Source organism: Gambusia affinis, linkage group LG21 (assembly GCF_019740435.1).
Source record: "Gambusia affinis linkage group LG21, SWU_Gaff_1.0, whole genome shotgun sequence".
NCBI classification, from domain to species: domain Eukaryota; kingdom Metazoa; phylum Chordata; class Actinopteri; order Cyprinodontiformes; family Poeciliidae; genus Gambusia; species Gambusia affinis.
Window position 1 is genome coordinate 15,855,568 of NC_057888.1, and position 114,949 is coordinate 15,970,516.

Sequence of the window (114,949 nt, forward strand, 5' to 3'; positions counted from 1 at the left end):
CCACCACCACCACCAGGCAGCAGACACAAATACCCTCTGCTGGGTGGCTTTCAGGTTATAAATAATGAATCTCATATTGCCATGAGCTGAAAATAAAAAATGGGAAAAAAAAAAAAAAAACAAGTCTGAAAAGATTGTATGAAACAAATGCCTTGTATAATAAAACCAGAACAGAAAGTTCCAGCCGCCAAAAAAATCTGCCGTCACTAAAGTAATTTATTTGTCTTTTTTTTTTTACTCCTCTCAGAAGCCATTTTTCCATTTGTTTGAAAGAAAACACAGTTCTGATTCATAGCATGGATTTTGTGTTTAAGCTGCACAAAAATCAATCCTTTCAGTGGAAATTATTTTAGGTTTTCTTTTTCTCCCTCTCTTTCTTGTATTTTTTTTTTTTATTTCTTTAGAAGAAACCTTTTTTGGCTGCGGGACTGTACAGGAAAACAAAGCGGTGATTATTTTCTGGATAAAACGATGGAAGGAAATGGGTCATTTCTACCACCTCGCACCGTGTGAGTCAGCTCGGGGTAACAAAAAGCAACAGATCCATGTTAAAAGCTCTGCGCGCCATTAATCTTTGTCGTGTCCTTAAACAAACATTACCGGGATCATAAAAACAAATAATAATACATTTTTTTAAAAATTACACTTCGCAGCTGATCTCAAACGCTCTCAAACATCGTCACCGCGATCCAGATAAACGAGCAGACCAGACTGACAGGAACTTAAACAGCTCTTAAGTTCTGCTATATTTATTTGACGCTGATCAGTTGGGCATGTTTGCAAGTGTGTGTTTATGGCCAGAGGTGGAGCAGGTGATCTGTGTGTGCGTGTGTGTGTGTGTGTGGGGTGAACTGGGAGCAGAGGGAGGAGGAAACATTAAACAGGAGCTCGGTGTCCTGTCATCACAGCGTCTAGACAGGACACCTCCTAAACCTAATGAGTTTTTTTGTGTGCGTGTGTGTGTGTGTGTGTGTGTGTGTGCGTGTGGATCACCCACACAACTGTGACATTCACTGCTATACCCTTTGGGATTTAGACCTCCTTGTGTAACCTTTGTTTATTAGAAACAAAAAGAAAAAACAGCCATAAGCATCAGCCGTATTTGCACACATTTCTCTCTGAAGCTAAAGCCTCCGCTTCGTAGCCACAGGAATGTTTACACCTGGCACAGATCCGACGAGAGGACTTTGGATTTATTCACAAAAGCTTGCACAGATATGCAAACAGACTGTTAACAAGTGGTTTTCACATCAGTTCAAGGAATCGGTGACAAGATGGTGCAGGTTTGATGCTTTTGAAGCCACTGAAGTCCTTTGTGTTGGGTTTGTTTTGCGGTAATCTGTTAAAGCCCTGGTTTGCTAAGCACACAAATATTTCTGAGAAATGATTTGATACATTTTAAATAAATGAAGAGAGGGGGGAAAAAAGCTCAAGTACAGGGCTATTTTTTAATTATTATTTTAATACAGAAAATAATGTAATAAATGAAGATTTCATTTCCCATACAAAGCATTCCGCACTGATACAAAACTTCATCATTGTGTTTTATATTCTCGATTTTTGCATGTTGTAAAGCAGCAATTATTCAATTGACTGCAACACAAGATTGTGGCAACAACAGACTGAGATCACCTGAAGTCACAGTTCATCAGTTCCTCCTACATGTGAAATCCTAGGGGAATTTCCCTCCTCTTCCAGCTCCTGAAGAAAACTGGATTGCCCCAGGAATCGCTTCAGCCTGGATGACTTGAACTCCGTGATCAAATTCATACTGCATGGCCTGGACAGAGCGAAAGAGAAAAATCAAACCAATGGAAATTACTCAGAACCACCTTTAAGCTGAACAAACATCCTGGAGAAAGCTACTTATATCAACTCATCTACATAAACTACCCAGGCCAATATCTCAGATCAGAACTGGAGGTTTGCAATTTATCAAATCGCAGTCATCACAGCGTCTTTAATGTGTCCAAAATTGCAATCGAAACGGATGAATTGGATGCAATATTTCTGCAGGATTTTTATATTTTAGGTACCACACACTCAAATTATGCAAGTGGGGAACATATTTCACCTGACTTTCACTCGATCCCCACACGTGATGTATTTTTTCTTAGTGGCAGATTGGAAAGAGTGGTGGAAAAGAATAAAAATAGCCAAAGAAAAATGAAAAATTTTTATACTAATATTCAGCAATAATATCCCAAAGGCTTGTTGTTCTGACATTACCCAGCAATAATTGGACCCGATCCTTTTTACAGGATTAACTTTGATATAAAATTTCCATACAGCTGTTTGTAGTTTTATTGAATATGCTTAAATATTTTATAAAGTCATTATATGTCCTTCCAAACAATTAGGAGACCCAGTCAGGCTAAATATTCTGTTCTTGGCCTTAGTGCCACCACTTTACATACGATACAAAATACCATAACAACTACAAAATTATGTGTGTTTCATTGGGAGTTTGTGCAACATTTTATGTAAAGCATGGTTTGCAAATTTCATTTCAAACAATGTGTGTAATCGGGCCCCTTTGCTCTCACACCCTTTGGTGAATTTCTGATGCTAAGACGCCACCAGGTGTTAAAAACTTTGAACAACTTTCTTCTGTGCATTTCTTTGTACGGTGAACGTAGAGGACCAGAAGCCATTCAAGCAGAATTGGGTGTAAACTGAGAAACCGATCCGTCGCGTAAACACTAGTGCTACTGTGGACCGTGTAAAACGAAGAATACCTGTGTGAAGGATTGGGCGTCGTAGCAGCTGTACACGGCTGAGGAGCGGTCTGTCCGCAGACACTGCTGAGGGAAGGAGCTGATCTGCTCTGCTAGCTGCACGGCTGCCTGCAACGCTGTGATTGCAACGCAGAGCGAGTCAGTTTACCAGCGGCAGTTCTTGCATGAGCGACCGTCCGATCAATCAAAAGGCAGGAAAATGATTAAAATTCTGGAGGACAAAATTCAAAGCGTTCCTGCATAGAGCATGTAGAATCACCTACGATTTAAGCAAGTGGGTAGCCTCAAAACACATTTGAGTGGACAAACATAAAAGCTATAGTAAACTTGCCATAGTTGTAACTGTCAGAGAGGTTTGATTTATTTTTTATTTTTTTAAACATTGCGTTTCTGATGCCGCCCTGGGAAACTACCCATATGGCGCATTTCAAAAACTACCACAGCAGTTTAGACACACAAACACAACGTATGTGTGCGCGGAACAGCAAATGCGGCTGCATGTGAAGGAAAATGCATGCAGAGCACTTATGAAGAGTTACAAAGGAAAAGACTCCTCATAATGCGGCTGAGGTTTCCTAGCTTTACGTCACTACACCTCCTGACCCACATCAAAGCCCTGGACCTAATCCAGATCCCTCCTATGGAAAACACTAACCCTGCTGATGGCACACTTTGATGCTTCCTTTGTATGTTTAGAAGCTGCTACTTCTTCCTTTCCCTCTGATGTTAAATGTGTGCTAAGTGATTATCCTTCACAGGGCCAATTAGGCTGCGGATAAACTGTGGGTAGAAGAACTTCCTGAAAGAATTTAGCTAATCATCCTGCAACATCCAAGCGGGGAGATGAGGGGATGAGAGACGGAGTCGTAACGAGCACACAGAACCATAAACTGCATTGGATCTTTCAGGCACTAATGCAACGCATCAATCCTCGGACTCCAGCTCACTTCCTAATAGATCTTTAAGAATACGTTTCAATTTGCTCAATTAAATACCCAGTTTTCAACAAGAAACTTGTTCAAAATGTTTCCTCTTCAACTTCTGAAAGAAACTACATGCAAGTAAGGCGAGATATTCAAACTACTTTAAGTACCTTGTCCGTCAGGAACAACTCGATTGGCCAGTCCGTAGGCTAGAGCCTCTTGAGCCCCGATCGGCCGCCCGGTCACGATCAGGTCAAGCGCTCTTGATAAACCAATGAGGCGAGGGAGCCGCACTGTCCCTCCATCAATCAGGGGAACTCCTAGAAAAACATTAAGGTTTAAGCATACAAAAAAAATTTAACGAATAGAAGTATAGAGTACCCAAAATGCCTTGAAATCCCATTTGTACTATTTTGAGATCTACAGTTGAGGCAAGAATTATTCAGATATCGCTTTAATTACGTTTTTAAGTTACCAGCATGCTCCATCGGAGTGTAAATAAAAATAAGATTTCAGAGTAGCCCAGCAAGAGTCCCAGCTTTAATTTGACAGAGAATCTGTGGAGGGAGTTAAATATTAGGATGGCAGCAAGGAGGTATTTATTATTCAAAGATAAATCATCAAAACACCAGAGGAAACATGTAAAAGCTCCTCAGGAATTATAAGATGGGCCCGTTCGCTGTCATGCCAATAAGGTCTTTTCAAATGATCACTAAGAAGGATGTCATTTAGTAATCTGCCTTTTTTTAAAAAATAAAATGCAAATTAAAAACAATTTCTCAATATCGATTACTCCTTTAGCACAGTTCATAGTCTGATTTTCTGTCAGAAACGATGGAACATTTTTGTCGAATGAAAATTTTTCGAATCAAAATCTGCCAGGACTGTTAGCAATTTTCAACTTAACCTCCCAACTAATACCTGACCAAGGCATAGGACTGGCCTTTTATTAAAGTTTTGAATGAGTTTGTGTTTGTCCACGGGTTGATCTACAAAATTAATGAAATCCAAGTTGTCAATTTAAGACAGACCGAGAATTAAACAGGGCCTTAAGACTTAAACTTTTCTTCTGCTTCTTGTCCTGATGTTTACGGACAGAATGTCAAAGGCCAGAAGCCTGATGTTTGTCTTCAAACTTTATTTTAAATAAATACTCTCAAATACTGTTCATCTGTGTAGACAGGCTTTCAGACATGAAAAGTCTTCTCCTGCTGCCTACTTGAAATTAGTTAAAAAGGAGCCAAAAGTAGGAAAAAAAAAATGAAATAATTTTAAAAAGCTTTAAAAACTGCTGATCAAATCCACTTTAACAAGTTAAAAGAAGGCCTGGAAACGGTGCATAAGGAAATTATGGACGGCTTAATTTAAATCATTAACACATGAAAATAACATTTGGTCAAATGAAAAGGAGTTTGTACATGCGTGAAAGTATATGTTCCTGTAAAAATACATTCTGAACATACTCAAAATCTAAACAAAAACAGAAGGTAAACTATTCCCTACAAGGTAAGTCGCTGTGTAAGTGTAATAAGGGCATCTAATACTCCTGGCAGTGCAGAAACACAGGCTGCTTATGTCAGGGGGAACAAAGCTCTGAAATGGCTACGTTCCTATACTTTCTTTACATCTGGTCATATGAGCTCAAACTCCTCACTGGTATTCTCACAGGAAACGTTTTTAATTATATATTATTTCCCTGTCCCACAGAGACTCGGGGCTAGGAGGAAAGAGCGAGTGCACTGCAAGGAACAGTCAGCTTCTGGCACTTATCCTAATTTCTAAGGAGCACCAGCTGGAACTGGCACACTTTCTCCCGATCGGTTCCACACCACAATCCCAACTCCCTAATTCCTCCAAGTCACTGATTCCATCTGACCACCCCTTATTGGGAGCACATGTGTCGAACATGTTGTTTTAACCCCACATCATCATGCTTCCTTTCAGATTGCATTTTCCTTTTTCTTCTTCTCTGCATGTGAAACGGTAACAAGTGATCAGATTGTGCTTGTGCTTTTCTTTGTTTCTTGCCATACATGTGGCTGGCTGACAAAAGATTCTGATCAAGCTCAGGCTGCACAGGGTTTCTACACCGTTGGCAACACGAGACTTCATCCAGTTTTACAGCCGATTGTGATCAGAGAAGTGTTTTACACAGACTTTGAAGATAAACACCTAGAGCAGGTGGAACATAGTACTAATATTACCTCAATTCTTTTGTTTTTAGTTAAATATACAAATTGCACAGATCCTTGCTATAAAAAAAAGAGAAAGAAAATCTCATCTCAATCTTGTCAGATTTCCATTTCATTGTCCAACAATACAAAATTTTACAGTTCTCAAACGGAGTTTGTGATACTTGAGCAGCAGACATACTAAGTCTTCCCAGTCATCTCACCCTTGTTGATGAATTTCTTTGCTTTCAACCGTCATGCAAGAATCTCGATCTCTTTTTATCAAAACATACCAGGCTGTTTATCAGGAGCTCCTTGCTAAAACCAGGTTGGAATCCGTTTCATCTTTAGAGCTTCCCAAATTTGTTGTGGCACAGATTCCACATGTGTTCAAAATGTTAGATTTCCACCTGAAGTAGCGTTAGAGCAGGCGCTCCGTGTACAGAGGCTATAGTCTTTGACCTGGTCGTCTTGGGTTCAATTCCTGATCTTGCAAACCTTGCTGCATGTTGTCCCCACCTTTCTTTTGCCTATTTTGTATCTAGAAACTGTCAACAAAGGCCTCTTGTGCCAATTACCTTTTTTCTAAAAATGTGACGTTACTCGTATGTCAACATCCTGCAAATTCCTCAGATTTGTCCACTTTCATGATGGCCATCTACCATACTATCACCTCCCAAAGGAAGTAGATTAAGATCGAGGGACTTTGGAGGTCTTCAGGCAACAGTCAGCTTTTTGTCATGTTTAAGAAACCAGTTGTGAATTTATCCTGCTGGAAGTAGGCATCAAGAAACACTGGTACACCGTGGTCATAAAGGAACAGACATGGTCAGCAACTACACTCAAATGGTACATAGAGGCTTAAACTGTGTCAAGAAAAAAACATTATGTTACCCGTTTTTAAAGCAAAATTCTGTGCCTACATTTCTTATTTCTAACCAGAGGGAAATAAAACTAGCTTTAGCTTTCTATTAAGAGAATAAACCCAGAAGGGTGGAAAATTAAGCAACAAAGAAATACGACTTGAGAAACCAGCGTGACAACACAGGGAGGTGGAGCGAGCCAGAGGAGGACAAAGCCTGACTTAAAGACCAAGAGATAAAGAGGCAGGTTGACCTCAGTCTGTCTGACTTTGGTGCTGCTGTTGGCACCACTGCTATCAGCAACCGGAAGGATCTCCCTTCTTATCCTCTGCGACCGTCTCCTGCACCTCCTCGCCCACGGTCTCTCTGATAGTGCGGTCTCTCGGGTGCTGTTTGACAGACCTCTGCTTTGTCACACATAATAAGACTGGAGACCTTGGTGCATTGCTCCTTGAAGCAGCTTTCGACTAAAACCTTTGTGTTTGATTTGAGGTGGAGACTTTTTGCTTTAGTAGAAGGCATTGTGCATCAGTGATCCGAATGCGAGATAAATAAGACGTTGTTTCACCATTTACTCCCCAGTATTGGATAAACCATTTAAAAAAGGAGTCTGCAGCCATCTTGTCTTAAATGCAGATAAGTCTACTCTCAAAACAGAGGCTTGTTATTGCCAGGTTGGACATGAGTCAGCACAACCTATTGTTATATAACCACATGTAAGAGGCAGCTCATTTCCTGCAGCACGGGGTCATCACTGCTTATCTGACGGGAATGAAGGAGAAGTCTGGAAGAAAGAAGAATCATTGTGTTTTATCTGCTTTCTGCACACTTTGATATGCGTTAGCCCTGAGGAAGCAGCACAATACACGAGTCATTAATATCTAACTGCTAATATCTCCCTGAAAACACTGAAATTCAGAGAAAAGGTTATCTGGAAATTAGCGGGGACCAAACATCCGCCAGTCAACAGACACTTATAAAGCAAGAACGCTGTGAAACATGACACACTCAGGGACTCTAGCTGGCTCCTGGTCCTGCTGGCACCCTGACCACATCAAAGCTAAACCTACCACAATGGCCTCCCATGAGGGTAATGCGATTAAGTTTGATGTGGATTAACAGTTTCCGGATAACTCCAGACTAAATGGACAGAGGCGAAAGAGCGGACTTTCAAGCGGAAGTTTGAAGCTTTGAAATGCTTGCAGGGAATCAATTAAAATATTTTAGTTGGGTTGAGTCGGAGACGGGTGCCACACTTTTAATTAGATTTCATGACTTTTGACCGACGAGGATGAAAATGAGGCCACCAAATGTCCCATACTCCATGTACATGTTACAGCCAAAAACGTCAATGGGAAAAATTGTTTTGTTTTTGTTTTTTGGCGACAGGTCAAATCACAATAGTAAGAAATGGCCACATGTCTTTGGAAAATAGTACATAGTTTTCAAATCACCCAAAGAAGTGTGGCAAGCATTTATATTAAGAGCACCAGAATAATTACTTTTGTTGCAATTACAACTGGAGATCTACCACTGTTACACACTTTGAGACTAAATTATTTCCCAATTCCTCTTAGCAAAGCAGCACAAGCTCAATCAGATTGGATAGAAAGCATCTCCTAGCATACGTTTTCAAGCGTCACCACAGATTCTCACATCTGAACTTTGAGTAGGTGCTTCCATCTTCCATTGTAGCCCTGGCTGTATTTTCAGGGTTGATTTCTTGCTGAAAGGTAAACCTCCAGTGTTTTACATCCTCCAACACATTTTTTTTTGCAGACTGTCATATATTTTGCTTCACTATTAGTCCTATCAACTCTACCCAGTTTATTCCTCCTTAGGTCTGGTTGGTCTCATCCCAGCATGATGAGACTAACACCATATTTCACCGTGGGAAAAATATATATATATATATATTGCTGCTTGCATATTTGAGACAAACAGTAAACATGATCTGTCCCTTTCTTTTACAAAACGACCTTCATCTTTCCACTCGTCCACAGAATCAGGGGAAGAGTTTCTCTCACCTGATGTGTGGATGTCTGTAGTCACTCCTGAGCTACTATTCCCCGTGGATTCTTTTGACCTTATCCATGCTGTCAGCTTTGGTGCACAGACGTGTCTTATTAGGCTTCCAATGATGGCATACACTTTGTTTTGGACGGACTGAACAGTCCTCAATAAGACTTTCAAAGTTTGGGACATTGTTTTTAACTTCACCCAAACTTAGCAACCTGCTGTGTTCATCGGTCTTCATGATGATGTTTGTTGGCGAATGATCTCTCTCAAGCCTCTAAAGATTTAACTTCCACAAAATAATTATGCAGTATTTGGTGTTGGTTTGACGTAAAATCACAGTAAAAATGCATTGAGTTTTGTAGTTTGAACTTGATAAAATGAAAAAAAAAAAAAAAAAGTTACTGTTGTGTGAAAACTCTTAGACTGTAATGTAAAAACGAATTTACGGGAAGGCATTGCATTTATCACATAATATCTGAACTACAGGCCAAGGCTTATTCAAATTTATTTTGAAGAGTCTTGTTTTGCTTTCGGACAAATGTAAATTCAGTTAGTTTAATCTGAATGTTTTTGTGTAAAAAAATTTAAAAAAAGAAAGAAAGAACGATGCTCACATGTGTTTACTCAGTTGTAATTCTCTGTTTTCCCAACACAGCAGCGTGACAGCTCTGTTCATTCATTCCTCATGAAGGGAAAATCCTGCAGATTAAACAGAGCTGGTTTGGAGTCGGATGATGTAATCAGTGCACTATGTCGGTCAGGTTCAGACTCTCTGAGCAGGTGTTTGGATTGGCTGATTTCAAGTTAGCTCTTGGATTGCGGTTTGACTTTGGTTCAAAACCCTGGCTTCTTTCCTTCCTCTCCATCAGTCTTGCACAGCCACGGAGACGGGACTTAGAGCTGACGAGGGGAAACGGAAAAGAAGCGGGGACTTGAAGGATGCAGAAGATTAGGTGGTGTGTACTTTGGAAGGGTTTCATTTTCAGTCACAAATAAAGAATCAAAGGGGTGACACTGGATCAACCTTGAACAACCACCAGGATTTAGATTCTGGAATGAAATTAGTACTTTTTAGTTACATTTTCATATGCCAGCTATTTTTTTTTTTCCTGCTTTACTTGTTCCTCTGGTTTAAGGAGCCAAAATAACATTGGAGATTTAAGTAAGCACTGTGGGTTTTCATTCAGGTCTCAAAGAGCTGTAGACTCTAATACCAGATTCCTGTGATGCAACCTTCTCCTCCTTCTCATTTCCTCTCTGGCATAGCCGAGGGGCCCCAGACAGGAAGCCGCAGGTTTCGGCAGCCAATACCATGCCAGAAAACTGTCAAATCCTTGTGGTAGCCATTGGCCCACATCAGAGGAGCACAGCGCGTCTCCGAGGGGTTTTCAACTCCAAAGCCACCAGGGATTCCCTCAGGCGACCGCCATCTGTGCCCTACCCAAAATCGGTTACAGAATCTGTCCATTAAAAGGAAATAATGGCTAAGAGACACTGGATCTTTAAATAAACTCTAGCATAGCAATGCCTTTGTTGGTAAAGGGATTTTTTTTTTAAGTCGTTTAAATTGGCTTAAAACAAAGTCAAAAAATGTTTGTCTTCTAAACCCTCAGCTTGTCTTGTTCCACTTCATTAAATTCTTCTAATGTCCTTTTATCTATATTTACACCTAAAGAAAACCAACGTCCGAGTTGAAAAGTTAAGACGTTAGCTGTGCAAGGTTAAACTTTCCAGAAAATGCTCGTGAATATGCACGGCTTCCTGAGCGAAAAAAGTAATAACCGTTCTTAACTGCAGCATCAAATAAAAGAAAACAGCAGTTTCAACTTAGCTGGAGGAAGCAACTCAAACGTGTTGACAAATAAGCCTTGAAAGTGTGAGGCAATGACAAGACCAGAAAATGAATCACTGGTGGAGAGATGTGTAACTTAATATGTAAAAACCGCAGCAACATTTCTCCCTGCCTGACATAGTTTTGAGCTGATGGAAGACGCTGGATTTGCTGAGCGTCTGCAGATAGAGAGGAATAAACCTGCACTCTGAAAACATTTCTCTCCAACCATTGTTCAGGTAAGTAGCTGAAATAGTAGAATAGATGTGTAAAATGACTAAAGTGAACAGTAATTTTAAGATGCACACTCGGTTCATCTTCCAAAAAACAAATGCCTGAATAAGGTGATTTTGAATCACCCGACTTTGCATGTGTTTAATTATATGTATCAGCAGAGAAACACTCCAATTAAGCAATAATGACAGTTATTCAGATAAAATTTCAGACTTCTTATGACTGAAATACAAAAAAATAAATAATTTGAATTGTGACCACAGCTAGGTTAAGTTAAGAAACAATCAGCTTCATTTCAGCAAACAAGACTGCCGCTCTGCTGTTTGCAGCCCTTCAGTCGGTCCAAGCATAAGTTGGCAATTATTTCCAATTACTTTCCATTATGAACGTTTCATAAAAGTTAAGAAAATAAACAAATGCTCTCTGTAAATCTGTTTGACTTCGGGAGGTGATCAGATTTTTTCAAGCCAAGAAATGGTGGGAAAAAAATTCACTTTAGTGTATTTTCTGTTCACATTCATTTCTGTATGTTCCACTAACTTAAATGACAAAGAAATATAAGGAAAAAATGTTCCAAGTATTAAAATTGAGAAGCCCAACGATGTCTCTTAAACTGGAAAGTGACAACACACTTAACACAAAAGACCCAGAGCTCTGCCAGGATGCTCCCCTGTTAAATTACAGGCTTCAAATGAGAACTTTTTCATGTTTATACTCCAAGTCTAGTACTGTCTGTAATTTATAGTAAAAAGCTGTATTTATAAACACCCTGGTTATATTTCAAGCTCTCTAGAAGTGCAGCTAAAATCTATAGAAGAGTTGCTGAAGGGAAGTGAAGCCGCTCTTTACACGCTGAATTGCAGGACAGGGTTTTTTTTTTTGGGGGGGGGGACCCGGATCAGCTCTGTGTGTGTTTACAACAGAAAACTTGATGCTTTAGAAGTATAGTTGAGTCAGCCAGCCAGCCTGACTCAAAAATGCCAAAAAGGGAAAATGTTTATAAGGAAATTGTGACATAAATAACCCGTAAGCCCTGCTTGGCTACGCTGTGGAAACCTGGCAGTTTGGTCGTTTCCTCCTCTACTTATCAAGGCTGCCCAGCAGACTGTGGCCATGAAGCCAAAAGGTCACGGTCACCGTCGTTATCGCCTCGAGGCCCTGTCCTTGCGCACAAACACGAGGAGGCTGTGGTGATAACAGAGGACATAGTAACGACGCTGAAAAATAGAAACAAAGTCGACTTCCTGGTACTAGGAGACAGATGACGAATGCTTAGATGCAAAGAAAACAGGCGGTTGTTTTCGGGATCAGGAATCATAAGCCAAGAAAAAAAAAATACAACATTTTAACATTTCTAGAATCAAACTGAAAGGTGCTAACTTCTACTAAAAGTAGAAAAAAAAATTAAAATGTGAACATTAGTGTTGATTTTTTTTTTTAAGGACCACAAAGTTTAATTTAATTCAGGAGACTTTCCCTAGATTGGCAAAGTTTATCAACACACAACTAAGAAATACTTGTTTATATTTTTTTTTCCACAAATAAAACCAATACCTACCATAAAGAAAAGGTTAAAACTAGATTTCTGAGCTGCTAGTTTGACTTTGGGAGGAATACTTAGTGACGCCTAAGAAAATGTTTTTTGTCATTACCTAAGAAGAGTCATATTAATAGGGGTTTTGCCCGTAATGCTGATTAACTGAGAGATTCTGAAAGCTAAAGCTATCTTGGAAGAAAAGGGGCAGAGGAACTCGCTCTTCGCCCATTCTCTGACTATTGTAGAGCCATAACATCAAAGTGCATCCAACTGGTCAGAAAAGGGCCACAGAGCTAGCTTGATCTTGCCAGAACAAAAACGCTTCACAATGTGCAACAATGAGAGTTACTGTGTAGCAGCAGCAGCATTTGAGACTAAAATAAGCAGCATCAAAGAAAAATTAATCTGGAACTTCTTGGCCGTTTGCAGAGATATCCATTTCCAGAGGAAAGCCACACTGTGATGACTTTGGCCTTCTCATTCTGTTTAAGAAAATAAAAACGCATTGTAGCTGGTGAACAATGTTGTTTTCGAAACAGGAAACTCTGGAAGTTTGTTCACTCTTAAATATACAGGGCAGATTCCTATGAACTAAGATGGATGACTGAACTGGCTGCTGTAAAACAGCACAGGACAACTCTGACCAGGTCAAACCTGAAGGACAATTTACTTCATCTCTGGTTTACTCTGAGGTAAACATTCAAAATCTTTGACAAACATTTAAGAAATAAATGATCCAGTTGAAATGAGTGCAGGATCAACCACTGGGGAGTCAGATGACTGCTGAGCTTGTATTTCTGGTTAAAAATACAGATAAAATGTGGTGTTGAGCATGATGGTTTCACCCCTCCAGACCCAATGATGACTCTTCTTCATTTCTCTGTAAAAGGCAGCTAGCATATTTTACTTTAAAAAGGTAACCCAACCCTGTCCGGTCCAAAATACATTCCCAGGGATATGGACCTCTGTGTCATGTCATATTTATACCACAACGAAGATAACTTATGAATCACAAAAAAACTCAATTTAAAAGAGTAAAGTATCTGTTAAAACTCTTGGTTACATCTGCTTCAAATGGAGTTTTAAGATTGAAACTACGGGTGATTTTGAAGTCTTTCCTTACAGCATAAATATGTTTGAATAAATCTCTTACACATCCTAAAGAAGAGTCCTATCAAATTTGTTCATGTCTCTATCTTGAAAGAGTCACAAAAGATTCCTACTGGACTGAACAACCTTGAGCTTGACAGATAAATCATTCTTGGAGTTTTCTCAAATACTGTGGATGTTATCCTTACTACCAGGCCAGAGCAGTTTAAGGGAAAACTACTTCTGCCAAAACCAAGCTGCAATAAAAGCAGCCCGCATAAGTATGTGAGCAGACCTGATGTTATTGCAGATGTTGTAAAAGCTCAAAATTAGTGATCCAATCTCAATTAGGCCTGTAAGGCAGAGAGCAACATACCAAATCTGCGGCAGAAGACCCCCATGACGGCGCTCTCCTCCACCACCCTCAGGTCAGCCAGCAGGGCCAGCTCCAACCCTCCAGCCACAGCGAAGCCGCTCACGGCCGCTATCAGCGGCTTCGACAGCTGCAGACGGGACGGACCCTGGAGGAAACGGCTGGATCAGTCAACCCATACGTACGCAGAACGTTGTTACGCTGTATGGCGATCCAAACGACTGAAGTCATCATGCAAGATGTAAACAGAGTAAACAAGGCGCGTGCATTATCACCACTCCACAGTGATTTATGCTCTTAACGCGCTACTCGGTAAAATGTTCCAGGCTTCATTTTCTAATTCATTTCTCAGACTGTCAAACAAATGAGGAACAAGAGGAATCGAGTTTTGACCACAGCTGAACAAATGAAGTCTTTTGTTTTTCCTGTATGAGGTACAATGGTCTCATGTTCTGCATAGGAGGTCCACTCAATCCCAAACACCTTCAGCAACACGCAGGCCAAGCATTTTTATGGCGACTGTAACTCTGCATAAAAATGTTACTGTATAATATTTAGATACTGTTAATCCATACCAACTGTTTGCAAGAGAGCATGAAGCTACAGTGAATTGCTTAGGTTTATGTTGCCCCCTTTCTATCTTTTGCAAGTTGGAACCACAAACCTTTTATGCGAGACTGAAACAAAAGGAGAAAATAAATATAAAGTGGAAGGAAAACAATTTATGGTTGTCATTTTTTTTAATAAATAAAAATATTAAATTGATGGCTCGGATTTTTTTCCAGACCCTGTATGTGTGTGGCTAAAACACGGTGGTGGCAGAATTGTGCTGTGGAATTGACAGAGAAGATGGAGTTAAATGCTTGGCAATCCAAATAGAAAGCCTGTCCAGGGCAATGCTACTTCTGGTCAGACAGGGGCACCAAACTCGCAACTGATTAAGAAACAGACAAGGACGAGAGAGTAGAAGAAGAAAAAGAACAACGAAACATGTTTCCTAAATAGTGAGTGGCATTCATTTTTCATGAGTGGATAATTTAGCTCTTAGAAACAAATGGAACCGAAACAGTGATATGATGAGAAATCAATTTGTTCTTCCTTTTTTGTTTTATCTTTTGCTCTCTTCTGAGTAGTCAGTGTTAAGACCATCACATTATTGCCCACACCTACGCTCAGAATCACAGAGAGCTATGTCAATGCCCCAACCATGCAGCCAGAGCAACACTGAAATTGTTTAGATCAGGGCTTTTCAGCGTCAGTTCTCAAAGTCTGGTGTCCTCCATGTTTTAGATGTGTCCTTGCTCCAAGACAGCTGATGCAAACGGCTGAAATAGCTCATCAGCATGTCATCAGGTTGAGCAGGAGACTGCCAATCACCCATTTATAAGACGGAGAGATGATGAAGCAGGGAAATATCTAAAACCTGTAGGGCACTGGTCTTTGATGACGGATTTTAGAGCAACTCAAAGTACATTTGTATGGTGGATAGTCTTTAAAATTGCTCTTTGGACCATCCAATCTAAATTAGTTTGAGCTATTTCGCCAGGAAGAATGGGTAAAAGCCCCAAAAGCTTAAATTGCAAAAAGGTTCTTCCATATAATAATTAGTGGACCGAATATGAATGTACATCACACCTTTAAGATTTAACTTTTAAACATTTGAAAATCATGCATTTACATTTTTTTAGCATTCATTTTAATTCAACTTCTTAATTATTCTCTACTTTGTGTTCTCAGTAACATAACCCTCCTCCCCATAAATGCAATGGAAGTTTGTGGCTATAATGTCAAAAAAAAAGGCATAAATGTTGGCAGGTATTGTAACACATACACAGAAGTAGCAGAAGAGTACTAGAGGCATCTCTCTTCTACTTCGTTACTTAAAACAAAAATGTTCCTAACTACCTGTTCTCTCAAACATTTTAAAATAAAAACAATTTCTAGCAGCCTGAACTTCTGGTTTTAGATTTTACGATTTACATGATTACAGATTTACATGACATTGAAATGTAGATGTAAACCTCACAAGTACACACATGCAATCACAAACCGAGCTCTGCTCACCATTGGGCCAGGACCCTTTGTGACATCTTGCTCCAATTTAAGGGGGGCTTTTTGATTGGCCAGCATTTTCAGATCATAACCAGCGCAGAAATTCCCTCCTGGAAGAGACCGCAAAATTACAAAGTATGGCAGAGAGGAAAGGAAAATGATGAGGAAGAAAAAAAAAAAAGGCTGCAATTTGGCTTGCAGTTCGCTTTCTTTTGGCTCGCTGGCACACAAATCCTCCTCCTTCCCTAAAGGATGTAAATTCAAGGCATAGGCGCAGACTGTGCATGTGCTCACATGCATCATACTCTCATTAATGGGCAAGTAATGCAGTGCAGCCACAGATCTCTTGCACTGGATTCATGTGGTAATTACAACATTGCCCAAGAGGCAAACAAACACTATGTCACTGTCTAAGGCAGGGACTCATAAAATCCTCCTCTCTCTGTAATGTGACAGTAATGAGAATGATCGTAATGAACACATGTGCCAGTAACACCCATCAACTGGGAGCTCTGATTACCGCTGTGGGTCAGCGTTGGGTTGTTAGAGAAAAACTGTGTGTCATCTTGTTTATGGGAGTAGAACTGGAAATGAGAGCCCTGCACCAGTCAGACTTTTGAAAGAAACTTGAGGAGCAAGAGCTGCGTGTTTTTATTCACACGACATCAGCCCAGAAAATGCGACACTATTGCGAAGGAGATGATCCATTACGAGGGCAGACTAATGTCTTTTAAGGGTGTAAAAATGATGATTTTACACACATAATAAAAACAAATGAGACGTCTGCCGTAAAAGTCTAATTTGCGGTCTTTGAACATTTTTTATATTCTGTTATGTTACAACAGCAGAGATATTGAACGGGGAGATCACACAATAGACCGACACAAAGCAGCGTACAATCATGAAGTGGAAGGAGTCAGACACATGGTTATTTTATCTGCACATAAAGTCTGCCAAGTGTGGCTCACATTTGTGTTTAACCCTCCCCAGTCAACAGGTTGTAGATGGTTGGAATTTCTCGAAGGAAGGGAAGTCTGTCAACTTTCTTTGACAAAAAGTTCAAGCCCAGCCACATTAGACTGAGAGTGACTGGAGGTAGTTTTTTCAAACCCCATTTAGTTGCATTAAGTTCTAGACTTTGACTGGGTCATTTTGATGAATGAATATAATTTGATTTGAATCAAGACATGTAAGCTCTGACTGAATGCTTAGGGTCTTTGTACAACTGGAAGGTAAAACTCAAAAGGTTTTCTTTCACACCTTATCTGCATTTACCTTCATGCCTCTTCGGAGCAGCTTCCCCGTCTCTGCTAAAGAGAACTTGCTAACATCACTATGCTTCACCATCTTGTGCAAAATTTGCACCAAATACCTGTAGAAGCCTTGATCCACGTGTTCATCATGGCTTTCTTCTTGCCCCTCTTTCATAAAGGTCAGATTTATAGTTGAATTTTTAAAAAATGCCTGCCGTTTTCCTTCCACTTTGGAAAGGAAAAGTACTCCTGCTTTAAAGGAGTAGTGTGTGATTTTCATAAAGTATGTTTTTTACATTTTTGTTAACATTATCACTATGTTGTAACAGTATGATATGAAACAGATAATCATTTAATAATAATAATTTTAGTTTAATTATCTCAGCTTTTAAAATAAAACATTTTATGTGGTATATATCAATAAAATCGACCTTGCTTTGTGGCTCTAGACAAATTTTATTTTATAGCAATGAGTTCAAAAGCGCTTTTTGGAATTTAAAAGATTGCCGACTCCTGGTTGGTGATATAAAATCCCAATAAAATACACTAAATTTTGTTGTTGAATCGTGAGTGAATATGAAAAAGTTCCACCACGATGAAAACTTTGAATGTTATGACATTAATTCTGGCTAGAGAGTGGTAGCTTATGCCACAGCTGGAGCAGGTGGTGAGGGGTTTTCCCTACATTAATCTTGAATCCTACAACATAATGCTGCTCTTGTACAAAGTTATTTATCTCCTGTCCAGCGAGCTGAATCGTTATCTTGATCCCCAGCTTCCCCAGCAAACAGGCTGAAGTCGAACTGGACAAAGACATAGAGCCCCACATAAGTGTACGTTTCTTTAGATAAAAGCATCTGCTACTTATCAAAACAATGGGGGCTCCTATATTGCCAAAATATTTGACACAGCAACTGAAATAAAAGTACCTGATTGAACAAGACAGCAGAGTTCTTTAGCGTTTAATTCAGGACAGGATGCATTTGTGGCTCAGAGCCAATATGTTAACGTAGAAAGTAATTCACTTTATTGATGAGGTTTAATATTAGGTTTAAAACAAGAATATGTGATCTTTGAAGCCATTACCTTCACCCGCATTGAAATTCACTAAAGTTTCTATAAATGATCCAAGTACAACAAAATGATATCTTAAACGATTCGCCACTTTCTGCATTTATTTAATGTGACGGAAGTGCTGCATTACCCAATTAGCATCTGCTGCATCCCTTTAGTCATGTTAAGTAACGCATCTGACTCAGCATCCACAGCTCACCTGGATAAAAAGCTACTCCCAGAAATCTGAACGTGAAATCATCAAAACAAATGTCCCAGCAAATTCAAGCCCTGCTGAAAGCAATTACTCTCAACATCATAAGTGTAAAAAAAAAAAAAGAGGAAAAAAAAAAGAGCGAACTGAGAGAGTGACTGTGTCAGTGTTAATTTGACCTAAATGGATTCCGTATGTTTGCAGAAACATTACATCCACACTGGAATCTCCCTGCCTGTCATTTTGCGGCACCGAGGCGCTGCTAATCACCGCCGAGGGGTCGGCCGGCTTCTCGTGATGGAGCAGCAGCGGACGATAGCCCGCTGACAGAAATGTGGGGTGTGATCGTTGAAACGCAAGGCTGACTTTTGCCCGTTTAAAGTGAGCCGCTACGTAGACTGGAGCCGTCTGCAGCCATCGTGTGGAGAGGCAACAAATTATAGTGTTTGAGGCCACGGCACACCTCACACAGGCTGGTCCCCGGCTGAGGACGATGTTTCCACTGGGGGGGAAGGAGTTTATGCACCATGTGCTATGATTAGAGCGGTGACATGATCCTGGTGCACCAGGGCAGGTCACCTCACAGGTGTTTGTGTTCACGGTCTGGGTTTTCCAGGCATTCCCAACCAAGTATTTTGAGGATGAAGGGATGATGGAAACAGAAGATGCTTTAGTTTTGAGAGCTGTGTGATGTTTAGTGATTTTGTCGTATTGCAGCAGAAGCAATTCAACTTGTGTGAATTCAGTACAAAGTTCATGGAAAGGTGCAAGTGTAAAAAAAAAAAAACAAACACTTGAAATGGGTTTTGCTTGTGTAAACTTCCTGTTTGCTTGCTGTTGAAGTGAAGAGAGAGAAGAAAGGAAAGAGCTCAAATCTAGAGCATTGACTTGTGATTATTTTCAGAAGTAATGCTTAAACGGAGATTTTGTCTTCCAAGACAGATAGTTTCCAACAAGGACAGATATTAAATATCTGTAATCTGAGAAATGTGTCCCAAAGGATGAATAACCAAACAAACATTGCACACATTTATAGGTCCCTTGACATGAAAACGTTTCATCCATTTAGTTTTGTCATTTGCTTTTTTTACCTTCTGTGTGTGTCATGGAACCGACTTATTTTATAAATATAAAAATGAATGGCAAGGACTGAAGTTAATGGCATTTATCAAAATAATGTTTATAAATCTGTCGACAATCCACATGGGTTGTGGTTTTTATTTGTGCTTCAGAACAGAAATTATTTTAAACTCTTTCTTCACAGTTGTGAGAAGCAGATGTCAGTGATTTGAAATCTATTAAACTGAAAAGAATATACTCAACAGGTCATGAATGAATTATGATGCTGAAAAAAAAAATAAAAATCAAACAATTCAAAAAGTTTAGCAGTGTCTCTCCCCAAAACACCACGTTGTTATTTTGTTATTAATACCCTCATAAATGCAGTGGAAAACACTGAGAGGGGCAAAACAAAGAAAAGTACCCATAATTATACAAGAACCAATATATCATCTCTTCATTTTATATTTCTGTCAATAAAATGTTTTAAAGGTTGAAATTATTTTGTTTTTATCCCCTTTTTTTGCTGTTGAATAGCACAGCACACTTGTAAAAGAGATTCTTAATCTTAATGAGTTTCTCTTCCTGGTGAAATAAAGGTTACAAACAAACATTTTTTATCCACATGCTTATCTTCATATAGCACTTTTTATGCTTTCTGTGCAAAAAAAGGGAGGAAGGAGGAGGAGTTTCAGAACAACCAATCTGAGATTTTTTTTATTATTATTATATTTACCTTCTGAACATCTCAGGCTTTACACTTTTTTCTCTGACTGGTATAAATTTGGTAGCAAATAATGACAAATACACAATTTTAAAACCAAAATGAAAAGTCAAAAGTTATGAATCCTTTTCTGATTGACATAAAGCAGAGACTCGAGATTTTGCTAGCATTGTCTACCTTTCCCATGCAGAACAGCCACGTTCAAGTCAGGGTCATTGTCGAAGGCCTGCAGCTCCTCCAGCAGACGCCCCGCTGTCTCCTGGTTCACCGCGTTACGCACCTCTGGGCGGTTTATTGCCACGGTAACCACGGATCCCCTTCGCTCTGAAACCACGGTCTGACCTGCAGCTAATGGCAGACGGCGTGTGAGATGCACAGATTTAAAAAAAAAAACAAAAAAACAAAAAAAAACATCACAACACTTAGGAGGAGAATGTCTGCGCTAATGCGAGTTGCGTTTATGTGCGCTACGTATGTTGGCTCGAGGATGGACCAGGCAGCCGACCTGACATTGTTTAGGTTCATCCCAGGTATTCCAGCTAAGATGAACCTAAACATTGCTTAGGTTCATCCCAGCTGGTTCATCCCACACCCACAGGACGCTGCCTCCGGAGGAGACACGGCCAGGGAAACAAAGCTACTGGATGCGTGAGAGACGCTGACACAGACGGCTAAACCAAACCCAGTGGAGGATGAGAAGCAAAGGCAATTTGTCTCAGGCGAGCTTTCGGCTCTGTTACACCTTAAACAAACACAGTAATTACACAGAGCTGAGCAAGCTCCAAGGAAGTGAACCGCATCTGAACTACCTCTGTGGGACGTTGTTTGCAGTTTTATTTCGGGAACATTTTGTGGCAGAAACACTGGAGGGGACTTTTGCATCATGCCTTTCTGTAAAATTCTGAACAAAACAACAACACAAAAAGTATATCTAAAGAATCACACAAGTAGTATTAAAAGCAATTTATCTCAAAATGATAAAAAAAAAAAAAATTTAAAAAAAACATTGGAAAATGTAAAATTTGTGATGGTTTCAAATAGCTGCAAACAGCTAAATGTTATATTTTACTCTATTCTATTATGAGGATCTATGCTACATCCGTCCTGTTGGGTCAGAATAATTCTGGGAACAATATCTTGATCAACATATTTATTATGAGGCGGCACAGTGGCGCAATTGTTGGTATTGATGCCTTGTAGCAAGAATCGCTGGGGAAACAATGCATGTTCTCCCTGCAGGCACAAAAGAGTTCTCTCCGGGTACTCCTGCCTCCGCTCAGTCCAAACACATGCCTGTTGGATTACTTGGATACTCAAAATTGCCCTTTTTTGTGAGTTTTTGTGTATCTGTCTCTTGCCTAACAACCACTGGAGATGGACCGTCATCTTTTTCCCATTTTACTTGTGTTCAAATAGTGTTCTTTCATATGATGCTACAGCTGTAGAGTAACAAAATGAATATCTGTACCCCGATATAGGAATGAATCAAAATTATGCAAGATTCTAATATATGATCTCAGCTTCATATTCTCATCGTTTCCTTTAACAATACAAACTGCATAAATGTTCTCCTGGAAACTTTGCAAACTGGGAATGAATAAGTTAACATTTAATGTAAACCAGGGAACAAAATACTGCAGTAATAGTTAGCAATCACGTGTTAAAAAGATATACATATATACATATACATATATATCCTAAAATTAGAAGTGGTATTTAAGTTGAGGGAGTTTGTTTGTTTACTTTAAACAAATGATTTATGAATAATATTAAAGGAAAAGTTGATAGTCGCGCCCAGAAAACAGACCTTTTTCCAAAACTCTCACTGGTCAATTTTCAACAACTTTCACGGGAAAAATCTGAAGTTAGTCATTCCGGACTTACGCTGCATGATGACGTAGCTGATATTGTGACTCAACACAATATTGTTCAGTTTGTGTTATTTTTGAAGTTTCCATCCCCGTCTAGTTTTCTGCATTTGATGTCAAATGAGCGACAGGTGTGTCAGAGCCTTCTTCCACAGTGTCATCACGGTGTCCTCTGCTGCCATCTACAGTTCTCATTACGCTATTGCACACTCTTACCTGTTCCTGCGTCCTCGCCTCCCGTTGAAGCGCTGTAATGTTTTGTTTTCAAAGTCATGCTCCCACACTGACTTAATATTCTGCCTTGATGCGTGGCTGCAAAAACTTGTCCAAGAGCCCGAAAATGTTTTAGCATCATTGCAAACACTTTCTTAAAGGAGCACTCAGAAATTCACAAACGATTTCGAAATGACACTCAGACGCTTTTAAAACCAGTCAGTGTAACAGCTGAGCTGTGCTGGGAAGGCGCAACCCTGATACGGGTCCTGACAGAAACCGCAGTCAAAATGCTGAAGGTTCTGAGGACAAACACATACTTGGTGCATTGCAGCAGTCATACCTGTCAAAATGCAACAGAGGGCGCTCTTATCCTCGATAAAAATCTAGTTTCTGGATCTGGTCATATTTTATAAATCTGTTTCTGACTTGACTCATTGTGATGTTGCCCCTTTTATTTGGTTATCAGGACATGCTCCAATAATCATTGACATAATTCACCATGTTTTTGTGGAATGTCTGCTAACTGAGTTATTGGTAGAAAAGTAGTATTTCTACTTTTATTTTTATCCTTTAAATAAAAAGAGTGCAAAACCGACATTGGAGGACATTTTTTAATAAAAGATTTCTTTTAATATTTGTGTGTTTTGTTTTTACACATTTTAAGGCATCATGCACAGAAAAAAAAAAAAGAGCCAAACTAAAGATATCATTATGCTCACCCACTACCAAAAATCATGTTCTAGCGTTAAATATTTGCTGTTAAAAATATGTTCATACAAATATGGCATGTAAGCTGGCATGTCAGTGAACCTCAAAGCAGAGCGTCACCTGCTTTCACAGTTTTTGTAAACATGGCTTTGAGCAAAGAGGGCAGAGGACAAGTCAAAAGAAACGGACAGCATGCTTCAATATGGGGCTTAATTTCCCTGAAAAGCATGCAAATTATATTTACAATGTATTATTTTACTCAACAGAAGCATCTTTCTTCGATCGCTTAAGTTTAAGACATTAAAAATGTGTCGACATTAACAGACAGACTAACACAGATAAGACAGATGTGTCCATAATTGTCCCAAGCCCACGGTCCCCAGCATGGACCTGTACAGATTTTGTCACCAAACAAAACACTACAAGATTCTTTTTTTCTTTTTTACCGTATCTCAAGCACTTTATTTTTTTTTTCTAACTTTAAGATTAAAGCTTCTTATTAGACCCTCCAAATCAGGCTTGGACTAGGTTAAAAAAAAAATTTAAAATGTTGTAGTGTCCACCCTGGCAGACATCCAGAAGGTGCCGGGAGTTTTGGCACAGTTGTGTCCAGTTGTGCTCTTCTGCGGTCTTCATCTGCGTTATACGACATTAAAGACCATGGAAAGATACTGTTCGTAGGAAACTTGGATCCAGCCGTCCTGGTCTGTGTCGTATCGCCTGAAAACGTCAGTCAACCTCTGCGGAGACGACAAAACAGCCGCGTTAAGCGAGCTCAAACGACTGGGCCACCACAGCATCTTCGCACATCTCACACAAAATCGACACAAACCACAAAAAAACTGGAACTGTAAACTTCTAGAGAGGCATATTACTCATTTATGTGCCGCATATTTCAGACCGTTTAATGTCTGTTGTGTTTTTCTTGTAGCTTTCAGCTTTCAGACCACAACATTTGTTAATCTTGCCTCTAATTTACTAGCTTTTATGATTACAATGTGTAAAAAAAAAAAAAAAAGTTATCCAACAGGAAAATATTTGTTCTAAGGCAACATCACAATTATTTGCTTCAATTGTTTATCTGTTACCTGTAATACAATGCAACACTGGATGAAGTCATCAAAGGCCACCTGTCCCTTCCTCTGCCGGTCAAACTTCTCTATCAGAGTGCCGTAGAACTGGTCTGATAGACGATAGCCTGCAACGCAACAGTAGTAATGTTTCATAGGCAGTCTCCATTTGTTTAAAATTTGCATTTTAAAAAATACACGTGGATATCTTTTTTTAGTTTAGACACAAGTTTTAGATGTAAGGTAATCAAACGTTACATCACACAGACAAGAAGAAGCAGGAAAAACTTACAGTGGACTATCTGGAGCATTTTAACAGGACTGCGTTAAAGCAGATACAAACATCTTATACTACCAAACAAACTACATACAGAAAAAAAGTAAAAAGATTTTTTTTTTTAAACTTGCCTCTAATACTTAAGCTGAAGATAAATGTTTAACCTAAATGAATGATCAACAGGAAAGGTGGGAAGTAAAGGACAACCCAGACAAGTGGCGAGTGTAAACTGAGGTTAAACTCTGGACCATTCTCCAGAGCGCCCAGCAGTTGTAGCCCTCCACCAAGGACAACAAATTTGAACGGCTAAAAGCATACTTTGCTGCTCACCGAATCCGGTCAGTGCCTGTTTGAGCTCGTTCCTGTCGATGAAGCCCGAGTTGTCCCTGTCGTAGGTCCTGAAGATGTTCTGCCAGTCTGTGATGTACTTCCACACGCCGGCGAACTCGTTGAAGTTGACGCCGCCTTTGTTTTCCCTGTCAAACATGGCTGAGAGGAGGGAAGCAGAACTGGCTTAGAGACATTTTTTTTTTTTTTTTTTTTCAGACTTCTGGTGTTCCTCATGCTAGAGGTTTTGCATATTTTGCCACGCAACAATCACAAACCTTAAAAGAAGTGTGTGACAGAACAACACGAACCATGTCTGAGAAGTTGCTAAATGTAGTGACAACAGTGGGGTGAGCAGGTGGGTCTTTCAGTCAGCCCTCACTCACTACAGGGCAAAAGGGGACAATGGCTTATTTTCAGAACTTTGTGGAAGTATCGACCAATATCGATCGGCCATCTGATTTATCAGTGCACCTCTAATTTTAGATGTATCCCTGCTGCAATGCGGCTGATCTAAATAATTGTACAAGCTCCTCAACTTCTAGTGTAACCTGTTAATGACCCATTCTGAATAATTCTCTCCATGCCAAAGACTATTTGCTTCTTTGTTTTGGTCTGTGACAAAAAAATAAATAAATAAATAAAAATCAACAATCCCCTCCAAAATTGTGAAAAAGTTCAAATGGTGCGAATACTTTGAATTGAGAGACAGTGTTGCATCTCTACAACTTAACAGGAGGGTTTAATAGTGTGTTTTAGAACTCCTGCTACATAAGTTACAAAGAAATTAAACAGCTCCAAGCACCACTACTCCCATTTCCTCACTCTCATGCGGATCAATCCAATTACCGCCAAACAAAGGGAGCGTTATCACATGATGTGCTTCTCGCTGCAAGACCATAAAACAATGGATTTACTGCACTCGGTACAAACGGGAGGAGAGAGAATTATAGGGATTTACTCTTAAAGCTACAACACATCAATAGATGAAAAAGTCCCAAAAAGTAAAAAAAAAAAAAAAAAAAAAAAAAAAAAAAGTTGCTTTCTTTTGCATTTGTGCCAAAGTACAATCAAGGCTGCGACTACACTGCAGAGCTAAAAAGTTTGCAACCCGAGCCTCCAAACTCTGACGAATCGATATGTGGAGTCAGAGCCAGCGATTCCTGCTCTGCTGCAGATGCTGCTTTCAGCTCCATCTTATTGTCGGCTGCAGTTTTCCCACTGGAGCGCCACAAAAGATAAGTCTGTCTGTGTCCTCGCGACTTAATGGCTTAATCTGGCCGTTGTGGCGCGGCGGGGACAGATAAACAACTCAAACGGTCTCAGCAGGAAAACAAAAACAAAACAGGGGGGCCATTGTGTAGAAAGCCGGGCGTGTCGCCGTCAGCAGTTACTTACAGATGATGGAGCGGACCGTCACCGGGTTGAAGGGAGTCCATGTTCCTGGGAATCGAAAAGCAGCGTGTTAATAATCATAAGGAAGGAACAAAACAAAATAAGGAAGAATGTTAATGTGACGCAGAAAAGCTGAAGCAGATGACGCAATTACTGTGGAGATTGCTGATTAACTTTCAGATTATCCTCAGAAATATTCATTTCTCTTATCGCTGCTCTCAAAACAAATCACAACTTTGTCACCATATTCCAGCCTTTTTGTCTTTTAGGCATGTCATTGTCTTATGAAAAGATACTATCAGGATGGTTGCCTGGCTGGTGCAAAGCGTGTGCTAATTTACGACAGTCCTTATCAGTTTCAAATGTTTTTTTGTTTTTTTTTGCATAAACAAACAATTTGCCCATATTTGCATCAGATAACAGTATATTAATGACAGACAGCAAGAGGGAATTAAAAGGAAAACTGTACCAGAAATACTTTAAAAGTACATTCTTATTCTGGCCAGCAGGGGGAGACAAAAATACATTATAATAAAATCTGAAAGAGTCATGTCTTTGTAATCTGTAACTTATCTTGTAAGTAATCTGTAATTACTTACAAGATAAGTAAATACTCTTTGTTTAAATATATATATGTATAATATATATATATATATATATATATATATATATATATATATATGATAAGATGAGCCTAATTTTTGAATTAAAATTAATATAATATGTGTTAAAAAAATAAGATACAAGCTGTTGTCTAGAAAATCCAAAAAGTTTTGAAATTTTCTGTCATTCTTTTTAAGTTAGAAAAAAAAAAAAAGAAAAAACTTAAACAAAGATTTGTGCATTAAAATTGTTGTTTTTATGCAGAGACGGAAACTGGAAATTCTCCTTTAATTCCACTCAGTGGTTTTTTATATCTAAAAATTTTAAGAAATTTGAATCAGCCTTCTGTCCTCTCTACAAAAAAACAAAAAAAAAACCAGAAGCCAGTCAGGAAAAACTGACTCTGCACATCTCTGGTTGCTGTAGCTTCCTCTGCCACTTCCTCCTCTTGCTTTGGCTGGTATTTTTTCAGTAAAGCAGTGAAGAGTTGTGCATCAAACAATAACCGGACCACTAACACCGAAACCGTCCTGACAAACGCAGAAAAGTGAAGCGTTCATCAAATGACCACAACTAATATTTAGTCGTAAGTCGTGATTAAAGGAGAAACGAATTCAGAAAAAACCCTGAGATGGGTGGCACTTTAAAGCCACACCACCCCACACACACACCAAGGCAATTATTTCTTTCTCTAGAGGCCCATCTTCAATCACAGAAAATAAAACCATCAACTCTCAAGTCCCTGCAACCTGTACGGGGGTCTAAATCTTTGCTGAGTCACCACCTCTCTGTGTCGCAGGGCAGCAGTTTAATAGCAGAAATAAAGAAGAAGAAAGTAGAAGGATAAGAAGATAAGCTTCTCCAAAACAAAGGGAAAGCAAGACTTATCATTAGTCATTGTTACAGTAGCTCGGAGAGCTTCATTTCATTTTGCTGACCTAAGAGTGCAACTTAAAATTTGACCCGCAAATCCTAAAAGTGCATGTAAAGAGACAAAACCCTGCTCCTGCTTTCTGCACTGAGCAAGTCTGCAGCGAGAGATAAGAGCCACTCATTTAAATAAAGAGCAGAGATGCACTGAACATTCACCTTGATCTGATCCGAGGCTGAAATAGACGAAAGGACTGGAAAAGCTTCGTGTTCTCCAGGAAACGGGTCATTTCTTCTCTCTTCGTTTGCTTTGTTTTATTGATGAGGAGAGGGGCTGTTCTGGGATCAGCCCTGAGGCTCAAAGTGGGTCTTGGGCCAGAATCGAGACGTTTCTTTTTTCGTCTGTGGGAATGCTGATCATGGCTTACCGTGTTTCATTCTAGTTTTATTTAACCATAGAAATATCCTCTTTTTTCTCTCTCTGCCTGTTTGGAAGACATCAAACCTCAACAGCGCTGATGAGCAGTGAAGTCTGTGAATCTTGATTAAAAGGGAGAAGTTAGCTCTGTTTTATGGGCCTTCTTAGCAGTTCTACACTGCAGTTAAAGCGGTTCGCTTCAAATGCCCCGAAAATTCATTTCCAGCGACGTGCGGGTCCGTTCGACCACATGAAACGAGAGAGGAAACGGGACGAACAAGTCACTTCTTAAATACCTGCCTTCGCTGACGGTGGGACGTTGACTAAAATGGACACTGCTACACCGACTTCTCAAATGTTCGCAGAAGCAAAGTGACCATCTTCCCTGATGACATTTCTCAAGTCTGTGGCATTCACAGAGAGAAATCTTTCCTCATTCCTCTTTTCACAATCTCTAGATCATCCAGAGTCCTTTTTGTTTTTTATCTTTTTCTCTGCAGGTCACCCAACAAGCTTTGGGGATTGAAAGAAATTGAATTTTACTGCCGGAAAGAATGATTGCTGTAATCGCTCCCTCTACTGGTTCTTCTGATTAAATACGTTTTTTGTAGAACTTTGACTTAATTATTGCTATGAGCGTGTTATCTTGATTCTGTATGCTCCATTTAAGGATTAATTGATCACTAAGTTAGTTGACAATTATTTTAATAATCGATCAATGTGATTAGTTGGTTCAGGCCCAGTTCAATTGTTTTTTGATTTGGCACCCATTGCAGTTTTCTGGTAAATCGCCAATTACCGATCGATAAAAAGCCTGACCTGGCGCTTCCGTTTTTGGCTGATATCAAGAGAAGTTTACATTTCCCTCTGCCATAAAAAGGTGATATTTTATCTCAAACCAGCCCATTCCTTCTGTATGCAGGCCTTAATCTGAGATCCGTTCCTCATTATTATTTTTTGTTTCAATTTTAAGACAGACGAATAAAAGAGGGACGTCAATCTTGTTCCGGCGATAGAGCCGTCGAAAAATGTCCAAAGGCGGAGCCCCGAACAAGCCCGAGACCTTTCCAGCTACACAGACTGACAAAGCCGAGTACACAAACGTTTCACAGCGGGAGCAAGCTGTGAGGTCACCGATGTATGCTGGATAGGCTGCTGCTGTCCGGAGAGGAAGCGGAGGTGGGGGGGGGAAGTCCAGTTTCGGAGTACGCCTCTCTCTCTCTCTCTCTAACGGAAAGCCGGGACAATCCACCCTCTGTCCTGTCCGCACACTGTGCTCTCTGACCCGCCAACCCAACAGCGAGCAGTGAGGTGGAGAAGGAACGTAGGAGGTGAAGAAAGAGGCAGCCTGGTGGCAAAACAGAGCGATCCGACCGCAGTGTGTACGCAAACACGTAACGGCCCCGTCGGAGCTCACTGAGACGCTTGTACTTGCGCGCTTTGCATAAGCAACCACACATCGATGTACACGTTCCCAAACAGATCCTAAATGTTCAATATTGGAGCTCACAAAGTAGTCACAGAACACGCAGGAACCGCATCCTGTCAGACCGGCACAGACGTGTGACTGAGGGGCAAAAAAAGACACGAGTCAGGCTTCAACTAAAGACAGATAAGCAAAAACCTTTAACAAATCAGCCTGCTGAGCAAAATGAATACTGCTAAGTAAATGTTAAATGAAGAGTGCTCCTTACAGGGTTTTCTTAAGCGCACATTAATAATGAAACAGTCACTGCATAACCTCTAAAAAGGATTACGAGTGTCCCCGATATGATTTTTTCACTTCCAATATGATTCCGATATTGTAGCTTTGACTGTTGGCCAATACCCGATACAATATCAGCACGAATCATACACACTTTTATTTTTATTGTGGATTGTTAGAAAAGGCTTGTTCAAGTGGCATCACTCAAACAAAGACCAATGGTCAAAACCAATAAGCTTGAGAATAACTCCATTTCCATTTATTATTAACCAATAGGTTTGCATGTGGGATGCAAGCACTGCTGAATAGAAATGCAGATAAAACTAGATTGCTTTTATCAGCATGTTTATGTTGGAGATTTTAGATGCAGGCCGACATAATCCAGCACTTGCTTGCTTGCTTGTCTGATATTGAACCGATTTCCAATATCAATATCAGAACAAGACACTCTAAAAAAGAAAAAAAAAGAAAATAACCCATTGAGCACTTAAGCTAGCTGTTGCTCCACAAGAAAAACATCAGCAGGAGCAAAATCGAAGGGGTTATGTAAAGCAGATACTACACTGTCTGTTCAAAGAGGTAAGCTGGTCACAATAACAATGTTAATCTAGCCTGTAGAGTTTTATACAAACCACTGATTTCATTAACTTTAATGACGTATTTCATAGCAACTCTACAAGTTTGATCAGATGCTTTTTCCTAAGCTTCTATCTGATGGATCAGCTAAGGAAAATTTCCTCCCAAAATGCAATCCGTGCCTCCACTCCAGTACATTATTTACTTGTTGGATAGCAAAGATTTATTTATGACTTTCTTTGTATCTCTAAACAGTAAGTTACTGGAGGGCAAGTTGGGACCAGCAGAAATGCATAAAAACATCCCCAAACTGCACGACGTCGCTCTCTTCTTCACTAAGGCTTAAGGGCTCACACGCAATTGTTCAACTCTTGGCTACTGCCCTGCTGCCTGTACGCTCGACTGATTCTAAAACTCGGAAGCGGGCAAAGCGGCACTGCATGGTGTCTGGATGTTTAACAACAAGTGAGCTCCTTCTGAATCCGAGTCACGCCACGGTCAACAGCTGTGGTTTTCTGGTTTATGACAGTCATGACTGCAGGACACCTGTGACTGCCCTGGTGCCTCATGTTGTAAGCTAAAGAAATGAGAGTCCAACTCTATCTGGCTTCCTATACTCCAGTCAAACTGACTCAAAAGCACATCGGATCTTACAAACTCCTGCTAATGTACGAGCGTAAATGTGAAGACTGCTGAATAAGCTCCTCAAGCTGTGCCGCTCGGCCAGCTCTGCCCGTCAGCAGTTTTACCAACACTGCCGTCTCTACACAGTTAAAGTAAAGAGGACAGTAAATCTGACTGCATATCTGCTCTCTGCTGCGCAAAGGCAAGCCAGCAGGGAGATGATAATATAAACAAAATTGCATGACATATACATTTTAATGCAACAATTGCAGATTCGATATGTAGGCCATTCTGTCACAACCCGGACTGAGAAAGGGAAGAGAGGAGGTAGAGCACAGAGAGATGCTACTTATTGGTAGGAGTGTAGCTAATACAAACAAAGAAACAAACTACCGTTAGGAGAATGCTAAGCTAATGTGGCTTATAACACACATTGGACCTCGAAAGGATCAGAAAAAGGATCTCTGCCGATTGGAACAGGAAGAACAGACTGAATGGTTTCACATAAAGCAATTTCAGAAAAAGAGAAATTCTACAAAGTTTAATTGGTACCTAAAAACTGTTGAACAGCTTTTATAGAGCCACAACAAACGTCCCTGCCCTTTCAGTGTCGGTGGCTTTAGCCAGCGCTCTGCAGGACGGGATGCAGCGCCGCGTGTGTTCGGCTCCGTTGGCTCCGTTTCATGTCACAATGAAAGTAATGAACTGGCAGAGAGGAATCTGGGCCGGGAAGCCTGCCGTTCACTCTGCGAGGTGCACGCTCGGTACTCACAGCGCTGACACGCACACAGACAGTGACGAGTGCCCAAATGGGGGAGAAAAAAAAAACCAACAACCTGAACCTTGGCAAAAGGAAAACATGAATATCTTCTTGATAAATAACACCAGCCTGTGCATTCATGCACAAACGCACGTTCAAACACTAATCAGTATGCTGAGCAAGAGCCACTGCGCAGTCTGATAAAACGTTCCTTCACTGCTGCTTCTGGACTCAAGACTTTTTTATTTTTCCTCCTTTTTGGAGAAAAAAATAAATAAAGCGGTGTTGGGCTCTTAAAGCTTTTTGTCCCCAGGGGGAATGTGTTCAACAATCTTTCAAAAGTCAGATATAAACTTGTTAAGAAACAAAAGTACTGGTGTAACAAAGTAAGGGCTTCTGGATAAATGATCCCCCAACGTTTACCGCATTTCCATCCTGCAATCTCATTCAAACCAAGTTCAAGAGGAGCAGTGAAGTGTGGCATGAAAACAGGCAGTTTCCCAGTACGCGCTGGTCAAGCCCCTATTCTCAGACGAAGCGAAACAAAGTCAGCTTATTTGCCAACAAGATTTATCCATCGTTCAACTTTGCTTCTCAGAAAGGAGGAGCAGTGAAACCCGCTGTGTGATACTTAAAATCTCAAGTCCTGAAGAGTGACTGACCCTCCATCATTAGCTGCTCTGATCACCTCACTGATTTCTTCCATCCTCTTTTAAACAGGTGAAGTTTTACACCGCTACCCTTTAAGCACCGCAGCCTGAAAGTTATATATTTAAAATACAACAAACATTTGACGGGGGTTGTTTTTTTTTTTTTAACAGAGAAGATATTGAGTTCATTTCAAAGATTATACAAGTTTCCTGTCTCTGTTGATTTTTTTGACAAACTAATCTATCATATAATGTAAACACAGAGTCTGGGGCTGCTACAAAACTCCCTGTAATATTTACCTGCTCTCTACCAAACAAGAGAGCAGATTAAAGGTGAACGTCTGGTCGTCGGTAACATTAAGCTCAGGTCTAGTTGGGCTAATGAATCAGGACATTGATCCACAGGACACCAGCAATTCCACCTCTGAAATGCTCCAAAAATGGAAAACAAAAAACAAAAAACAGAAAATTGTGAGAAAAGTCAATCAAACTGTATCTTATTCTAGGCTTAGTCAAAGTCTGAACTCAAATCCAACTGAGATGCTGTGGTATGACCTCTAACAGCCATTTGCTGTTGAAAACCCTTTCTTGTGGCCAAATTAAACCAAAACCAAAAAATCTGGAACAAAATGGAGGAGATCTAGAGCTGAATATTCACTGCAGTCAAAGGGAATGGAAGAAGTTTAGATTTGAAGAGCTTTTTCTGTCAGACCTAGTTATGCATTTACTCTGATTATATTTTTGTGTATTTGCTCGGATTATTTGACCATTATTTTAAGATTAACCATTTGATTTTGATGACTCAGCACATTTACAATGAGACAAAAAATAAAGAAACAATAGAAAAAAAAAAACTTTAAAATTTTATCTCCACTGTTAATCAAAAATATTTAACCATTAAGAGGAATAAACTGATGGAAAGTAAAATAAATATTTAGTGTAAAGGGTACAAGAAAATGGAGGAACGTTGGGGGGAAAAGGGAAACCCAAATCAACAAAATGGAGATATTAGTCATGAGAATATCTATTTTATCAACAGTCCAATCATATGTTGGACTGTCAATGACTTGGGAATTAAGGTAGATCATAAAATTGGGAAAAACACATTTGGTTTGCTATTTATGATCATAAAAATATACTCATGCTTCTGACTTCATATTCCACTGTAAAAGGTTTTAGTGGCCACTGCCTAATCTGTTTTATTCTAAGTTTTATTTCCAGGGTTTCTGATATTTCAAGGACTCTGAGAGCAATTGAAGTGTTTCCTTTCAAGCAACACTTGGAAGCTTTCATCCCCTTGTCTTCCATATATGGATAAAAATAAATCGACACCTCCAACCCAGGGATAAAAATACCATTCCCGTTCCCTTCTCGGCGCCTTCGTGTAAACGGCGGCAGAGATTTAAGGAATAAAACTGGGAGTGGCACATCGGCAGCATATCAATACGTACCATTGGACAGGGCCTGCTGAAGCTCAGAGTCGGAGATCACTCCACTCCGGTCTTTGTCAACCCTTGAAAAGAGGGAGAAAAAAAATCCACAGATTAGCCCTATTAATTTTACCCTCTTCACACCCACAGACACTAGAAGACACAAAAGCAGCTGACATCGGCACCCGCCTGTGGAAATCTGATCACACTAAGCACGTGCCAGTGTTTCAGCAGCCTGCAGGAGTGAATGGACTTCTATGATTGGGGCAAACAAGAAAGCTGGAGAGACTGGCTGACAAAGAATGCCGACTTGCTTTGCTGCAAGACGGATGAAGTCTGGTGCTACCGGCAGAGTCAGCTTTCAAAAATCTCAGAGTTAGCATGATTTCCTATGTAATAACAAAAATCGAAAGTGAAAGCAGACAGAGAAATGCACAGTTGAACTTTTATTAAAAGTAAGTGAGTTTTTTTTAAGGTTTTCTTCACATTTTTTTGTCAATGTCTATTTTTGTCACTGTATAAAAAAAATAAACACAAATTGTAGTATGGACTGGACTTATGAGTGATTGTCAAGTCATACTCAAAGTACACTCAATTTGTACTTTGTACAACTTTGTATACTCAACTCGGTCAGATGGCAATCAGGAATCTAACCTACAGCTATTTGAATGGATGGATGGATGGAAGAACAAATCACTTAGACTCAAAACTTGAACTTGTAAATCTGTCACAAGTGCAAAAACCAAAGTAAAAGAAATACATTCACATTTTGTCAGTGTCCATTTGAATTATTGAAGTGAAAGATGTTTCTTTACTTCCATAGTATATTATGTAATGAATGGCATAATGGAGCTGTTAATTAGTTCAATAATTGGAAATACTAGGTGAAACAAGCAAAACCACTTTAGCAACATGTAAAAATGTGGTTAGCTTAGCAGCTCAGGAGAAAAGCTAGTGGCAGACTAAACAAACCCTGACAACTTAGAGCTTTATGCCTTGCCACATAAATATGTTGATGATGTCAAACATTGGTAGACCTAAGGTCATGGTGCAGAGACATATAGGCAGAATACAATATGATGTCTACGCCCCTCAATGTTTCTAAGTTCCAAGTAAAGAGACTCTTACTCAACAAGGTTTTCAGCATTATTTAAGACAGGTTCTGCTATAGAGGTGCTATAGCTCGAAGCACAAGTTTACAGAGTTTGTTGGCAATGGAGATACAGTAGATGTATATTTTACACTTACTGCTGAAGAACAGAAATCACAGGCAGAAAAACGGTCAAATTCAATCAGGAACATTGTTGCTTTCTTAGAAGACACCACGAAGGCTTAAGAAACCGTTACTTTGGGTGCTGTGGTGGCGCAGAGGCAAAGCACGACCCAAGTATTGAGGCCTTAGTCCTCGTGGCGGTGGTCGCAGGTTCGATTCCCTGCCTGGCGACATTTACCCCATGTCTTCCCCCTCTCTGATTACCCTGTTTCCTGTCAATCTGCTTTCAAATAAAGGCCACTAGAGCCAACAAAACCTTTAAAAAGAAACCGTTACTTAATATGTTGGGATTCGGGAATCTTCCTCCGAGACTCAGAGTCATGAGAACGGATAATGACACATACGATGGCCTGACACTTTTAATCGAGTTTAGTCAAACATCCAGTGACTCAGTCGTTCCTTAGCAACCTGGACCTGTTGACGCAGCGCTCCCTCAGCAAACATACCAGCAGAGAGGAGCAGCGAGGGGGAGAAGACGGGAAAACCCTTCAGTACTCACACACTCGCTCACTCTCACAGGACCGGCCCACCGCTGACTGCTTGGCCTGAGGTTTCTGCTCCCAGCTGCGGTATATAATATTTCTGAAGCCTACGTGGCCTTCTTTTACACGTATACGTTTGTGTGCCGTTCCGACCGCTTGAATTAGGAAAACAAACACAAACCTGCTCCGTCAGCTTGGTGGAATCAGAATTTAAAAACAAAAAAAACATCTCCGCAGGTCAGAGTAAATGAAAGTTTTGTCACAGCAAAGGTAAAGATCGGTTGGGTTGGAGCCAGCAGAGAAGCCGCCCAACCTCTCCTGAACACTGAACTACTCAAAGAAGTGTGTGTGTGTGTGTCATGTTCAGTGTGTCCCCCCACCTCTCTCCCCACCTCCCCATCTCGGCAGCTCATTCTGCCTCAGGCAAAGTGACCTCGCAAGTCGGGGAAGGAGTGAATTGAAAAGCATCATTAAATCTCCCTCTTCCCCCGCAGAACAGGCACCATCTGGAGTTTCCATCCCCACTGCTGTCAAGCGCAAAACCTGAATCTAACAAACCGAACCGGGACGACGCAAAAACACACGTAACGGAGTCAGTGAAAACTGCTCAGATTTTTCCCCCCTGTTTCACTTTTTCCTATTATGCAACATGTCTGAGGAGCAACGCCCTTTCTGCTTTCCACACGAAAACTCCAAAGGAAGAAAGAGAGCGAGAGAGAAAGGTGAAGTCACTGGTGGGGAAAAGAAGATGCCAAACTTCCCCACTTCTACTGCGCCAACAAGAACACTTTCTTCTGGTACTTGGACAATAAGCAGCCTCTGTACATGATCAGCATTCTGACTCCTGCACAGCAACAAATCTGTGTGGTTGAAAGGCTACTTGGAAACATTTTTGCCATTCCGTCATCAAAGCAGAAAAAATAGAAACATGACTCACACAGTATTGCTTCACGGAGCAACATGCATTAAAAATGGACTTGTATGAAACTCAAAATCATAAAACAGAAGTTCTAGATATTGCTATAATACCTGCATTAAACATGTTACGTACTCTATGTTACCATTACGTCTCCTCTGAGGGCTGATGATGAGCGCTAGTGCCATGGATGAAATATGAATGTATCTCGTGTCACCGCCATGATTTGTAATGACTTATCGCAACGACAAACTTACTCGCGTGTTATTTTGATTGCATTTCTTCTTTAATGGAAACACCGCAGTTGAAAAAAGCTTTGCGCACGTTTGTAATGGAAACGCAGCTACTGACCGACTGAAATACTGCCTTTTTGCGTCTTACAGCCAGCTGCCCAGCAGTGCGCAGCAACAGGTGGGTGAGAGGCAGAACGGAGCATGGCTCAACGCCGCTCTAAAGACTCTGATCACATGACAGGGAATTCCAGCGCAGCTCAGCCAGACGAGGCTGAGCATGTGGGAGACAGGACTGTGTGCACCCATGACTGTCACATGGTTTGTGTTTGGCATTTACTCTCCTTATGCCTTTTAATAAATAAATATATATAATTAAGTCATCTTTAGAAGTCCTGTTTCTATGACAACAAACCTAAAAAAAAAAAAAACAGGGTTTTGGACAAAAAAAAAAAATCAATAGTCCTCAATGAAAGCTCACAATTCCTAAGTTCTGCATCTATTTGTAGACATTTTTAAAGAGTAAATACAAAGGTTTACCCAGAATTCTTGGCAGATGTTTGTGCAGAGGTCGGGAATTTGAATCTGAAGCCTGAATAAGTACAAACGGTAAGAAAACTGTGGGGTGGATGGATTATTTATTCAATAAGTTTGGGGGAATCAACTTATCCAGCTCTGGAAAACACTACATTCACGCTGCAGACTTTCTTTTCCTTTTGTTTTTAATAGGTCTAAAAAAAATGACCTATAGGTTCAAGAAGTAGCAGATAAGCCACGTCCAGGAGGAACACGGGTTCCTCCTGGATGTGGCTTATCTGCTGCTTTCACCTCACACTGCATTAATCTGAAGTTCTGCTCCACACATGAATAATTTGCGAGGGCTGATTCAAACCCTCAACCCTCCTCCCCCCCAAAAAAATGCCTGCAGCATTTCAGTAGTGTTGAAAGAAAATCCTCTGCAGTATTACATAACTTCAATTATTACCAGGGGCCAAACCAAATCAACATGTCCCTGATTGCCTGCTACTATGTCTGCCACAGCTGCTGACACACATTTCAGCCTCATGGCCATCGAGAGCCTCGTCATCAGCCTCTCTCTAATGTTCTCATACATACGCCACATGTAATACATGGATTTACACATGCCTTTTTGGAATTAATAATGATTTTTTTCCCCAATAGTATTTATCAGGTATGTTAGTATGAATAAAGTTGCAGGTAAGAACCGGGGGGAGGGCGTGGGGGAGATGCCTTCAAGGACTCCTGGAGGTCCTTCAAGCCCTCGTTTTAGAACTCCTTCTGCAGAAACCAGCTGATTGTTAGTTTAGTGTTAAACAGTTGTGGCACTTAAAACCTTCTGTGCTGTGATCAGCTGAGTGACGAGTCACAGCCACAGGCTATGCAGCTCATGAAAAGGCACACTGCCGTAGTATTTCCTCCGCTGGGTCACGAATTTCCCCGAGGACCTTTACTATGAACCAAAAGCAGCAGAAACGACCGGAGAAGAAAGACAATTAAAAAAAAAAAATCAAAAAACGCACTGTCACTGAAATAATTTGGCGGAACCACCACCCAGTCCGCCTCTCTTCCTCTTCCCGCCTCTTACGACAGCAGCGAGTGCTCACTGCGGAGCGGAGTGAGAGAGAGGCAGGCGGCGGAACCAGCCGTGTCTCCGCACTCACCTCTGGAAGATATTCCACAGGAAGCTCTGGTCCGGAGGAGCGTTGATATGCGGGGGGGCTCTGTAGGGGCTGTGATACGCCATCTTAATAAGAAAGCTCTGTCACAACAACTAAAAAAAAAAACTACAAACCACAGCAGGCCAAGTACAGACTGTGCGCTTCCCTCTGCTGTAGTTTCGTTTCTTCTCAGCCGGTTCAATCAGATTTCAGCAGCAGAGCTCAAAGTGACTGCCCACTCCCGCACAGGGGCGTGGCCAATCATTCACCGCTGCCCATACGGGGTGACGTCACACCGCCCTTCCCTTTCAACTTAAAAATAGCAACCATAACCGCTGTGAACCAATATTTCCATTTCGAATAAAGTTAGTAAAGGATATTGTGAAACACTTAAAGTAGAGGCTTGTGATACATACTGCATATTAGGCCAATATAACTAACAATGAAGCCGATACTGATACTTTTAATTTATTATTTAGATCTGATATAAAATCAAACTTCTGACTTTCAGTTGTTTTTGAGGTTTTTCCTTTAAATTATTTTGTTAAATGTGCCTAGAAAATACTTTAATAATATATTAATATGATAAACAGAAACAACAGGAAAAGTAAAATAATAAAATAATTCGATAGTAAATCAAAACAAAATTCATGATACAATATTTGACTCAATTTTTTTAACAGAATTGTAAATGACTGGATTTTACTATACAAATCTATTTCTGGGAAATATTTAGTTCTGTTTGTCTGATAACGCTTGTTATGAATTGGGACTTTATAAATGGAGTGAATTCAGTTGAAAGCCACCAATTAGTGGGTTATGTATTTTTATATTTGCTGAGAGCATTATTATTATTATTATTATTATTATTATTATTATTATTATTATTATTATTATTATTATAATAAGAATATTATTATTCTTAGAGGTCAATGGGGATCACATCCTGGAAAAGTTTTAGTTTTTTCTAAACCAGTGAAATTGACGTTCCTGGTTTGATATCATTTGGTATCGTTGTAATAAACAGATGTGTAGAAAATAAATGAAAATTTTGAATGCGGTTTTATCAACATCACTTTGTCCCGTACCAACGACGTCTCTTAAAACATTGAAATGACTCGTCCTCTTATTTTATATCAATTTTATTCTTATTTTATATACATGGTCCTGAACGCACCTCGATTGTTTACTTTCAAACCGAGTTCCTTCCTGAGAGCTGATTGGTCAGTAGTGATCTCGACGCGGGAAAGTTTCAGCGCGAATTAACAGGTCGCTCCTAAAAGTTGCCTTCTGGAGGTGAAATTTACTAACTTCGGGGGTTGTTTTTAGTTGAAAAGTAATCGTCTTACAACATGTTTTACTACCCAAATGTTCTCCAACGTCATTCTGGATGTTTTTCCACAATTTGGTAAGTTCAACAACGCCGAGTTATTTCTTCTTAGGTTGTGATGGAAAAATAAAAGGGAACTAACAGCAGATAACCAATAATTTCCTCAAGAAAATGCATATAGCATCTGAGCTAACTAAGAATTCATCTGAATTACTATATTTCAGATTAATCTAAAATACTATATTTTAGGTCAATATTATATTTAGGTTGTATTGTGTTGTTTTTTACCATTCAGGCTAGCAGCCACAGGAGGCGTCAGAGTTTCTCGCAGGGAGTTCCTCGGTGTCAACGTAAAGCGGACATGGTAAGACATGGTAGTGTCCCCTTTTTGTTGCTCTAGCTTTAGACTATTAACTATTGGTTTTATATTAGTTTTATATATATTTGTAATGAGATATAAAAAACAATAGTAACGTAGAAACATCTAATTTTAAGAGCAAAAAAAAAAGCTGTATATTTTAGCAAAAATATTGTGGAACAGAACATAATCTGAAAAGTGCGGCATGACTTTCTTGGTATGTCTTCACTAGCTGAGCGAATCTACAAACTGACCGTTTTCTCCACTCCTCTTTGCAAAACAGTTTAGGCTCGTTCAGAATGGTTCGATTCTGGTCCGAATGAAATTTCTGACTAGGATTGTGACGTGCTTTGGCAGACATGGACGTGTTGCGTTGTCCCGCCGGAAGGTGAACCTTTGTCAGTCTCAAGATATTAGCAGCCTCTAAGAGGTTTTCCATATTTAGCTCCATCCATCTTCCTGTCAGCTCTGACCAGCTTCCCCTGTCCCAGCTGAAGGAAAATCATTAGGACAGCATAATGCCGGTATATAACAGTCAGGATATTGTCTTCGGGATGACGTGCGTTGTTAGGTTTTTCTTCACTGATAGCGTTTTTGCATGTAGATCTTTTCCTCTGACCTTCCTCCAAAATGTTTTTTTTTTCTCATGGCTACTTTTCCATGACTAAAACTTCTTGTCAGCATATTCTCCTGCCAAACACCTACAAACCAGTTATCCTCTACTGATACTTTGTGTTGGTCTATGACGTAAAATCCCAGTGAAACATATTGAAGAGAATATTCCGCTACTTTGGAAGTAGACGTATTTTTTTATATTTCGTGTCTTAAAACATTTCTGACTATGTTTTGTTCATCCCTCGCAGCAACGATATCCTGGACTATGTGATGGGACAAGTTCCTGCTCTGGAGCCCAACCAGTCCAGGCCTCGCTTCTCCCTCTACCTGTCGTCTCAGCTGCAGTACGGCGTGGTCGTCATCTACCACAAGCAGTGCGCCTTCTTGCTCGGTGAGATTTCTTTTTTTATAAAAAAAAAAAAAAAGTATTCCAGCACATTTTGTCGACAGCTCTTCTCACGTTTTCTGCCAAAAGCATCTTTCACTGTTAGTCACAGGAACGCTCTTTTGGTGTGAAACACAAACAGCCCTGCAGTCACACATCTCGCCGCCTGACTCACCCTGATATAGTGGGATGCGCAAACCAATACGGTGCTGATGAGAGCAGGATCGGTCTCGATTTACTGACACCGATCCCACGTCCAAGAAATATGCAACCCACGCTGGTCTCTCAGTTCGATCGAAACTGTGAAAGACCCGCATCATCCGCATGAAGGCTCTGTGATATGGATCGCTGTGATTGTGGACGTTGTTGCGTCTGCCGGCCGTTTCTGTGAGGATTTGGGTTTTTGGGTGTGTTTATTGAGTCTCTGCCTCTTCATTGTTCCCAGCTGTCTCTCATTTCCTGATTATCGTTACTTGACTGAGTTATTTTTGTTTTCTCTCCTTGTGTTCACTTTTCTTCCGTACACTTTGTGATCGTCAGTAAAAAAACATCGTTTTTGCATTTCGACCCGCCCCTGAATCCTCACCGCTAAAACCACCACTTCACGACAGTTTCGAGCTGTGAACCTGAGGAACCTCGTAACCTCTCTTTGTGTGTTTGTCTTCTTCTTGTTTTCTTTCAGAGGAGGTCCAGCAAACCATCGACCGCTGGCTCCGCTCTAAAAGACGCGTCCAGATGGACCTGGCTGAATCCGACAGGTGAACACCCTCGCAGTGAGCCGTGAGAAGAGACTCAGGGTGTCTGTGCGACCTTAAAATGTCTAAAATTAATCAATATAAAATTAAGGCCTTAAATTGTCTTAAATTAATTATTTAAAAAAATGTAAGTGCCTCAAATACGTTAATCATAGGTCTTACATTTTGTCTTGTACATTGTATATAGTTCATTTTTCTTATGGGACTTTTCTGTAAAGCAAACGTTGGAGTCGGAGGCCACATTTTCATCGCTAACTAGCTGCTAACATACCCTTGCTAGTTAGCATGGCTAAGTGTAAATTTATCGTCAGTTTGCTGGACGACTGGCTCAGTTCTGTTACCAACCCGCACTGTGCTACATTCATTCTGTTCAAAAATCGCTTGGCAATGTTACTGTAGAAAACATCCAACTTTCTCTTGTACATTTCTGTTGTGATCCAGGTCTTAAATTTCACTCACGACGGTCTGAAAACGTCTTGAATTGTAGCTGGTGAAACTCTGCTCTTAGCGGACGTAAAGAGCAGACTGCAGAAACGAGAATATGTTTGCTTTACTGACGTGTTGATGGATGAACTGAGCTCCTCATTCATTAATATTTCATAAGCCCCGATACGGAACTGAGGCAGCATGAGATGCTTCGTGTCTGCCACTCGTCGCGCGTCCCTTTTCTATTTCCCCAATGTTCCGCTGGCAAATCTAACACCACGGGTGCGCTAGTGTGTTAGCGCACCCGTGGTGTTAGAAGATCCGTAGATAAAAGTGGCTCCTCTCCGTCTCGTCCTCCGGCAGGATGGCTCTGGATCTTCCCGACGGCCTCAACATGATGGAGGAGACTGAGGGAGCGCTAGACCCCTTCTTTGGTGTGATGGCGTCCCACCAGCTGCCCAGCCCCTACAAAATAGCCCCGGTACGGTCACCGCGCGCACACACACACACACCGCCGGCGCTTCGTGGTGTTGTTGTGGCTTTGGCTCTGGCTGCAGCGCAGCACGTAAAACAGACGGGCGTCTGCCAGCACAGTGAGCTGCTCCTCATGTCAAATATTTAGTATGTAAATATTGGCCGGTTGGACGGAGGCGACAGCCTTGCGTCAGGAGCAACAGTGGGCAAATTTGCAGAGCCTTCTAAAAGTATTCACGCCCTTGAACTTTAACACAATTGTTTTGTTTTGTTGTTGTTTTTCACTCCACGACCTCAAACTATTATGTGTTTCAATGGGACTTGATGCTTAACGGTCAGCACGAGAAAGAGGATAGTTGGGAGGTGAGAGGACAAGGAAGCTTGGTTTTAAAAATCTGAAAAGTGTGGCGTTCGTATGTGTTCTCCCCTCTTTGCTTTAATACACTTAAATAAAATCAAAGTGAGCTGCTTTTAGAAGTGGCCTTGTTAGTAAGTGTATTTTAGGTCTGAAATGACTAATCGATTATTGAACTATTCATCAACCAATAGTAATTGGTTAATCGTTAATAGAGACTCAAAAACTGAATATATTCAGAGCAGTAACTAAGGCCAAACTGATTTAAGATATATAAAAATAAATCTCTGTAAATATTTGTTTTAACCAAAACTCCAAACTCACTAAAAGAATGCAACGTTGTTGCATTTTAGGCGAGAAAATATTTATTTTCTCATTTTAAAGAAAGAAGTGAATTATTTGTTTATTTGCTGGGATACCGGATCTTGAAATGGACCTGCAGAAACCCTCCTCCTCTTAGTTTGCTGTTTCTAACCAGAGTCCAAATATGAAGCTGAAATGCAGTTCGATCAACGTCGTCATAAAGTTAATAAATGAAAATAACGCAAATAGGATATTCTTGATTTATGTTTCCTTGTCACTTCTATTATTCCATGTCACAGTGGCGTTTATCTCCTGAGCCACCGTTTTATTTCACCACACCCAGAAAGTGCATAGTAAAGCAAATCACTTCTTTGATTTATGCTAAGGTGTAAATGTGGCAGAAACATTTGAACTTTGACCTTTTTGCTGTAATTGTTCCAGGTAAACAGGCATGGATTCAGCTGTTCTCTGACATAGAGATGATCTGCGGTGCCTCAAAGATACGAGCCGTCCTTAATTTAAAAGAAAACCTGATTCAGATCTTCAAATTTGCTCTCAGACTTTCAGTTAATCGATAACATCCCAAGCAAATGCAGACATCCGGTCCTGTTTTCCTGATTTGTTTTCGACCCAGACTGTTGTGTTCAGAGCAAATGAGGGTGATAATGATTGGAAAATTATCGCCACAATTTTAGTTTCCGATATTAAAACTCAGAATTGTTAGATGTTAGTCGTTGGAGGGTGAGCTTCTTCATAACACCCACAAAAATGTTTCCCTTTCCTCCCTTTTTAACACTAATTTTATGCTTAAAATGGCCAAAAACATGCAGCTTTTCTACACAGATTTTCATTTTTCACACATAGTTTTTATATCTATGCAGACAGAGTTTGCGATTGAGGATTTGGTTTCGCAGCACTCTGTGGTGTCCAGCCCCACCAGCGAACCAGACAATAAAGGTGAGTTTTAATTGAGTTATTTATATATATTTTTTTTGCTTATTTCAACAACAAAAAAAAAATCCCCATAACTCTGTTGCCATTGATCGATTAGAAACAGGAAGTCACAAAGATGTAAGTAGCTCTATTCTGAGCGACAGTTAGCATATTTAAACTACAGTAATCATAAAGATACGATTGCCTTTGCACTTACTTTCCCCTGATGTATGGAAATAAAAATGACTTCCTGATTCTCTTGTGTATATAAATGTGATCAGTAAAGGAGATAAGGGAAGTAAAACAACAACAACAAAAACCATCTTCAAACTCACTTTTGGTGAAGTAAAGGTTGAATTAGTGAAGTCGTGCTCATGTCTTCATCAGAGGTTTTCCTGTCGTTTCCTTCAGTCGTTGTTGGTGCAGCGCCACCGCAGGCCAGGGGGTGAAATACAGCGAAAAGATTTAGTGCTGTCGTAACAGACAAAGTTTTTGCACAAAGTAATAAAAGCTGCAATGTAATAAAAGGCACAATTACGTGGATTAAATTTTTTTATTAAATGGTGGGCCTTTCTATTGTCTTTTTCAGTATGACATTATGCAACTGGAACAAAAGACAATTTTCATTTGTAGCGTGCGCCGTACGCTTCGGATAAGATCCAGCTTAGAATATTTTTAAGTGGTAATATCTTCCTGTCTGACAGCCCTGCTTTGTCTCCCTCCTGAAGCAGGTTTCATTTTGCCTCCGGCTGCCATCACACTAACAGAGAACGAGCAGTTTGTCATCAACACTGCTGAGGTAAACTCTCTGTCAGGGTTCAGCTTCAGAAACAACCTCAGTCATCATTTTTTAGGGACGCCACACGTCCCGGTGAATTATGGAGCCGGGATGTGTGTGTGAACGGCATCTCTATTTACAGGCTGTCGGTTCATCCTTAAAATTTTTTGTGTCTATATATATATATATATATACATATATATATATATATATATATATATATATATATATATATATATATATAAATATATATATATATATATATATATATATATATATATATATATATATATATTTATATATATATATATATATATATATATATATATATATATATATATATATATATATATTATGGTCTTAAATCTTACATTTTGTGGCAGGACTGTTTAATCCTGCACATATTATATAGTTGGGGTGATTTCTTCCTCAAGGGACTTTTCTGTCAGTTAGACGTTTTCATTGCGCTCTGTGATTGGAAGTGGTTGAGGCTACCGCTAATTAGCTGCTAATATTCCTTTGCTAGCTTGCTAAGTAGTTCTTTTTTTTTTTTTCTTTGCATATGTGTATATTTATTTTTACAAAATAAACATATATATTTACATAGTAGATTTCTTGCTTTTCATGTCTTCAATATCATTCTTAATTATCTATAAAAAAAAACTAAAAAAAACGTCTTAAATGTGAGTCAATAGAACCTGCAGGAACCGTGTTTTAGCGTCTTTGTCGCACACACAGATGTTCGCTTTGCCACCCTCTCCAGGCTTAAGATCCGGCTTCGCTCTGTCCAGAACAAAATCCATTTTATGCGCATGTTACGCAGTGACATTGTTGTCAAACTGTAACTAAACGCTATTGTGTGTTGGTCGACCTCTCTGCAGTGTTTAATTGCAGGCAGATCCTTGTGCTTTGATTAACAGACTGCAGAGGCACCTCCACACGGCCTCCTCATTCTGTCACTCACAGACAGATAATGTTCCTCCTCAAGCACCCTCGGCCGATGAGGTCCATTTTGCTTTGATGAGATCTGACTTAATTAAATCAGGCTGCACTCAAACAGACATGTTGTTCACGTTTCTGCTCTCCCGGCTCCCGCCTGCCTGTCCTACAGCGTTATCTTTGCCCCACGGGCAACGCAACGTGACACATCCACCACTAGCTTTTCTTTGGTTGCATGTTTCTCATTATTTCCTCACATTTTTTTATTTTATTTTATTGTATTTTATTTATTTATTTTGTCCTTGTGTAGTCACTGTGTCTGTTTTCCTCCGAGGCAGGATTTTAACGGAGCTGAGCTTCCTGAAGCCACAGCCAGAGACATTCAGTTGCTGATGGATCAGCCCGATCACTTCAGGAGAGGTGGGTCTCTGTCTCTCATCACTCTTTCAGTCACGAAGCTTTTACGTGCTTCGTCGGAAGCTGCTGCTGTTGAATATTATTTCTTGGTGTTTCTGGTTTTGTGTCCCACTAATTTAAAAATAAATAAATCAGTAGATTTTAATCCATGTGAGTCTACAAAAGGCCGAACTCAGAGTAGCCTGACCTGCTTTTAGACCAGGCGTTGCCAAAAAAGAGAGACTCCACATGTTGCCATGTTGACCCTCTACTACGGCAGCTGGTTGGCCTTGTCCGTTGCAAACCTTTTAACTTTTTTTTTTCTTTGTGTTTTTATTCTTCCTCACAGTTACACTTCCCACTTGCAGATTCATTTAATATACTATTTTTATATGGATGTATGCATAATTTTCAGAACTGATCTTCTTTATCCTGGCTGGAAAAAAACATCTAGTTTAATTTTAAATTGTAGTTTATTATGTAAAGCTTTGCTACCTGTATTGAGGCGTTAATAGAGCTAAAATCTCACATTAGCTTCTTTGTACATCTGGGTTTTCTTCCCCACTTTGAGCTGGTTGGAGAAAAGGCCGCTACACTCTTCCCAAATACAGTTTGCTCTAAAAACAGATTGAATAGATAGAAAATGATAGTAGACTTACTGATAACTCCAGGAGCTAAACATTACCTTAGCAACGGTTGAGGCAATGCTGTTTTAAAACTGCTGCGTTCAACAATAAAAAATTCATAGTGGTCTTAAAAACTCTGCGAAAAACCTTGATGAAGTCTTCCAAATTTTAACAGATGTGCATTCTGCAGCAGGAGGTTGCAGTACTGTTGTCCACCTAATGGTGGCAGCACCTACAAAAGCCTGATCCTATCAGTGTTTTTTGTGTCTGCATCTTTAAACATCTAAGAACATCCGGTTGCTATCAGAGCGCTCTTTCTGGAGTGCAGTCATGAAAACTTCACTGCGAAATCTCAAAATCTAACCCGTATAAGTGTGTAATTTTTTTTTTTGTTTGTTTTGTTTGTTTGTTTTATCTCGTTCTTGTTGTAAATATGTGCTAAACAGAAGATGAGGAGACTAACGAGAGGACCGGGGACCAAGCCGTCTCATCCTTTGGCGTCCAGTGAGCCTGGAAACTTTTAAAGCCGGACTAAAATGGTTGTCCGTGCGATGCGCCTCCTGTTGACCGCCTGTGCGTTCCTGCGTCCAGGCTGAAGGACACGATGCTCGGGACGGAGCAGGACGTCATGTGGCTGCTGGACGAGGAGACCGGGGAGCCTGTGGAGGTTCCTCTGGCAGCCGTGGCCCCTGAAATGACCCCTGAGCACGTAGCGATGCCACCAGAGAGCGTAGGGGACAGAGCTACAGAGAGCCTCTGTGACAAGGTCAGAGACACATGTACAGAATCTGTTGTTGTTGTTTGTTGTAAGGAAACAGTTGGCAGCATGTTAGAGCATGTCAACGTGGGCTGCTGTGCTATAATGCCATTGGTTCTCTTAGCGTGTCGTTTACTCTGCCGCCAGGCGGTGGGCCGTCCTCTGAGGACGCACGGCAGGAGACGCAGGCGCCAGCTGGTCTTTGTGGACCCTGAGGTCCAGATCCCTGACAAAGAAATACAGCAGCAGGTTGAAGATCCACTGACCGAAACTCTAAATATGGTACATGACATATACATGAATATTTTATTTACTGCACTGGCTCAATTTAAAAAGATGTTCTGATAAAGAGCTTTGGGCGTCTTTAAGGTTTATAAGCACTGATTTGCCTTGTCAATGTTTAATGTTTTAGTTTATGAACAAACGGCAAAACCCACAGATAAATAGACCAGAGCTGCAACTAACGACAATTTTAGCAACTGATTATTCTGACGATTAATCTGATTGAAAAAATGCTGCAGGTTTTTCACTTAACCCTTTTTTTAATACAATATTACAAACACATTAAAAGATGCAAGTAAACAAATAATTAAATCCCTTCCTTAAGTAAGAAAGAAAACATTTTATTACCTAAATTGCAACAGAGAAAAATATTTACAGAAAAGGGTTTTTTGTTTTCTTTCTTAAATGCATATATTTTGGTACAGTTTTGTCTTTAATATTGCTCTGAGTGTGTTGTTCCTTCAGCAAATGGCCTCTTCCAGAGTCTGTATACTTGAGTTGACGATGAATCAATTATTGAGTTGCGTCTTCGTAATTATCGATTATTTCAATAATCGATTCGTCACGACTAATCCGATTAATCGTTGCGGCCTTAAGAGACAATCAATCGCTCATTTTTGATCACAAATCATCCGTTTTACTTTAAACAACCTTTATTTGCTGTAAAATTATTCGGTCCAGATTTGACAGGTCTGAGTATTGCACATTTTTGTAATTAGAGACCAATTAAGTTGATCTGGATGCCTGAAAAATCCTGTACAGTCTGCTGCACTGCCAAAACAGGAGCCACGATTGTGACATTTCATGATTTGAGGCACATAGAGATAATTAAACCTAAGTAAGTAAACATCTTTTTTTTTTTGCGTTCAAACACCTTGAATTTTATAGGAAAAGCTAGACGTCTGAGTCTGTAAAAGTATTTGTTGGAGCCAACACCAGCAGCTGCATGTATAAACAACAATCTCTCTCGGGAGATGTTGTTCACTCACTGATTGGATTTTCTGTCGCTGCTTTACTGTAATCAGACTCCCAGTGTGGATTTCACTAGTTTCCCTTAATTAAACTGCAGCTTTCTGTTTCTTCCCTTTGCCTTGAACCTCTTCTGGAGTAGAGCTCATTGATTCCGTTTCATCTTTCTTCTTCTGCTGTTTAAATTCCTTTGAGGAGTCGCGATTTACTTCCAACTCTCAGGCAAATAAAAAGAAAAGAGAAAAAAAGAAGTCATGTTCTGCAGCATTCATCTCGCTACCGTCTAGGTAACGTGTGGTTCTTTCTGTCAGACGGAGGTGTTGCTGGACGTCCCTGCGCTCACCAAGAGGGCCTCTCCTGCTCAGCTCTTCAGCGCCCCCTGTGGATGTCAGTAACAAGAGCCGGCTCTCGCTCCTTTCAGAATAAATCACTAAATCTCGTTACAGAATATGTTTTAAGCCGGCAAACATAATTTAAAAAAAATAAATAAATAATTGCTTGATGGCTGTTCTGTTTGGACAGGGCTAGTTTTTTTCCCTCCCTTGATAGATGAAATCATTCTTTTATGAAAGTGGAACAGAATGCCTCTTAGCCCATTTTCTGCACTTAGGAGTCTCAATAGCTGCTCCTAAAAAAAGGCTGAACAAACGCCTGTGGCAGTAACAGGTGGAATAATTGATTTGCATGTGAGTAGCTTCCCTAGATTCGGCCTAGATTCATTTGAACAACTAGGTTAGTGTTGAAGTGGCTGCGCAAACCTTGCTGGTCGATTTAAAAAAATGTTTTGAAATGTGGGAACGAGTCAGAAAACTGCACTAAAATGCTTCTGCTCAAACCTGTAAAAATTGCTTTTCTGTGACGTCTTCTGCCAATCTACCCACTGTGGCAAAGAAACACAGATTATCCTCTGACCTCCCACCCCACCTCCGCAGCTCTCGTCCACCCCGACCTCCTGTCGCTATGGAAACAGCGGGCCTCCATCGCCGTCCAGAGCGAGAGCGGGGCGGCGCAGAGAGCGGAAGAGGAGTCAGAGCAGGACATGGAGATCCTGCGGACGGAGAGGAAGCGGAGGCACTCGCGCATGAAGGAGGTCGGTTGGGTATTTTTAGAGGAGAGCTCGGCGCGGTCGCCACGAGTGACGGAAAGCGAGAAATCGCTCCCGTCGAACGCCGCTCTGGTTCTCAAAAGTCCTCGCCGGAGTTCGTGGAACTGCGGCTGGGTTATTTTTGAGGTTTTAATTCGTGCGCGCTCAGCTCAGTTGGCGAGACGATTGAGATCACAGAGCGCTCCATCTGATAAATCTGTGCCCCTCTTCCCTCGCAGATGAGCAGCCAATCAGGACTTCAAACCACCGAGGGCTCATGTGAGTCTTCTCTCACAAACACAAGTTCCCCTTTCAGGCCTTGGCAGCACAATAAAGAGATCACCATCATGCACTTTTGCGTGTAAACAGCTGCGTTAGATGCGATGCTGGAGATGCCCGATGAAGATAAACTAGGAAGTGATGTGATGACTCCTGTCAGCAGATGGTGGGTTGCTGATGAGCTGAGACAACTAGATGAACAGGAAACATGTCATTGAGTGTGTGTGTGTGTGTGTGTGTCTTTAGGTCTCCACATGAGGACGTCCAGCCACCAATGGAGCCGATAGCTGAGGAAAACATGGAGATGCCCGAGGCTCAAACCGACACACACTACATGCTGAGGTTCGCCAATAAAGCATGTTGCATATTATTATTGTTTTGAGACCATTTTCAAGTAATATAAATATATTTCATTTGGGTTTTAGTTGACAGAGCAACACAACATAATGCTTTTTAAAATTTGATTTCAGTTCTGAATCTTTTCAATGTGTGTTGCCGCTAGAGCTATGGGACATATATAAATATAGTATTGCCATATTGATACTGATATCACTACTTTTTATTAAACGTTATATGTTTTTGGGATTTTTTATTTTTTTTCTCTGAGTTTTTTTGTTCAAGCCTTCCCAACAGAATTTGGACAAAGTTTACAAGTACCTCACATTAACATTGTTTCTGTGCCTTTTTCTAAAATAAGTGCAAAACATTTTCTTTTAAGAGCAAATTGAAACAAAAATAGTTGAGAAACTACAATGCAAAAACAAAATAACGTTTCAAGAGGAAATCTAAAACTAAAGTGTGGATCTTACCATTCGCTTTCATCAGTCTTTTTTATCTCCATATTTATTTCCAGCTGCATCGCCTCCATCCAGCAGAAATTTGGTGAAGTCGCCTTTGACTCTTTGCTGCCCCCAATGGCAGACCGCTGTACCGCATCTCGCACTCTGAACAAACTGCTGGGTGAGGAAATCTGCTGCTTTTCCTCAAACATTCAAGAGTTTCTATCTGAGGAATGGTTCTGATCTGCAAAGCTGTGAAGAGTGAAGTTAATCTGGCATCATTTGTGTGTGCGCAGAGCTGCTGTCAGATGGACAGGTGACGGCCTGTCAGACTGAGCCCTACAGTAGCATCGCCATAGCGCCAGCAGCACTCAGGACGCCAATCTGAACACACACCTCAGTTCTCACTGATGAGTTTTTAGCAGAATGAATTATTTCTTCTATAAATTCAGGGTTTTTTGTTGTTTTTTTTTAATGTAATTGATAAGCAATCATTTGTTTCAGAAGTTTGCAGTTTTTAAATCAGCTTTTTTTAAAAATTAAAGCCAATTTGCAGAAATTTTAATCTTTTAAATATTTAATGTATTTATATGTTTTAATAATTATTTTTTAAAAACATGTTGATAGTGTTTACATGTTGAGTTTTATTCAAGCTTTTTTTTCTATTTTAGACCATTAAATGTTACTGAGAGCAACTTTGATTGTGTTGTTTGTTGTTCAGCTGATTTAAAATTAAATAAAATTCTATTGACTTTTTCTAAATACAAAGCCTAAATAAAAAGTTGCCTTTTTGGTAGTGGATATGTTTTCTTTTTTTTCTTTTTTCCCCCCACCAGGGGGTCTTTTTGTGGGCTCCAGTGTCCCTTATATGACAATTTTTCTTTTAAGAGTAACTACTCTTATACAGTGATAGAATTGCAAAAATGGGGAGGGGATTTTCAGCATTTTCTTTATTTGGATGTCAAAAAACACTGATCTAAACTTGTTGGGTAGAAGCACAATAATTAATAATGGTGGAAATAGTATGGCTTCGCGCCTGAGTGAGTTTTTTTTTTGCATGTTTAAACAATCTGGGCAGCAACACTATTTCTGTGCCACCTCGGTGTGACTGAGGCCTGAGCTGAGGTCAGAGAGCAGAAATCCTCGCTTGCCTCATCTCTCCGGAGTGACGACGTGTTTGAATAGTTTTGTTGACAGCAGGCTGCGGTTCTCCCTGCCAACTTTTGCAGCGTGTTCCGATGCAGAAATGCGAGCATCACACACGGCTTTTGTTTGGTAAATGTTGAGATCACCCGGCTCGTGGAAAAGCCACAGATGGAGATGCGAGCGTGACTCGGCGGTGTTTGCGAACACCGGGGTGGTTGTGGGTCGCAGGCCGGTTAGAGGTGCAGGTGGGAAAACTGGTGTTGGTGTGTCAGGGTAATTTGTTGATGCTCATGGAAATCCAACATACCGAGCTCCACGGTTCCTGGCGTGGAATCTCAGTTATATATTTTACAGACTGTTATTGAAAAATTAAATGAAATGGAACAAAATGTCTTTTCCCACACTATTCCTTTTAGTCTGGTCTTCCGTTTAATTATTATTGTGTTTATTTATCCATCCGTGCACAGCTGTTTGTCCATCTATCCATTTGAGTCATTATTTCAAATGTTGGTTTTTTTATCTATCAGTTTTTCTTTTTGATTGCTTGTCTAGTTATCCATCCATCAAATTGACTATGATTCACTATTCATGTGTCAATTCATCTATTATGTCTTATTATGCACAATGCAAAGACAAAAATATCGCCAAGTATTTCGTCTATTTCTAGTTTAAACATTTGAAATAAGTCACAACTAATTTACAAGTGGCTTTTCAGCAAGATATAGGAGCTTTTTTAAGCAAATATTTCCTAAATTTTGATTAGAAAAGAAACATTATTTCACCAAGACATTTTCCCCAAGTTATAAGTGAAATAATCTGACAGTGGAACTAGTACGTTTTTTTTTAATCAATATTAAGGAATTGACTTGAAACAAACTTTTATATCATGCTGAAAAGTCGTAAGTTAGTTTAGGCTTGATTCAATTTGTAAATAGACCTAAAATACAAAAAAAAAATATCTTATAGCAGAGGTTTGGGACAAAAAAATCCGCAGCGTTTCGGTTTTTCCCCCCCCATTCCAGTAGAGGAGAATGTGATGGTGCTGTGAGAGGCTCATACACCCACCTCACATTCAAAGAGCAGACGACGAGATAAGGCGGCTGGCATCTTTTCATTACACACCGTCATAAATCTGTCATCCACAATGAACCTGAGGTCAGACGTTGGCATTTTAATGCTTCTTGTCACCTTGCATGTTCATCCAAAACACATGAATCACTCGGCTCCGAGAGTGTACACTGTGACTGAAGATACAAAAGGCCCATGCTTCCTGTATGGTATGTTGAGCTGAGAATGACCCTCTGTGACTCCTCTCCTGCCTGCATCGGCGTGAACGCAAACACAAGCTCCCGACCATCTGTCAGTCAGCTCTCTGACAGGTTAATAAACCCGACACCTGGGCGACACATAGCACACATTTCCCACTGGCTGCTTATATCAGCCTGGAGGGGCAGAGCTCAGGTCTCCACAGCTCAGAATCGCCACCCGGCTCGTATCTGCATCAGCACAGGCCGGGAATAAAGAGACAGCTGGAGACAGGGGGAGCAGATAACAACAAGGAGGCTGCGGTGTTGTTGGACAGTATATTAGCAGCTAGTCAGTGGTAGCCTGACAGAAAGGTTCCAGGAGAGAAAAAAAACAACAACACAGTGAGTCAAGCTGGCGGCGGACAAAAAGCAGGCCTCCTTGGAGGAGGGAGAGGCCGAGCCAACGGGCCGCGAGCCGCAAAGTGTGATGGTGCGCGTGGAGGTGGAGCAGGACATCCCCATGTCGGTGGCGTTGCCCATCGAGCTGCAGGCGGATGGTTCTCAGCAAGCCTTTCCCTTCCTGGGCACCACGCTGGCTGATCTGGGCATCCAAGAGTGAGTCCAGAATTTAGAGCCCGACTCAAAATTAGAGCCGAAATGATTTGCTTGATGGACGTTGTGTCCGATCGAGCTCGGATTTTTTTTTTTTTTTTTTTCAGACCCGATCTAAATTGTAGTCGACAATACCTAGAGTTTGGTCCTTTTCAGTGTCACCTAAAGGTAGAGGGTGCATTATCAAACATCTGGTTTACGTGTCCAGGTCAGACGTGAAGGAGAGGGTGGTCTGGGTCGACACCAAGAAGACGCAGGTGAAGAACAAAACAGGGAAGCTGAAGGAGAAGGAAACCACCATCCTGGAGGTATTTGATCTGTTCCTGGGAAAGGGGATGGAGATCAGGCGGAAGCAGAAAAGCGAAGCCATGATGGTGTGTTTTTATGTCTCTTTAGGTGCGAGTGAAAGCCAAAAAGCCAGGAGATAAACAACTCCAGGAGGTTCTGTACAGCACAGAAGCCCACACTGACCGCTCCTTCTGCCGGACAGGAATGGACATTCAGCCCTGGAAGCAGGGAGATGCAGGTCTGTACGCAGCCCATCTATGCAGACATTTAGATTTTACATGTTACAAAGACAGGGAGGAATTAAATCCTCCAGAACTCACACAGCCACTCAAACAGCAGAAAGCTCAGACTGATACAGATCACATTGGTGTGAAAACGTCTTGTAGAGTGAAGAAAGATCCTACCAAACCTCTAATCACTGGAATACAGAAGACTTGGAACAACAACTGTATATCCATTTTCTCTAGTTGAAAAATAAGAACTGCTCACTGCTACTCAGCAAGTGCGAGTGGACAAAAATTCAGCTGTAGACAGACATGCTAAATGGTGGTCCTCGTCTGAACACTATGCATTATTTTCTCTCCTTTTCAGAAAGCACTATAGTTATGTAAAAGGTTGTAACATAACTAAGTCCGAGAACGTTTGTAAGTGATTGTACAGAGGTGTACAACGGCTTTCAGGGCCATTGAAGGCGATATGATAAACACTGCAGGAAAAAAAAACAAACTTTTTATTCCACGTTCCAAACGTCCAGATTTTTTTGACTTTTGGACGTTTTCCGAGCTTAAAAAGGTACGGTTTTTACAGCAAATGTTCAAACTCGGAAATGTCCTCTTTTGTTTCTTTAGAAACTTTCTGAGATTTTTTTGTCGGGAATATACTTTTTTGTTTCTTATCTGACACAACAAAGTCTTTTCGTTCTAGGGAAGAACAAACTGAAGCCTGTGGAGATGACTATGACGTTAGGCCTGGAAAACCGCCAGCCTGGGAATACCGAGGCTCAGGATCAACGAGACATCTGATGCGTGACAGGACAACTACCACGCAAAAGAAAGGAAAAAAAAAAAAAAAATGAATCAACAAGGAGTAGATTTATTGACAAAATCAGAGTTGACATGTTGCAAATCTTTGGGTTTTTGTGTTGTTTTTTTGTTTTTTTTTCCCCCAAATGCATTTTCAATTTTAAACATCATGTAACTACAAAGTTAACCAGATATGAAAGTTGCAATATGGTAGCTTTTGTGCAACTGTTTAATTTTGTTTTAAAATTTCTGCAACACGTACGACCATAAGATGGGAGTTGTGCAGCATATACTGACAGGATAACTTACTGAGCAATAATAACCGTTTAAACCAGAAAACAGGAAGATTTTTTTGAGTGAATTCTAGTTTGTGAGCTGGTCTTAGACCACTAATGGTGTAAAACTGCAAAGAGATCTCCGTATGAGGCAGTGAAAATTGACTTTTTAAGTTAAACAGTCTCTACTTTGCATACGATAATAACGAAAACAGGCACTTAAATGAGTTCAGAAAGGAAATTGGTGAAATTCATCAGTACTCTAAACTCCTTACCTCACACAAGTCTGGGGAAACTGTAAACTTTGTCGTTGTTTGAGTGAAAATTTGAATTTTACAAGATCAACAAAAACCAGAACTCAAAAGAGAACGTTAAACAGAACCTCTAAATACCGAATGAACTTTGAAACGTTTAACACAAGAGGCTGGGATGTAAATAAATTAGACGAAGAACTTATGAATGCAGTAAAACCAGTAGAGTGGCTGAAATGCTATATTTATGTCAAACAGACAAACGTCCCCTTCCCCTCCTACAGTGCAACATTCGTTGTCCTGTCATACTGTTTCACTGCTTGAAGGGAAGACGAAGAACGTGTTCGGGCTACGAGGAGGCGACGGCAGCGCCGAGTTTGGCTTGCTGCTCTGCAGGGAGGGAGGCCGCCGCTGCTTGGAACTCTGCACCATGCTTGTGGGCCAATTCTTTCATCAGTGAAACCACGGTGCTCTGGGTTTCTGGGAGAGAAGATGAGAGACAAGCTTGAGACTCGGTGCGGACGGCTTGATCATCGAAGACGAGATTAGTGCGACTGAGCTGAATCGTGAAGAGCTCCGCGCAGACGGCAACTCTGAATCCCAACATTTTTTTTTTTCAAACGTTCATCGATGGCTGAGATCACAGATGAATGAGGCTCACCTTTATCAACGTCCTTGTGGCCAACAACGTGACTGGAAGCAGCAACAATGGGCTTGATTAACTTCACCACCTAAACAAGAGAAGAAGAGCAACAGAGCTTTCTGAGAACTTTGGAACCTAAACACAAACTTCGTCTTATGCTGCCGTTATTAGATTATTACATGTTCTATGTTTAACATATGTTTAATAAATATAATAAAAGATGAAACGGACATAAAGGTTGTCGAGTGTCTGGTTCAGGGCTATAAAATCCACTGGAAGGTATTTTTGCTCTAGTTTCTAGTGTGAATATCTTAGTACTCTTGAAATAAGATAAAACGGGTAACAGGTAACCTTTCAGCGAGATAGATGAGCTTGTTTTAAATTAATAATTCCTTCATATTGATGAAAAAGTACTAGTTCAACTGGCAGTTTTTTTCACTTCTAACAAGACATTTTGCCCAGGAAATTATTACTAGCGCCATTTCATTAACAGAACAGAATTACTGACTTAAAACAAGCTTGTTGAAAAGTTGCTTGTCAATTAGTTTTGTCTTAATTAAAAAAATATTTGCACTAGAAATTAAGACCAAAAATACTTGGAAAGGTTTAATTTTTTGCAGTGCAGAACGTAAATGTTAGAGGAGATGTCTTCAGGTCATTACCGCTGAAAAACATATAAAATAGAGCTTTTCCTTCTGTATAGTTTCATTACTTTTTACATGGTTTTAGATTGTTTTTGGAGGTCTTAAAATAAAAAGAGGGATTTTTACAGTGACTGTATGCCCTGCTTTGACAAAAACATAAGCAGGTGTGAACTATTTTCCAGTTCTGGAGCAGGAGTGTTGAACTGATAGTGGGTTTCTACCCGTACCAGGACAGGATTGTGTTTGTAGAGCATCGTCAGGCAGTTAAACACCGTCTGGTTCTCCTCCTGATCTTCTTTAAGTGGAAGATGTGTCGCCAGAGCAGTTACAACCTATAATTAAAAAATGCTCATGTCGTGGACAGTCTTTTTTTTTTATTTGGCTAATCTTCTCCACGAATGCGAAGCAAGGCTCGTTAAAGTGGGACCGACCTGCTCCAGGGGGACGGCATCCACGTTGCTCATGATCATCCTGCAGAGGGCAGCACACAGGTTGTCGATTACTCGGAGGTCGGACTCCTTGCCCAGCATGTTTGAAAACACAGACAGCATCATGGGATAGTCTCTGCACGGCATTTCGTTAAGGATCCACTCGAAGCGTCCGGAGAGCGGAACCCGCGAGTCGCGGAAACGCGGACAGATTCAAAAGGATACGACACGACGAGCGGTCCGGCGGCTTGAGCCAGGCATCCCAGCCCGAACACGCTGTTGTTGCGCACCTCGGCGTCGCTGTCCTTCACTCCGGCGACCAGAACGGGAAGCAGGCGAATGGACAGTCGGCCCGCCACCCCCCGGCCTCCTGACACGTTCACCAGAGCGTGGAGGATTTCTCCAATCGTCCCCAGGGAAAAGGAGCGATCGGCCACCGTGCAGGACGATTTCTTTTAAGAAAATTTGAAATATATATATAATACTTTTTTTTAAACTCATCCAAATATGGCGAAACATATATATATTTCAGAAAGCAACAGTAACAATTTGGAATTGAACAAGGTTTGTACACGTTTTCCACAACAAAATTCAAGCACTAATCAATAGTTTTCAAGGCTAGCTTTCAAACTTTTCCATCATCATAAGAAAAAGAAAAACTACAGAACTAAAAAAAAAAAGACCTTTTCAATTCATTATTATGTGATATATCTGACACGATTTAACTTCAGACAGTAAAAGAATAAATGTGTCCTTGTTTTTTCATTAGGTGTATGAAAATATCTGGTCTGAACTGTAAATAATGCATTCAAAGTTTAGGCTTTTAATCAAATGTTAGAATGCACTTTTCTATAAAGCTGAAGTTTGAATTTTAAGCACTTTAAACAGAACTAAAACACTTTCGAAACCTTGAGGACACCTAATTGAAATTCAAGCATTTTCAAGGATTTCAAGCACCTCTGAGATCCCAGATCTAAGTATTTTTCGAGATCTGGAAAAGTATAAAAAATAGAAAGCATTAAAATATTTATATTGCATTTTCATATTTTTATCCTTTACTGTATTCCGTAAAGGCTGATTAATCTATTTGCCTTTCCACTGATGAATTCATCCATCCATCAAGTAATTCATACACGACTTCCTTTTTGTTTATAAGGTGTCAGTAATAATAAAACTACGTTTTACCCATATTACATCTTTGACACCGGTTTTTCCAAAAGACAACATGAAATGTGACTTAGAAAAAGACAGATTTAAGTTCGCTTCAGCCTAACTAATAATCCACATCTTTGTCGGCGTTCTTAAGACTTACAGCTTTGCTCATGATGAGAGGCAGTAGATCGTTTAAGTAAGGAGAAAACTTGTCTGCGGGGACGCTGGCGGTCACCAGGGGAATCCCTTCTCCTGCAAACTCCTGCAGCATAGCATCAAACTCTGCCTGAAACAAAAAAAAAAAAAAACGCAGAACGAACGCAATAAATACCACTTCCTTTGGTGGACAAACATTTGCACTTTGTGTGAAATAAATTACATACAAAAAACTGAGGTATTATTCAACTATTTAAACCTAAACAGAGTGGAACATTGATAGCAGGAGTACCTGTTGTTCTTCATCATCAGCTTCGTCGGTGCTACTGTCTTGGCAAGCAATCTAATGAAGAGAGAAAACACTTACTCTTCTAATTCTTTAACATTGAAACTTACTCCAGCCCTCCTGTTCCATCCCCCCACCCCCCACCTTTTTCTTCAGCACGTCTCGGATGACGTTGCTGATCTCCTTGAGGTGCGAAGGGTTTCTGAACGCTTCCTCCTTGCAGGACTTGATCACGGCGTTCATGGCTTCCAGGACGCCCATGACGACGGGCCGCTCCCGGTCCATCCGCACCGTCTCCACAAAGCACGGGATAACCACGTCCAGCAACTTCATCAGGGCTGATGAAGCCCGAGAGTCGGGAGGGAGAGACGAAGAGCATGTTTTCAATGTCGCTGGCTATTAATTATGAATTACTCATTTAATAATATCCTGCTTTACCCTGGTGGTTGGTCTCGGAGCAATTCTCCGTCCAGACTTTGTGCTGAGCCTGACAGAACTGACCCAGAGCGCCCAGTGCTGCCCTGCGGACGTCCTCGTGGGGAAACTGTGGGGAGAACAAATTATTAGCGCTGTGCAGAGCAAATGCACACGATGAAAACACAAAGCACACATTAGGAAAAAGTACTGCTGGAGTTTCCTGCGGCAGCAAATATTGGGCCGTTTGTTTTCTGCCACTGTAACTGTAGAATCAATAACGGTGAGCGGCTGGTCAATAACACACTCATTATATATTATCTTTCTGCCACTGAGGTTTTGCAGTTATGCACAAAGCTAAACAATAGGCAGCAGACAAAGGAAGGGGGCAGCTGTAATAAAACGCTGTCCATGTTTGCAGCTAGCGAGAAAACCGAAATCCCATTTTTAGATTGTTCTTAGTTAAATCACAACTGTATTACAAACTACTGCTTTAATGATGCAACAGATATTATTTACATCTTATAGTTCTTAAGCTGACAAAGGTTTTTATGAACATCAAATTAGTAAATGATGACTTAAACTGGGTCATTAGTGGGTCCTCCAACAGAATAATGAACCAAAGCAAACAACCATAAAAAGGCTATTACCTAAATAGCAACCTAAAAATTATTGCAGATAGTCTATTAAGGAAAAAATGTATTCATGTTGAATTTTTTTTTTCCAGTATAAGAATGACGTTAACTTAAAAAGTCATTTTTTTGTAATTTCTTTTAAGCAAGTGGAAACACTATTTGAGTAATTATGAATAAAATAACCTAAATTAACCTTCAGGGTTTCCGCAGGCTTCACAGAGTAAAATTTAAGACTTTTAAAGACTATAATCAATGGGATTCAAGACCTGTATATCCACAGAAATGAGCAATGTATGTCCAGCCAGCTGGCAATAAATTTACACTTACCCATGACGGACACGTGGGTAAGCTAGTTAGCAACAGTATATTAGCAGCTAGTCAGTGGTAGCCTGACAGAAAAGTTCCGCAAGAAAAAACACACACTTGGAACATACAAGATTAAATATTAAATGCAAACCTACTTTTTACTTAAATTTAAGACATTTTAATGACATAATGACACCCTGTAAATAAACTGCATAATACAGAAAACCAGTGTTTGGATCACAGATATCAACACAGCTTTAAAGAATAGATTAGTTTGAGACATTTATTTTCTTCGAACCTTGAATTAAAGTTTAAAAAGGTTATAAGCTGCACTGGAACCATAAACTAGCGGGCTGAATGGAACCAGTCAAAGACATTGTGACCAGGCTGACCGAACATCCAGAGTGACTTACATCTCTCATCTCAAACACCTGCTGGAAGCTGGACTCCAGGAAAGGCTGGAAGGCGACGCTGCGATGACAGACCAGAGCAACAACAGGTGAATGTTCCACAAGCAACTTCTGGGAAAAAAAAAAAATTCCAATAAAATATTCAAAGCAGTAGAAAGTGAAAATGTGTTACCCTGTGCTTAACGCGATCTCTCCCAGGGCTTCACAGGCATCCTCCTTCTCATCAATGTAGGCGTTTTCCACGCTGAACCTGCAACACGTGAAACAAAGCAGAATGACAGCGATCCATTTCTGACCAGCAGATGTGGCGGTGATTATGTGGCAGAACCCACCCTGCGACCTCGTGGATGTCTGCCTCCGAGTCGTCTTCCAGAAAGTCCTCTTCGGGTTTTCCTCCCGCGTTGTTGCCGTTATCGTCGTCGTCGTCGTCGTCGAGCAGGACGAAGGTCTTGTCTTCGTCGAGGTGGGCCTAGAAATCCGTTTTCATAGTGGACTGCAGTTCAGAGAATACAGAGGGATGTGTGGACATGTGTGTGGGAACACTTTGTACCGTGATGCCTTCATTAGACTTCAGAGCGAGCTGCATCACAGTTGTTACGGCAGTGAGGTGGGGGATCAGGCTTTCGGGCGAGACGGTGGAGACAGCTGAATAAAGACCATACCTGATTGTAAAGAGGGAGGAAACTCTTAGAAAAACACTTTCAGCACGAAAACTGTTCCCTCGGATTTTAGGTTTTTGGAGTTCAAGCCAAACCAAAGAGTGAATTTTGTTTATTTTATGCATGCGGCGTTTGGTGTGGCTTAATAGCAGAGGCAAAAAAAAAAAAGACATACGTGCATCGTCGCAGGTCAGGATCGTCGATGGTGTCGGTCAGGTTGAGGCCGAGCTGAATACATTCTGCAGCGAGAGGACTGAAGACTTCCTTGCCGATCATGCGGGCCAGTACAGATAGAGTGTCTGAAAACAGGAGCAAGTCGAGATCGTCATCGTTACAACCTGGACAAACTTTTGTAGTCATCACTTTTGGATTGACAACAGAATTAAAGAAAATGTGGCTGATTTACCGAGGGACTGATTTTGCAGAGACCTCATCTCCTCTGTGGTGGTGATGAGAAAACCTTTCAGGCTTTCGATCACTGGAGGGAAATAGGGAACCAGCAACTCCTTGGCTGCATTAGCTGAGAACATAAAAGACGATAATGATGAAGAAGACATCGACCTGTTTTTTTTTTTTTTTTGCAAGAGCCTTCTGGTTGCTTTCAGAAAGTTTGACTGAATAAATCCTCACCTATAGCACCTATAGCCGACACAGCCAGCTCTTTGATTTTCAGGTCTTCTGCATTCCTGAGGGCCGACAACATGGTCTCCATCAGGGTGGGGAGGTAGGGCTCAATATCAGATCCTGTTTAAAGAGAAAAAAAAAAAAGTACATAAAGATTCCAGTTAATAAATTATTCCGAAAATCTCAAAATCAAATTTGAGTTCTGTCAAAAGTGCTGATTATTTAAGGCCTGGATTAGAGATCACCCTTTATAGTTTGTGAATTAACCTTTAACCTTTCTTACCCAGGTTCTCCATGAAGTTTTCCAGAGCATAAAAGGCCTTTGTGACGTGGCCGATCTTGGCTTCGTTCAGGGACGTGAGGTATCCCAGCAGCAAAGGCATCAACTCTGCACAGTACTTACTCACTTCAGGCTGAAAGGTGCAGGATGAAATACAAAGACAGTCAATTATATTCACGTGAGGTGTGCTAGCATACTAGCGTGCAATTTGGTTCAGAAACAATCAAACATGCTAATAATAGTGGAGCTTCTTCTGGAGGTATGCGTTTCTTTGTTTTTAACCTCTGTAAAAGTATATTTTGCATGTGTTTGTGATTAAAACCACTCACCTGTAAATATTCAGAGAACTGTCCGAGAGCAAAAAGGGCGGCGCTGCGCACCACCCTATTGGTGTCTGACAGACTTTGGCAGACAGTCTGCAGCACCGATGACAGCATCCTGCCAAGCACACACAGACTTCATCAGACTCACATCTACATCAGTTGGACATTTTGACCATTTGTCCTTTTCTAACATACTTGGAGCGTATGTAGTCTGCACACCCCTCAGCCAGCACAGCGAGACACATGAGACCACCCTTCTTTTGATAAGGGTTCTCACTGCTAAGGCAGGCCTGAGTGAGGGGCACCTAACAGGACAGGATACAGTTAACACATTATAAAAGCTCATAGGGCACAGATAAACTGATGATAATTAACATCTGAATGACGTACAAGTTGATGAAACAGTTTTTCTGGAGGCATATGGAGCGCCATAGTGTCAATCATCTAAAAAAAAGAAGCATGAAGTTAAAGCTTTTTCGGAGTCGTTAAGTGATGTTCACATCCCTCATCTCAACCTGAGCCGCGCCGTGTTTGGGGTTATCGCTGTCGTTGGGTTCGCCACCATCGTCCTCTTCATCCTCTGGGTCTTGTTCGCCAGGCGGAGGCGCTGCAGTCAGAATGGGGAAAATACTCTGCAGGATGGGATTTAGTAGCTTCAGCTTCAACACCGACTGCAAGAAACAAAGAATTTGTGGAGATTTTTTATTTTTTTTGCTTTTAGTTATTACTTATCAAAGAGAGGATAAACTGCAAGCTATCGGTGTGGGGTTTCTACCTACACTGCTTTTCAGCTTGATGAGGAAGGTGACGCAGGAGAGCGCTTTCACTCGCAGAGAGTCACTCAGCGTGGTGTCACTGCCCACCTAAAACACAAACTCGCATTGAGACACAGGCTCGTTTAAAACTACATTTGGAGATATATGGGAGTTAAAAAAAATGAGAACATTTACATCTCACCTCCAGGCAGAAGCGGACAATGTCTGCGATGTGGGGGACAATGATGGACACTTCAATTTCCATGAGCTCAATTAACACCTCCATGGATTCAATGGCTTGGTTCTGAGCAGACAAGCATCACAAAACCTACAAGTTAAAACACTGCGTGTCTCCTCAGGCAAACCTGACCCAGCAACATCTGAATAAAACTGGAAATCCTTTGAAAAGAAGTTACCTCATCTGCCTTGATGAGTTGTTTTAAAGCAAGAATCAGACTCGGAATGATGGCACGCATTTCCTTCTGCAGAACAATAAAGTAAGCTGTCAAATAAGTCAATAAAAAACAACAAACCTCTGAAGAACACAAAAATAATAATAATTGAAACTGGGGCATTTATCGTATCATTCATCATAAAAAATTTCTTGACATGAAATTAATTGCAGTAATATTCTAAGTCCATATTGTCCACCTCTAACTGAAACACAAAACGTTTTAACTCTTATGTTTGGCACCTCCCACTTCCGTTTAGGCAGGAAAGGCTAAACGGTGAGCTAAACTTGCTCACCATCTCTTCGGTGCCGGTGTACGCAGTAATGGCGGTGAGAGTGAGGATGCAGTAGTAGAGTGCTGTGGGGTTGCTGTGGTCCTGCAGCACGGTGCTGAATAGGTGCAGCAGCTGGCAGTAGTGAGGTTTGAAAGGTTCAGGATTGGAATCTATAACTTTATTCAGCAGCAGGAGGCCAACCTGTCAGGACAAGACAGCTGAAATGACCAACTAAAACCAAGACCGACATGCAAGCAACATAGCAGGAGGTATTAAGAATATTAGGTATTAAAAAAATTATGAATTGTAACTGTTAAACGCTAGGTGTACCCGTCTGTCGTGAGGATTGGAGCTTTTGGTGGACTGGTTGAGGAGCTGCAGCAGAGCGGGCCAGCGGTCTGGGGTTTCATGTTTGACCATCATTGCACACAGCTGGGAGAGAGAGTGCTGCACCTTGTGTCTGCAATGCATCAATATAGAACATTACACGGTGTTAATCTGCAGTACACGGTAACGTGTTGTTTCTGTGGATTTGTCCTGCGCTTACTCTGATTCCATGGAGAAGGCTTGGAGCACCACCGCTTTTAGGCTTGAGGAAAAAGGTAAACAGAGTCACAACTAGGCCTGGGTGAAGTTGATTTTAGTAGGACAAGTCTAATATTTCATTAAAGAGAAGAAGCAGACCTCTCTCTGTCATTGGGGCTGATCTTATTCCAATGTTTCTTCACTCTTAACCTCAGCATCACTGCGGCAGACTGGCGAATCTGCATGCAAGCAGTAAATCAGAGAACAAATCGATGTTGCTGAATTTACAATAACAATAGCAATAATCGTTGCAAGCCATAATCATCTAAATTATGAATAATATGCTTAAAAAAACCCTTCTTGTTTATGTATATGCCCAACCCCCATGCAGACATGCAGAAATGTTTTGACTTTTTAGCTACATGTGCAAACATTGTTGTCTTGGTCTTGCATTGTGTGTTAAATGAATAGAAGTTCAGCCAAGTGCAGTATTGGTAATTAATAAATAAAACATCAAGCTTATGAATTAACCTGCCAAATATCATAGGACATAGGAGGAGTTTCATCAAGTGAACACAGGCTTTATTTTCAAACACCTACTAAACAATGGCGTTTCTATAGCAACGCATGCTATAACTGCTTCAACATACCTCAGGGTTTTGGGAGCCACTCATGACAGCACAAAGGGCTGGTATTATAGCTGGGTCTTTGAAAGCCTGCTTCAGCTGGACTGTGGCCTAAAAAAAAGGGAGGGGATCGGGGGTGTCGTCAAAAAACTGCTTAGGTTGACAATACAACAGCATATGTTCATTACTCGAACTTTACAGACAGTAGACATAAATACGCGGTTGCTCAGGAGATCTTGACCGAACCTAAGCAAACCGTTTGACCGTTAAACTGTCATTTGATGTCAACCGTTAAATTAGCTAACCTTACTAACTCCCGAGCTGTTATTTCTAACCGCTGTTAGTTATCTGGCTTTCCCTCGACACGAGCTAAAAAAAGGAGCTAGCTTCAGTGATTACCTGCTGTATAATGGCATTGTCAGGCTGTGTCAGCTGTATCAGGATTTGCTCGAGCTCTTCTATCATCTTGATAGTTGCGATGAACCTCCACTTGCTCTTTAGGTGACCGTTAACGTGTAAATACCACTCAATAACACAGATTGAAGAGCGAGCAGTCTTTTCGCGGTGTGGCCCCAGTCATGTAAACAAAGTCGTTTGCTGTTGGTCGGAATGCTAACTCGTGAGTCTGTTAGAGAAAACCCCTTGAAAAAACCGCGTATGTCTGACTGTGAGGAGTCGCTGAGTAGCAATGACAGGTATGAGTCTGTGGCTCGGTCAGATCCGCTCTGGAACGTTTAGACAGCCAGAAGCACGCGGGACAGAGCACCGGCCAGGAGTTCCATGTGAGCTGATTTAAAGGGACATGCACATTCTTAGGAATAATGAATGGAAACAGCTCCAACAATTGGAAAGGAGGACAACTGCAACATACTATTTACAAAAAAAAAAAAAAAAAAAAAAAAAAAATCAGCTTTAAGTGCCATGTAAAACTTCAATAGCGAATGTGAGCAGAATTATATATATATATATATATATATATATAAATATATATAAATATATATATATATATATATATACCCATAAGAGAGAGGTCGTGTTAACGGAATATTTTCCGTATTTGACCGGTTGTTTTTTTAAACTGCGGGAAAATTTGAAGCCCGTCTGTCATTTGACAGGTTATAATTAACAACCATGGCTGGTACACATGCGCAGACATTATAGAGTTCGTCGCAAAGGCAATTAAAATCGGGTCGGACCAGAATTATTTTCTTGATGGTGGCTCGGGCTTCTAGTGCATTTACTGAGTTTGCAGTACACAGAGAAAACCTAAAGTAGGGTGACCAGATTTGGGTTTGTGAAAAGTAGGACACTTCTTTTCTTGTCGGCGGTGGTGAGCGGGGGGAGGGGGGGGGGTAGAATCGGCGGACAAACATGCGCCAACGGGGGAGGGGGTAGAATCGGCGGACAAACATGTGCCAACGGGGGAGGGGGTAGAATCGGCGGACAAACATGCGCCAACGGGGGAGGGGGTAGAATCGGCAGTTTTGAGGCAGTTGACCAAAATCCCGGACGATTTTGAAGTTCCCCCCGGACATTTTTTTTAGGTCTGAAAAGTAGGACATGTCCGGGAAAAAGAGGACGTGATCAAGCTGTGTTCACCTACTTATTGTAGTTTAAATAGAGGAGTAGCAGTTGACTGTTGAGGAAGGAAAGAAACAGATGTCTGTTAGACAGAAACAATGACTGCGCATAAATGCTCCACCTTTACGCTCCAAATAGTCACACATCAGATGACCAACAACAAATATACAATATATAGTTACTCTGCTCACGCTCATGGTGGTCTAAAAACGAAATCAGTAAAAACTTAACTGAAGTACTATGTCGGATCTCCTCACCCTCGTCTTTTTAAGTTCAGAGAGCATCTGCTGGTTTCGTATCTGTGATGTCGCGCAGCTGACCACTTCAGACAGTTTCAACTTTACGGCGGAGTTCATTATCGATCATTATAAGAACAATATCTGTCAGAGTAACATCTCTAATCTGGACGCTTTAATGGCACAGAGACTTTGGAGCGTTTAGCGCAGCTGATCCGATTCAGCTGGGTTTTTCTCCCGCCGAGGGCAGTGAGTGCTGAATCGGGTAACGATCAGCGTTTTGCACATTTTTATTATTGTTTTTCTTCTTTGGATATTAGGTTGGCTTACAATGATTCCAAATAATGTATAGGAATGACCTACTGTTGTTTCAGGTCAATCATCATGGGGGGTGAAACGTTTCACTTTCAGTCTTTGTCTTCAGAGTGTGATTGCAGGGATATACTTAAAAACAATTACACTTACATGTTACAAATAATGCTCAAAAGTCCCTTAAACATGCTTCTAAGCATCATTCATAGTCTGAAGCAGATGAGCAAATAGCTTTGGCAATATATGTGTTTAAACTGAACTATTTAAACTGAACTATTTGAATGCTTTCCGTACTTTGCTTGTTTTGAAGTATTATTAGTTGAAAGCCATTTAGAGCAGTGGTCCCCAACCACCGGGCCGCTGACCGCGCAAGAAATAATTAAATATGTGCTTTGTGTGTATTGAGCCTGGAGATAAATCACCTACTTTCTGTACAACATTAAACAGCTTGTGGTGCAATCGTGGTTGGAGGTATGACCCCGTTCTTTTTAGAGTAACTACAGCTTGTGCTTGGTTTCCTGGCAAGACTATGGCTGCTCGACAGTAGGAAAACATGTGAGCATGTTGGTGAATTACTACATGACATGCAATAAATAAACAAATAAAAATGTAAAACTATTCTGCTTTGGGCTAATAGAAGGCAGCAGCTGTTAAAAGTAACCAGAAATTGTTCTCAAGTGATAATTACAGTAATCTTACATAAAGTGAAAGCAAAAAGTACAGCGCACTAAAACAACTCCAAGAAGTACGCCTTTTTTTTTTAAGTGACTCAGGCAAATATAACTAGTTACTATCCACCTCCGACAGCAAAAATCAATGTCAAATAGTATGATTAGTATGCAATGATGAGGGTTTCTGTTCTATTATAAAATTTTAATTAGATTTTTATTTGCAAATTAATGTAATTCTGATAAAACAATCATCTCACTCCAGTCAAGTAACTGGAGTGACAAGTCTTTATATATCATATAATCCTTTCAAAATCCAATACTAAGTTAAACAATATGCAACAATTCAGATATTTTTAGATGCTTAAATGACATAATCACTTTAAGAAGAGACAAAAAAAAAATGTAGGCATGCTCTGTAGATAAGTTCTGTCTTTTCCTCTATCTCTTTTAACTACTTTTTACTTTCGCAACCTGCAGCTTAACCATGTTATTGTGTGTCTGCCAGCAGAGATACATAAATAGACTGAAATTGATTAGATTATCCTTTAGGGAGGGTATACAGATTGCAGAGAAGAATAAAAAGCTAAAGTTGTGCTACAATCTTTGGCTCACTTGGTGTCATCCCTAAGGTCTGCTAATTGTGGCCCCAGCGCTGGACGGTGAACGTACCTCTGCATCTGACATGCAACATTTGGTCATTTTTTGGCATTAAATCCTGTTTATATACAACCAAATCACATTATTTCCTCAAGGTAATTTACACTTAGGGGTTCTGGTCGGGTCCTGAAACTGGCAACTGGACCTGGTGGAGCACAGAGACAAGATGAATGAGCTCCAACAAAACAATGCAACTGTGCATCTGTAAAAGTGCAACCAGTGCAACCCTTCCTGGAACTCCCCCTCTCCAACTCAAAACCTGTTTTTCCAGCCATCAACGGCCAGGCTTTTAATCCACTCATACATACAAATGATAGGCTTGTCCACACCTGTCCTCCTATCCCCCACCACGGTCAGATGACCTTCCTGTGAGGTCATGGCTCCTACAACATCACACAATCAAGCCCTGCACTGCCAGAGATTGGTTAGAAATGCTAATGTCTCCCGTTGGGTCCACTCTTCTCACTCATTTCACCGATCACATAAAATGTGAACACAGATACCACATTAACAAGTCTGTGAAGGGAATGCACAAATGTAAACTGAATCATGAACATAGGAACAGGCAGGATGTATGCAATCAAGTCCTGGACTGTAGCTGCAGTTCAGTGTCTACCCCCCTTCATCCATCTTAGGCGTCCTACTCGGATTTGTGTTTGAGGATAAAACCTGCAGACAATTCACTTGCCTTTGTTTATCAAAATTAGGAGGTCTCAGAGTTACTGGGCTGAATAAAAAGGCATAACAGACATTTCAGAATCTCGTTTGTAAGAAATAAAGAAATAAAAACACACTATTTTCTTCTGTGCAGGCCGATCACATAAAATGTTGACAAACCACATTAAAGGCTGTGCAAGAAAATGTGAAAAGGTAATTTCCACTGAGTCTTGGATAATGGATTTAGTTTTCTCATTTGAGTCTAAAACCAATAAGAAAATAAAGAAGTATGGACCAAAGATGTTAAAAAGATTCACATCTACGTGTTAGAAAGCTTCACGTATAATATAGAGCCACGTCAGTAATTTGTTTGTTTGTCTCTCATGTATCACTTGGTGCAAAAGAATGCTAAAAAGTATGTAGTCTGAAGAGTAGGTTTTACCGAATGTTGTTTCTTCCTCTTATTGGGAGTGGTGAACTATTTCATAACACCAACATTTTAGTTAGTAAATTTGGCAGAAATGTAGAAATTTGTCCTGTGTAAACACAGAATCAGCTGAATTAACAGGGCTCTGGACAAAAAGTGTAAGGGCTGGTACACAACATGTAGCTTTGAAGATTGCATAGAAGAATGTAACTTGCAACTAAATACCACACAGAACTGCATGTGGCATTTGGCATGGTATTTGTCTATCTAATATTTTCACACAAAATAAGAATAAAATCTGTTAAAATACACGTGCATAAATAAATCAGTAAAAAAGTTAATTTCTTTAGGATATTTGTGCTTCAAAAGGTAAGGCTATCGGGAAAATGTTGCTAATATTTTAACTGTTCAGGCGTTCAAAGACAAGATGAGGAGAGAATTTAAAAACAAATAAGCTCAGTAGCAAATAAAAAACGCTAGCCCTGCATCATCTGAGGGATAAAGAAATCGGATTGGTTGGGAAAAAAAGCCTACACCTTTGTCCACACCCACAAAACCCTTGTCCGCACCCACACACCTCCGTATAAACAGACTCTGCACATCAGCGCTGCTGCACGTATTATTCGACTCTGCGCAGGACGCGGTTTTAATGTTTTTCTGATGTTTTACGGTGTCGCTCTTTTACTCGCAACGCTTTAGTCGTGACCCACAATTTTCCAAAGGAAAAATGGCAGAATGGAAGACGCAGGTAACTTACAATTACAACCCGTCTTATCATACCTACGCCTACAGTCTCGTGTATCAGTCGGTACCCGAACAGAACCATGGAAACCTGCCTGCCTGGGGCGACAACGGAGTCCCGGACTACAATGACGGGACGCCGCAGAATCTTTGCACCGCCGTCGCTCCCATCACCGCTATGAACGGGAAAGAGTCTCCGCCACGCAGCCCCGAGGCCGTGACGGAAAGTTATCAGAGTACCGGCCTCGTTTATCTCGATGGCACCCAGGCAGACCATCTAGCTGAGGCCTATGGAGACGGAGGGGGTGAGGTGAAGCGAGCCAGGAGTGACTCAGTCAGCGACTCTGAAGCGCACACTTCACCTGGTAAGTTGTACCTTTAAATGTAATGTAGCAAATTTTAAACATGCTTTTTACTTCTAGTTAGTCTGTCTTTAAGTAAGCATTCAGTTCAAATACTTACGCTTCCTGCAACAAACGTGTAAATTTCTTTCTCGAGTTTTAAAGACGAGGCTAAGTTTGTTTCCATCTTGGGTTTTGAGGTCTCTAAATAAGGCGGCACCCGCGAGCGGAACGCCAAGTGGCGCCGCCTATAGACCGAGTCTGTTTAGTGCCAGAACTGCCACAATTCAATAAATAAATGATTGACAATTTTAGATAAAAAATTTAAATGTCTGCAATTTTCTTTTTTTTTTCTTTTTCTTTTTTTATAAAGGAAACGATGTGTAATGTTTGTATTTTTCAAAATTAATTTTATTATTCAACCTTACCAATCAGTCTGGATTACCATCTAGATGTTGTTTATTTGGTGAGTCACATGTATTAACATTTACTTTACTAATAACTCTATTCCTTCTCATTTAGATTCTTGGAGCTCTGTCAGCAGCCGTGAAGGAAGTCTTCCTCAGGTGGACCCCGCTAACTGGGTTGAGAAGGATGTTGATGAGGAGCCCGTCATCAGAAGCCTGGATGGCAATGAGGATGTTTCCAGCTCTTTCATGGAGGAGTCCCGGAACTTGGCTGCACACGGGAACGGGGACGGGAATGGGAACGGGAACAACTCAATCCCTGCACCCCTTCCTGCCCCAATGAAGCCTACCACCAATACTGCAGCTACTCCTAAAGTGAAGGTCCGGGCAGCCTTTACAGAGAGTCAGATGAATGCTCTCGTCCAGCGCTTCAGTGTTCAGCGTTACCTCACTCCAGCTGAGATGAAGAACCTGGCAGAAATGACTGGACTGACCTACAAACAGGTGAGACATGATCAATGAATGATGGGCACAGGATGGTGTCGTTTTGCACACTTTGAAATGGTTGACACACTTTGAAATGGTTGTGATCTCGGTTTGCAGGTGAAGACCTGGTTTCAGAACAGGAGGATGAAGCTCAGGAGGCATCAGAAAGATACCAGCTGGGTGTCAGAGCGTTATGCCGTCCACAAGGACACGTCCATCCACAGACCGGTCTTGTCCAACATGGCCTCTCACATCCCACCCGTAAGTGGCTTTGATGGTTTATACGAAGAGGGTACTAGGAACTCTGTTTCTGTTAGGTGTCCAGTACGAGTTTTCTGTTAAGAGATAACAGAGGAATAGCGATCCGGACACAGAAAAACGCATCCATAATGGAGGCCTAACCACAGCTGTGGTTACGGCCTCAAAGGCGAGATGCAACACTATATCACCCAAACGTTTTTGGTACATGCCGGCTGTAAAGTCAGATAGCTAATTTGTCACTCGTTTGTTTCTTTTGCAGTATCAAGGAGATGGTCGGCCCCAGTTCAGGGATCATTACAACCAGCATTCGATGGAGGCAGCTTTTACGAAGACCCCACCAAATCTGGCCTACTACCTTGCAGCTGTGGGCGGCGCAGCTGGATCCGCTGGCTATCCATCTTGGTCCACTAATGCGTCGCAGGCCACTGTCCCAAACCAGGCCCATAATGCTAGGTGGTCCGTACCACAAGGAGGTGGTCCCTTTGATTACAGCCCCAACGCGTTCAACTCAAATAATTACATGCATGCTGCACGCTATGATAGCAAAGAGGGGGAGTCTGTAAACAGCGCCCTAAGCACAGCTGTAATTCATAATGGAAACCAGTAGCTAGTGGAAACCGTTAGTGATTCATTGAGATGTTGATGGCGATTTTCAAAGTGGCTCACCTCATTTTGTAGTGAAATGTGATTTTAAGCAGATTGCATTATTCTGCATCTGATTTCAATGTACTACTTTTTTTTCTTTCCCTATTGTTTTATTCTTATATGCAACTATTTTATGTGTGTTCTGAATACTTCGTCACAGCAGATGCGTCCAAGCTGGATGCACTTTGAGCAAAAGGTTCACTGTGATGCAAAGTAAAATACTTGACATGCAAAATTATGTAAATGCATTTATTACATCAGAAATGCAGGTTGAATTTACAAGGTCAAGTTTTGTCTTCTTAATTTTTGTGTCAATGTATGGGTAAGTTTCTATGGGTTAAAATCTTTTAAAGTGGTGGTGACAAATGATTTTGATCATTTATCTGTTGAAGATTAAAGATTTGAATTTTTTTTTTTACTCTGGTTGGATTTTTTTTTAGTTCAGAGTGTTTTGCAGCTTTGCAATCATATGGAGTTTGAATTCACTCCCAACTTCCAGAGGAAGTTATGAAAATAAAAGCAAGTCTCTGACATTCAAAGATGAAATTCCAATTTGATATTTAAGCATCTTTAAAGAAGCCCTATTGCCCAGGGCTGATTTTAAGTGTGATTCCATTGAATGTCTTTACAACTACGACAGTTGTATGGTAATGGTGAAGACTTGCTTTTTCTTCTTTTCTTTTTTTTTCTTTTTTTTTTTTTTCTTTTTTTCTTCCCCCTTTGCTGCACATTAAGTCTCAGTGATATTGTGACTGCTGTTAAAATGTGTATTTTCTTATGTGCTTCCATCACATTCTGCATTTTGAGAAAATACTCTGTACAACAAGCTAAATATTACACTGGCTTGTAAAATGAGAGGGAAGTAGCCTTTTTTTTGACTTGATTATTCCACAGACTGATATTGCAATGATGTTGTGCAGCCTTACTGTTACTATTGGTAAGGTTTAATTTTGGCACATTTAAGTCTGTATTGGAAAAGCCGAATAAAACCATTTGTTATGTTACATCAGATACTTGACTCTTTCTTTTTATTTTTTAAGTTAGATGTTGCAATCTGTGAAACATGTTAGAATAGAAAAAAGCTGCAATCTCCAAGCGTTCACCGGGCAAGTATGATAATCTACAAGAAAGCTACAGAAATCTTTGCTTGCGTTGTATTAAAAAGCACTTTATTGAAAAAAGTATTTACATCAGAACCAAAGTTGATGGTGACCATAGAATACAATTACAATATTGCTCCCCTTCACCATAATTAGCAAAAACTCCTTAAATCTACAAGGCAATGTGTCTTCCATCCACTGTCAGGACAAAAACAACTTCAGACTCAGTGCAAAACATCTGAATAGACTCTTTTTTTTTTAGCCTCCAATGGGTTTGGGAATATTCACTGCAAGTGTCACTCCTGCATGAATAATTCTACATTATATTATTGATGTACTAGAACTTTTAAAAGCCAGCAGATGCAGCAAATAAGATTTTGGTCAAAACCCATTGTTAATATATTATCTAATAAGTACCAGAAGGTCCAGCGTACTGCAGCAGACATGTCGCATGTTGTATTCGTAATGCTATCTGAGAGCAATCATCCCTTTGAAGTGAAATAACTGGCTTTCTTGCTAAATCCCACACCTTAACATGTCCCTTCATCTGCCCAGTGATGCACCAAGTTTCCCTTGTTCAGCCGAAAAAAAACCCTCAGCCATTTGAGTTCATTACTAAACCTTCATGGGAAGTTCAAGGCCCCTATTTCTTCTCCCATTAACACAACAGGAGACGTGGAGACACAGAAAACACCGAAGACCGTCGATATGTTTGATCAGAAGGTTTGTCTTGGGGCCGCCTCGAGTTTAATCCATCTTCAGGTTGCGGTAGATATAGCGAATGAACGCCAGAGAGGCCCAGAACGACACGCTGCCCAGCATCAGCGTGAACACCAGCGCCGTCAGAAGCGAGTATCCGAAGAACTCGGAGCTTTGCACCAGGCCGCTCATGGAGGAGCGGTTGCGGTAGTAGAAGACGGAGTAGACGAAGATGAAGAGGCCCGTGGATCCGGTGCTCAGCACGCTCCGCCACCACCACCTGTAGTCCTCGCCCGACAGGAGGAAGTAGGTCAGGGCGACGGAGATGCAGGCGCCCACCGAGAGCAAGATGGCGAAGACGCAGAGCAGGATGCCGTACAGGGTGTAGTGTTCTCTGCCCCAAACGGTGGCGAAGATGTAGTAGAGTTCTACTGAGATGGCACTGAGGGGAGCAGTTTTAGGAAATTATTAAACAATCTTTCAAAGTTTAACACTTCCTTCATTTTGGTAAGACATGTGTGGCCTTTAAGAAATAGTATCTATTTGCTACAGATGATCAAAAGTACATTAAAGGATTTTGGGCAGAAAAATAATATTTTTCTTATTTAAAATAAAAAAAAGAGATTGAATTATTTGTTTATTTGCATATCTTAATGTATTTCTAGAATTGGATATAAGCATAAATGGTGAAATGAAAATTCTGCACAATGCACTATTTTTAATCAATTAGTATAACAATTGTTAGCTACATCCATACAAAGATGCCAGAAAACAATTTTTTTTACCCTAATTCTTTGGCAAAGTACTGTAAATGCAAATTCTAAGCAACCTATGAAAAATAAAATTTTTAATCCAATCTGAAGTAAAGCGCTAAAGCTTCCAAATGTCTAAAGCTGCACCTCTTGTCGCAAACCCAGAGCTCACCTGAAAGGCAGGAAGCCACCAATGGCCATGTGCACGACGGTGTGTTTGTACCAGGGCTGCGGCGGGATCTGCCGGGGGATGTTGCGGGTGCGGCACGGTGCCTGGAAGCTGCCGGCTCGGTTCTTCCCCACGATGCCGCCGATGACGCTCAGGGGGAAGCCCACCAGCACCCAGGCGCCCAGCAGCAGGAGCACGGTGGTGGCCGGCAGAGCCTGCGTGGAGCCGCTCCACCAGTGGACCGAGTTCACCACGCTCCAAGTGAAGAAGAGCGGAGCTGCGGGAATGCGTGACCAAGTCAGTAAAATGCATCTACTGATTTCCATTTCATGCAACGGCGCCCCAGAGCGTCGTCAATAATCAAAAAGTCACTAATATGAGATTGATTGTCGCAGGCCGAGCATGCTGGCGGCACATTCCATTAACTTGAACAAAGTGATGCAAAATCTAGTACTGCTAATAACTTGTTAATTAGATACATTACTTTTACTCTTGATAATCTTCCTTTATTGATTGCCATAATTGTTAGATCTGCTTCTTCATTTACTAGATGCTAAACTGCAAACTTTAAAATCTGCTGACTGGATTAGACCTATTCAAGCAGAACTTATGCAGCCTTTGCAAGAAAGTTGAATTAGGAAGGAAAACGTCTGCAGCTTTCACTGCAAACCAGCTGAAGTCTGCTCATCCCAAACATGTGCAACAAAAAGGTAAAATGACTCATAACACACCAGAGGGAATGTTTACTTTACATCTGATATGCCTTGCTCTATTCTGATTGGTGGAAGGGTGGGTTAGGTACTGGTGTCACATTATATCAAAGTATTAAAAAGTGACAGCTTCTTATTATTAACATGTTCTCTTTATTTTGGAGTCATCAAAACATTTTTACCCAAACATCATGGATTCAGACTGATTTAATACAACGCAGCCTTCACTGGCATCGGTTTCACTCATTTAAATATCTCTGTTCTGCACTGGAGACCTCAGCATCCACTCACGACATTCAGTGTGTCCTGTTTGACCTCACGCTCAGGGCTAAAATGATAAACATATGAATCACTATCATTTCCAGCATTCTCCCTAGCCAAAAAAAATAAATAAATAAATTATGAGTTTTCACATTCCTTTCCCCCTAAAAATAAAGTTCACAGTACCGGCCTAAAAACTAGAACCAAGTAGCCTTCAACACAAAAACACTTTCTACTTTTAACAAAATTGTTTTAATGCTTTTTAATTTTTTTTTTATAAACCTGCATGATATAAGTTATGTGTATAAAACTGGTCATGTACATTAAAATCTCTTGGCTGGTTAAACTTACATAGTAAATCTCACACTAAATGATTTGAACCTGCAGCGCTGAGGCTCCTTTGGCGACCTCACCTGAGAAAAGAGATGATGTGAGGATGATGTTCCACACCCAGCGCTGCCCGTTGATCTGCGTGTAGAAACTGCATGAGACGTAGCCGGACACGCAGCTGGTGAGCGCGTACAGCACGATGGCGGCCGAGTTGATGGCCCCGTGCCGGTGTACGTTGAACATTCCCAGCAGTGCCATGACGATAATGGCTGAAGTAAAAAGAGAGAGAGACAAAAAAAAAGCTATTACATCATTTGTTAAGGTTCTCGTTTCTCTGGATCATGCTTCCTTTATGTAAACTGTTGTAACCGGTGATTGGAGCTTCGTTTTCGAACTTGAACAGGGGTGTTTTTCTTTCGAACACTTTTGTGGTTGTTTGTTCTTATGGCGCACGTCTACGTGAGACTGAAGGCTCACCTGTGGCGAGAGTTAAGAACTGAGCTCCAACTCCGAGAACGGCGCACAAAAGGCTTTTAAACGGCGGGAATCTGAAAACATCGGTGTGTATGATCTTCCAGCCGTTGTCTCCCTGATCCAAATCGTCGCAGCCGCCCTCCTCTTCCACATTGTACCTGAAATAAAAAGGGCATTTTTTTTTAAACACAGAACAGGCAAGTGTATCTTCTGTGAGCTTCACAACTGCATTCAAGAAAGAGATGCACAGAAAGCAGCTGAAATAAATTTCACAGTGTTCAAGGAACACTGTAAATACTTCAAATGGTGTTTTTTCCTTGATAAGAGTCACAGATTTCAGTGGGAAGATTTGTAAAATACAATTAGTCCTTACAGCACAAAGCTGGTAAAACCAATTTCCTTGTTCTACGCTTAGCTTCATACAGAGGGTCTGGACTCTTGGATATTGAAAAACAGATAGCTTCCATTCAGATTTTAGATTTTCCCCAATCGCTAACATTTGTTTGTGATGTTTGTACTCTGTCTCCCTTTATATGCAGCTAATAAAAAAGAAGAAGAAAACAAAAACACACCACCATTTGTTTGTGGAAATTAACTTCTTATGCACGCAGATCACCTTTTAGAGCACTAAAAACACCAAACATGGAGCAGAAAAGAAAATGAATGCTTTCCTTGACGTTGTGTAAAACCTCAATGCTGAACTCACCAGAAACCGTAAAACCAAAACCGTGTGCACCAGGTTTTTTTTAACAGAACCGTGAATGACTGAGGTGCTTTTCGCTTACTTACCTGGCAAAGTCGTTTTTAAGGACCCGCATCAGGATGATAATGACGAAGCCCAGCAGCAGCACCACCAGCACCAGCGAGTTGATGATGGACAACCAGTGGATCTCCAGCGTTTTCGGGAAGAACGAGTAATCTCTAAGGCGCTCGGCTCTCCGGGCGGAAGGCAGGCTGGACTCGAACCAGCGGACGCTGTAAGTGTGCGTGACCGTCAGGCTGCCTCCGCCCACGCCGACCCCGGCCACCGCTGCTCCCGCCCCCTCCTCCAAGGGAAAGGGCTTGACGTCCTTCACCGAGACGTTGGCAAAGATGACGGAGTCGCCGTTGTACTCGATGTTGAAGTCTAGGTGAGTCCACAAGCCCACCTGACGGAGGAAAGGGGAGCAAGAGGAGATGAAAAGGTAAGGAGGCAGACAGACGGCACAGTCACTACAAACCAAATCTAGGGTTTCGCTCTTCACCTTGTGGCTGTGAGGCAGGAAGCCGCTCTCTTCAATGTACCCCACAAAGCCCCAGATTGGAATATCATCCAGGACAAATTCAAAGTAATACAGCTCCTCGATGGCTTCACGAAGCTCGTCCACCTGAGGCACATAAATCAGAACGGCTTTTATAAGCAAAAAGAGCAAAACCTTTCACTTCAAATTAGTCATTTCAAATGTTACCTGTTTTTCCGACAGCGTGATCTTGCAGAGAGTTTTTCTCTCCTCGTTCTTTCGGAAGCGGATGAAATATAAAGATTCGGCCATTCTGTCACCGTCCAGCACTTCGCCCAGACTCAGGGACTTGTGGTGCACCTGCAGAAGAAGAGGCTTTATGATGCGATGCACACCAGCAAAAGGCCAACGTGGGTAGTGAAAGGGAGCAATGAGCTCAAAACAGAACAAACAACTTCTTAACACATATTATTTGAGTGAGCATAAACTCTTATCGACCCTACTTTAGAGCTGTAAGACGTTTTGAGAAAACCTACATTAAGTGGACAAAAGTAATCTTTTCTTCATATCTACTCAGAACACATTATAGAATAAAAAAATCTTTTTTAGCAACTTGAGTTAGTATCTTACACAAAAGCTTTGAAAGATCTTAAAGTACATTTTATTCAATTCTATCAGGGTTTCAAAAACTCAAATGTAAGACTTTTTAAGACTTTTTCCAGACCATTACAAATTAAATTTAAGATATATGCTTGAACTTAATCCAGCCACCTGGTGATAAATCTAAACGTTTCCATGACAGATGCAAAGCTAGTTAGCAAGGCTATGCTAGCAGTGAGTTACTGGTAGCCTCACTTGTCTAGAGTCACAAATAATGTGGATATCTGAGAGTGACTCAAACATTTGCCTGACAAAATAGTTCCACAAGTGGGGGAAAAAATTATAAAATACACAAGACAAAATTTAAAATTTGTGATAAATGTATTTAAGGCAAATTTACTTTTGAAAAAACAAATTCAAGACATTTTAAGGCCTTAACTTTAGATACATGAACTCAGGACTTTTTAAAAAACTTTTAAAGGATGTGCAGACACCATGTTTATAGCAAACTGAGCTATAAACAGGGATAAAAATCGTTTTTTATGTAACATCTTACAAATGAATAAATAAAGCAGGCAAAAAATGGACTTGATTTTCTCTTGGGACATATTATGTCTACAGTGTCACAGCAGGGAGGACTGACCTTATCTGGTCTGCAAACAGGCAGAGTGTAGTAGTGATACGTCTCCTGAGGATTATGGTAAGGGCCCACTTTGTTGACATAAAGAGTCACATTGTCTCCCTCCTGGTAGCTCGCTGCCCAGCCTGAGAACAAGCTCAGGATCAAGAAGCAGAGCACTGCCATCGTCCTCCTGTAGCCGCCCGGGAGCTATCCAGATCCACCGCGGGCAACACCTGCAACAGAGACCAACAGTTTGTCTATATGGGTTGAAAATCTCTCCCTTCTACCACAGCGTTCCTGACGTTTGGTCAGCCTTTTCACTCATTTGGGGATTTGACATCGGTTAAGACAATAAGCAATAAACAGGAAACTTAACAGTTCACAGGGCCTGCTTTATTGAGAGATGCTGCTCTGGTTGTGTGTGTGTGTGTGTGTATGTGTTGTGGTTTTCAAGCAATCTCATCAGATTCACTGTGCGGAATGCAGATTCAGTTCCATACAGCCTTAAAAAACACGTCTTCTGGGCTTTTTGTAAACCGGCAGTGGAATTTTAAGTGGAAAACCTCGTGTTATGGTAAAGGTAATGCTTTGGAGCTATTATATTCAAAATGCATGAATTAAATTGGTATTAGAATGTCATTCTTTGTACAATAAACTGTGTGCACGTTTACTATGAGTAACGAGTACAAAAGAAAAACAGACAGGTGTAACCAGGTTGTTAGGTCGGCTGTGGAAAAAGGTACTGAAGGGTTAATTATTGACACTATATAATTTTATCACTTGAGAAGCCACTATGTGAAGAGTTTCCTCTTTGGACTTACTTCCAAAGCACAATTTTATGACAGTAACTGCTGTCTCAGTGTATTTAAGATCTTTGGAAGAATTTGAGAGCATATGAAGGTATTTTGGCTGGAAACATAACAAGATGTTTTTTTATTCTTATTATTAATTATCTATTTAGTACCAACTCAATTTTCCAACTACCAACATTTTTAAAAAAACTACTGCACAAGTTCTGGACTCTTTCCAGCCTGTTAGTGATGTTATTATAAAATTAAAAAAATAACAGCAAGCATGACATAAAAATAAAAAAAAATTTTAGCCTTCAAGAGTAGCATCTCTTGGTTCCTTTTTTACTCAAAAGAGGAAATTTCCAAATTTGTATGCAAGAATTTTAACAAAAAGGTGCTAAAGTTAGAAATTTGATTGGGAAAGGAAAAGCTTGCTTGGCAAATCCTGATTTCAACATTAAACATGGATGCCTTGTGTATAAAAGAGACAGGTGCAGCGAAAGTACAAATTCAGAGTTATTTCCACATCTGAGGATTTGCATCTCCATAATTCTGTTTGCATACACACCTATAAGGCCAGCTTTAGTGATAGGCTTGTAAAAACTAAAGTCTCAGCTGTTTATTCAGGTTGATTGCAACACAAGCTGTACAAGTTTCAAGCTGATCGGCTGGTTGTGGAATTTTAACAGCTTATCTAGAACGTGCAGATTCTTAGATTTCTTCTTGTTTGAGCCAATTTGACAATGGTCTATATGGTGGTGGAAGCAACAACAAAAGATGACACTGACAGTACGAGTCTGTTTCTACTACCTGTTGGAATTTTGTCTTTGATTGGATTCTTGACAAATGCTGGTTAATGGAGGTTTTTAGCTGGCATCATCTTTAATAATAAGGTTAGCAATCAGTACAGCAACATGCTATCAGAGACAAACACTACAATTTCTTTCAGCACTGCAATGACAGTGATCGCAACTCCAGGTGCATACATGGCGTATCCAGCTGCTAAGATGGGTTAATTTAAATCGAACTGCCCTTGTAATTATTGTCTGTGAAAGCAGCGAGTGACGCTGTACTTCTTCGTGGTTTTTGAAGAACTACAGCATATTCATGGGTTGTTTTTTTTTTTTTTTCAAATTATCTCTTTGAAGGGGAAAACATGCAAATAAAGATAAAACCCTCAAAATATCAATGGAAGTACTTAAAAGAACCAATCAGTCAGTGTATGCCTCGTGTGATGTCACTGGAGGAATGCGTGACTGGAATCATGTCTTTGCGAGGTTAAGATTTTTATGTTGATTAAATAGAAAACGACAGAAAAATAAATAACAAAAACTTACAACAATGTGTTTTATGGGTTAAAAACTATAACTTCTGCGGGTTTGGTCGACTTCACAGAAAATCTGCTAAGTAGCTTTAAAGAAACTTAACCTCGATTAGTTTTTTTTTTTTCTCACTTTACGCATATTTCAAAAACAATATACATGGAGATTTTCGTTCTAGAGCAGACATGATTTACAATAATTGAAAATGCCTTAGTCAAGTTGCTAAACTGTTATCTGCGAGTCTTACCGTCCTGACACCTCCGTCCCGATGCTGCAGAACCAACTAAACCAGTCTGGTCGCCGGATTCCTCGGACTCCAGGCCCTGACGGTCCGCTCGGCTCCGGTAACGCTCACCGAGAAGCCCTAACGCTGCAGCCGAACACCGGGGACATCATGGATGAGGTGCGTTAAAAACGATCCCCTCCGCTTATATCTGTACACTTTTACTGACAGAAGTAGTAGAAGAAAACGGGCTCCGACTACACGTCACCTAAAGAAATAAAAATAATGACGACTCGCTTCAGTTTTCCGGGGAGGGCGGAGAAACACGAAGTACTGTAATGTTATCGTTATTTTTAACAGCTGTTATGTTTTTTCTTCTTTTAAATAATTATAACTTCTGTTTCCCACATGAAAAAACACCAAAAGTGGGATTAATGCGATTGGAGCTGATAGCACAATGTATTCACTGTCTTCTGTATCTACCGGATTTCCTTCAACCTCAATGAACCAATCCGGTGTCCCTGTTGGACTTCCGTATTGAAGCTCAGACCAGTTTAATCGCACCAGCCCTAACGATGTGCACGTCTGCGTGATTCCCTGACGCTGATAAACTCGACATTTTGACTAGTAATGCCTCCTAATTCATTTCCCGCGAAACTGTCACAGTTTCTGGCGCTCGAGACGTTGTAGCAAGTGGGTAAACTAGGCTAACAGGTGAGTCTTAGTAAACAATCAAAACTATTGACCTTTACAGCAAAAATACTACCTCAGAGCAGTATGTAGACGTTCACTATGATTATTATAGGTCATATTGAAGCACTTTAGTTAACAAAAGCTTCTTTAGCAGCAACAATCTTCGCACCATGTTAGCAAAGTAAAACATCGACTTTAAGGGGGTTTACAGTAACTTAATGTGTGTTAACTCGTCCTACAGATTTATATGTTTTCTGTGATACAAAGACTTATCCTTTTAACTCGGCGTGGACTCCTCGCTGCAGAGTGTTCATATGTAATTGTAAGCACACTTTCCGCTGTTATCTCTGCACATTTCTAACAGCATTAACATTTTTTTCCAGATAGCATCTCACAATGGGAATTCACGGACTGGCCAAGCTAATAGCTGATCATGCCCCCGGTGCCATCAAAGAACAGGACATCAAAAACTACTTCGGTAATTCTAACAGATTACTTTTTCTATATTTAAATTAGCAAGGTCACAAGAAACGCTAATACATGTTTAGTCATTGTTGGAATGAAACTTATGTCAGTCGTGTTATTAAACTTTTTTTTTTTTTACCATACAGTGACATTAAATATAAAATAGTCTTAATGTTTCAATTGCTTTTTGTAGGCAGGAAAATTGCTATCGATGCCTCCATGTGCATCTACCAGTTCCTGATTGCTGTCCGTCAGGATGGGAACGTTCTGCAGAGCGAAGATGGAGAGACTACAAGGTTCGGCATAAATGATTTGATTTCTGACCATACCTACCTCCACTGCATGAAGTAAAGAGGTTTGTGACTTTCCCTTTTTCTAGCCACTTGATGGGAATGTTCTACCGCACAATCCGCATGTTGGAGAACGGGATCAAGCCTGTGTATGTGTTTGATGGGAAACCTCCACAGCTCAAGTCAGCTGAGGTTTGTATGGACTTTGTCGGCACTGGCTGATAAGAGGTCGCAGAGTACATCAGCTGAATTTAAACCATGAATTTTTAAAACCAAGGCATAACTTTGTGCAAATGACAGTCCAATGCTTTGACCTAGTATTAATATGTCTTGATTTTCCACCAATGTTTTCTTTGTTTAGCTTGAGAAGAGAGGGGAGAGAAGAGCAGAAGCTGAGAAAATGCTTGCCAAAGCTCAGGAATTAGGTAAAAAAAAAGGTTATTTTAGTAGCAAAACTTTGCATCCTTTCTTTACTGAATATGAGTCCTGTTTTTTTCCCCATGCTTATTATTATTATTATTTTTTTATTTTTTTATTTCCTCAAACCAGGTGAACAAGAGAATATTGACAAGTTCTCCAAGCGACTCGTGAAAGTCACCAAGCAGCATAACGATGATTGCAAGAAGCTTCTGACCTTGATGGGCGTGCCGTATATCGAGGTACCATTCAAAGCTGCTTTCCTTCTATACTGCTGACCTTACTTTTAAAAATTTAAAGAATTTTTTGTGTATCTTGACTCCACTGTGAATTTGCAGATTTACAGTACTTGAATATATTTTTTTAAAAATCAGTTGCTGCTGGAGAAATAAATAAATATGCATAAATAAATGTGCTATGTGATTTATTAATTTTTTCTTTGTTTGTGTTTTAGGCTCCGTGTGAGGCTGAAGCCAGCTGTGCTGCTCTGGTTAAAGAAGGGAAGGTCTTTGCTACGGCAACGGAGGATATGGACGGGCTGACCTTTGGGACGAATGTCCTACTAAGACATCTCACTGCCAGTGAAGCAAAGTACACACCTTTATTCTGAATAATTTTATAAAGACAAAAATGAGTCTTCTATTTATGTTGAGTGCTTATATATTTAATTTTTAAATGCCTTTTTCTTTTTTTTTCTTTTTTTTGCTGCAGGAAGCTTCCTGTTCAGGAATTTCACTTTAATCGCATCCTGCAGGACATCGGTCTGACCAGTGAGCAGGTGGGTTTTTACTGTTTCCTACTTCTGACTGCAAAACAGTAAATGCTTATTATCTGTGCAGCACAGGACTCAACTCTCAGTCTTTATTTCTTTTAGTTCGTAGACCTTTGTATTCTGCTGGGTTGTGACTACTGCGGCACCATCAAGGGAATCGGTCCCAAGCGAGCCATCGACCTGATCCGGCAGCACGGCTCCATAGAGGAAATTCTGGAAAACATTGATACAAATGTAAGTTAAATGATTTTTTTCTCTTACTGAGATTCTTTTTGTGTTTTGTGTGGAACAAGTGGAAGCAAGCAAAAATTTACAACCAGAGTTTTTTTGTTTTGTTTTGTTTTGTTTTTACAAGCGATGCATGTTAAGTTGCAGGATTTAGGGAAATAGTTTTTTTTATTTGTTTATTTTTTTAAACACTAACAAGGATGCATAAAGATTACAAAAAATTGAATTAGTCTATAAGTACTGAACAGATGTATTCCACAATTTCTCCATGTTTCATTTTACTATTAAAATAGCTGTTTATAGAAACATGTTTACTTGATTTCCCTTTACACATTTATCTAACTATTCACAATGTCAGTTGAGTCGGTGGAAACATTTATGTAGTCAAATATAAAAAATTAAAAAAAGCTGTATTTTGAATAATGTCTGAACTTTTAGCTCCCTCATTTTTCGGCTTCATGACATGTTTTGGGTCCATCTTTTTACGAGATGATAAATAAATAAATAAATTGTGGTCAAACCAGGCAGTGGATGTGATTTTTATTTTCGTGTATGTTTTGTTCACTTTCTTTTTTTTTTTTCTTTTTTTTGCAGAAGCATCCGGCCCCAGAGGACTGGCTGTACAAGGAAGCGAGGAATTTGTTTTTGAAGCCAGAGGTGGTGGACTCCTCCACAGTGGACCTGAAGTGGAGGGAGCCTGATGAGGAGGCTCTGATCCAATTCATGTGCAGTGAGAAACAATTCAGGTGAGCTGAATGAAGAATTTTTCATCTTTTTTTTAATTTAATTTAATTTTTTTTTGCACAGATTTCTCAGAAGATGCTAGAGTGATTGGTTATTGTGGTGTTTTTACACCGTTAATCCACTAGTCTCCGCTGTTGCTTTATATTCCTTGTAGCCATTATTGAAGGAGATTGTCCTCTTGTCACTTAAGCTTGTTAAAATGGTCTTATGCATACAGCAGTATTAATTTTAAGTTCTGAGTCATTTTTGTGTTTTTTCAGTGAGGACAGGATCCGTAACGGCTGTAAAAAGATCATGAAGAGCAGACAAGGTAGCACACAGGGAAGACTGGACTCTTTCTTTTCCGTCACTGGTTCACTCTCCTCTAAAAGGAAGGTATGCAGGCTTCAGCGGAACGCTAACCCAATAGTTATTTCAAATGTTATTTTTAAATGGACATTATTTGTGGTTCTTGGAGACTCGGTTACATACTAATCAACTAGAAAAACATTAAGTATTTCCTGTTTTATTTCTGTTTTCTTAGGAACCGGAGACCAAAGGATCTGCAAAGAAGAAACAGAAAACTGGAGCAACTCCAGGCAAATTTAAGAAGGGCAAATAGACTGAACTCTGATCGCTGTTGATGTTACTGCTATGTACACAACATATTAAATAACTATTGATTTTTTTCCATGAGGAAAATGCTGCACAGAAATAAATCACATTTCATTTAAATATGTTTTGTTTATGACCAACCACAATCCAAGCTGGCTGTATTTCAAGGTGCTGAATGGTTTTAGTTACATGCTTGAAATAAACATCTTATTTTGTAGTGAAAGCTGTCGCCTGACTTTTGATTCATTTTTATTAACACTTAAAATATCAGCTGACGGATTGGAACCTCACCATGGACTGATTACTTAAAAATAAGTAGAAGTAAAAACTGCTGATTCAGCTTCAAACATATTTGTCATTTACAGAAGTAGTAGAGGAAAATGACTGCACAGGGAGTATTCAGTTCATATATTATTTGAACTGAGAAATGTATCCCAACTTTTGACCGTCTTATTCAGCGTCGTTCAATGACCTGGTACGCTTCAAAAACTAACCAGACTAACAAGACTGAATAAAAGTCACCCTTGCTTAGATTTTACTTGCAAAACATTTTTTGAAAAAATTTGAATTTCTCATCATCTTCACGTTAAATCCTTGTTAAAAAAAGAAAAAACCTGAAGGTATGCGTTTGTCATATGATCATATTTGAAAAAGGAAACTTAAGGGTTTTGCTTTAATGAGTCAGATGCTGAATAAAGCCGGAGGGGCGGGTCGGTGCCCTGATACCAATGATGTAACACTGGATGTTGGGGTTTTTTTCCGGCAGGATATTGAGCAAAGTAACATTTTACCAAGAGTCATCATGTGATGGTTTGCAACTGTGCAACCATTTGAATTAGTCTTTCCTTAAAGGAGCTTCCTCTTTTGCTCATCTACCCTTTCTGTCCAGCAACAAGAAATGAAGTCCTTTAAGACACAGCTAACATTTAAATCAATTCACTGCGTAAAGAAAGGACTTCTTGTGTGTTGGTCCGGTAAGAAAAACTTTTCTATTAACATTTTTTTTATATTAATTAAACATTTATTTTTGGATGTGCCTGTATTTTTTTATTATTATTGTTGTTTTGTTTTTTTTTTTAAATTCATTGTAGTTACTGTATCTGCTGATATCTTAGTTTTACTTCATCTTCCATGAAAAAGCTCCAACTCTGATCTCGCAGATTTTGCAGAAATGACTAGAAAAAAACAAAAATAATAAAAAAAATCAAAATAATTTTGCCAAAACTGAGTTATTGTTGGTATAAAGAAGGAAAACTATTTAGCATAGAGTGAAATCAAGTCATTTCTCTTAATTGTTTCCATATCAGCAGCTTCCCGGATGTGCTTCAGTTTGACAATCATCTGTTCCTTACTAACTTTTCAGTTCGACTCAGGTAAGCTTTTCAACAATTGTCATTGGAAAAATGCATTTAAAAAAAAAGTAACGTTAAGCATGTTAGTATATGCCTAAAAAGTTATATTTGAAGCTGGGTGTGTATTTTGCTGACGATGCAGGCGCTGCGGATGATTGTGAGTCTTTTAAGAATCCAGTCCTGTTCATCACAACGCCAGGAAATCTGGAAGCGCTGAATGGATTGTGTCTACAAGTCCCGTGCAACTTTTCTGCTAAAGGGAGCGCGAGCTTCACGGGAGAAAACTTTGGGGTGTGGATCAAGTCGGATCCTAGATTTAAAGAATTCTCCACGAATGTGATTTTCAACAGCAGCAGGTCGATAAATACGTATCCGCTGGAAATCACGGGAAACCTGGAGAGACAAGACTGCACAACTGTGTTTCACAACTTAACGAGGGAACATTCAGACATGTACTTCTTCCGAATTGAACATACGCAGTTCCAGGCAACAGCTTCCTGCAGTGGATTTCGCTTAACAGTCAGAGGTGAGAGATTTCGAATCATTAAACAAAATGTGAACTTCATGCAAATTGGGATTTTTATTTTAAACATACATCAGCCTAATACACGTTTATTTTAAATTTTGTTTGCAGACCGATGACTATGTCATCGTTTTATAAGATTCTGAGCAATTAGGTTAAAAGTGGTACTTTGAGATTTATTTAGACTGAGAAAGAGAGGAAATGCTCAGTGCTCAAAAGTGAAAATAACCAGAAATTGTTTTAATAATGCATAGCTTTGACATGTTTATTTGATTTTAAACTCCCAGATTCTGCATGGAGTCCCAGCATTAATGTTCCCTCTGACCTGAAGGAGCATCAGTCTGTCACTGTAACCTGCTCAGCTTTCACTCCCTGTCCACACTCACCTCCTGAACTCACCTGGAATCTCCAACAAGACTCTCTCAGACAAACAGGGAAAAACACAGATGGAACCTTTACAACTAAAATCCAGGAGAGCATCACTCTGTCAGACACACATGATGGATACAACATCAGATGTTCTGCCAGATATCCTGTGATTGGAGGAAACAAGACAGCAGAGACAGAAGTGACTCTCAGTGTTTCCTGTAAGTGATCCTGTCAGCAGGTCATGGTTCAGCTGTTTCTGATCAGTAAAGTTCATGTGTGTCTCATTTTCCTCAGATGCTCCTAGAAACACCTCAGCATCCATCAGTCCATCAGGTTTGGTGTCAGCAGGTAGCTGGGTGGAGCTGAGCTGCTCCAGCAGAGCCAAACCTCCACCCAGCTTCACCTGGTTCAGGATCAGTGAAGATGGAGCCACTAAAGTGTCTGTGGGGAAAGTTTACAGACTCCAGATGACCAACATGACAGATTTGGGAAGTTATTACTGTAAGGCAGAAAATATTCTGGGGAGTCAGACATCTACACAGAGTCATTTAAAAGACCACGGTAATTTCTTTATGTTAATTATGTTGATATATGATGTTAAAGTGCTCCAAAACGAAACCCTTACTTATGTTACGTATGCTCCTAATATCCAAATGCCTCCACATATTTTCAGAAATAGTAGCGGAAGAAATGCTGTTTATTAATAAATGATATTTTGGGTTTTTAAACAGACACATTATGGGGAGCTGCTGCTGGGGGACTTGTTGCGATCATCGTTGTGATCTGTGGCGCTTACGTCCTTTGGTAAGCACGATGTATCATCCAACTGTGCGAGTTAGAAAAAGTCGCTTAGAATAAATCAGAAATGAGGTCTTTGTGATGGATTTACTTTGGAAATGTTGAGCCAACACTACTTCTGTTTTTTTTTTTCTTTTTTCTAGGCGCTTGAAGTTTAAACATTCAGCTTTACGTCAGTCTCAGGTGAGAAAATACAAGCATCCTGTCAGAAAATCACATTTTTCTGTTTATCTTTCAAGGTATTGGTAAACATCTATATTTCCGGTTTCTGTGTGCTAAAATAATAAATTGTTTTTACTGTACCTCTGAATCGACAGCTGCATTTTGCTCTCTCTTTTTTTTTTTTTTTCTTCCCCCCAGAATACGGGTTTCCAAGAGCCGACCAGTACCGCAGAAAACCAGGACATCCATTATGGAGACATCGACTTCTCTGCGATGAGACCGTCGCTTAGAACAGCCCGAGACAAGATGGATCAGCAGAATGTGATGTACTCAGAAGTGAAAGTGTGCAGAACTGGCAACAGGACTGAATCTGTGGACGGCCTCTACGCTCAGGTGAAGACGAAACCAGCCAGCCCACATTTCGCCTGGTGAAATGTTGTCTCACAGATATGTTTGACTTTTTCTCTGAACGACACAGAGACATTTATGCCCTGGGTTTGACTTCCCCGGTTGATGTCTTGAGATGTCGCTTCAATATTTCCACAAATTGTTCCTTTCTCATGAAGCCATCTTTTTTGTTTTTTTTTTGTTTTTGTTTTTGAAGTGCACCAGTCCCTCCTGCAGTAAAGCCACCACGTGCTTCCATCTCCATGCTTCCTTCTTTCCTTTTTCCTCGAAATGAAATGTCATTATGCCCAAACGCCTCAACTTCAATTTTATCGGACTTCTGTCTTTTTGTGCAATCTTTGTCAATTTTCCGATCATGTTAAGCAGTTGCACTTCTAGCGACGCTCTCTCACCCAGAGCATCTTTTAGAGAAACACCTGCGAAGAAGGTTATAGGGGAGATACCTGCTCTAAAATGGACAACTTTGATTTTGAAGGAAAAAAGCGACTCTGTGCTTGAAACGATCACATATTCACAGATCATGTGCTACTGACTAAACCAGTCACAAACGAGTCATAATTGATTTATGCTGTAAGTAGATTTTCACTTATATATATATAAAAAAAAAAAAAACAAGAAAAAGTATTGCTTAAGAGATGCAAGTAGGATATTGGTATGGTCCCTCATTGTTTAATGCTTGAAATATTAGATTTTACATTTATTTGCATAAAAGAAGGAAGAAATGAAACTTCTGGCAGTTGTTTGTCGCAATAAAATAACTTTAAAGCAAAATCTGCTTTAATAATAAAAGCTTTGTATTTGTAAATGCTGCAAAAATATCAACCGTCGGATTAAATACATTTAACTTTAACTCAAAGCCTTTAGAATGGATTTTAGCTGCAGATTTCCCACATTCACACAGGAAACAGGAGGCAGGTTTGGCGTTTGGGTTCTGAGAGAGTTTCCATTACCACTTCTCTCGTCTTCCTCGCAAAATAAAATTAAAAGTTTTAAATAGAGCAAACTTTATTTAGTCATTTTGTTTCAGCTGATCACTGTGGCGATCCTGCAGCATTGAAGCAGAATCCTCTTTGTGTGAAATGAGTTGATTGTCTGATTTTAGATCAGTTTTCTTCGTCCCTGCCAGTATTTAGCTTATTATGCACTGACTCTTTTAGTTAAACATCTGTTATGGAATAAAAGTAATCAAATTAGAAGCAGGTATAAAAGGAATTGACATCAATAAATACCATAGAAGGTTTTAATTTATTTGCTTAAGTGTAGAAAAATGTCTTCCAGTCACAAAAGTAAAAATAAAATCTGACTTCCTTCGCATTTCATTGAAAACATAATAGAAAATTACGCTTTTATTGCTATTTTCTGACCAAGTAGAGGGCTCTACCTTCTCTTTACGTTAGAGGAAAAGGCATCGGGAAAATGGAGCTGAAAAGAAGGTTTGGAAAGTTATTAGAAAACTAAAATCTCGTGGCATGAATCTGAATTAGATGCGAGACGCAAAAAACCAAATGAATCGATGAAGAATTTCCAAATAGAGCTGTAAACCAAGCAGAGGAAGGAATGCAACTTTAAGCCAAAAAAAATTATCCAAAAAACCCCCCAAAAACAGAAAATGTTGTTGTTGTGGGCTTTAAGCCTGGTTTTCAGTATGTCAGGTGATATCTTGCTATTTTATCTCAAAACACGAAAGTGAATGCAGTTCATGTCGGCCTCAAACCTGCGGGGTTTGTGTGGTTTCAGATTAAAATTAAAATTAAGGAAGTCGGTTACTGGTGTTTCTGTTCTCAGTTTAAGCAGACAAGAAGTGGACTGATTAAATCTGTTTATTGAAGACGATCGAAGAAAAATGTTTTCTTCAATCATCTGTCAGTCTTTGTTCACAAATTACGACACTTCCCTTTGTCCAGAGAGCTTATTGACAAGGACATGTGTGTCAAAAAGTATTAGGTAACATCCTTAAACTGTAGGAGGGCCACCAATCTCTGTTTCAACTTTACCTGAAGTCTGTAATATGTGTGAGAGTGAATGACATAGAGAGGAGACTTGATCTTTCAAACCACCACGACCTTGCAAGGAAAAATAAATACATAATATGTTTGTAGTCCAGGTTTGTTTTGTTGCTCCAAAATGAACCTGGGTCCATTTGTAACTTTGAGAGTTGCATTTGTCTTTATTTGGTGGTGGAAAATTAAGGCTCACAAAGACGGCAGATTTTAAATGGGGATTAAAATGTGGAACCAAAGTCCTAATAATGAGCTGCATTTATGAGGAGTGTGATGCAGACCTAGGATTCTACAGCGTTATATTTGTGCCAACATTTTGAGTCCTAATGTTTACTTTTCCTCAAGTAAACATTAGCATGCTTTTGTTTTTAACATGTTAAGATTACAATAAATATAATGATATTTTTCAAAGAGCCTGCTGGACTTGGTGCTGGCACTGGTTTTACGTTCGCTTGCATTTTCATTTTGAAGAGGAGACAAAAGAAATGGCCCCGTGTGTTACATCACGTCCGAATGAAGACACGAAATATTCCTGAATCACTTCACAAAGAACGCAACCATCAAAAAGGCTTCAGTACTATTTATTTTACAATTGTTTTTAAGGGTGCCAATAAAGTAGTAATAATTTCTTACCAGTACAATAATTAAAAGTTGGATTCTTATTTTTTCTTCCCTGCTTGTGCTTTAAAATAAATAAGAGAGGCTACAGGATATCATAAAATGTGTTCAGGACAAATAACTCCAATCTCTTAAAAACATGTTAAGTTGTTGAGGTGTTTCCACCGAAAGACGCACAACACATTTCCCCGCTGATGCGTGACAACTTCCTGTTTTTAATAGTGAACAAACGGTGAGTCTGTCTAAATTTACACGAGAACATCTGAACAGTGGAATGCAGTTATTGGACTTCACATCTGCTGAACTCCTCAGTCCTTCATTCAGGTTTATTTCTCCAGTGCAGCCATTTGGTAAGAGCAATTTCTATGTCCTACAGAAAATGTTATTTTGGTGGTTACTCTGGAGTTTTATAAAAAAAGATGATTTACTTTGACACGCTTTCTCTTCTTGTACTGACAGTCATACATCATGATGAACAAAATGTTCCTGAGTGTCCTCTTTTTTTCAAGTAGGTGTTATTTTGTGTGTGTGTTCATTTCAACCATTTGCAGTTTGTGTTATCTATGTAGGTGAAAATACTTCATTGACGCAATTCGGTCAAATAATGTAAATTAATTTATAGTGGAAATAAGTAAGTGATCCTTACAATCAGGAAGCTGGTAGTTAAGTTCATAGTTACCAAATTGTTTGAACTCCTCAGTCATGCCAAGAATTTAAAAAAATGTTGTGGTTTGAAATTTGATCAGAGTGTGATATCTGTATTACAAACAATCTATGTGTGTTATTGTGATAAAAGCGGCAATAAGAACTACTTATTACTTTTTTAAGTAACTATATGGCTGTGACTGCATGGCACAGGATTCATAGAAAAAATCCAAATCATTTGTAATGCGCTACTTTAGGACACTAGTCGCATAAAAAAGTGTGACTTGTGTCACTAAGCTGCACACAGTAACTGTATTTATTATGTCATATCATTTTTGTCATATTTTCAAATTCATTGGTATTTATTGATGCACCTTTATTGCGCTAACAGAGGAGAAAAATACCAAAACTACCAATCGGACTACATAGGGAGCTTTGGGGTGTCCTTAATTAGAATTAATCATAACCAGAATAAAACAAAAATCTTATCATGATGAGAAATCTATCATAATAAATTAGGCAATACATGCCCAGTCGTAGTTTGGAAAAAAACTTGTTTTTTCTTTTGTTTATAACATGTTATGCAGACATAATTTTTGAGCATACGTGTCCTGTTGTAGTTCCGTTACAAAACTACATTTACAAAAGATCGTAAGTTAAGAAAAGCGAGCCTGGTGTGGAGATCTTCTCTTAAGTTGTCCTCTGGTTGTCCAACACCTTACAGTCATGTGTAGTGAGGACAGCCAGAGGCCGTACCAGATTTGTTTACCATGCAAACACAGTGTGTATTGACCAGTTTAGCAGTAATTGTGGCCCCTGGTTTTGCAGGCTCTGTGGTTGCTTGTGTTGAAGACGCGGGCCTGTTCATCACTGCACCGACACCGATGGAGGCTCTGAATGGATCCTGTTTGCATATTCCCTGTAGCTTCACAGCTAAAAATGAAGTCAGCTTTTCCAGTGGAAAGCCTGTCGGAGTCTGGATGAAAAGTGACCCGAAATTCTCCACATTTCCACAGAATGTGATTTTCAACAGCAGTGAGACGACAAACGCCTATCCCATGACTATAAGTGGCAATCTGATGGAGAAAAACTGCACCACTTTGTTTTCAGGCATAAGCCAAAGACATGCAGACACATATTACTTCAGAATTGAAAGCGGCCAATTTAAGGCTTCGGCTATTTGCAATGCTCTTCAAATAAAAATTAAAGGTAAGGCGGTTATCTGTTATTTAATGAACGACATTAAAATGGGGGAAGAATGTTAAAATGGATCACCAATTTCATTAAATTAATCAAATATTTAAAAGGTTCATTCAGTTGGAATATAGTATTTTATTTCTGCTTGTGGTGTCTGCTTTGTGACTTCCAGCACACCGTTATTGACTCCAGTATTACAAAAACTGTTTTTTTTTTTTCTTGCTCCAGAACTTCCACATTTCATCCTGTTACAGCCACAAACGTCAATGTTTTTGCACCAGGTTTTTTTTTTTACAGCAGTCCCTATTTTTTGAAGGAAAATGACACAATTTTTAAAAATATTCTACTAATAAACATCTGAAAAGTGTTGCAGCTATTCATTTTCTCTGGGTCAACAGTTTGTAAAACTGCTGCGAAATAGAAAAAAAACCCACTTGTTCAAGGAAGTGTACATGCGATAATGACAAAACCAGCTTTCAAAAATCTGAGACAATATATGTTTATTAACTTTAATACATTTACTATTTGACATTTGAAACCCCAGATTCTCCATGGAGTCCCAGCATTAATGTTCCCTCTGACCTGAAGGAGCATCAGTCTGTCACTGTAACCTGCTCAGCTTTCACTCCCTGTCCACACTCACCTCCTGAACTCACCTGGAATCTCCAACAAGACTCTCTCAGACAAACAGAGAAAAACACAGATGGAACCTTTACAACTAAAATCCAGGAGAACATCACTCTGTCAGACACACATGATGGATACAACATCAGATGTTCTGCCAGATATCCTGTGATCGGAGGAAACAAGACAGCAGAGACAGAAGTGACTCTCAGTGTTTCCTGTAAGTGATCCTGTCAGCAGGTCATGGTTCAGCTGTTTCTGACCAATAAAGTTCATGTGTGTCTCATTTTCCTCAGATGCTCCTAGAGACACCTCAGCATCCATCAGTCCATCAGGTTTGGTGTCAGCAGGTAGCTGGGTGGAGCTGAGCTGCTCCAGCAGAGCCAAACCTCCACCCAGCTTCACCTGGTTCAAGAACAGTGAACATGGAAACATTAATGTGTCCATGGGGCAGGTTTACAGCTTCAATGCCTCTGAGGGAGGAAAGTATTACTGTTTGGCCACAAATGATCTGGGGGATGAGAGATCATCAGGGATCTTCCTGAGTTTTGAAGGTAAATTGCTAACAACACTGAATGATGACATTTTACATCTTTAAAGGAGGACCTTAAGTTCTACATGTTGTTTGTTTCATGGAAGTTTCGCCACAGCAATCTGAACACTGGCTGGAAATCTGCACTGGAATCATTACGATCATCAGTGTCGGTGTCTGTATTTGGTGAGTGTGTGTACAGCGGTTTTTCTAGCAGTTTTTATAAATGCCTGCACCAGGCCTGGAAGGAGAAATTTGTGTGATTCATACCGTTTTACTTCAGATTTATTCTCCATAATTTGCTTCGCAGGGCTATCGTTTGCTGGAGGAGGAAAAAGACGACAGATGAAGCCGTATCATGGCTACAGGTCTGAATACACTCAACAGCGCAGCAGATTCGTTATATGATTGAACACATAAAGATGCCAAAGTTGGAAATTCAATTACAGAAATAAGTTTCAACCTTTCTACTTTTACAGATTGAAAATAGTTTAGAGTCTACAAGAAGCACAGAAGAGGAAGAAAAAGAACAAACCCTCCATTATGGAGAGATTCAGTTTCTAAAGCGAAGCCCTGAACCATCCAACTGCAGAGTGGAGCTCGACACAGTCTACTCTCAGGTTAAAGTGTCTGAGCCAGCAAGTCGTTTGAGGCAAATGGCTGATGACCCAGAATGCCTCTATGCTCAAGTAAGATGTTAGTGATTTTAGATAAATTTTTTTTTACAGGTTTCTATGTAGTTAATCCTTTTCAAAATACCTCATGTACTAAAAGGATCCCCTCATGTGTGAATGCAATGCCTACACTTCCTCAACAGGAAACTCAAACTCGCACACTTCAGCAATTTCTTCTCCCCCCCAGACGAATATACACAGATGTATGCAAATAGTCACAGAGCTCTAGAAAAAAGGGGAACCTCGTCAACCTTTCTGTTCACACACCTGCATCATAGGCTATGAGCACTGAGAGCAATAAGTTTTCTGCTTGAATACTGTATTATATTCTTCACTTTTGTCGTGCGTGTGCCTGAATCCCATGTCCATTTTGTTTCATACGCTGACAGGGTTTTCCCCGCTCCCTCTTATTCTTATTTAGCTGTGCGGTTGCAGCAGTTGCTGAAAGCATGTTTTAAATACAGCGACTATTTACTTCAGGTTTGACTTTGTTGTAAGCCCAGGTGAAAAGAGTGATGGACGGAGAAATTGTTGTGATTCCAGGAAGCTCTTTGTAAATGTTCAGTGTCACATTTGAAGTGGTGAGACCAAATGAGAAGCCACTAGCTTGTATTTGATATAAATCTACTTCATCTTTATCTTCTCCTGCGTGTTCATTTTTGGCATCTATTCACCATGTCACCATAACTTCTCACAAGCCACACGATTTCGATTCAAGGTCAAAAATACAGTACTGATCCCAAAGGGAAATTAAATGTTGTTGTAGCATGTAACAATAAAGTCATGATATTACGACTTTATTCATATTACTGCTTTATTCTAGTGACACTACGACTTTCTCATATTATTTCGACACTCTTTTCGACCCACTTTATTGTCGTAATGTTGACTTTATTCCCGTGACACTACGACTGTATTCTCCGAATTTTATCTTTTATTTTTTTTCTTGTTATGGCCGTAACACGTTGTCATAAAAAAAATACCGAAATAAGTCCATATAAAATTAAAAATGAACCTTTCCTTACTTCAACAGCCCAGTTAAATACCTCCAACTCACCTCTGTCTCATTTGAAGACAACTGGCAGATCTGCTCCAGCTTCCTGAGGGAGCTAACATCTCAGTGGTTACAAATATCAAGCGTGTCTATATCGCCAACATCAATGGTGCCATCATTAATCCACATTACGTCTAAATATAAGGCTGCAGTCTCTCTCTCTCTCTTGCCACTAGGGGCGCTGCAGCTCATCAACAGCTCAAAGTGAACAGTTCTTCATACTTTCCCCAGATTCCAACATTCCCAGGTTAGAAAGAGGCCCGTTTCCCACATAGACTGGCTGATACACTTACAATTTTAGTTTGAATGGGGTTTTCAACAATTAATCTGATTTAGTGAGTAAAAAAACCCAAAATAATAATAATAATAAAAAAACTATGACCCACAATCCATCAAATCCTTGAGTGCAACAGGAGAGTGCATCCAGTCATCACATAATGACTGCAAACATTGTCAGGTTAACCATTTTTAAATGAAAGAAAGCAGAGAAATACAACATCTTAGCCAATTTTATTTTATGTCTAAATCACATATGCAAAAAATCCAGTGAAATAGGCACTTTTACATTATTTCAGTTTTATTAAACAGAATTTTTTTTAAATCACCTTTGAACATTTACGCATAAAACATGAAAGTTAAGATAAAACGCAGATTTAGCCTGCTCTGACCTCACACCATCAGAAAGGAGATTGCAGTGATTAATATGGTAAATGATAAAATGTAAATGTTAATTTGATTGCTTAGTACTTTTTTTCAGATTTAGTCTAACTTGCAGTTCATATGGCTGCCATGCTGACTCAAAGAAAGACAAGTTGACAGTAACCAGACCCAAGACAATAACCAGAGGCAAGATAAGGAAAACAAAACGTTCAAACGTTATTCCGCTTTTAAGAAAGCTCAAAAACACTTCCAATTTGAGTTCTTGTCTACTTTCTGGGAGAGCCACAATTCACACAAATTTAACATTACAGAGAAACTCCAAACTTCATCCTTTACGAGCAGAAGACACCTGTGGATCACAGAGAAGAGAAAAAAAGAACGTGTCATGATTTTTATTTTTTGCACAAACTAACTCATGGAAAAACAAGATTAAACTTTACTGTGGTACATACCTAGAGTAACACAGTGTGTACATCTTACACATCAGCATCTGCAATAAGACAAAAAGAAAAAAATCCATTATGTTAGTTTATGAATAACTTTCCAGACAATCATTTTCAAAATGTATGTATACTGTATATCACCAATTAGCTTGTGGCCTAAGGTATAGTGGAAAACAATTTCTTTCAACTGAGTTTCCACAAGGTGGTTCAAACAAATTTATCAATAGAGGGCAAAAGGTTAAAAGCAGTACCCCATTCGTGGAGTGTTGTCGTTCCCACATGTGTCACTCTGCACATGTAGCTCTCTCCTTCCACTGGAGTGAAGTTTGCGTGCTTGGTGAGGTGGTAGTGCCAGTTGTCCTCAAAGGCCAGGTCAGTCTGCTTGACATCAGCTATTTCCTGTCCATTCTTCAGCAAGTCGATTTTGATCTCTGGTGGGTGGAAGCCGCTGACGTGGCAGATGAGGACGTTTCTGCTCTTGTACAGCCCAGGGTTGCGACTGTAGATCTGCACCTTTGGTGATACTGACAAAGACATGCAGCATTAACACATCTTCAGAAACGACTTCAAGATAATTCAAAAACATTATATGCTTTTTTTTATTATTATTATTATTAATAAGTCTTAAAATTGGAGTGATGAATAAAAGTTATGGCATTTGGAAAACTGCAAATGTGTTTTTTTTTTTACTTTTTCTTTACACCTGTTAGTGACTTTCTAATAAAATGTTACAGGTAGTTACACAATTGTGCAGCTACCTAAGGTTTAATGAATATCCAGTTCTTCCTCTTTTATTCTGACATGAATTCTTTTTTTAGGTTGACACATTCTATATTCTAATGCATGGTCATCCCTAAAGGCCAATTAAGGAACCAATCAACTCAACAAGGAAGAAGCTCGGAGATAAATATATTAATCCTAAAATTGTCCCGATCCATGTTTTAGGGACAGAAAATTTGTTAGCTTTCAAAACTCGTCTATCACCATTTCGCAATGACTAATTAAAGCCGCTGACATCCTTGTTTGGGAATGTCTTCTCTTACTAACGTAACCAACAGCGGACGGACCTGTTTGAGTGGAATGAGGAAGGAGGTTGCATTTGAACGTAGAAGCAGAAACATCAAACACTGTCCCAGCCCAGAGAGTCTCAAAAGACAAGACGACAACAGAAGTTGTTTTGAACAGACGGATGGGAGGCAAAAAACCCCCCAAACTCTACAGCCCCAACCATACATTCCTGCTCAGGAATAAAATTTACCACAATTACAGCCCAACAGTCCTCTTAGGATTATTGTTTTCCAGTAACTCGGTCCAATAGTTGGTGTGGCCTCACCTACACCTTGTATAGCCACTGAAAACAAAAACGAGCTGCACTTTGTACCCATCTAGAGTCCACAATGAACATAAAACTCTCGGACTTTGACACATTTTACAATCTTATGCAGAAGACACAATCTCAGTCTCTTAAGGTGACTCTAAAAACATCATAATATTCCTACTTCATGGGTAAAATTTAAAATATGAAGAACATCTTGATTATAATATACTTTTTAAATTATGCCAACTTTTTTCTCATAAGTAACAAGTTCTCCAAGACTCAATCAAGGTGTTGTTTGATACAGTAAAACCATTTCACAAACTCCAGGTCCATGATGAGGTAATAAACAATGGATAAGAACTGGTTCTAATCACGGCAGTAACCTTAGTGTAGTCAGGAACAGGTATTGCAGCAAAGTGAGCAATTTTGCATAACACACTCAGGGTTTCCCCCAGTGTATTATAAGCCTGGCGGCCCACCAGGCTAAGCATTGCTTACTTTTTTGTTTTGTTTTTTTAGTCTTTTTAAAATATTTCCATTTTTTTCCAGACATTACAATTGGTGTTCAGGTGATCTTCCAAAAACATAATTATCAAGTGATATTTTCAAATTTCCTGTCATATATAACCCGGATATGTGTATATCTGGGAACATAAGAAAATATTGTTAAACACCAGGCCAAACCCCCCCCCCATGAATAAACAATAATACAAAGTAATCTTAACATAAAGCTTTTTCTTTTTGTCATTGAATACATATGCTTATAGATTGTTATTGATGTAATATGGTAAAGTTGTCTTGTCTTGATTAATAAAAACATTCTTTAAATGCAGTTGTATTTTTCAGAAATACATGAAACTGTACAGAATATATATATATATATATAAAAAAGCAAACCATATTCCTTTGAAATCAGCTCTATTTAAGTAGAACCATAAAGCCAGCTAAGTGTTTGTACTTTTCTAAATAAAAACAGATCGGTCCAAAATTGTTCGGGTCATTTTGAGAAAAAAACATGAAAGGGCTCTGTGTTTTAAAAGCCAGTTTACTACTTAACCACAACTATGTATTTACCGAGGACGATTTTAACAAGTTACACAGAGACAGTGAGCGACACGTTTGTTTTCATTTTAAGAAAGCTTCTTACGGCTATTCTGAAACAGACGTGTCAGTCTTCTTTTAAGCTGACTCACTGCACGAATAAATTATTAATTTATCCGGGTTATATATCTATGGTTAAGCCTGAACCTGTACATTTTCGAGTCTTCTTCCTTGTAACACAGCGCCATTTCTGTACAGGATCAAATATCCCTGAAACAAAAACAAAATACGGTACACAACTAAATTACCTGTCTTAGCCATAACAGCGTAAGATGTGAAGAGAACAACGACGAGGAAAACCAACTCCTTCATGATTCTTTGTTTTAAGACAGTCTCTGGCAGAAGAAGGTGCTTCTCTCCGTATAAAAACGATGACAAAAACTGCGCAACAACTCGAAACGAAAGTAAAATTCTAGTAAGGCGAAGTACAGCCAGATAAGACTAACCCCGCCCAACAAAGTCACTGAAGACCACGTGATATTCCCTCAACCAATAAGGAAATTTAAAGAAACTGTTGCTAGGTGGAATTTACATTAAATTATTGCCGTTTTCTTTTTCTTTTAGTTTTCTGGATAACTAGCAAACAATGAAAATGTCTTACCGCCATCTAGTGGTCAAAATGTTAATTAAAATCAGCCTGTTATAATTGGATGATCAAGTACAAAATGAACAAATAATTGAGAAGTTTTGAGTTAGTTAGTATAAATATATATATTACAAACTTTTATTTTATACTGTATACTTGTTTACAGTATACAGTGTACTTACAGACAGCAAGCTAAAGCCATGTTTCTCACATGTTCGAACAACGATGAGAAGAATGTGGATCTCATTCACTGTTGTGAAGATTAGAAATAAACTCACCAAAGAATTGAAGCAAAGTCCAAGCATGAGGTATTTCAAGAAAAGCCTCAAAATGATTATTATTCAAAGGTACAGGGATGAATAGGGATGATGAATTTGACCGGGATTTACAGCACTATGAATGACTTGGACTGCTCCAGCTCCAACTCCAACTGGGTGTAGGTCTGTGTATGTATGTGTAAATGTATGGTTGTTTGTGTAAATGGGTAAACTTTATGCATGTATATATGCAGGTAGATGTGTATGTGTATATATGTATATGTACAGTATGTGTGTATGTATTATTTTCATATGATTGAGAAAATATATTTTTTCTTTTAAAAGGGAGACGGGAAGTGGGAAGATTATTTATGTTAGGAATTACTGAACGGAAAAGGGGCATGATTATATAAGTTAAACTTCATCATGCTCCTTTTCAGACTCACAGTCACCAAACAAGTGGTGTATTTACATGTATAAAACCTCTATTGTTTTAAGACTTTCAGTCGTTATCCTGAGGAAACCTGATGATCATCTGTCTCTCAGACGTGGTTCTAGTACCGCTGTCGAGGAGAACCGACCCGTCTGCTTACTGCAGGGAGGAAAGGAGCCCAGAGGTCTGAGTCATTCCTCAGCGTTGATCCTGAAGTGTTTCATTCCTATGAAGTTTCTATTGCTGGAGCCTCGGTCTGACTGAAATTCTGTTGAGACTCGGTTTTGTTTTTCTCTCCTTCACTTAAGACGAAGCTGAAGTTGGTTTGCAATTCTAGCTTTCGACTCGGGAAATGGCTGACGGGCGATTGCACCAAATTTTTCACTACCTTCCGCATCTTTAGTCGACTCTAGTTTAAAAACTACAACAGCTAGACTCTTCAAACCTGAACTGGATTATTCTGCTCTGATAACAGGTAGGTTTATTAGGTTTGAAGTGTCTATGTGTTGTAGTTTTGGAGCTGGAGCAGTTCTAGTATGATCCTGATGCAAAAAAGTGGTTAAAATCAAACTTTATTGAAGTTTCAGAAATCAGATAAAAGTTTCACAAATCACAAACATGGTTTTCAATACTTTTATTAGAATTAAAATGATCTTTTAAGAATAAATCTGAAACGCTCTGAGCAACAGAGACGCTTGCAATCTGGCTTATTTTTTCCGTATTTATTTTGTTATTTTTCTAAAAACATAAACAAGCAACGCTTAGCCTGCCTAGGGGGGTGCAAATAAACCTTGTAATTCACTGGGGGAAACCCTGCATGTTCCTGAATTAAATCTTCTATGACTCCACGTAGCTCAGCCTAAAGCTCAATATTCACAAAATTTAATCATCATATATAGCAAAGCACTGGAATGAGCTTCAAAAAGTACTAAAGATGGGAACCATTGGAATCAAAATAAATTTTGCTGTCTGAAATATGGTCATGCTTCAGCTAAAATATTTAGTGTTAAATTTTAACCAACCTCACTGATTTGTTTGTATAATCTAAACAGTGATTGGTGTTGTTTATTGTAACTATGTGCCTGTTTGTTTCTATTTTTCTTATCATGACGAGTCTGCTGCCTCACTCTCATGAAGCTTTTCTTTGTTCTATCAGAGAATCAAAATGAGCCAATCCAGAGTTGAGGAATGGACAACAGAAGCAAAAATTGCATGGTCGTCATCAGATTTAGGCAGCAATCAGGGAAGAACAGCAGTATGAAACATCATAAAGATGACTCCAGGAGCAACAAGGTATTCAGCTGCCCATGCCCAGGACATTTTGTCCCCCTTTCTCCTGTTCATCACACCTGGCATTGAAGAAGCAGTCCTGGAGAACACAAATTTGGAGGGCTTCCAAAAATAAAGAGGGGGCATGTCAGATGAAGCCCCGCTTCGATGCTTGTGTCGTCTTGCTGAAAACCACGTGACTGGCAACAAACGACGGCTTGGATTGCATGGGTCATGTGACTGCTTCATTTTGCCTGTCGGTTTTTAAAATAAAAGCGTGATGAGCCGCTGTTTCATGGCATAAGTTATTGTATTTGGTCGCGCATCAGAGGAGTATTTGTCTTCAGCAGTGGACGAAATAAAAGGAACCTTTTATAGTTCTTGTATATTAACGATTTTGATGATGGCACTCATGTTTGTTATTGTTATTGGTTATTGGTTATTGGTTTTCTCAATTGATTATGGTATATTTCATGACTTTATATTTGTGTCCTTTTTATTATGTAAAGCACATTGAAACTACATTGTTGCTGAAATGTGCTACACAAATAAACTTGATTGAAAAGGAGCCAGCAAGAAGAAAAAAAAATCCAAAAACCATAAAAAAATGTAATGCAAAAGTTAAAACCAATACTTTAAGAAATACTAAAAAAAACAAAAAAACATGGAATATAAAATCAATGTCAAACAAAATTTCCAGCTTAGTAAAAAACGCCCCCCCGTAAGTAGTTACAAAGACAATTTATACTGAATCATATATATTTTTGAGCAATTTAAAACCAGTGTCACAACAAAAATAAAACAAGAGAAAGAAAAAGGAGAAAAAATGTTCTTAACAATGAAATACCCTAGTCCCACTAAAAATATAAAAAACACAACATATTTCCAGATCAAATAAAATGTAAAATCAAAATATAAAGTACATATTTAGAACATGCAGAAAGGATAGGCATTTGTTTTTGTGAAACAGACATTTCTGTAATCTGCAAAGCAGAATAGGAAAGCTAAGCTAGGAAACTAGCCCGAAAGCATCAATGATTAACACTACTTAAACACTACTTAAAAGACTATATATATATAACACATTAACCTCCTTATTGCTGGGGGACAAAAAAATCCAAGTCATCAGAATCATCACTCAGGTAGGTAGGGTTGTGATCAGAAATTCTGTGTGTAAGGACAGTGTAGGCTACTTCAAGAGATGAACATTAATGAAATTTTCTACTGCCCGTAGGGGAATCCCACAAGAAGACAAGGTCATTAGTAACTCCAGTACAACACTGGATTAAGATGCTTTATGATCTCAACTCTGTAAAACCATCTGAGGGCTAATGGATCACAGAAATGTTGGAAAGTATTTTTTTTGTTTTTTTTTCAATTTAAAAGTCAGTTATGATTTTACCTTTCTGATTTTCCAGACGTCCTACCGTGTGTGTATGTTTACGTCTAAAAATATTCTCCATAGAAATGTTCAATACACTCCAGCCTCATGAAACGAGTATGGCTGGAGTCACAAACACCCAGTGGCCCAGGAGCATGTCGTCCAGGAGTGTCCCAATAGAGACATTAAGGTCTTCCTCAGTCTGTCCCTGGGCCATGTTTCTCTCATCCTCTGAAAACAATGAATCCCTTCATAATCTCTAATTCTGCCTCCCTCTCTGTTGCTGAATCTGCTCCAGTGGTTGAAGTTTGTGTGGTAAACATATCAGTCTAGTTGATATATTTTTTGTGTCTTCTTTGGCACTCTTTAGTGTTTGCTCTCATAGTTTTTCACAGTTTTTCTGGACCCGCTCCACCATGTTATCCCCTCCGATCTGCTGAAATGACTAAATTTATGTCATGGATGGAGAATGGAGGGATGGGTCAAGGAGCACTGAGAGATTTCATTGGATTAGCCCAATGTCCTTCAAGAAAATCAACCAGTGTTGAAGGTCGACACTTACACATGCTCTTCTGTCCATTCATATCTACACATATTTTTGAATATTAAAGGTGCCTTTCAACAGACATCACATCATGTGGAGGTATTTGATATAAATCATCCTTTAAGCACCATGATGCTAACATTAAAATTAAACAGTGACTTCCTCTTTGTTGTTGTCAGACTCCACTCATCAGTAACGACGTTTTATTTCGAAATTATAGTCGTGAAATTTGGCTAAATTAGTTTTTATATTCTTCAAATTAATTTTTCTTTATATAAAGTCATTTTCTCCTGACATTTATTGCTGTCTTCTGTTATATTCTATTGACAGCTAGTAGTTACCATAGCAACCAGTAACAGTAGGCCAGTTCCCTTTTACCATCTTTAACTCTGGTATGTATTAAGATCAGCTCTGTGCTTTCTTTACTATGTTTTAACATGTATGTTAGACAAATTTAATCATATACAGTGTTTGATGTTTTGTCATGGTTTGTATATATTTTAGCTGTTTTCATAAATAATATTGCACATTTTAGCTATCTTTACATTTACAACTGTTAACTGTTATCTGTACATTAGGAGCAATTTGGGTTATTTATTGTACTTGTATTTAATGTCTAGGGGCTGGACTGATGTTAACCACTAACTTTTACTCTTTATATGATAAACACAGCCAGCTTGAATATGTGTTGTGAAGTCAACCTAATGGACCTACGACGAACAGAGAAAGGTTGCATATCCATCAGATTTACTTTGAAACACAGAAGGTGGTGGTCTGACCTGCTGTTGATCAATTAAAATACATTCAGTTTATTTTAATCTAAACTGGTTCTGATTCATCTGCAGCTCCTTTGGTAAGTCTGTGTTGATTTGATTTATCATTATGTACGTTTTATGACTTTAATTGTGTTGCAGAATCATTGTAATGATATGAAACAATTGTGAAATATTTTTCAAAAATTTTAATGTCTGCCTTTTAATCATGTAAGCTGTGATTTTATCACAAGGCTGCTTTAAAAATATGAATCTCATCTCTAGGTTGTTCCAGTCAGAGAGATGAAGAAGCTCTGTCACCCGTCTAACAACATCCTGATAGTCAGTAATTTACTGCTTGTCTTCTTTCTTCCAGGTGAGTTTGTTTGTTCACTCTCTTTTATTTGGAGACGTCACATAAATCACTTCTAGTCTGAAATATTTGACTCCAATGTGGTTCAAAGGATCCACATGTTACATGGAGATGAACTGGAGTTTGTGGATCATGAACTTTCTCAACAGGAGGATTTTTCTCCATGTTATTTTCATAATTTATTTGTTTTACAGGTGCTTTGGCTCATTGTGGTACTGCTCTATTAGAGTTCCACGTCATTACACCCCCTGAGGTGGAAGCTCTGATTGGATCTTGTGTGGAAATCCCATGTACAGTTGATACTTTGCCATCATTTGACAGCAGCAAACCCACTTTCGGTATCTGGATGATATTTCGTGACGGAGCAAGGGAATTTATTTTTAACAGCAGTGGGTCAATTAACACCTATCAAATGGAATTGACTGGAGATGTGACAGCGAAAAACTGCAGCACTCGGATTTCTGATTTAACAGCAGATCATCCAGACAAGTACTACTTCAGAATTGAGAACCCAGGGATGAGTGCCACATATTGTGATGATTTTATTCTGGTAACAGTTAAAGGTAAGAAAGTTATTTTCATTATACTCTGTGATATATTTTATGTTGTAAAATCACAAATTTGCAAACATTCCCAGAATTATTCAAAAACCAATGCTGCATATGCATAAGACTGCATTTTGTGTCGTGTTTCACCTTATGGCATTTCTGGTTTGAAACCACAGATTCTTCTTGGAGTCCCAGCATTAATGTTCCCTCTGACTTGAGGGAGCATCAGTCTGTCACTGTAACCTGCTCAGCTTATACACCCTGTTTACTCTCACCTCCTGAACTCACCTGGAATCTCAAAAAAGACTCTCGCAGACAAATAGAGAAGAAAGCTGATGGAACCTTTACAAGTAAACTCCAGGAGAACATCACTCTGTCAGCCGAGCACGATGGCTACAACATCAACTGCACTGCTAGATATCCCGTGAAAGGAACTTTCAAACAGGCACCAGAGACCGTAGAGACTCTCAGTGTTTCATGTAAGTGATCCTGTCTGCACATCATGGTTCATGTTTATACCATTCAACTCACAACAAAACAAGTTGTGAAATTTAAACCTAGGCAACAGGTGTTGAAATGCCGCCTTGTCTTTGTAAACTGCACTATGAGAGCCGGCTCTCTGAAAATGCTAAGTTAACTCTTTGCAAGTAACTAATAGGAAATAATTTCGTTTCATTTCAGGATTTAACTATGATATTTGAAAAATTGTCAATGCCTTTGTTCCCATGCAAAATATTTTTTATTAAAGTAGAAAATGTATTATTTTTGGGTTATTAAAAGAAATATTACTGGCCAATTTAATGACATTTATTTAGGCATGTTTTGAATGTTTCATGGTAAATAAAATTTAAGTATCTTTTGGCGATTGTGAGTCACAACTTTTCACAAGTTTCAATGTAAACTGAAAGGAAAGCAAGTTATAAAATATTTCAGATTTTAAAGCACTGCAGCAACCTTAATGTCTAACTTACATGGTACTGATGTTTTATCTTTCAAATAAAGATTTTTAGCAACCTACCCGTATAAAGTAAATATGTGTGTCTCATTTTCCTCAGATGGTCCGAAATTTGCTAAAGCATCCATCACTGGATCAGGTTTGGTGTCAGCAGGTAGCAGGGTGGAGCTGAGCTGCTCCAGCAGAGCCAAACCTCCACCCAGCTTCTCCTGGTTCAGGAACAACAAACAAGGAGTCACTAAAGTGTCTTCAGAGCAGGCTTACAGCTTCAGTGCTTCTCCTACTGAAGCAGGAGACTATTACTGTGAGGCCACAAATACGCTTAAAAATGAGAGATCAACAAACATCTGTATTGACATCATTGGTAATGCATGTTGTTTATTTATACATTTAAACACACACACACACACACACACACACACACACATATATATATATATATATATATATATATATATATATATATATATATATATATAAATGTGTGTATACATTATGTGGCCAAAATAAAAGTCTCTATCTTGATTTAACTAAGCAAATAGTTATAGCCCTCCGATTGGATAATTGCTTCGTTGGCAATTATGTTCCAGCTGACAACAAGAAGACGGGCAGGTGAAGTGATTACCCATCATGCCTTGTGCCTCCTGTCAAGCTTGTGGAGATAGTGCTATAATGTGAGGTTGCTGCAGTTGGTCATGTCTGGGTTCAGCAATATCAGCTCCAAGAATGAGGTCATCTGGCTACCTGAATATACTGACCAGGTCATTCAATGGGTTTTTTCTTCCCTCATTCATGAGCATATTGAAAGATGACAATGCCAGGATTCACTGGGTTTGACTTGTGAACGACTGGTTCAGGGAGCACGAGGCATCATTTCCACACATGGATTGTCCACCACAGAGTCCAGACCTAAACTCCACTGAGAATCTTTGGGATGTACTGGAGAAGACTTTGTGCAGTGGTCAGACTCTACCGTTGTCAAAATGCAAGATCCTGGTGAAAAGTTACTCCAACACTGGATGGAAATAAATCTTGTGTGTTTCAATAAGCATTGCAGAAATTTATCGAAACAAGGCCAAAGATGAGCCTGGATGTAATTAAAGCTAAACGTGGTCCAGTGAAATATCAGAGTCTGGGACCTTTTTCTTGATGGAGACTTTTTTTTTGGCCAGGCAGTGTATATATTTTTATTACCAAAAATATAAACAAAACCCTTTTGTTTTTGCTCCCATTTCTGTATGAACTGAACTCAAATATCTAAAATATTTTCTCTACAACCATTTCTCTCCACTATTGTTCACTAATATGTCTAAATCTGTGACAGTGAGCACTTTTCCTTTCAAAACATTTATCCATCCCGTCTCTCAAGCATATCAAGATACCAGTTAGACAGAATGATTACTGCACAGGTGTGCCTTAGGCAGGCCACATTACAAGACCAGTTTGAAATGTGCTGTTTGCTTGATTGTTGGGTCTGTAAACAGTCAGTATCTGGTGTGACCCATTGCCTCAATGAGCAGTAATCATTCAGTCTAATCAGGATTTCAATATGCAAAACCTGCATCGTTTGATTATATACTAAGAGGGAAATTGCTCACTATCACAGATTTACACAAATTAGTGAACATTGTTTGAGAGAAATGTTTATATTGGAAATGGTTCAGATTTTTCAGTTTGGCTCATGAAAAATTGGGAACAGAAAACTAATGTTGCGTTTATATTTTAGTTCAGTGTATATATATGTGTCCAATGCACTTATTATACAGACAACAATAATGTTTTTACATGTGTAAATCTGTGACACACATAGGACATTAACTAAATAGGTAAAATGTGTGTCTGATGTGAAATTTCAGATGCTCCTTTTACTCCCAGCATTAGTATCCCTGTTGGTAATCTGAAGGAGCGTCAGTCTGTCACCATAACCTGCTCAGTTTCAACTCCCTGTCCACTATCACAACCTGAACTCACCTGGAATCTCCAACAAGACTCTCTCAGACAAACAGAGAAAAACACAGAGGGAACCTTTACAACTAAAATCCAGGAGAGCATCACTCTGTCAGACACACATGATGGATACAACATCAGATGTTCTGCCAGACATCCTGCAGAAGAAAAAGGCAACGCAGCAGAGACAGAAGTGACTCTCAGTGTTTCATGTAAGTGATCCTGTCAGCAGGTCATGGTTCAGCTGTTTCTGATCAATAAAGTTCATGCGTGTCTCATTTTTCTCAGATGCTCCTAAAAACACCTCAGCGTCCATCAATCCATCATCAAGTACTTTTGTGGAGCTGAGCTGCTCCAGCAGAGCCAAACCTCCACCCAAAATCACCTGGTTCAAGAAAGGCCCCCAAAAATTCACTAAAGTAGCTACAGGGATTTCTCACAAGGTTGAACTCACTGAGGACAATGTGTACTACTGTGAGGCTGCAAATAAGCTGGGTAAACAGAAATCATCACCGATCAGTCTCGGAATAAGAGGTAAATTCTGCTTCCTCTTTAGTTTTCCTTTTCAAAATCCTCAAAAATATTGAGATAATAACATTATTCTGGGTACATTTCATCATGTTTTTTCATTGTATTAGTGAAGAACCATTGCATGAGCTCAAATTGTATTTTATAACATAAAATACTATAAAGCCCTGAGTTAAGATTTTCCTCTTCTTCAAATGTAGTAATAAATATAAGATAACAGTATTTAAAGCCAAGATTTTTTTTTCCATTCAAGGAAACCCGAGCATGTTTGTTGAAGGTTCAACGGGAGTCTGGATTTTTGCATTGACAGCGGTCTTGGGAATGGCAGCTCTTGGCACTACAGGGCTCCTCCTTGACAAGTAAGACACTTCTGTATGAATTGGTACAATTCAGCAGTAGAGCTGCTGGTGTTTGTCGCTTACTTTCTATCGCTCCTTTTTTGTTTGTTTGTTTGCTGTTTTTTCAGATGGCTCAAACCCTGTCAATCAAGTCAGGCTTAGTAGTTGTGCTCGTGTGTAACACTAAAAATAAAATGTTACAACCCTCTTCAACTCTGTCAGCGTTATAAAAACATCATGCAGTGACCAACTGTAAAACAAGCAATAACCATTACATTTAGTCAAAAATGCAATAATGAAAATGAATAATCCAAGTCCCTTATGTTGAATCCATTTACTGCTATCCAAAGGGAAATCTAAACAGGTGGATTTTTTTAAAAATTGAAAGCAACTCAGTGTTTCAGCTGTTTTGTAGTATTATGGAAGTTTGTTCTAGATATGTGCTGCATAGATGCTGAATACAACCTATCGGTGGTTGTTTCTGGGAATCCAAAGCTGACTAGTAGAAGAAAACCTGAGCAGGCTGGAAAGTTGAAGCAACAACAGCTGGTTTTTGGTGTATTTTGGAGCTAGGTTGTTGAGTGATCTATAAACTGACAAGTATTTTTAAAGTCTACTCTCTGAGCCACAGGGAGCGAGTGTAAGGACTTTAGAAATTGGTTGATTTGTTCTATTTGTCTGATTTTAGTGAGAGCACAAGCAGCAGTGTTCTGGATCGGCTGCCGCTCGGATTATTATTCTTATTTTATTTTATGCTATTTTATTTTATTTTTAGGCAGCCATGGGAAGAAACTGTTGTGGTAATCATCACTACTAAAGATAAACACATAGATTTTTGCTTTTTTTTTTTTTTGACATCAGTCTTATAATCCTGGGAAATGTTTTTCAGGTGATAGGAAACCAACTTTGTAATTATCTTTATGTGACTCTAAATGTTCAGGTCGGAGCCCATCGCTACACCCAAATTCCGGGCCTGACCACTAGTTTTTTATTTTAGCTGTAATAATTGTGTTTTTAGCCTAAGGAGGTACTACATGCAGGGTTTCCCCCCAGTGTATCATAGGCCTGGCGGCAAGCCATGCTTTACTGGCAACGCCCGGCTAAGAGTTGCTTGTTTTTATTTGTTCTAACATCAAAATGGTGAAAACCAAACTGGTGAGTGTTTTTGCCTCTAAATTCTCACCTGACCTGGATGCGGAAACACTATGTGCTTATCTTAAAGCCAAACTTGGGCAAAATGTGACATGCCAGAGACTCACTACTGCTAATACCAGGTACGCTTCATTCAAGGTTTCTGCCGAATGTAGTGAGGTGGCTGTCATGTACAACCCAGAGCTTTGGCCTGAGGGAACCATTGTGAGAAGGTTTTACGAGCCGCGCAAAACCATCATCGGCGCAAATGCTGCCCTTTCTTCTATGGACAAATGCGCGCCTACTGCTGGCGTGAGCACAAAGTCATAAAAAAATAAAATAAAATATGGACATTAAAGTCATCTCTTACAACTGTCGTGGCCTGTGCTTAGGGCAGAGTGCAGACGATAAAGCTCGCCGTTTGGTTGTCGACCAGTTGTTGCTACATTGCGACATCTTGTGCTTGCAAGAAACCTTTTTAGCCAAACAGGATTTAAAAGGACTAAACTCTATCAATGACAGTTTCCTGGGTGCTGGAGAATCTACTACTGACCTCAGTTTGGGAATTAAAAGAGGAAGGATACCAGGAGGGGTGGCTATATTATGGAAATAAAGCTTGGACTCAGTGATAAATGTCATGAGATTAGGTGTGGACTGGTGTATTGCAGTACACGTGAAACAGCTTGACAAAGAGTTTATTATTTTAAATGTCTATGCTCCATATGAATGTCATCATAACGAAGAAGAATACCTTAGTAAACTTGCTTATATTAGCTCTTTTATGAAAAATGAGAAGTCCAAAAGTATCTATGTTATGGGTGACATGAATGCAGACATCTCAGATAAAACGTCGTTGTTTGCTAAACACCCGATTCATTTTTGTACAGACTTTAATTTAATATTGTCAAGTAAAGAACTTTTGCCAGCTGCACATTACACTTATATAAGTGAAGCCTGGCATACTACATCTTGGTTGGACCATACAGCAGATGCTCATGCTGCTTTGATATATATTTAATATCTTATACAATGTGTAGTGGCTACTTGTTCTTTTGTATAAAGCCACTATATTGATAAATTAGCTTCAGCTTTCTTTGTTAGTATCGGTTAGCTTATCTCTTCTTAGTTGACACGTTTCTGTTCATTGATATGTCTTGTGCATTAAATAATAAACAATACTTACGGTTCCACACAAAGTATGAACTTTACTTTCTTTGGCATAACATGAAAATTATTTTGTCTTGCACAGCATTCTTAAAATTAACGGTCAAAAACTGTGTAGAGGTTAAGCGACCACACTACATCCAGCTTTCTTTCTTTCTCTCGTAAGTGACACCGCACTTTCTCTATATATACAATTGTGTCCTTTAGGTGGCGCTTTTTTACAAAAAACATAGTAAAATAAAACATTACTGTAAAGACAATATCTAAATATGCAAAAGGCATACAGAAAATAAAAAATGTCAAAACTAACATTTTTGGCTCTTACACAATGTGTCCACTGTTGATCATATCCCCTTCGAGGTATCAATTAGATTTGATCATATACCTGCAACTGTAAATAAGAACAGTATTCAAAAACAGACACATATAGACTGGTCTTCTTTATCTAATAAACAAAGAGCCTGTTACTATGCCCAAACTGATAAATTGTTATCTACCATTAACTTACCAAGAGAGGCAGTTACTTGCACAGACATGTAACTGCTCTAATATTGAACATTGCAGGTTGGAACACATGTGTCTAAATTCCACAATGAAGCCCGCGAAGCTACTACATCTTGGGCTCTAGCAGGTAAACCTAGACAGGGCGCTATATTTGAGCAGAAAAGGCTGTCCACTTCAAAATACAAATATGCACTACGCTTCATTAAACAGAATGAGCAAACCATGAGGACTGATTCCTTGGCAAAAAATTTTTTAGGTAAGGATACAAAAACCTTTTGGAAAGAGGTCAAAACTATCAATAACGATAAATCATCTCTCCCTTACACTATTGATGGTGTTTCTGGGGTGAATATGATCGTAGATTTTTGGCAACACCACTACAGCAAATTATTCACCTGTGTACAGAGTGAACCCTTCCAGGTTGACAAAGTTAGCACTGTAGAAACTATCAAAACACACAAGGTCTATCAAGCAATTAAAGAACTGTCTGTAAATAAATCTATAGGAATGGATCTTATTTCTGCTGAACATCTCAAATTTGCCAGTTCTAGAGTTGTCCCTCTGCTTGCCTTGTGTTTCACTGGTTTTATTATGCATGGTTTTATTCCTGAATCCTTGATGAAGGTTCTTTTACTTCCTGTGATTAAAAACAAAGCTGGTAAAATTGGCAGCTCTGATAACTACAGACCTATAGCCCTAGCTAATACACTGTCTAAAGTCTTTGAACCTATTCTTCTGCAAAAATTTGCAAAGATAGTAATGTCTACTGAAAATCAATTTGGGTTCAAGCCCAAACATGGCACTGATATGTGTATATATGGCCTAAAAGAATTACTGAAAAATTATAACAGCAAAAATTCTACAGTTTTTCTGTGTTTTTTAGACACCACTAAAGCTTTTGATCGTGTAAATCATAGAAAACTATTTTTAAAATTGTGCCAAGCTGGTGTACCTAAGTATATAGTAAGATGTCTGTCCTACTGGTATGCTAATCAAACTATGCAAGTGAAATGGGACAACTGTATGTCTGCATCCTTTCATGTCAGCAATGGAGTCAGACAAGGAAGCATTTTATCTCCTATGTTGTTTAACTTTTATATGAATGATCTTTCTAAGCAGCTAAACCTGTGTAGAACCGGCTGCATGGTTATTAATAATACTTTTATTAATCATTTAATGTATGCTGATGACCTAGTGGTTTTTAGTCCAAGTTCAGCTGGTCTTCAGGAGCTGCTTAATGTCTGTTCAGCATATGGTGAGTTACATGATGTTAAGTTCAATCCTTCAAAAAGCACCATCTTGATCTGTCGCACTAAGTAGGACAAAAATAGACTATTTCCAAATTTCAAACTGCCTGGGTCTTTATTAAAAGTCTCAATTGAAGTGAAATATCTTGG

General features: G+C 39.7%; 12 protein-coding genes across 26 annotated transcripts; 7 read left to right on the top strand and 5 right to left on the bottom strand.

Annotated features, from left to right (window-relative positions):
• Window positions 1-1,442: 1,442 nt before the first annotated feature.
• On the bottom strand, window positions 1,443-22,507 carry zgc:101569 (uncharacterized protein LOC449822 homolog). 3 transcript variants are annotated; one of them, XM_044104170.1, is made up of 7 exons: window positions 22,218-22,505; window positions 20,311-20,481; window positions 15,843-15,940; window positions 13,782-13,926; window positions 3,832-3,981; window positions 2,739-2,854; window positions 1,443-1,780 (listed from the first exon to the last, which is right to left on the bottom strand). In XM_044104170.1, the coding sequence occupies exons 1-7, from the start codon at window positions 22,354-22,356 to the stop codon at window positions 1,673-1,675; spliced, it is 927 nt and encodes a 308-aa protein (XP_043960105.1). In that variant the 5' UTR covers window positions 22,357-22,505; the 3' UTR covers window positions 1,443-1,672. The 3 variants fall into 3 exon arrangements, with proteins under 3 accessions (XP_043960105.1, XP_043960106.1, XP_043960107.1); XM_044104171.1 differs by lacking the exon at window positions 22,218-22,505 and adding an exon at window positions 22,018-22,187; XM_044104172.1 differs by lacking the exons at window positions 13,782-13,926; window positions 15,843-15,940 and having other exon boundaries at window positions 22,218-22,507.
• Window positions 22,508-22,814: 307 nt separating this feature from the next.
• pdcd6 (programmed cell death 6) lies at window positions 22,815-44,553 on the bottom strand. 3 transcript variants are annotated; one of them, XM_044104191.1, is made up of 6 exons: window positions 44,480-44,553; window positions 33,652-33,713; window positions 25,998-26,042; window positions 24,591-24,761; window positions 24,014-24,123; window positions 22,815-23,665 (listed from the first exon to the last, which is right to left on the bottom strand). In XM_044104191.1, the coding sequence occupies exons 1-6, from the start codon at window positions 44,518-44,520 to the stop codon at window positions 23,567-23,569; spliced, it is 528 nt and encodes a 175-aa protein (XP_043960126.1). In that variant the 5' UTR covers window positions 44,521-44,553; the 3' UTR covers window positions 22,815-23,566. The 3 variants fall into 3 exon arrangements, with proteins under 3 accessions (XP_043960126.1, XP_043960125.1, XP_043960124.1); XM_044104190.1 differs by lacking the exon at window positions 44,480-44,553 and adding an exon at window positions 38,214-38,443 and having other exon boundaries at window positions 24,603-24,761; XM_044104189.1 differs by lacking the exon at window positions 44,480-44,553 and adding an exon at window positions 38,214-38,440.
• On the top strand, window positions 37,057-51,702 carry rec8b (REC8 meiotic recombination protein b). 4 transcript variants are annotated; one of them, XM_044104180.1, is made up of 18 exons: window positions 37,057-37,140; window positions 39,836-39,904; window positions 40,762-40,904; window positions 41,581-41,656; window positions 42,443-42,560; window positions 44,093-44,168; window positions 44,873-44,943; window positions 46,200-46,281; window positions 47,330-47,387; window positions 47,475-47,649; window positions 47,788-47,922; window positions 49,203-49,278; window positions 49,824-49,981; window positions 50,215-50,254; window positions 50,345-50,420; window positions 50,501-50,596; window positions 51,108-51,214; window positions 51,330-51,701. In XM_044104180.1, exons 3-18 carry the CDS (start codon window positions 40,784-40,786, stop codon window positions 51,419-51,421), a joined length of 1,557 nt encoding a protein of 518 aa, XP_043960115.1. In that variant the 5' UTR covers window positions 37,057-37,140; window positions 39,836-39,904; window positions 40,762-40,783; the 3' UTR covers window positions 51,422-51,701. The 4 variants fall into 4 exon arrangements, with proteins under 4 accessions (XP_043960115.1, XP_043960112.1, XP_043960114.1 ...); XM_044104177.1 differs by lacking the exon at window positions 37,057-37,140 and adding an exon at window positions 39,462-39,618 and having other exon boundaries at window positions 51,330-51,702; XM_044104179.1 differs by lacking the exon at window positions 37,057-37,140 and adding an exon at window positions 39,462-39,618 and having other exon boundaries at window positions 47,333-47,387; window positions 51,330-51,702.
• A 1,855-nt stretch (window positions 51,703-53,557) lies between these two features.
• On the top strand, window positions 53,558-55,950 carry si:ch211-196f5.2 (uncharacterized protein LOC556372 homolog). The gene is made up of 4 exons (XM_044104192.1): window positions 53,558-54,041; window positions 54,247-54,346; window positions 54,435-54,564; window positions 55,251-55,950. The coding sequence occupies exons 1-4, from the start codon at window positions 53,914-53,916 to the stop codon at window positions 55,346-55,348; spliced, it is 456 nt and encodes a 151-aa protein (XP_043960127.1). The 5' UTR covers window positions 53,558-53,913; the 3' UTR covers window positions 55,349-55,950.
• A 147-nt stretch (window positions 55,951-56,097) lies between these two features.
• Window positions 56,098-71,308, bottom strand: ipo4 (importin 4). 2 transcript variants are annotated; one of them, XM_044104174.1, is made up of 30 exons: window positions 71,211-71,308; window positions 65,491-65,577; window positions 65,000-65,079; window positions 64,863-64,904; window positions 64,646-64,775; window positions 64,337-64,516; window positions 64,006-64,071; window positions 63,792-63,893; window positions 63,614-63,697; window positions 63,350-63,505; window positions 63,225-63,278; window positions 63,030-63,139; window positions 62,841-62,949; window positions 62,515-62,644; window positions 62,238-62,351; window positions 62,014-62,127; window positions 61,783-61,906; window positions 61,499-61,610; window positions 61,281-61,417; window positions 61,121-61,198; window positions 60,952-61,009; window positions 59,622-59,727; window positions 59,328-59,521; window positions 59,190-59,240; window positions 58,902-59,027; window positions 57,815-58,041; window positions 57,593-57,725; window positions 57,389-57,493; window positions 56,536-56,605; window positions 56,098-56,354 (listed from the first exon to the last, which is right to left on the bottom strand). In XM_044104174.1, the coding sequence occupies exons 1-30, from the start codon at window positions 71,274-71,276 to the stop codon at window positions 56,224-56,226; spliced, it is 3,276 nt and encodes a 1,091-aa protein (XP_043960109.1). In that variant the 5' UTR covers window positions 71,277-71,308; the 3' UTR covers window positions 56,098-56,223. The 2 variants fall into 2 exon arrangements, with proteins under 2 accessions (XP_043960109.1, XP_043960108.1); XM_044104173.1 differs by lacking the exon at window positions 71,211-71,308 and adding an exon at window positions 65,866-66,232.
• nanog (nanog homeobox) lies at window positions 70,563-73,897 on the top strand. The gene is made up of 4 exons (XM_044104188.1): window positions 70,563-71,113; window positions 71,612-72,000; window positions 72,100-72,243; window positions 72,503-73,897. Exons 1-4 carry the CDS (start codon window positions 70,735-70,737, stop codon window positions 72,848-72,850), a joined length of 1,260 nt encoding a protein of 419 aa, XP_043960123.1. The 5' UTR covers window positions 70,563-70,734; the 3' UTR covers window positions 72,851-73,897.
• Window positions 73,898-74,035: 138 nt separating this feature from the next.
• Window positions 74,036-82,670, bottom strand: tm9sf1 (transmembrane 9 superfamily member 1). Its single transcript, XM_044104175.1, has 9 exons — window positions 82,186-82,670; window positions 79,847-80,058; window positions 78,832-78,963; window positions 78,628-78,750; window positions 78,173-78,531; window positions 77,387-77,541; window positions 76,993-77,178; window positions 75,612-75,885; window positions 74,036-75,129 (listed from the first exon to the last, which is right to left on the bottom strand). Exons 2-9 carry the CDS (start codon window positions 80,006-80,008, stop codon window positions 74,736-74,738), a joined length of 1,785 nt encoding a protein of 594 aa, XP_043960110.1. The 5' UTR covers window positions 80,009-80,058; window positions 82,186-82,670; the 3' UTR covers window positions 74,036-74,735.
• Window positions 82,207-86,587, top strand: fen1 (flap structure-specific endonuclease 1). 6 transcript variants are annotated; one of them, XM_044104181.1, is made up of 12 exons: window positions 82,207-82,341; window positions 83,242-83,332; window positions 83,513-83,615; window positions 83,699-83,801; window positions 83,971-84,034; window positions 84,159-84,268; window positions 84,481-84,617; window positions 84,738-84,804; window positions 84,901-85,032; window positions 85,621-85,772; window positions 86,031-86,145; window positions 86,294-86,587. In XM_044104181.1, the coding sequence occupies exons 1-12, from the start codon at window positions 82,207-82,209 to the stop codon at window positions 86,369-86,371; spliced, it is 1,287 nt and encodes a 428-aa protein (XP_043960116.1). In that variant the 3' UTR covers window positions 86,372-86,587. The 6 variants fall into 6 exon arrangements, with proteins under 6 accessions (XP_043960116.1, XP_043960120.1, XP_043960117.1 ...); XM_044104185.1 differs by having other exon boundaries at window positions 82,240-82,341; window positions 83,238-83,332; XM_044104182.1 differs by lacking the exon at window positions 82,207-82,341 and adding an exon at window positions 82,730-82,875 and having other exon boundaries at window positions 83,238-83,332.
• A 536-nt stretch (window positions 86,588-87,123) lies between these two features.
• LOC122824028 (B-cell receptor CD22-like) lies at window positions 87,124-90,268 on the top strand. Of its 2 annotated transcripts, XM_044104194.1 has the most exons (9): window positions 87,124-87,338; window positions 87,672-87,737; window positions 87,859-88,242; window positions 88,527-88,826; window positions 88,903-89,169; window positions 89,340-89,412; window positions 89,550-89,589; window positions 89,767-89,961; window positions 90,047-90,268. In XM_044104194.1, exons 1-9 carry the CDS (start codon window positions 87,263-87,265, stop codon window positions 90,080-90,082), a joined length of 1,437 nt encoding a protein of 478 aa, XP_043960129.1. In that variant the 5' UTR covers window positions 87,124-87,262; the 3' UTR covers window positions 90,083-90,268. The 2 variants fall into 2 exon arrangements, with proteins under 2 accessions (XP_043960129.1, XP_043960128.1); XM_044104193.1 differs by having other exon boundaries at window positions 87,126-87,338; window positions 89,767-90,268.
• Window positions 90,269-90,784: 516 nt separating this feature from the next.
• On the top strand, window positions 90,785-96,943 carry LOC122824029 (myelin-associated glycoprotein-like). Its single transcript, XM_044104196.1, has 8 exons — window positions 90,785-92,944; window positions 93,054-93,102; window positions 94,068-94,448; window positions 94,981-95,280; window positions 95,357-95,614; window positions 95,700-95,778; window positions 95,903-95,960; window positions 96,072-96,943. Exons 2-8 carry the CDS (start codon window positions 93,063-93,065, stop codon window positions 96,291-96,293), a joined length of 1,338 nt encoding a protein of 445 aa, XP_043960131.1. The 5' UTR covers window positions 90,785-92,944; window positions 93,054-93,062; the 3' UTR covers window positions 96,294-96,943.
• An 868-nt stretch (window positions 96,944-97,811) lies between these two features.
• Window positions 97,812-101,301, bottom strand: LOC122824030 (beta-2-microglobulin-like). Its single transcript, XM_044104197.1, has 4 exons — window positions 101,091-101,301; window positions 98,675-98,947; window positions 98,433-98,470; window positions 97,812-98,329 (listed from the first exon to the last, which is right to left on the bottom strand). Exons 1-3 carry the CDS (start codon window positions 101,152-101,154, stop codon window positions 98,457-98,459), a joined length of 351 nt encoding a protein of 116 aa, XP_043960132.1. The 5' UTR covers window positions 101,155-101,301; the 3' UTR covers window positions 97,812-98,329; window positions 98,433-98,456.
• A 2,012-nt stretch (window positions 101,302-103,313) lies between these two features.
• Window positions 103,314-110,961, top strand: LOC122824032 (myelin-associated glycoprotein-like). Its single transcript, XM_044104203.1, has 9 exons — window positions 103,314-106,165; window positions 106,350-106,440; window positions 106,632-107,000; window positions 107,162-107,464; window positions 108,041-108,304; window positions 109,797-110,099; window positions 110,176-110,421; window positions 110,669-110,774; window positions 110,882-110,961. Exons 2-9 carry the CDS (start codon window positions 106,368-106,370, stop codon window positions 110,913-110,915), a joined length of 1,698 nt encoding a protein of 565 aa, XP_043960138.1. The 5' UTR covers window positions 103,314-106,165; window positions 106,350-106,367; the 3' UTR covers window positions 110,916-110,961.
• The last annotated feature ends 3,988 nt before the right edge of the window (window positions 110,962-114,949 follow it).

Coding starts and splice junctions, on each gene's coding strand:
- fen1 (XM_044104181.1), top strand. CDS start 82,207: ATGCTGCAGAACCAACTAAACCAGTCTGGTCGCCGGATTCCTCGGACT. Junction 82,342..83,241: donor CCGGGGACATCATGGATGAG/GTGCGTTAAAAA, acceptor TTTTCCAGATAG/CATCTCACAATGGGAATTCA. Junction 85,033..85,620: donor TGGAAAACATTGATACAAAT/GTAAGTTAAATG, acceptor TTTTTTTTGCAG/AAGCATCCGGCCCCAGAGGA.
- LOC122824028 (XM_044104193.1), top strand. CDS start 87,263: ATGAAGTCCTTTAAGACACAGCTAACATTTAAATCAATTCACTGCGTA. Junction 87,738..87,858: donor AACTTTTCAGTTCGACTCAG/GTAAGCTTTTCA, acceptor CTGACGATGCAG/GCGCTGCGGATGATTGTGAG. Junction 89,170..89,339: donor GAGTCATTTAAAAGACCACG/GTAATTTCTTTA, acceptor GTTTTTAAACAG/ACACATTATGGGGAGCTGCT.
- tm9sf1 (XM_044104175.1), bottom strand. CDS start 80,008: ATGGCAGTGCTCTGCTTCTTGATCCTGAGCTTGTTCTCAGGCTGGGCA. Junction 78,751..78,831: donor TCACGCTGTCGGAAAAACAG/GTAACATTTGAA, acceptor TATGTGCCTCAG/GTGGACGAGCTTCGTGAAGC. Junction 75,130..75,611: donor GGTGGCTTCCTGCCTTTCAG/GTGAGCTCTGGG, acceptor TGCTCCCCTCAG/TGCCATCTCAGTAGAACTCT.
- ipo4 (XM_044104174.1), bottom strand. CDS start 71,276: ATGGAAACAAACTTAGCCTCGTCTTTAAAACTCGAGAAAGAAATTTAC. Junction 63,698..63,791: donor TTGTCCGCTTCTGCCTGGAG/GTGAGATGTAAA, acceptor TTTGTGTTTTAG/GTGGGCAGTGACACCACGCT. Junction 56,606..57,388: donor ACAAACACAATCCTGTCCTG/GTACGGGTAGAA, acceptor TCTCTTGTTTAG/GTGGTGAAGTTAATCAAGCC.
- nanog (XM_044104188.1), top strand. CDS start 70,735: ATGGCAGAATGGAAGACGCAGGTAACTTACAATTACAACCCGTCTTAT. Junction 71,114..71,611: donor TGAAGCGCACACTTCACCTG/GTAAGTTGTACC, acceptor CTTCTCATTTAG/ATTCTTGGAGCTCTGTCAGC. Junction 72,244..72,502: donor TGGCCTCTCACATCCCACCC/GTAAGTGGCTTT, acceptor TTTCTTTTGCAG/TATCAAGGAGATGGTCGGCC.
- zgc:101569 (XM_044104170.1), bottom strand. CDS start 22,356: ATGATGCTAAAACATTTTCGGGCTCTTGGACAAGTTTTTGCAGCCACG. Junction 15,941..20,310: donor GGCTGTTCTGCATGGGAAAG/GTAGACAATGCT, acceptor GGTCTCTTCCAG/GAGGGAATTTCTGCGCTGGT. Junction 3,982..13,781: donor GGTCTTCTGCCGCAGATTTG/GTATGTTGCTCT, acceptor ATGTTTTTCTAG/GAGTTCCCCTGATTGATGGA.
- pdcd6 (XM_044104189.1), bottom strand. CDS start 38,296: ATGGCGTATCACAGCCCCTACAGAGCCCCCCCGCATATCAACGCTCCT. Junction 26,043..33,651: donor TCAGCAGGCCCTGTCCAATG/GTACGTATTGAT, acceptor TTCGATTCCCAG/GAACATGGACTCCCTTCAAC. Junction 24,762..25,997: donor GACGGTCCGCTCCATCATCT/GTAAGTAACTGC, acceptor CCCTCCTCTCAG/CCATGTTTGACAGGGAAAAC.
- LOC122824029 (XM_044104196.1), top strand. CDS start 93,063: ATGATGAACAAAATGTTCCTGAGTGTCCTCTTTTTTTCAA. Junction 94,449..94,980: donor TCTTCAAATAAAAATTAAAG/GTAAGGCGGTTA, acceptor TTGAAACCCCAG/ATTCTCCATGGAGTCCCAGC. Junction 95,961..96,071: donor AAGCCGTATCATGGCTACAG/GTCTGAATACAC, acceptor CTACTTTTACAG/ATTGAAAATAGTTTAGAGTC.
- LOC122824032 (XM_044104203.1), top strand. CDS start 106,368: ATGAAGAAGCTCTGTCACCCGTCTAACAACATCCTGATAGTCAGTAAT. Junction 107,465..108,040: donor AGAGACTCTCAGTGTTTCAT/GTAAGTGATCCT, acceptor CATTTTCCTCAG/ATGGTCCGAAATTTGCTAAA. Junction 108,305..109,796: donor CATCTGTATTGACATCATTG/GTAATGCATGTT, acceptor GTGAAATTTCAG/ATGCTCCTTTTACTCCCAGC.
- LOC122824030 (XM_044104197.1), bottom strand. CDS start 101,154: ATGAAGGAGTTGGTTTTCCTCGTCGTTGTTCTCTTCACATCTTACGCT. Junction 98,948..101,090: donor CGCTGTTATGGCTAAGACAG/GTAATTTAGTTG, acceptor TGTCTTTGTCAG/TATCACCAAAGGTGCAGATC.
- si:ch211-196f5.2 (XM_044104192.1), top strand. CDS start 53,914: ATGGTGCGCGTGGAGGTGGAGCAGGACATCCCCATGTCGGTGGCGTTG. Junction 54,042..54,246: donor GCTGATCTGGGCATCCAAGA/GTGAGTCCAGAA, acceptor TTACGTGTCCAG/GTCAGACGTGAAGGAGAGGG. Junction 54,565..55,250: donor CTGGAAGCAGGGAGATGCAG/GTCTGTACGCAG, acceptor TTTTCGTTCTAG/GGAAGAACAAACTGAAGCCT.
- rec8b (XM_044104177.1), top strand. CDS start 39,563: ATGTTTTACTACCCAAATGTTCTCCAACGTCATTCTGGATGTTTTTCC. Junction 39,619..39,835: donor GGATGTTTTTCCACAATTTG/GTAAGTTCAACA, acceptor TTTACCATTCAG/GCTAGCAGCCACAGGAGGCG. Junction 50,597..51,107: donor GACACACACTACATGCTGAG/GTTCGCCAATAA, acceptor ATTTATTTCCAG/CTGCATCGCCTCCATCCAGC.